Source organism: Pan troglodytes, chromosome 8 (genome assembly GCF_028858775.2).
Source record: "Pan troglodytes isolate AG18354 chromosome 8, NHGRI_mPanTro3-v2.0_pri, whole genome shotgun sequence".
Taxonomy (NCBI): domain Eukaryota; kingdom Metazoa; phylum Chordata; class Mammalia; order Primates; family Hominidae; genus Pan; species Pan troglodytes.
In genome coordinates this window covers 135,026,669-135,170,847 of record NC_072406.2, presented here as the reverse complement: position 1 = coordinate 135,170,847, position 144,179 = coordinate 135,026,669, and the positions used below count along the sequence as shown (strand labels likewise).

Genomic DNA, 144,179 nt, shown 5'->3' with positions numbered 1-144,179 from the left:
GGGCACATTAAGGATGCAATGCCCGTAAAATTGGATTGTTTAAAAATAATGAAACTTTAAGCGGCAACAACAACAACAAAAAGAATTTTAACAACTAAAGATTTTCAGAGGGTGATTAGCAAAGATTTCCTTCCAGTTTGAATGGATTAAAACGTCACTGAGAGAGTGGAATGTAGAGAAGAAATGAAAGGGGCACCTTCATGCCCCTGAGGTGGGTGGGACCGTGGGACATCTGGCTCCACGAGAGAGAGGGGGGCAGCCACGTGGAGCTGAGAATGGGGTCTGCAGGCATCATCAGCTATGGTGGGATTATGGATTAAATAAGGCTCCCATTCTTGGAAAGAAGCCCAAGTCCTTGCCTTTGGGCTTTGATTTGAACACTGTGAGAAACCACTGAACCCCAGTCCCCCAGGGCCATCTCTCCCACCTCCACCTCCGTGACCCTGTCTGGCCCCCAGGCACGGCCATCACCATAACCTGCCTGTGGTACGATGGCAGCTGATGAGTCTCCCTGGCCCTGGACCTCAGGCTGGAGATCAGAGAGAGGAGGACAGGAACCTCCCTCACTCCTCTGAGCTCCCAGAGGCTCCGTGGAGCTTCTGGAATATCTGTGAATATCAGTGTGGGGGCTTGAGTGCCCCCTCTCATTCACTCATGCACTAATTTATCCATTCGCTCACTCATTCATTTATTCACTCAGTCACTCATTCACCCGTTCACTCACTCACTCACTCACCCGTTCACTCACTCACTCACACATTCACTCATTCATCCATCCATTCACTAATTCATCCATTCACTCACTCACTCATTCATCCATTCATTCATTGATCACTCATTAATTCATTCACGCATTCATCCACTCTCTCATTCATTTATTCAGTCACTCATTCATTCATCCATTCACCCACTCATTTATTCATCCATTCCCTCACCCACTCATTTATTCATCTATTCACTCACTCACTCACTCATTCATCCATTCCCTCACTCATTAATTCATCCATTCACTCACTCATTCACCCATTCGCTCACTCATTCACCCATTCGCTCATTCACCCATCCATTCATTAATTCATCCATTCACTCACTTATTCACCCGTTCACTCATTCATTCATCACTCAGTCACTCATTCATTCATTTGCTCATTCATCCATCATACACTCATTCATCCATTTGCTCACTCACCCATTCACTCATTCATGCATCACTCTCTCATTCATTCATTCACTCACTCATTCATCAACTCGTTCACTCACTCATTCACCCATTCATTCAATATTTCCTGAGTGAGTTCTCTGTGGCAGAGACGAGGGACTGAAGTCTCAGCCTGGTCTATCCAGGAACTTAAAAAAAATTTTTTTTTTGAGACGGAGTCTCGCTCTGTCACCCAGGCTGGAGTGCAATGGCATGATCTTGGCTCACTGCAACCTCTGCCTCCCAGGTTCAAGTGATTTTCCTGCCTCAGCCTCCCAAGCAGCTGAGACTACAGGCATGCACCACCATGCTCAGCTACTTTTTGTATTTTTAGTAGAGACAGGGTTTCACCATGTTGGCCAGGATGGTCTCGATCTCTTTACCTCATGATCTGCCTACCTCGGCCTCCCAAAGTGCTGGGATTATAGGCATGAGCCACCGTGCCTGGCCCAGGCACTTAAATTCTTATGAGGAGAGATCGACAATAAATCAGGACAAAGTACACGATTTCAGACTGGGTTAGGACCAGTGAAGAAAGAGTGAGGATGATATCACAGAAGGTGACTCAGCAGTTAGTGAGATCAAGGAGGAGGGTGGCTGCGAGCCAGATGAGGACCCCAGGAGGATGTGCTGCCAGGCAGCACAGGTGTGTCTGTAGGAAGAGTTCCCTGCACCTGGTTGCAACACCTGCATGTTTTCTGGCCAGGACCCATTCCCGGGCTTGCAGTGAGGGCTCCAGAGCAGCCTGCTCCCCTGAGCAGGTGGCATCTGGACGTTCGCCTCAAACATGAGGCCTCCCCATCTCCTGGCAAACCCACACAGATGTACACGTTTCCTACCCCTAGCCCCACTTCCACTTTCCCTTTCTTTTTCAGTGACTTGGCCCCCATCACTGCTGCCCATCGCTGTGGGTGAAACCAGGGGCAATGGCCTCTGGGATTACTGCTGGTGGACACCGCCCAAGCACACACTGGGGCTCCCTGGCTATGGCTCATTCAAGAAGGCCTAGGCCTTTTGGAGGGAAAATGCCATTTCCTTTCTTTCCTCTTGCCTCAGCTACATCTCTCAGTTGTCAGGGCCTTTCCAGGCCAGTGTTCCTGGGGTCTCCGCGTTTATCATCAGATTGGGTGCAACAAATGGGAACGTCAAGGCGAACACCCATGATCTGGGCTGCTCAGACTCTCAGATAGCAAGGCCGAAGTTCATGATATTCTGCTGCGTGTGGGGCAACGCTGCAGTTGCCAGGCCTGGTTAGAGTGCTGTGGGTGCCCCTTGACCCGGATGCATATGCAGGCAGGCCAGGATTGGCTGTCACAATGGCAATGATGCATTACACAATGGGAGCTCAGGGGAGGAAACTGAGATCGGAGAAAGCATAAAGTGCCTGGAACTAGCAGGTGTCAGAGCCCTACCTGGATCCCTGGCCTGCCATTCTGCATGAGCTTCCTGTGCTGCTGTAACTGATGACCAGGAATGTAGTGGCTTAAAACAGGATTATTCTCTCACCATTACCAAGGCCAGAAGTTTGAAATCAGTATCAAATCAAGGTGCGGGTAAGGCCTTGTTCCCTGGGAGACTCTGGGGAGAAGTCTTCCTTGCCGCTCCCAGCTTCTCGTAGCTGCTGGCTTTCCTCGGTTTGTGGCTGCATCACACTGTCTTCAAGGCCAGCATCTTCAAATCTCTTGGCTCTGTCTTCCCAGTGCCTTCTCCTCTGTGTGTATAAAATCTCCCTCTCCCTCCCTCCTATAAGGATACATGTGATTGCATTTAGGGCCCACTGTGAGAATCCAGGATAATCCCACATGTCAAGATCACATCTGCAAAGATTCTCTGTATATGAAAATTTTATAGGTTCCAGGGATTAGGGCCTGATATTTTTGAGGGGCCATTATTCAGCCTACCACATTCTCCCACACCACAGAGGCTGCAATGTCAGCTGAGAGTTTCCAAAACATCTTCCAGCTGGCCGTGGCTTTGAGTTGAGTGGTTTCCCCCAGCAGCCATCTACTAGGGGAGATCTGGGAAGCTCCTAGGGTGGAAAGCTAGCAAGCCAAGGGTGTTGGAGGAGAGCAGGCAACCCTGAACTCACACAGGTGTCTGTTGGCTCCACCCCCCACAAACATGTGGGAGGCACGTGGTTGCCACTGGGGAGACCCCAGGGAAGGAGTTGGAGATTCTGAGCTGGAAGCTGCCTTTAAGTTTGCACTAAAGCAAAGCAAAGGGTATGAGTGCCCAGCTTCCCCTGGGAGACAGGAGTGGAGCAGGGCACAGCCAGGAAAGGCTGCCGTGGCACTCCCATGAGGACAACGGTTGGTAATGAGGCAAGAACTCTGGTGTCCTGGTGCCTCCAGCAAGCACATTCTGTCCCCTTCTGGCCACCTAGACTCCTCAAAGCACCACCATGCTCTAAACACTCAGATACATTCCCACTCCCAGAACTGTGCCGGGCTCTTTGCTTTCCTGGTGTTATTAGTTTGCTAGGGTGGCTGTAAAACATAACCGCCAACTAGGTGTCCTAAATGACAGAAATTTATTCCCTCACAGTTCTGGAGGCTGGAAGTCCGAGATCAAGGTGTTGGCAGGTTTGTTCCTTCTGAGGCCTCCCTCCTTGGCTTGTAGGTGGCCGTCTTCTCTGGGTCTTCACAAGGTCTTTCCTATGTACCCATCTGTGTTCTAATCTCCTGTTTTGATAAGGACATCAGTCAGATTGGCTTGGGGCCCACCCTAATGACCTCATTTTAATTTTATCGCCTCTTTAAAGACCCTATCTCCCAATACAGTCATATTCTGAGGTTCTGGGGGTAATGGCTTCAACATATGAATTTTAAGGGGACATAGCCTATAGCACCTGGCATGCCGTTTCCTTTCCCATATGGGATTTTCCCACTTTTCCTTCAAGCTTAGTTCTTTTGGGACACCTGCTCTGTGAAGCCTTCCTAGAATTCCTTTCCTATGATAGAGATCTTCATGGCAGAATGGTGTCTACACTACTGACACAGTTCTCACATTGCATCTCACAATTAGTCACATACTTGCCTGTCCTCCACCTGAAGCTCAGGGACTGGGGTCACTTCACTCTCTCCCCACTCTGGTGCTCCTGGTCTGGGGTCTGGCTTGGGGGACATAATACCAGACATTTGATAAGCGGAATTGAATGGCAGAATCCTCTCTTTTAGACTCCGGCTCTGAAGTCTTCCTTCTTTCTTGCCTGTGGTTCTGAGCTCTGTACAGCTCCCAATCTGTGTTGCACCCCTAAGACCCTCAAGCTCGAATTGAGTCATGGGGAATCTAAGGACTAACAGAGGGCAGAGCATTTAGGAGAACTCTCCATCCTGTCTACTGCCTGCTTTCTTATTGTGACATTCTGGCTTGTTGATAATTCTGCTTAACTGAGAAGCAGTTACCATGAGTATTTCCATCTAATTGTCTTTTCGGAAGGATGAGACACAGTGACATTTACTCCTTTATTTGGAATAAAGCACCACATCCTAATAATATGATGATTCTGAAGGTTGTTTCTGGCCTGACAGCCCTGCAGAGCTACCATAGTGCTCCCTGGTTGTCACCAAAGTGAGGACAAGTTAACTTTCATGCTAATATGCATTCCTGGTGGGTAGAAAGCTGGCTAAGTTTCATTTCTTTGCAGCACTTGGACTTCCTACCCACTGCTTTCTTTCCCTCTCTTCGTACATTTAGTGGACAGTGACCTGGTTCTGCGCCTACACGCGGAGCGACCTCAGACTAGCCTGACCTCTCTGTGCCCCGTATATCTTCCAAATGGAGATAATCAAATTTGCTCTGAGTCTCTCCTGGGCTTCTTGTGGGGGCCAAATGAGCTAACGGAGGCAAAAGAACTTTGAAAAGAGTTGCTTAAATATATGATTAAAAATCACCACGATCGTTGAAAAGGCCTACAGAGCAGGAGCCACTTCGTTGAGAAAGTCGACTGGGATGGTGTGCACCAAAACCCCAAAGACCTGTGGACTGCGGGGGAGAATCCCACTCTCTGAGATGGGGGACCAAGCTACAGGAAGACACACTTCTCGCTTCCAATCCCCCTGGCCAGTTTGCTCAGGCAGTCCATCCCAAGACAGCAAGAGCCAGCTGGGCAAGCCGGGGGACTGTCACTAGCCCACAGGCCTGGAGCCAAGCTCCCGGGGAAGGGCATCTGCATGCAAGCCAGAGGACAGATGAGACATTTAAATTTTACCAGCTCTCAGTTATGGGCTTGACATAGAGAAATGGCTGCAATTCTTTTTATCAGCTGAGAGAACAGGCATTAAATGACAAAATATTAGCCAGGGCCTAGATTCACAAAACCTACAAGTTCTGAGTGTCTTCATGAAATCTAAACTTCAGGCGAGGTCGGAGGAAGACTGGGCTGGGCTCTGATTTCCAGGCCAGCTCTGGGAGCTCCTTATCCACTTTTATATTTATTGTTTCACCCAATCACTTTCTTCATCTGTCTGTTCGTCTGTGTCAACCGATTTTTAAAAATTTTTAATTCTTATTTATAGACTGACCTTAATAAACTCTCTTCAAGTACTGCAGGTTTGTCATTGTCACAGATGCAAATGTTATTAATGGCAGGCTGGCTGACCAGGGACGATGGCTGCCCTTTAAACTCCTCTGCAGCTGCCTGGACAGCAGAACCTGGCTGGGGAGAGGGGCGGCAGTCGATGAGGTCGGGGGTCAGCCATGGTGGCCCATTACTAACGCGCTTCCCATCATCGTGGCCAGCCACACCCGCAGGTGGAGCGTTCTGGTCTCGCACTCATGAATTGTCCCCATCTCTCAAATGCATGGGAAAATCCATAGCAGAGGCCTTGGCCTATTTATTTAAAATAAAGACAAATCAACGAGAGAGGGAAAGAAGAGGCCCTGGGGTCGCCCCTGGGGGAGGCCTGGCAAACACTGTGTGCCGAGGTGGGGAAGTGGGATGCCTTTTGGCTGAGTCCCTCCATGAGGTGCCCTGGCCAGATTGTGCTGGCCTTGAAATAAACTCCCGGGGAAAGATTGGACACTTCAATCCCGCAGCACAGGTCAAGGCAGCCATACCCATCAGGCACAGCAGGCACAGCGCCTAGGGCCCACAGAAATGTTTTCACTTTTATTTCTTTTAAAATCAGAAATTAAAAATGAATATAATAGTAATGTCTATATAATAATAAGTCCAGCCTAGATTATATCCATCTTTTTGTTTTATTTTTATTTTTGTATTGTTTATTTTTTTCTGTTCTCCTACTTGGAAAATATATCGTTTTTAAACAATAATTTTATTTTTTTAAAGAGACACGGTCTCGCTATGTTGTCCAGACTGGTTTCAAACTCTTGGCCTCAGGTGATCCTCCTGCCTTGACCTCCTAAAGTGCTGGGATTTTAGGCATGAGCCACCATGCCCAGTTGATTATATTTGTCTTGATACCCAAGAAGTTATAAAATATATATTTTTTTTCTTAGGGAGGAAGGGACCCACACAAGCAAAAGTGCCTAGGACTCATTAACCTCCTAGTGCAGCCTCTAGTCCAGGCTCCCAGGCTGGCTTAAACTACATTCCATACTCTTCCTGGATGGGGAATCCATAGTCTCACTAAAAGATGCAACCTGGCTTTGTGGCTTTCTTGTTACCTAAAATAATAAACATTCCAAAGACATAGGCTTGGCAGGGTAGAAAAACATTGCGTCAAATTGTAAGTCAGAGCTGTTCCCATTAGCCTTAAAATTAAGACATTTCTGCATTAAGTCTTGGGCACATTCTTAACGGATAGTAGTCACCAGTCTAACTGGGAAACAAGTTATGAATGCTGTTTGTTGGTGGAAGACTAACCTGCTTGAAATTTGCAGTTTTCCCTTCATGACTTAAAACAAGCTTAGCAATTATTTGGCAGAGAATCTCAAGTACCTCTTATTTTCATCTCTGGAAAGACCTGCCATGGTCAGAGACACAATTTGGGTACTGAAGGCAGAGTGGAAGGGCAGAGGTGGCCAGGGCTTCCCTTCGCATGTGGCCACGTGGACGAAGGAGTCCTCCCTCACCACGGAGCCCAGAGCCCGAGAGGTAAATCACGCTACGTCCCCATTAACACCTCATGTTGTTGCACGGTGGTAATTTTGACAGCAAAATAAGCCACAAAACTGCATATGCTATTGGGTGACATGTAATTTTAACTTCATTCAGGAGCAAGACTTTTGAGACATTGTTACCTGCGGGAGCAGGCAATAAAACAAGGATGTACAGGAATGTGTCAAATAGAGGGCCTTCCTAAATTACGCCGGGAGGCACAGATTAATACATTTAATATATTCTGGTCATGAGTGAGGTGCTCATAGCAGAACAACTGCTCCTTCAGCAATATCATTCATGGGAATGAACTACAGTCACACTGACAGGCTGGAAAAATGCCCCCACTTTTCAAACTGTACAAATGGTGGTTGGACACAGTAACTCAAAACTGGACACTTCATTTCAAGTTTAAAGCTAGTGGCCCAGCCACAAACTATTACTCCATCTTCTTTATTTGTGGTCCATGGTTTTGTACTCTTTAAGAATCAAATAAATACTGGTGTAATGGTTAGCAACTGCCAGTTCAACGAAAAATACTGCTAAGTTCACCAATAAGTCTTTTTTCCACACACACAAATTTATGCCCCAAGAACAGAGCCCATTCCTGCCACAGGGTCTGGATAGTTTTTTAATGTAGAAGGAGACTCACTTCAGTGATAAGAGTTTAAACCTGAACTCCTTTTTTCTTTCTCCTTGCTCATAGATCTAGTGTGGGGAACAGAGGGAGGTAAACGATCAATACATGTAAGTGGAGGCACATTAGCTCGAGTCATTCACCACTGGCAGAAGCCACACAGGGCTCTTCCCCCAGCTCCCTACCTCATGGTTCTAGCTGGACTTGGCTTCTGGAATTCCGGCTGCCGCTAGGAATTTTCCAGGTCGCTAGTGGCCACAGGGCCTCCTGGGCAACATATTGTTGATATTGTTGCTATGGATATAAACATCTCCCATTTTTTAACTTTTATTATTTATTTATTTATTTGAGACAGGCTTTTGCTCTGTTGTCCAGGCTGGACTGCAGCAGTGTGAACATGGCTTAATGCAGCCTCCGCCTCCTGGGCTCTGGTGATCCTCCTACCTCAGCCTCCCCAGTACCTGAGACTACAGGTGTGCGCCACCACACCAGGCTAATTTTCATATTCTCTATAGAGACGAGGTTTCACCATGTTGCCCAGGCTGTCTCAAACTCCTGGGCTCAAGCAATGTGCCCACCTCGGCCTTCCTAACATGTTGGGATTTAGAGTTGTGAGCCACCATGCCAGGATTTTTTCATTTTAAAAAACTGCTTTATTGACTGGGCCTGGTGGCTCACACCTGTAATCCCAGCACTTTGGGAGGCCGAGGAGGGTGGCTCACTTGAGGCCAGGAGTTGGAGACCAGCCTGGCCAACATGGCGAAATCCTGTCTCTACTAAAAATACAAAAATTAGCCCAGTGTTGTGGGTGCACCTGTAGTCCCAGCTACTCAGGAAGCTGAGGCAACGAGAATCGCTTGAACCCAGAAGGTGGAGATTGCAGTGAGCCAAGATTGTACCACTGCACTCCAGCCTGGGCAACAGAGCAAGACTCTGTCTCAAAAAAAAAAAAAAAAGCTTTATTGAGCTCTAATTCACATACCATACAATTCACCTACGCAAGGTGTACAATTCAATTGGTTTTCATATATTTGCAGATATGTGCAACCATCCCCACAGTCAATTTCAGAATATTTTTATCACGCCAAAAAGAAACCCCATACCCATTAGCAATCACTCCCCATTTCTCCTCCATCCCGCAACTGACTCTAGGCAAGCGCTAATCTACTTTCTGTCTCTACAGATTTGCCCTTCTGGACATTTCATCTAAATGGAATCAAACAGTATGTGCTCCTTCGTGACTGACTCCTATCACTTAGCACGCTGTTTTCAAGGTTCATCTTTGTGTAGCATGAATCAGTACTTTATTCCTCTTTATGGCCGAATAATATACCATTGCATGGATGTGCCACATTTCATCTATCCGTTCATCAGTCAGTTGACAGACCAGTGGACCTGCTCTCCCCGCATATCTTCATAGCAGGCCTACTACATGCCACATACGTAGAGTGCAATAACACGTATATGTATCCATGGCTTCAAGGTCTTCCTCTATACACTGAACACTACGCCAGGTACTATCAGTTTCCGGCAGGTGACAACTAGGGCATCAAGGCAGAAAGGAAAGCAAGTGGCATAGGCTGCCTCACCTGACACAGCAGCTCAGGATCTCTGTTCAAGGATTTTTCTCCCTGACAGTAGCCCCAGCCAGTGAGCTGGGAAATTAAACTCCATCTAATGAGGGAAGGAAGGGGCTGGGCTGTGTATTCTTTAGAGAGGTGATCACAGGGCTCCAAGGAGGTTAAATTACCCTGGCAAAGATCATACAGGGTACCTGTATGACACAGAGATCATACAAGCTGTACCATGCACAGACTGGGAGCTCAGCAAGTCTCCTCTCCCTGGGGTGAGGGGTTAGTGGTGCCTTAGTCACCGTACTAAGGGAAGAAATTCTCTAGGAGTTTGGGTGAGATCAGGAGGGGCTGGTTCCAACAAGGAAGGCAAGGCAGCGCTTCAGGCACCACGGCCCCTGCTCCTCTGTGCAGAGGGGTTGAGAAATTGAGCCCTGGGCAGAGGCTGTGAGCTCCTGCCTGACAACCATTCTCCCTTTCCTCCTCACTGACTGAATGTTGATTGTATCAGGCATCAGTATACCCAGCTCAAAGACTTCCCTTCCCAGCCTCCCATTCTGTAAGGGAATGAGAAGAAATCAAATGTTGGGCAAGATTATGGGTAATCTGTCCTTTAAAAAACAAGAACAGGCTGGGCAAGGTGGCTCAACCCTGTAATCCCAGCACTTTGGGAGGCTGAGGTGGGTGGATCACCTGAGGACAGGAGTTCAAGACCAGCCTGACCAATAGGATGAAACCCCGTCTCTACTAAAAATACAAAAATTAGCTGGTCGTGGTGGCATGTGCCTGTAATCCCAGCTACTCAGGAGGCTGAGGTGGGAGAATCGCTTGAACCCAGGAGGTGGAGGTTGCAGTGAGCCAAGATCGCACCACCGCACTCCAGCCTGGGTGACAGAGCAAGACTCTGTCTCAAAACATAAATAAATAAATAAATAAAATAATTTTTAAAAAGAACAAAACGAAAACTATTTTTTGTTTATTTTTGTTTTTTGTTTTTTTAAGAGTTGGAGTCTTCTTTTGTCTCCCAGGCTGGAGTGCAGTGGTGCGATTATAGCTCCACTGTATAGCTCCACTGTATAGTGGTGCGATTATAGCTCCACTGTAGCTTGAAGTTCCTGGGCTCAAGTGATCCTCCCACCTTGTCCTCCCAAAGTGCAGGGATTACAGATGTGAGCCACTGTGCCCAGCTCAAAACTTTCTATTAGAGAATGTTTGGGAGGCTGAGGTGGGCGGATTGCTTGAGGTCAGGAGTTCGAGACCAGCCTGGCTAACATGGCGAAACCCCGTCTCTACTTAAAAAGATACAAAAATTAGCCAGGCGTGGTGGTGGACATCTGTAATCCCAGCTACTCTGGAGGCTGAGGCAGGAGAATCACTTGAACCGGGTGGCAGAGGTTGCAATGAGCCAAGATCGCACCAGTGCACTCCAGCCTGGGCAACAGAGTGAGACTACATCTAAAAAAAACCAAAAAACAAAAAACCCGCAAAGAAAATTTTCAAGCATAAAAAAGGTCCAGAGACAAGGGTAATTGGCATCATATATACCCCTCATCCAGATTTAATAGTTGTTAACTTTTTGCCATATTTGCTTCCTTTTTTCCTGAAAATAATTAAAAATACATTACAGACGTCGTATCTTATCTTTAAATATTTTAGGATGCATCTCCAAAAAGGTAAAACATTTTCTCATATATCCATAATACCTTTTACATCTAACAAAATAAACAATAATTTCTTATTATTATCAAAGAAGAAATCTAGCACAAACCCATATTTAGTGGAGGAAATCTCTTACAGAGAGCTGACTCAGATGGGAGAGAGGTGTCCTTTCGTCCCTTCTCCTTTTATCCTTCTGCTTTCCTAAATCACAAGCATGAAGGCTGGCACTCCAGCAGCCATCTTGTGACTCTGAGGTCACAGTCATACTGATGATAAAAGCCAGAGATGATTATGGCTAAGTGAAAAGAGGGAATGGTAGGTTGCCAGATTAGTAAAAAATAAACAAAGAAACAAACTTTAAAAATAAGATACAAAAAACAAATATGCAAATAAATAAAAACACCAAAAACATGAGTTTGAGTTTCAGAACACAATGAATAATTTTTTAATAAATACGTCCTGTGCAATATTTGGGACATAGTTATCAAAGACTTATTCATTGTTGGTTGGATGCGGTGGCTCATGCCTGTAATCCCAGCATTTTGGGATGCTGAGGTGGGTGGATCACTTGAGCCCAGGCAGGAGTTCCAGACCAGCCTGGGCAACATGGCAAAACCCCATCTTTACAAAAAATACAAAAATTAGCCAGGAGTGGTGGTACATGCCTATAGTCCCAGCTACTTGGGGGGCTGAGGTGGTAGGATCGCTTGAACCTGGGAGGTCGAGGCTGCAGTGAGCCAAGATTGCACCACTGCACTCCAGCCTGGGTGACAAAGCAAGACCCTGTCTCAAAACAAAAATGAAAACAAAACAAAAAACAAAAACAAAAAAGAAACACAACTTTTTATTGCTTATCTGAAATTCTAGTTTAACTGAGCATCCTGCCTTTCTTATAGCAACCCTTTAAGGGGCCCATCTGCTCATCACACCTGCTCACCACATCTGCTTATCTCACTTCTTCCTCTCATTCATTAATTCATTCAGCAAACCTTGATTAAGCACCTGCCGTGCCATGGGGTCTCTGATGGTTGTGGAGCTGCCATACCGGCCCTGTAGTTTCCATCTTTTTGCCCTCCTACCTTATCCAATTAATCCATTTAAGGATCACTTATTAAGTGCCTACTATGTGCTAGGTCACAGGCAAAACCCTGGGGATAGTCAGATGGGCTTATGGGACTCACAGTCCAATGAATAATACAGATATTAAGGCAAATACCCAAGTACCTGTGAGATGAGGAACAAAATGGGGCATTAGGGTGTCCCCATGTTCATCAGTGCTGATTACTCCCAGGTCCCTGGACACTGAGTTGTTTCCCTCCACTGGCCTTTGCCTACACTGCCCCTCCCCCTGGAATGTCATCTCCATGCCTCCTCATCTCACTTCTTCCCCTCATTCATTAATTCATTCAGCAAACCTTGATTAAGCACCTGCTATGCCAGGTGCTGGGGGACAGAAAGCCCTGCCTCCGGGGGTTTACAGACTCACTGTCATTCGTGAAGCCTTCCAAGTGCCACTGTAGAGGGATGGCCTGTGTGACGATGGTGGTTCAGGCAGGGGGAGGTGGGCCTCATTATTCCTGGGGGTGGGCAGGGGGACAGCAGGGCAAAAACAGAGTGGAGTCTTGAGGGACAAACAGGAGCTCCCTGAGCACTCAAGATGTGAATGCAGCCGTAGATGGATGGACAAGTAGATGAAATTAACTAAGCAATGAGGCTGCCCCTTCCTTGGCCTGCCTCAACCATGGGCCCCCTTCTCCTCCCTATAGAGAGAAGGTCAGATGTAGGGAGCCTTCAGCATCCCCACAGGGTGGACAGAGCTGCCTGGGAGCCAGATGGCGTTTCCTGGCCTCTGGTCAGGCTGCAGTCACACCCTCACTGTGACAGCCCCAAGCTGCTGGGCATTTGAGTCACATGGCCCAGTTTCTTTAGTCCAAAACTTACCACTCTGCAAAACAAGGCTGGAAAGCCCCTGAGTTGGCACATTCTCCAGTCCCTTCCAGCATTTTTGGAGTCCTCTGGACGGTCAGGGCTGGGAAGTTTCGTAGCCACGATCTGGTACAACCACCCATTTAACCGACGAATGAACTGAGCTTTGAATTCTAGAAAGAACTTGTCCAAGGTGACATCCCACAGCGTGGTCCAGCCCAGCTCTGTTTGAGCCCCGGCCTTCCTGGCCCACCATGGGGCCTTTCTGTGCAATCTACAATAAAAAACTATACCCGGTAGATTTATAAAGAGCACCTTGCAACCAATTGTTTGAGGCACCCAGCAGCGGTCAAATGTCCTTTCGCACAGACCCCAGTCCTGTCCAGGGTGGGAGCCGCAGGTGGCTCAGTTTGCATTGTCAACAAACACCTGCCACCTTGCAGGATAGAGGCCACAGCTCCAGGAGCCAGCCAATGTCAGAAGGTGCCCTCTGGCAGACAGGGCATCCTAGGGACCCTGCCTTCTCTCAGCCTTATCTTCCTTTCCTTCCCCTGGAGATTCTGTCCTCCAACCCAGACTGCAGCTGTGGCCAGAAGCAAATACAGGGAAGAAGCCAGGGTCACTTTCTCCCACTGAGTGAACAGGGGAAGCTGCTGAAACTGAGCCAGAGAATGCAGCTAAGGGCAGGGGGAGCTGGGTCAGAGCCTGTGGGAGGCCAGGGGGGAGTTGATGGAGTCGTGGCTGGTTTTCCAGGACTGGAAGAAGGTGAGGACTGGGTTAAAAAAGGCTTCTAGGGAAGGCAGCCCTGGAGTTGGCGCTCAGAAGACCTCTCAGACCTGCCAGGAAGACCCCTGATTTACTGATGAGGCCAGATAAGACAAGCAAACAGCCTGAGTCCCCCACAAACAGTGCATGGAACCAGCAGAGGCCAGGGCTCCTTCCTCGACCCCTTGCTCTTCGTGGAGTCCACCTGCTCCCTGGGCCTCAGACACAGATGTGGCCTGCATGGGCCCGCGGAGGACGTTCCAGAGTCCCTCGATGTGGCCGTCACAGGGGAGTGCATCTACTCAGGAGTGTTTGGGGCATTACCCTTCATGGATTCAAAGGTTAGGTGCCGATTCCACCTTGCCACTGGTAATGAGGAGCACAGAAGACAGATGGAGGCAGCTCCCATGCACAGTATGCTAATTCTCTGACCAGTGGACCAGGAAATGGCCAGTCATTTGTGAGACCATCGAGACTCAGAGATGCCGCCTTAAAGCTCTCTTGTCTGTAATGCCGTGTCCCCATTGAGGCTCCTTAGAGCGATCTCAGCAGCCAGTTTCCAGAGTTCCAGGCAGCATGAGGAATGGGAAGAGTGATGGATGTGTGGGGCTTTCCGGGGAGTACTTTGAGGAGCCCTCCATCTGTGCTCAGGCTGCCCTGGTTCTCAGCATGCACTGGGTACCCTTGGGCTGGTCCCAGCACCTCCACTTCTGCTTCTGAGAAATTGAGATTGCTGTGCTCCGGGGCCTCCTCCAGGGCTGTGGCCGGGACCAGGTGGCAGGTACACAGCTTCGAGGGCCAGAAGACTCCTGAGAGAACAGAATTGTGGATGCAAATGGGCATTTCTGGACTCTCTGCTGACTCTCAGCCCCATCACTCTCTCTATGACTCATGGGGCAGTGGGCGAGGGTGGGATTTGAGGAGTTTGGTCTTCATATTCTGTGATGTGCTCCTGGCCCCTTTCCTTCTGATCACTAGTCATAGAGTCCTGTGCTATGGGAAAGCCGCCTGAACTGGGAAAGCCCTCCCTACCAGGATAACACAGGCCTGGAGAGCCTGACTTCGCGTGGAATCTGCAGGTGAAGTGTGTGTGTGTGCGTGCGTGCGCGTGTGTGTGTCCTGCTCACACTGATCAAAGTATGTAAGGGATGGAGCTCTGCAGCATTGAGGCCTTAATGTAAAAGGGTGTGCACTGTCTCCTGCGGCTCCCAAGATATCACCTACAGTACATGAAGTCCTTGCTGAACTAGCAAATTGGTGCAGGAAAAATTCCACTTTAAACAAATCTCTTTAAAATAGGGACCCTCTCGTAATAAATGGTGGAAACAAAAGAGGTTTGATGTAGAGTTTGTCTTGAAACTTACAATTTGCCTTAAAATTTATGAAAAAAGATGTATCTCATTTTTAGACTAAGGCTATAATTGCACCTATAATCTTAGACTGAACAAAGAATGAATCGAATGTTAATTTGTGGGGGGGCATACGTTTTTCAGTACAAAATTGTATGATGGCTCACTCTGTGGGCCATTCTTTGTGGTTGATTTTCACAGCATGGTCTTAGAGTGTCATTTTTGCAAAATTATCCAAAGGCTTCATGCATTTTCACAAGGGCATATCTTCTTCACCCATGGCACTCAAATCATTCTCTTTTGAGTGTCGACTGTGTCATCCCTCTTGCCCATTTTTTTCTTTAACTCAAGAATGGCCAGATCCTCATTTGTCAATGGCTTTTCATAGAATTCTAATGGCTCTCCAGCGTCATTTTCACAACTCCAAGAAATCCTGCAACTGTGGCACAATTTGCAGTTTCATTTTGCCATCAATTTATATGGACTTTGCAAAGTATTGTTGGAACATCTGACAATTAGTAGACAGACAGTAAAGATGATCAGGGTTGAGCAAAGACAGCTAGAGTTCAGCAGAAGGGGACATTCTGGTGGGTGCTACTTTCATAGGTACTCGGTTCTTTAGTGAGCATAGCTTTATGATGGCTTTCACTGCCCTAAGGAAATGATCTGGATGCAGGTAATGAATCCTAAGATAATGAGGAGCCAGGAGTGTGGTGGTTCTCTTTTTATGTATCCAGAGCCTCTTTCCCATGAGAAAGAGCAGTGCAGGTAGCCTGCTTCGTTTGGCGTTTGCTCTGCTGATTCTCTCTGGACCATATCTGGCAGGAGCCTCTGAAAAGAATCAAGTCACGTCTAATGCAGTAGAGCTTTACCAAAACAGCTCCAGACCTAACTGTGACCTCCTTAAATTGAGTTCTTGTAGCCTTCCCATTATTGGATAGACATAAGGTTCAATCCAAGATGACACTTCCCTTTTGCCATTTCCCCAGGCCTCAAGGAGACAGCGGGCAGTACTTTGGGAAATTCATTTCATCAAGCACCAGTGGTCTTCCAGGTCTTAAATAATAAGAGTAGCAAGTAAAATTGATTGAATACTTCCTTCCTTGAATACTTCCTAGGTACTGGGTATTGTTGGAAGCATTTTACAAGTATGCTTTTATTTAATTCTCACTGTCCTTTTGGTGTTAATTTCATTTTAAAGTTGAGGAAATATAATCAAATTAACATGGGAACAGAAAAGCAAACACCACATGTTTTCACTTACAAGTGGGAGCTAAATATTGGGTAAACGTGGAGGTAGAGATGATAACAATAGCCCAGGGGCAGTGGCTCACGCCTATAATCCCAGCACTTTGGGAGGCTGAGGTGGGTGGATCATGAGGTCAGGAGTTCAAGACCAGCCTTGCCAATATGGTGAAACCCCATCTCTACTGAAAATTAACCAGGTGTGGTGGCTTACACCTGTAGTCCCAGCTACTCGGGAGGCTGAGGCAGAAGAATTGCTTGAAACTGGAAGGCGGAGGTTGCAGTGAGCCAAGATTGTATCACCACACTCCAGCCTGGGTGACAGAGGAAGACTCCATCTCAAAAAAAGAAAAAAAAAAAAGATGATAACAGTAGAAACTGAGGACTACTAGAGGGGAATGGGGGCAATGGGGCAAGGGTTGAAAAGCTAACTCTTGGATACTCTGCTCACTTCCCGTGTGATGGGATCAGTTGTACCCCAAACCTCAGCATCACACAACATACCCATGTGACAAACCTGCATATGTACTCCATGAATCTAAAAAAAAGTTGAGATACATATAAATAAATACACACAATAAAGGAAACACCAAAAATAAATAAATAAAGTCAAGGAAATAAAGACATAGAAAGATGATCGTTTTCCAGGTCACACAGGAGGTAAATTATGAACTGAGATTTGAACCCAGGCTGTCTGACTCTAGACCTCATCCTCATAACTAATATTGTTTTGGGGACTAAGCTGGTTTTTTCCTTCTGGGTTTGAATAGTGCTGGGGGTAGAATGGGGACATTGTGGCAGTTGCACATTCAGGATCATCTCGCTCCCCTCTCACACTGGGTAAGTGAAAGAAATGAAGACCCAGGACATCGTGCCCAACTTGCCTGATAACTTGCCCAATGCAGTCTCCCAAATGAATAGCAAAGCGCAGTTAAAACCTAGGGTCTCCTAAGACAAGACTTTAACAAGCATACTTGCTGTTTAATCAGAATCCATTTTTAAAATTCTATTCCTAAGTCAAGAAACTGTCTTTTAGGAAAGGCCACCCCAGAAAAGCTGTTGCCACTGTCTCAACAGGCACAGAGGTATTTTCTCAGAGATGCCTCATTTCTTGAAGCTAATAAAATAATTGGGTTGAACAGGCTCAATGCAGACTTTCCCCTACCAGTGAGCTCTTTTATAGCCACTAAAAAGTCACTTTTTGGGGGGCTTATTATCCCTCAAGATCTTGTGCTGTCCATTTGCATATGAAAGAGGAAGTTCATAAAAGCCCTTTCTTATTTTCTAACACGGGTTCAAATCAGAGGCCATTATCATCCTATAGAAAGACCCAAATGGCATATGGATCATTCTGAAGAAGGGGGCGAGCGCCTTTTAAGAGAATTGTTTTAGTTTTTGCAGGAAATTAATCAGAGGGACGGGCTTTGTGGAGCGGGGAGCAAATCTAATCTGTCCTTTGTTCGAATTTGCCTTGCTCCAATTCCTAGCAATTGTAGACAACATGCTCTTTTGTTTGGAAGACACTTGTTACATGCATAATTAGAGACTGCAGTAGCTGTGTTTAAAGAAAAACTGTTTTCCAATGTAATGTGTGATCTTGATAATAGTATTTTCATCAAAGGTAGCAATTACATTCATTAAGCTGGGACTGGCGTGGCGGCAAGGAAATTAAGTGGAAAGTGAATAAAAAGCTCCCCTCCCCCCTTTTATCTCCTTCTCTTTATAAGTTGAAATGCACCATGGTGAGCTGTAACTGGGAAATACATAGTGAATATAAAAAAATAAAGTCCTCCTTAACCTTTCTGAATAATGACCCTGCAGATATCCTAGGGATGGCAACTATAGATGCACTTTTCAAATTAAAGGGCTTTATTCTACCTTAATTTCCTATGCAAGTTTTAAATGAGCTCAACATATGATTCAGGTCTTTAAAGGCTGCAGGGCTCTTTAGGATTAATTCACTGTTCTTTTCACACATAAATTAATAGTTTTGTGTTCTCAAAAAAAAAAAAAACCACAACAAGGCATAAATCAACCAGTTTAGGAGAGAAACAAGGACAGTTGCCTATTTTTAATTACCCCTTAAACTATTCATTTAGGTTTTCTTGTGCTTTAATTTTGAGGATATTATAAATGAAGTTCACACATTAAGGTGGAAAAATAGCCCAGGAAAAGAGTACCCACAGATTCCTAACTGTCACTGTGCTGCTGTGAGAAACTTATTCTGGAAAAACAAACCTATGTGAATATATATGTATACGTATGCATGTGTGTATGTGTGTGTGTATGCATGTGTGTGTACGTGTGTGTATGTGTATGTATGTGTATGTGTGTGTGTATGCATGTGTGTGTACGTGTGTGTATGTGTATGTATGTGTATGTGTGTGTGTATGCATGTGTGTGTACGTGTGTATGTGTATGTATGTGTATGTGTGTGTATGCATGTGTGTACGTGTGTGTATGTGTATGTATGTGTATGTGTGTGTATGCATGTCTGTGTACGTGTGTGTATGTGTATGTATGTGTGTGTGTGTATGCATGTGTGTGTACGTGTGTGTATGTGTATGTATGTGTGTGTGTGTGTATGCATGTGTGTGTACGTGTGTGTATGTGTATGTATGTGTATGTGTGTGTGTATGCATGTGTGTGTACGTGTGTGTATGTGTATGTATGTGTATGTGTGTGTGTATGCATGTGTGTGTACGTGTGTGTATGTGTATGTGTGTGTGTATGCATGTGTGTGTACGTGTGTGTATGTGTATGTATGTGTATGTGTGTGTGTGTATGCATGTGTGTGTACGTGTGTATGTGTATGTATGTGTATGTGTGTGTATGTGTGTGTGTATGTATGTGTATGTGTGTGTATGTGCGTGTGTGTGTATGTGTGTATCTCCTCCAGGCAGATGCTCTATGCTTATTCCCCCGCATTAAAAGTCCTGCTTTAAAATATCCTTGTAATTCCTCAAAGGGCTTGATGATTCCAATTTTATTCCACAGAGCACAGTGAGAGCCAGACATTCCTGGGCAAAATTAGGTGGAGACACGCCACCTCCTCTCAGCACCCTAGCTTCACCGTTGACCTGAAATGCTTTCCGAGAAAATGAAACCGGTTCACAAAAATCAATTGGGAACCCTTATTTTGTGTGTGTGATTGGACACACACAGCTCTGCAGCAGGAATCATTATCTCTAGACTGATTGACCCAAATGTCATGCAGATCATCTTGGAGTGGAAGCCAAAGTGCTTGGATGGTTTCGCATTTTCTGCTGGCTGCACAGCTAGACGCGGCAGTGGCCTTGATGGCAAACCTCTAACCAAGTGGGTCAGGGTATTTTACCCTTGGCTAAAGGAGTTGCTGTAATTTGAGAAAAAGTGGGACTTCAGAAGTTTTACAACTTTACTTTCTGATCTGCTCATTAGCAGTTGCTTTGACTTTATTATGAGGCAGGAATGTTGAATGAAGAGCCAGGAGAGCCAGCCTGTGGCCCCAGCTGGTAATTTGTGGAACGACTCAGTAGTCTGCTGAGGCTCATACACACTGTGTAACTTATACCTTACAGCAGCCTTTCAAAGTGGGCATTAGTGTCATGATCATGCCCCATTCACCCTTAAGAAAACAAAACCTTACAGAGGTCAAATAACCACAATCTTGGTCAGAATGTTTGTGTCCCCCTCCTCCCAAATCCATATGTTGAAACCTAATTCCCAATGTGGTGGTAGTAAGAGGTGGAGCCTCAGTGAGGACTCCACCCTCATCAATGGGATTAGTGTCTTTAGAAAAGAAGTCTGAGGGAGCTTGTGGGCCCCTTTGCCATGGGAGGAAGCAGTGAAAAAGTAGCATCTATGAAGCGGAGTGAGCCCCCACCAGATAGATTCCTATCTCCCTGCACCTTGGACTTCCCAGCCTCCAGAACTGTGAGCAATACATTTCTATTGCTTGTAAGTTGCCCAGTATAAGGTATTTTGTCATGGCAGCCATGAGACACCCACTGCAGGTTGTACACTTAAGAGGTGGTGGCACAGACAGCCAAACTCCAGCAGTCTGATGTCAATGCCTAAGCTCTTAGTCATCTGCTGTGGGAACTTGGGAGCAAGGGCCTTTGCCTCTCTGGGCTCAGATGCCTTCTACACAAAATAAGGGGATAGCAAGCAAATCTTAAGAATAACAGGCGGGGACTGTCCAGGGATACTAAGACTATGGCCACCTGATCCATAAGCAGCTCTGAACTCTAGCTCTCATTCTGTGAAAGAGTAAAATTCACACCCTACATCCTTTTACACCCTCAATCAGTGTGGCACCAACTCTGAGCTCTCAGCCCAATAATTCCATGGAATACCTAACTCTGTGAGGGCTCTTTCCCCCAGGAGTTCTATCTGGGTTCTGGGGTCTTGCCCAGGACCATGGTGTAAAGGAGCCTCTTGAGCCTCCATCACCTCCTATGCTCCTTACCTCCTTGAGAGAGAGGTCCCTTCTCCTGGCCCAGGTGCTTCCTTCAGACCAGCTTCTCTGCTTTCTTTGGGATGTGCCTGAGATCCAACATCTTTCACGAGGCTGGAGGGCTCTGCCCAGGACCAGCTTCCTGGTGTCCCCCATGCCATTCCCTCTTGCCCTCTGATGCACTTCCTTGGGGTACTAGTCTAGACTACTTATGGGACCTGATCATCTCTCTCTCTCTTTCCCCAACCTAGGGAAATTTCTCTTTAATTTGGCGAAAATTCTTCTTTCCTCAAGCCTTATTCTTCACATGGGACTTAATTTCCTCCTTTCCTTTCAAACCTCGTCCTTCTCTATGGATTTAGACTTTTAGACAAAAGTCAGGAGGTGCTGCCACCAGCCTCAATGGAGGCAAGAATCGTTGGAGCCTGCTTGAATAGGGAGAAGAGAAAAGGGAAAAAAAAGTAATAGCTCCCCAAATTAAGCTTGCCATACTCCTTCAAAGCCCAAAGTTCTTAGAGACCACACAGCTTGCTTGGTCAGGAGCTCTGGGCACCACCTGCTACTTTGAGGGAGAAACTGCTGCATCTTCAAGAGCAGTACAAACGGACAGAACTTTCAGGTAAAACAAAAATGCTAGATGTCTGTGCTGCCCAACATGGTCACCACTGGCCACATGTGACTAATGAGCACTTGAAACATGGCTAGTATAACCAAGGAAAGGATTGTTCATTTTTTAAAATTTTAACTCATTTAAATTTAGATAGGTATTTGAAATCATAAAAATATAGATAATTTCTCAAATCATTTTATAAAGAAATACAATACAAAACCAACATCTGATTAAAAGCATAAAGAAGAATAGATGACTCTCATTATGAATATATATGCAATAATCCTCCGAATAAAATAGCAAAAGACCAAAAAATAATTTAAATAGACACACATGGCCGGCTGGTGGCCATTGTATTGAACAGCACATTTCTAGAGAAATGATGGAAGAGGAGTGTAATCCAGCTTACATTTGAAAGAATGTCTCAGGCTGTTAGATAGAAAGTGGATCGAACAGTGGGAATAGTGGAAGCTGGAAGCCAGTTGAGAGGCTTATTGTGCTGTTCTGAGTGAGAAGTCATATCTTAGATTAGACTATGGTGTTAGTGGAGAATAAAGACTGGACAGATTTAAAAATTACTTTGGAGGTGGAACCAGTGGTGGCAGCCCACTGGTGACTGGGACCCAGGTGCCACACTCCACTCTGAAACCACATTTGGAGTTAAACCGACTCACCTTCCTTATGAATTGTTTTGGACCACTCATGGATTTTCATGGATGCCCTTGATGGAGGACATGTCTTCTTCCAGTGTGGACACCGTTTCAAGCCACGTGAGGTACCTGAGACAAGGATGGCACCCCCTCTATCCAAGTGGTTTATCAAACTGCAAATCCACTAATATGAGCTGGCAAATACCAAAGGTTGATTTTCCAAATGATGTTTTAATGTCCCCAAGCAAATCTTAGCTGCCCCCACTCGAATAAAGACAATGAGTAAACGAAAAGAGAAATCATTATTATGCAGCTACTCTTTAAAGAAAAAGCACTAACCAAACAGGGCTTCCTATCTGGCCATCCGTCTGACAGATATGTTTTCTCAGCACCTACTCTCAGCCTTTTTGGAGGCTGCTCCAGAAAGGGGCTGGGGAAAGAGAAGGTTCTTTCTATTTTACCCCAAATTAGGTAATTCCACCAAAGCTCTTCAGGGTTTGGCTTCTCTTCCCTCCTTCTGTCTCTTTGTGTTCCAATGGTCAGTTCCAGAATTTCCATGAATTGGCTTGTCTTTCCAACAGTTTGACATGGTGCCTGAGCAACATTTTGCAATATTAGTAATTCCCATTACTCCTACATTATATTAACTCCATAGGTCTAGTTGTAACATGCGTGGCACGTGATTGTAATTCTCTACATTAGCTGATGGACATTGAATGTAGAATTGTGAATAGTCTTATTTTTTACAAAAAATATTTAGTAACATTTAATTAAAATTTCAACTTGCCCATTGGTTAAGGGAAAGTTTGTTTCAGTCTCAAAATGCTCTTTATTACAAAACACACTTAAAATGCACTGAGCAACAATCAATAAACACATCCTTAGCCTTTGTCTACTTGGAAAAATCAATAGGGTTGGTACAATGGGGTATTAATGCGTAAAGGAACTGTATGTACATTTTACAGCGATGGGTTTCTGTTATAGACAGAATGTAAAATAAGGTAAGGCTCGAAGAGCTGTCCACTCAGCCAGATGTTCTCCCTTCAGACGTCCTGACCCTCCAAAGGCACCAAAACTTACATCCCTACTATGACTTCATCATTAGTTTGCATATCCAAAAGGAAAAAAAAATCCATTTCTAAGAGAAATGGTTAGATTTCAAAACACCGCACCTAAGGTGATTTATCTTATCAGCAGTTTCTTCATTAACTCTTGAACTAATAAAGTAAAATCTCATTAAAGCAAGCCCTATGGAGGCTCCTATTTTGGGGTGGAGAATTGTGAACACATTGCCCTAAATTGCTTTTGGTTCCACCGAACTCGGAGAACAGTTGGTGCCTGGCTTCTCTGCCTCACACTGGGAGCGTGAATGGGGATCCGCAAGGACCTCTGACCTCAGGAGGATGGAGAGAAGGGGCTCGCCTGCTCCCCTTCTGCTTCTTCGCTAAGCAGGTGGGTCTCTAGGGAGCTTGGGGTTTACCTCGTTGGTCCTGCTGGACTGGGGTGCTGGGGAGAAGTTGGAAAGGAACATGGACTTTGGGGATGGAATCATTTTGAGCAACTACTCAAGTCTTAGTGTGCAATGAAAATCCCTTGGCAGGTTACTAAACATGCAGATTCCTAGGCCCCAGCCCCAAAGATAAGACTCATAGGTCAGGAAATGTGCCTTTCTACAGACATCTCAAGTGATCTGGGGGCAGAAAGCCCAGGAGATGGCCAGTCCTTCCTGAGTACTTCATCTGACCTTTATACCACCAGACTTATGTAAGACTTCCTGATCTCTGTCTCCTACTCTCATCCTTCACCTGCATTTTAGACATAAATTTCCAAAGCCAGCCAGGTGCGGTGGCTCACGCCTGTAATCCCAGCACTTTGGGAGGCTGAGGCGGATGGATCACGAGGTCAGGAGTTCGAGACCAGCCTGACCAACATGGTGAAACTCCATCTCTACTAAAAATACAAAAATTAGCCAGGCGTGGTGGCGGGCACCTGTAATCCCAGCTACTCAGGAGGCTGAGGCAGGAGAATTGCTTGAACCTGGGAGGTGGAGGTTGCAGTGAGTCGAGATCGCACCACTGCACTCCAGCCTGGGCGACAGAGTGAGACTCCATCTCAAAAATAAATAAATAAATAAATATAAATTTCCAAAGCCTGCTAGATAGATCTAAAAATAAACACTATAGCCAATGACTGGAACACTCTGGGAATAGTATTCCACAGTGTGCACTCTGAGGTTTCTTGGAGTTATTCTAAAAGCACAGTGAGGTTTAGAACCAATTGTATAGAGAATGAAGAGGCACAATAGCAGAGTCTTGATAAAAAATTTCCATTTAAAGCCAAAGAAGCCAACGAAGAGTCAGTGAAAAAGAGGAGGTGCTTTGTCAAAGGAGCAGAGCCTGTAGGAAGATGAGGGGTGTCTGAAACTATATAAATTGGGACAAATATAATAGGCCACCAATTAAAGGTAAAAAGATGGCTTTTGAGAACATTGTTTAAACTCACTGACAAAATGAACACCAGGTAAAAAGGGATCAAGGAGTAATGAGGATGAGGAACTGCTGTAGAGTGACCACTATCCATCTTTTCAGCACTGTGGAGCAGTGGCTCACAGGAAATTGATTTTTTAGGGTGGGAAGACATGAACATACAGTTGTCCCCCCTTTATCCATTCATTGGTGATATGTTCCAAGATCCCCAGTGGATGCCTGACACTGCAGTTAAAGCTGAACCTTATATATAATGTATTTTTTACTGTACATATGATAAAGTTTATAAGTTAGACACAGAAAGAGATTAACAATAATAATAAAGTGGAGCAACAATAATAATAAAGTGGAGCAACAATAATAATATTTAGGTTATATAGGTATGTACAGTATCCTCAATTTTGCCACTTTCCCACAAAGCCTAAAATGTTTACTCTCTAGCACCTTTAGGAAAAAGTTTTCCAACCCCTGATTAAATGATTGCCTCTAAATCAAATTTTGACTGAAAAGGTTGGTCAGTCTGTCTTGATGTCATACCGAAAGAAGAGAAAGAGAGAAGGCTGTAAGAAAAGTTAGATGAACGTGGTCTCTCTCTTTCTCACTGTCTCATTGTTATACCCTTCTTGTGATGGTGTGAGATGGTAAAATGTGTGTGGGATAGGATGAAGTTGTGTGAATGGCGTAGGCACTGTGATGTGCCTACTAGTGATTCGGCCACTATCAACCTTCTGACAACGTCTCAGAAGGTGGAGCCTCTGCTTTGTGTGATCCTAGATCACCAAGCATGACAATGAAGATGGCGGGATGTCAAGAGCAGACAATGTTGATGACCAAGAAGGGCGTAGAGCAGACAACATGGATACGCTGGACAAAGGGATGATTCACGTTCTTATTGGGACGGAGCAGAACTGTGCAAGATTTCATCATGCTACTCAGAACGACGTGCAATTTAAAACTTGTATGTTGTTTGTTTCTGGAGTTTTTTGTTTAATATTTTCAGATCACAGTTGATGCAGGTAACTGAAACTGCGGGTAAGGGAAGACAATCATGTTTGTAGGTTGTAGCAGGGAGCCCACAGGGCTAGAAAGTCTACAAAGGAAATCAAGAGAGAATAATGGCTCAAGTTCCTAGGGGAAGTCTTCTCTCTTTCTCTTCTTTCGGTATGACATCAAGACAGACTGACCAACCTTTTCAGTCAAAATTTGATTTAGAGGCAATCATTTAATCAGGTGTTGGAAAACTTTTTCCTAAAGGTGCTAGAGAGTAAACATTTTAGGCTTTGTGGGAAAGTGGCAAAATTGAGGATACTGTACATAACTATATAACATTTAAAACATAAAAACACATTCTTAGCTTGTAGGCCATAACGAAAATAGGCAGTGGCTTGGATTTGGCCCATGGGCCATACTTTGTCCATCCAATTTAAACAAAGGACCTGTGTCCTTTGACTTGAGTAGAAGTTTTGAATTTTTCCTTTTTCCTTAATGCAAATGCTTCATGTTCAAGGAAATATTACATTTGAATACTCTGGGTCAAATCATAGAAAATCAAATCACAACTAAAGACAAGATCCCAATCCCAAGCCAGTGCAAATGGCCCAATTTGTACCTGAAAGCAAAAAGCCCTCTCTGTGAAGTTCTGCTTGGCAAAGCAAGCCATGCATTGCTTTGCTTAGGACAAGCATTTAAACCTGAACAGTGCTATTTACCTAGGGAGGTCAAACCTTCATAAGTTTCAGATCTCTTTTCTGTGCTCTCTATGTCAGAGTCTACTCTCCCGTGAGGCTGAATAGAGCTGCCAATTTCACTGTGGCTATTTGAGAAAAGTAGAAAAATCAGTTAAAGGGAGAATGATGCACAAAAGTAAAAGATATCAGTAGCCTAGTAGGTTGTTTTAATTTTATATTTCCTATTACACAAGTAATACAAGAATATATTCCTAATATAAAAATTCAAATAGTATAGATGATGCTAATGACCTCCAGTGCCAGCACAGGCCCCCAGAGTTAAATGCAGTTATTGGTGTGGCAGTATACTTTCCACTTTTTTCTGTATTTTATTTTATTATATTTTAAGAGATGAGGTCTCACTCTCTTGCCCAGGCTAGAGTGTAGTGGCATGATCATAGCTCACTGCAGCCTTGAACTCCTTGGCTCAAGTGATCCTCCCGCCTTAGCCTCTGGAGTAGCTAGGACTACAGGTGTGCACCACTGTGCCTGGCTAATTTCCAAGTTTTTTTCCTAAGAATTTATACACCTCTGTATTTACAGAAATAGATGTAGCTTTGTATTGTTCTGCACAAATACTGCGTGACTTATTATCTCCTTAAACAATATATGATTTCATCTCCATACACGGATCTTCCTTATTTTTTTTAAACGGCTTTTGTGTGCGTTTTCGATGATTTACCTATTTATTCTCCTACTCAGCCATTTCTAACTTTTCACTACTACAAACCATGCCGCCCTGGATGTCCCTGACATGCCTTCTTGCACCCCCTCCCAGTAGCACTGAAGATTCAAGAGACCTGGGCTTGTCACATCATTGTCAATATTTGTTTTTTGTTTGTTTGTTTTTGAGATGGAGTCTTGCTCTTTCACTCAGGCTGGAGTGCAGTGCTGTGATCTCAACTCACTGCAACCTTTGCCTCCCAGGGTCAAGCAATCCTCCCGCGTCAGCCTCCTGAGTAGCTTGGATTACAGGCACGAGCCACCACGCCTGGCTAATTTTTGTATTTTACTTACAAATACAGGCAAATAGAGGCAGGGTTTCGCCACCCAGGCTGGTCTCGAACTCATGATCTCAAAAGATCCACCCGCATTGGCCTCCCAAAGTGCTTGGATTACAGGCGTAAGCCACCATGCTCGGCCAACAATTTGTATTTTATATTTTTATTTATTAATTAATCCAGGTTATTTAAAGTCTAGGGTTAGTTTTTTGTTTGTTTTTGAGATGGAGTCTCGTGCAGTCGCCCAGGCTGGAATGCAGTGGTGCGATCTTGGCTCACTGCAACCTCCGCCTCCAGGTTCTCCTGCCTTAGCCTCCCGAGTAGCTAGTGGGATTACAGGGGCATGCCACCACGCCCAGCTAATTTTTGTATTTTTAGTAGGGACGGGGTTTCACCATGTTGGTCAGACTGGTCTCGAACTCCTGACCTCAGGCGATCCGCCCGCCTCAGCCTCCCAAAGTGCTGGGATTACAGGCATGAGCCACCATGCCCGGCGTGGTTAGCTTTTTTATATCCTATCTTTTTTGTTTATATATTTACTTATCATTGTGTACAGTGAGTGCCGCCTGTAAAATTTATCTTTTTGGAATTTGTAGAAATTTTGAGACAAAATCCTAATGATCATTCATTTGCATTTGAAAAGAAACAAAAAAGTTCTATCAAACCTGTTAATTACGCCACCCAAATCCTCTACATCTGTTCTTACCTTCTACTTGACTTGGTGATTTCTAAGTCAGCAACTATAATTATGGCTTTGTCAATTTTTTTCATTGTATTTCTATTCGCTTTGCTCTATGTAGTTCCCAGTTATGTTGTTAGGGACATAAAGTTTGTGACTGCTGGACTTTTTTGGTGAACTCTTCCTTTTTATGACATATCCTTTAAAATTATTTTTGCCTTTAATTCCGTTTTGTTAGATATCAACATTGCTATTCATGCTTTCCTTTTTGTAGCATTTGTATGGTCTTTTTCCATCTCTTTATTTCAACTTTATTGTGCTGTTTTGTTTTAGGTGTTTCTAACTTTATGTAGCTGGGATTTAAATTTTTCATTTGCACCATCTGAACATCTGAGTTTAACCCATTTGCAACTACAAATAATACTATGTTTGCCTATCTTCCCATCTTATTTTCTACTTACCTTGATTTCTTTAAAAAAAATAAGGTTTTTTCCTTATATTGTGAGCTATCTGTACAAATAATTGCGTAGCCACCACTCAGATTTCTATCATGATTTTTTGTCATTCTCCCCACCCTAGGGTAACTTTGAGTCTGTACTTTTTTTTTTTTTTTTTTCCTTTTTCTTTTTTTCTTGAGACAGGATCTCACTCTGTCTCCCAGGCTGGAATGCAATTACACCTAAATGTAACCTCGACTTCCCAGACTCAGGCGATCCTCTCACCTCAGCCTCCGAGTAGCAGCGGCTACAGGTATGTGCTACCATGCCTGGCTAATTTTTGTATTTTTGTGTAGAAAAGGGGTCTCGCCACATTGCCCAGGCTGGTCTCAAATTTCCTGGGCTCAAGAAATTACTTATTTTTATCTTTTTAAGATCAAGAATCAAACATGGCACATAGCAAATCCCAGGCAAAACTCTAGAGTGAGATTATTTGGTATTTCCTTAGTTTTCTTTTCAGTGCTTTTCTCATCCTTCTAACTGCATCTTCCCATTGCTTTACCTACTCTGCCAGGTCTTCTCTCCAAACACACGTTTCCACCACACCCGTTTGTCTCGAAGGTCCCATTCTCAGCTAGTTTCTCTGCCTCAAAGTATCTGAAACTCATTCATGAAGAATTATTAATGAATAAAGGACTAGTTGGTGGTGGTATTTTACTGGAAGGCTCCTGAAGATAAACAAGACTTAGACCCAAAAGAATAAATCTAGGAGGGCCTTCATCAGCAAGACTGCTGGAGTTTGAGTTCCATTTCTGCCATCTATGAATAAGCATCTTATCTAACCCCTCTATGCCTCAGTGTCCTTGCCTATGAAATGAGATAACAAAGAGCACCTCCCTCATAGGGCTGTTGTGAGTTAATATCTGTCAAGAGTCTAGAATCATGGCTAGCACATGGTAGGAGCTCAAGAGATGTCAGCGCTTACTGTTATCATTCTAATGGATGTAAAGAAATTTTTCTTTATAGGGGTGACCTTGGTAGCTTTCTACTCAATCTTTCTGTGATGAATAGAAAAGACACCTGAATGGGCGCACATTTAAACAAGGAGCTGTTCTTATTCATGTTTGCATGGTGGCTCGGCGTCCACAGCACTTTGGACATAGCAACCACTCACTACATGTTGCTGAATGACAAAGGAAAAAAAAAAGGGACTAATACCTAGATTTCTAAAATGATGTAGAGGATAATGGGGAGAAGATAAGTTGAAATTTCCTATAGCCTTAGGCTACAGTGTACCACTGAGTAAAAAGTGCAATAATATACATTTTCTAAAAGTAACACTATAAAGCACAGGCATACATATCAGCCAGATAATATCTGTACAGCAAGGATACGCTCAAAAGAGGTGAACTCTCTACTGAAGAGCTGCTTATTTTGCCATTTAAAAAAAAGGGTCCTCTGGCAACATTTTCTTTAGTATCATGAATTTAAACTCAGTCTACATTATAAGACCTCTTCTCTGAAAACAAACAAAATTGGCTTATATGAGAGGCAAGCTATTGGTTTGGTAAACAAAGATGTATATATCTTACAGAAAGATTACATTATTTTCTTATTTCATCTGTATGTATAACAAACAATTTTGCTTTATAAGAGTACCAAAAATCTCCAGTTAATTTAGTCCTTTATTTTTTTCATTCTCCATAGAATATTGGCTTTGTAACATCGAATACAATCCAATATATACCATTAAAACAATCCGATACATACCATTCTGCTTTATGAAAGATCAGCAAAAATACATAAACAAGGATATAACTAGTACATGTATAAAATACATCATAACAATGAAACCAAAGGATCCCACACAATAATCTTCACATTTGACATGCTGGTTACAGCTGAGGAGAGCCAGTGTCTTTGGCAAGTGATTCATATACATAAGCGATGACACTGACTAATCCTAACACTTCTGAAATGTTCATTCTTTACCAGTTAAACCTAAAATAAATCAACAAGAGTACTGAAATATAACAAGAATGAAATCCAAAATTTGTCGAAAGGGGCAATGTTTAATACTAGGAAGAACACTGAATTTGGGGACTAATTCTTGTCCCCAAGTACATTTGGATTCTTGTCTTCGTTCCTGGATGATCTTAGGCAAGTAATCTGTGCTATGAATCCTTCACTTTTAAAATGAGAGAGTTGGTTGGCTGGTTCTCTAAGGTCTTTCTAGATTTTAACTTTCCATGATTTTAAAATCTTTGACACAGGCTTATTTTTGTGTTGTAAAATGAAATCTCTAACAATACTAACTTGGCAGTTGGGTGGAATCCAGTGCCGCCCACACACAACTGCTCAAATAGTTCTTTACCTTCTGAGCCCCAAGACAGCCCAGTCCTCAAATTAACAATGATGGCAGGCTTCAGGAGGCTGATGGCTAGTTCTCCGCCAGACACAAATGCAAGATAGATAGTTTTAAAGCTCCTGAAGTCATGGTTATCAGAAGAAAAGCTATAAAGGAAGAACTACAGGGAAAACCTACAACACTCTCTTTGGAAAAATGACAAAATAACACATTTACTGATTCACTAACGGAAGAAGGTAGGTGCATATATTAACTATAACACATAATTAATTTTAACTGTTATTGGTGAATATGCACAAAATATACATACAAATTAGAACTTGATCAATAAATATAAATTCAAGGTCTAGATGCAAATGGGAAGCTCTCTGATGCTGGTAATTTGAACAAGAAGTTTATTGTACTTTCACAAGTTTCTAATTCTACGGGAAGAAGTTGGGATTCCTTTTACTAATGTTGGCTTCTGCTCCATTATCTGTAAAGTCCACCTCTTTCACATAATCGCAGAAATTAAAGATGTCCAAGGACCCTGTAGGGCATTTCATCCATGTCATACTCTTATCAGATGACTGTCTTTTTGTTCCGAAAGACTGAATGAGTGGGTTTTCATCATCTCTCCATTTGAAAGTCAAGTAGGCTTTATCTCTTCGGATTCAAGGTCTAAATTTGTCCTTGTTTCTTCCTAATATTTTAATGTAATTCCTATGTCAATTGTATTTACACAATTTTTAATATTTAACTCTGATTTGCATTATAGAAATTAGTCCACTTCAATAAACATGAATGTGCAAAACAAAATTACTCTGGAAAAGTCAGGTTTTTTAAATAAACATTATCCTTTTATTAAAGTACTAAAATGTTTCTCATATAACAGTAATGATTATTCTAAGCAACTGCATGAGCCTTGGAAGATTCTTCATCTCTAACACATGTTCCTCTTTCAGAAAATATCAAAACTCTCATTTCTCTGTTGTCCACCTTCCTCCTGAGGGGACTCAGGCCACACAGGGGGTCTCTTCTGACTGAGAATCCCTAATACTGAGGAAGTGGCATCACCAGTGATATGGTTTGGCTATGTCCCCACTGAAATTACAACTTGAATTTATCTTCTGGAATTCCCACATGTTGTGGGAGGGACCCAGGGGGAGGTCATCGAATCATGGGGGCCAGTCTTTCCTGTGCTATTCTCATGATAGTAAGTCTCATGAGCTCTGATGGGTTTATCAGGGGTTTCCACTTTTGCTTCTTCTTCATTTTCTCTTGCCACCACCATGTAAGAAGTGCTTTTCACCTCCCGCCATGATTCTGAGGCCTCCCCAGCCATGTGGAACTGTAAGTCCAATTAAACCTCTTTTTCTTCACAATCTTGAGGAATGTCTTTATCAGCAGTGTGAAAACAGACTAATACAGTAAACTGCTAACAGTAGAGTGGGGCATTGCTGAAAAGATAGCCAAGAATATGAAAGCAAGTTTGGAACTGGGTAACAGGCAGAGGTTGGAACAGTTTGAAGGGCTCAGAAGAAGACAGGAAAATGTGGGAAAGTTTGGAACTTCCTAGATACTTGCTGAATGGCTTTGCCCAAAATGCTGATAGCAATATTGACAATAAAATTCAGGCTGAGGTGGTCTCAGATGGAGATGAAAAACTTGTTGGCAACTGGAGCAAAGGTGACTCTTGCTGTGTTTTAGCAAAGAGACTGGCAGCATCTTTCCCTTGCCTTAGAGATTTGTGGAACTTCGAACTTGAGAGAGATGATTTAGGATATCTGGTGGAAGAAATTTCTAAGCAGCAAAGCATTCCAGAGACAACTTGGGTGCTGTTAAAGGCATTCAGTTTTATAAGGGAAGCAGAGCATCAAAGTTTGGAAAATTTGCAGCCTGACTATGCAATAGAAAAGAAAAATCCATTTTCTGGGGAGAAATTCAAGCTGGCTGCAGAAATTTGCATAAGTAGAAAGAAGCCTAATGTTAATCCCCAAGACCATCGGGAAAATGTCTCCAGGCCATGTCAGAGAACTTCCTGGCAGGCCCTCCCATCACAGGCCTGGAGCCCAGGAGGAAAAAGTGGTTTCATGGGCTGGGCCCAGGGTTCCCATGCTGTGTGCAGTCTAGGCACTTGGTGCCCTGTGTCCCAGCTGCTCCAGCTGTGGCTGAAAGGGGCCAATGTACAGCTTGGGCTGTGGCTTCAGAGGGTGGAAGCCTCAAGCCTTGACAGCTTCCATGTGGTGTTGAGCATGTGGGTGCACAGAAGTCAAGAACTGGGGTTTGGGAACCTCCGCCTAGATTTCAGATGTATGGAAATGCCTGGGTGCCCAGACAGAAGTTTGCTGCAGGGGTGGGGCCTTCATGGAGAACCTCTTCTAGGGCAGTGCAGAAGGGAAATGTGGGGTCAGAGCCCCCGCACAGTGTCCCTACTGGGGCACCACCTAGTGGTGCTGTGAGAAGAGGGCCACCGTCTTCCAGACACCAGGATGGTAGATCCACGGACAACTTGCACTGTGCACCTGAAAAAGCCGCAGACACTCGATGCTAGCCCATGAAAGCAGCCAGGAGAGAGGCTGTACCCTGCAAAGCCACAGGGGCGGAGCTGCCCAAGACAATGGGACCTATCTCTTGCATCAGCATAACCTGGATGTCAGACGTGGAGTCAAAGGTGATCATTTTGGAGGTTTAAAATTTGACTGCCCTGCTGAATTTTGGACTTGCATGGGCCCTGTTACCCTTTTGTTTTGGCCAATTTCTCCCATTTGGAATGGCTGTATTTACCCAATACCTGTACCCCCATTGTATCTAGGAAGTAACTAGTTTACTTTTGATTTTACAGGTTCATAAGTGGAAGGGACTTGCCTTGTCTCAGATGAAACTTTGGACTGTGGACTTTTGGGTTACTGCTGAAATGAGTTAAGACTTTGGGGGACTGTTGGGAAGGCATGATTGGTTTTGAAATGTGAGGACATGAGATTTGGAGGTGCCAAGGGTAGAATGATATGGTTGGGCTGTGTCCCCACTGAAATCTCAACTTAAATGGTATCTCTCAGAATTCCCATGTGTTGTGGGAGGGACCCGGGGGAGGTAATTGAATTATGGGGGCCAGTCTTTCCTGTGCTATTCTTGTGATAGTAAGTCTCACAAGATCTGATAGGTTTATTAGGGGTTTCCACTTTTGCTTCTTTCTCATTTTCTCTTGCTGCCGCCATGTAAGAAGTGCTTTTCGCCTCCCACCATGATTCTGAGGCCTCCCCAGTCATGTGGAACTGTAAGTCCAATTAAACCTCTTTTTCTTCCTGGTCTCAGGTATGTCTTTATCAGCAGCGTGAAAACAGACTAATACAACCAGATATATATTTTATTGCATTTTGCCTGTTTATAACCTATATTGCAAAACAATAGATTCATTTTTGCCTTCCCAAATATAAAACTATTTTAATATTGAATATGCTTTTTCAAACTCTACAGCCCCCTTCTCTCCCTCATTCCTTATGAGATTTTGATACACTTCTTAATGGGCAAGAGATCTTTTTCTTGAGAATCACTGAAACAAAACCCAATTTCTGAATTATTATTCAGGATAAAGTGCAATAACCATGACTGAAGAAACAGTATTCAATTAAAATACAGAAATTGTCAACTGAAAAATAGTGCATGACAGAATATCCAACACTGTATTGAATATTTTGATTATTAAACCAAATTACTTAAACCTTATACTTGAAAACTAATGCACATTGGTTTTTAAAATGACCTACTGAAACCACCATAAAATGTATCTTTTATACAGGTTAATTATAGTAACAAATCATATTGCTTTACATTGTTAAAATAATATTTTCTTCAATCATATGACCTACAAAATTATACCCTTATTTTCCACTGATTCTCATATTTAAAACCAGAATTTTTAGATTTTTCTAAATAAATTTTCATCAATTTTGACTTCACTTGCAACTTAGAGTTGAATCTATAAAGTACTGGATAAAAATTGCCTACTATGTAACAAATATTTCCCTGATGCCACAAGATTAAGATTTAATAGGAATATAAACTATTTCTATAAGTAATATTGTACTTCAGATGCCTTTATTTTTCCAAATGATGGGATGAAACTTCTGTATACTCTGAAACTAGAATGATAATATAAATATCCAGCCAGGCACGGTGGCTCATCCCTGTAATCCCAGCACTTTGGGAGGCCAAGGTGGGCGATATCTAGAAGCCAGAAGACCAGCCTGGGCAATATGGTAAAACCCCATCTCTACTAAAAACACAAAAATGAGCCAGGCATGGTGGTGCACACCTGTAGTTCCAGCTACTTGGGAGGATGAGGCATGAGAATCACTGGAACCCAGGAGGTCAAGGCTGCAGTGAGCTGAGATCGCGCCACTGCACTCTAGCCTGGGTGACAGAGTAAGACAGAGTAAAAAAATATATATGTATGCGTATACAGCTTTAAAAACAGTTTTGGAAAAAAATACAGGTGCTTATTTCCCAAGTTTAAAAGTGGATCTCCTGTGCCTAAGTTAAACAGCCTGAAAAGAGAAAACCAAAAAGGCCAACCCCAGGACCCTGACTAAGGGCTTCATTAAAATATTCGAATGTTGTGGAAGTTTATTCCCATGCAAGGCACTTACTCCCAACAAGACACAACAGTTTAAAATTTTACAGCAGTGACACCAGGGAGGGGTCCCACTCCTATAGACGTCAGTATTCTGCATCGATATGCTTTGCAATGGTGTTCAACTGGATGTTGGAAGCTCCTTCATATATCGTACCTTAAGCAAAAGGAAGCAGAAGGAACAATGAGAAGTTGGCGCATGGTTAAGACAAGAAATAGCTCTATATACATCACCTCTGCGCTTGCTATAAAACAGTTACTAGTCACATCACTTCATGTCCCCTGAATATGGTACTATTCCACAGTAATTTTGACTAAGAGATGACAATTTTCCATTGGGTTTCTCGATGTCCAGGATCAGTATTAAACTGACTAAAGGTGTAAACAAAAGTTGAAGATTTTGATTCTTCAACAATCGATGCATAAGCTCAGACTGTTATTTGTGGCAGTTTTACTAAAAAGCCTGTTGAGGCATTTAAAAAGGCAATTTGATATTTTTAAAAAATATAGAACAATTTTTTTTGAAGGACGAGGTAAGAAAAAAATCCAGCCACATAAATAGAGCCACCAAACATATACTGAAGAAATTAAAATTGCTTTTACCTAGGATAAAATCGACAAATAAAACAGCCAAAATACCTACAGAGGCAAATAAAACAAAATAAAATGTAAAAAAAAAATCTATTTACCAATCTTTGCATCTCGGAAGTATTTCTCCACAGGGTAATCTTTGGTGTAGCCTACTCCCCCCATCCACTCGATACATTTACTGGTTGTTTGTCCTGCAATCTACCAAAAGCAAGTGCAAATCACACACTGAAACCACATAACTTATACATGATAAACACTTCTGGGTAACATTTTCAGCAACATGGATTCACTGTTAGTGGCACTGGAAGGACTAAAGTTATCTTCTAAACTAGCACTGTCTCTTCAGTCCCATTCTCCATACCATTTCTGTAAAACATCCTATTAATTCACAGAATCCCCATTTTCTTAAGAAATTAGAGCATTGTTCACATGAATCTGCATGCTGAGAGATATCATTTATTCAGGAAATGTTTACTGGGGGCCTAACGGACGAGCTAAGGGACATTTCAAGCTGAGGACCAACACGTCGAAATCCTCCAAGGGGAGATGAGCTCTTCAACTTCCAGCCCCTGAGACAGCCAGTGGGCTGGGATCGGGGTGAAATGTGAAAAGAGAATGGAGGAGCGAGAGACCCTGCAGAATGGCCCCTCAAGGACGTCCACATCCTAGCCCTCAGAGCTGTGAATATGCTGCCTTCCATGGCAATAGGGACTCTGCGGATGTGGGTAAGGACACGAGATGGAGAGATTACCCTGAATTATCTGGGTGGCTGTGATATAATCACAGGAATCCTTATAAGGAAAAGGAGGAGGCAGGAGAGTTAGTCATGGAAGGTGACATGACCACAGAGACAGGAAGCAGAGTCAGAGAGAGATCTGAACATGCCACATTGTTGGCTTTGAAGATGGAGGAAGGGGCTACGAGTCAAGGAATGTGAGCAGCCCCTAGAAGCTGGAAACAACTGTCCACCAGAACCGCAGAAAGGCAGCCCCTGTATTCCAGTGAGACCCATTTCAGATTTCTGACCTCTAGAAGTGACAGAAAATGAAATTGCGTTGTTTTAGGTCCCCGACTTTTTGGTAATTTGTTATAGCAGCAATTGGAATCTAGTACAGATAGAGTTCCATTTGTTGTGAGAAGCCACTGAAGGGTTAAAGCTGGAAGGTGACATGGCCTCACCGCCACTTTGAAAAAGGAGAGAGGCTGGATGGGAGGAAGCACCAGGGACCAGGAGGGCAGCGAGGTGACTGAAGTACAGAGGTGGCAGTGGAGAGGGAGACAAACACACCATTTAAGGAATCTTTTAGGGGTAGAATCATAGGAAATGATGCTGGACTCAATGTGGGGGGTGAGGGAAAGCAGGGTGTCAAGATGACGCTCAGGTTCTGATGGTGAAGCAGAAGTTGGACATGTTAGTCTGGAATTCAGAAAGAAGTTGAGGTAGGATATTTAATTTATGGGCTGGAGAGGTTAAATGAGAATTTAAAGCCACGGAATGAATAAGATACTGCTGAGGCTACGAAACAGCTGCCCAGTGATTTGGCTAAATTCTCTAGCCTCAGTCTAATGTGTTAGCTCTAGAAAGCAAATGTATGAGTAGAAAGTTTTAGACAATCTTTTCTTGGTGTTTTAAATCTGATTTGTTCATATGATGGACCCATCATCTTCCACGGCATTCACTTTGCCCGAACTTGACACCATAGGCATGACACCCTCATTCAGAGGAGGCTCAGCCATGGATTTGAGATGGGTGGTCTATCTGAGCTGGGCTACTCACGAAACATCGAGACCTCACAGAACTGAAGGTTTTCCTATGGCAGTTTGAGATGGGTGGTCTAGCTGAGCTGGGCTACTCAACGAAACATTGAGACCTCACAGAATTCAAGTGTTTTCCTATGGCAGTTTTCCTTTTTTGCTTTTCTATTATAAGAAATAAAAGTCCATGTTATCTTAACTTGAAAAACAACCAAAGTACAATCAAACATTCCCAAGAGAAAATGTTAATAAGTACATACCTTAAAAAAAAAAAAGGCTGAATTACTTTTTCCTTTTTTTTTTTTTTTTTACCTCTGATGCATAGTATTTGGCCATTGATGCTTCTTTTATGAATGGCTTTCCAGCTTCTAAAAGCCTAGCAGCATTGTATGTTAGTAATCTTGCAGCTTCCAGCTGGGTAGCCACGTGAGCCACTTGGTGTTGGAGGCCCTGTAACAGTCAGGCCCAAGTTAGAGAATTATGATTTCAAAAAAACAAGCACCTCAACCTCAAAGTCCTGCCTAGATACACAACACTGACAGACTCAAAATACACCCCAAAGGAAATTTACATTCACGTCTTTTAAATACTTTAAAATGAGTAATCTAAAATGAAATGTGACACTATAAGTATTGTTAAATCCTCTTTTCCTAGAAAAACTTCAAAGTTCATGTAAGTCTTCATGATTTTCAAGATTTAAATAGTAAAGTATAACAAAGTTAGGTTTCAAAACTTGACTGTTATATTTAATAATTATTTCAACTCTCTTTTGATCAAAATTGAGCTTAAATGAAATCCTGGCACAGCAAAACTTTGAATATATTCTTTATTTGCTTGAGTTAAGAAAATTTTGATTTTGCATATGGCTTCCAGGCATTAAAAAATGTTAGCTACAAAGTAATGAAGAATATTTGAAGCACCAATTACTACCACCCTGAAATTTTAGAGGGTGATTAGGTTCACACTAAATGTTTGCCAATGAAAGAAACAACAGTTAATTTAGTGAGCCAGAATACAAACATTAACATTTATAAACAATTTCCTGCAAATAACAGGCACAGATGTTTACTACAAACTGAAATGTTTCTCATGCCTAACCTATCCATCCACCCAGATAGTTATTGGGCACCTCTGAGATGGCAGGCACCGCCCTGAGTGGCGGAGGCAGCACACTGAACATTATAGCCAGAGTTCCTTGTTCTCACTATTTATAATACATAGTCCAGCAGGGAGAACAGACAATTAAATAATTATAATAATGTGTGATGAATATTAAGACAGTGAACCTTGATTAAGGCAATCACACACGAATCCCAGGAATGGCCTTTCCTAAACAAAAGGGAGGGAAAAGTTGGAGAAAAACAGCACTGTTTGTTAATACCCTACAGATTCTTCTCTTTCTCTTTCTGAAATATGTGATACACACAACAATTTCGTATGTACAAAAAGAGACGATGTTCTGTATATGTAGGCTATAAAGCATAATAGTAAGTTAAACACCCACAAACCTATGTGCAGAGTCAATATCTTCTCCCCTGTGATTTATCTTTTCACTTTATGGCATATTTCAAGGAAAAAAACTTACCAATCTTACCATCCATCTTATCTTTAGGATTAGTCCTTTTTGTGTCTGTTTACAAAAACCTTTCCTACCATGAGGTTATAAAGATATTCTCTGTTTTCTCCTAAAATCTTTAAAGTTTTGCTTTTAAGATCACGTCTTTACATCTGACATCTATTTTGTATGTATGGTGTGAGGTAGGAATACAGTTTCATTATTTTCTCATGTAGAAAGAATATTCCCACTCAGTGATCTGTAATGCCATTTCTATCATACATCAAATCTGCTCCATGCATGGGTCTATTTCTGGCTTTTCTGTTTTGTTCCATCAGTGAATTTGTCTGTTTCTATACAAGTATCACTGTTCTAGGAATTTGGCTTTTTATGTGGAACTCAGAGATTCTGATTATTTTTGCAAACTACATTCAGTTCAATTAAACTTACAGTCACCATCCATGCTGTCTATTCCATTTGCCACATTAAGTACTGAGAGAGGCAGGAAAGTGACTGAGGCATGTCTCCTGCTCTACAAGAACTCACCATTGCTGAATACTCGTTCCCTAACTACATTGTGAACACAAGGCCTGGCATGGAGAACATGCTAAATAAATCTATACTGAATAAACAATTGAAATTAGTAAAGATGAATAGGCTGGTCTCTACCCTCAAGGACCATGTAGTCTCGAGGTCAGAAAGATATGAACGAATGCATGCAAAGCAAACATAAGATAATGTGTTAGAAAAAACTCTACTAACTTTAATCAAAGCATTATACAGCTATAATAATGTTGCTTTTTAAGATCAAAATTTCTTCTCCTTGATGTGCTTATTTCACATAGCATGTCTCTATCAAAACATCTCATGTACCTCATAAATGTTTATGGGTACCTGTGTACCCACAAAATTTTTAAAAAATAAATTAGGCCGGGCGCAGTGGCTCACGCCTGTAATCCCAGCACTTTGGGAGGCCGAAGCGGGCAGATCACGAGGTCAGGAGATCAAGACCACGGTTAAACCGCATCTCTACTACAAATACAAAAAACTAGCTGGGCGTGGTGGCGGGTGCCTGTAGTCCCAGCTACTCGGGAGCCTGAGGCAGGAGAATGGTGTGAACCTGGGAGGTGGAGCTTGCAGTGAGCCGAGATAGCGCCACTGCACTCCAGCCTAGGTGACAGAGTGAGACTCCGTCTCAAAATAAATAAATAAAAATAAATAAATAAATAAATACATACATACATAAATTTTAAAAATCTAAGTGTTCTTTTAACTACCCATACTAGGCATCTCTAAAGATGGCATTATGATTATACCTGTTAGTATACCTGACCCCTTCTGTCTATTGATCTATCTATCTATATGCACAAGAACATAGTTTCCTGTGCATAAAGAAGATCAAAAGCCTCCCTTCAAAACAACCTTTACATTCTGTCTCTTTCACTGCAATCTTTGTGGTAGCTGGCTGAGAAAGTACTCTAGTATAATGAAAATCCGACTAGAAGCCAAGACAAAAAAAAAAAACCTCTACTTTTGGCCCCATATTAGCTTTATGACCTTGGGAACTCAGCCTCCGTGTGCTTCAGGTTCCTAGGCATAAGATGGGAATGACAGCATGGGCTGTGGTAGGCACTGGCCAGGCCTGCCACTCTCAGTCCTTCTGGGTCTTGAACTGACTGTGCATGTCCACAGCCTCGTATCTCTACACATATGCAATCTGAGTGTGCTCGTAGGATGCCTAGTCATTATTATAAACCTGAAGACAATGCAACATGCAGTTGGCAATGCAATCATAAATTGTACTTGGAGGCTAGAGCTGCTTAAGGGGAGGTTTTGCAACCATGTAAAGTAATTATTCTGGAATTTTAGGTGACATGCCTTCAGGTTGCCTAAAAGGTTTGGTAAGCTGCCACTCCAGGCTGCCCCCACCCTGGCAAGACCTCAAGGAGGGCAGGAAGAATACCACTGCCACCAAGGAATCCCCAGATTGCCTGGTGAGCTCTGAGAAGCCGCAGCACTGGACCACATCAGTATTACCCAAGTGCTTGGCTGACTGCACCTCATTTGTATTTAATGCAGCAAACTGTATCTTCCATGAGACGTAGGTGTCAAAGTACAGTCCTCTGAGGATCACCACATGGTTCTGGTCTGAATAGGGGACCCATAACAAGTGTTACCATTTACTGAGCACATGCTATACCAATGCAATGTGTGAAACACTTTACACATACCTCATTTAAAACTGGGTAAGTAAGTAGTTTTACCTTTATGTTACAGATGAGGCAGTTTAAGACTAGAATGAGGTCACTTGCCTAAGGCCTAAAGCTGGTAAGTGAAAGAACCAGGATTTGAATCCAGGAAGTCTGACTCCAGACCCCCTGCCCTGAGCTTCTGAAGCAGTAAGGAGACAGCTTCACAGTGCTCACCAAGATATCCTGAATCATGCCATAGCTGGGCCTCAAGGACTACTGCTCTGCCCTTGGCAAAAATCAAGGCATTCACAGGTACACTCCCTGAGACCTATTCTTTCCTCCCCTACCCATCTCCCATTAAAATCCCCCTGAAGGGATTCCCTCCATGGATTTCAACACAGCCCTTCATTAACAGGAAGCTGGGGAAGTCCAGCACAGCAGAAAGACCCTAATAATTACATACCTGAAAATCAAATAGTCTTTTGCCAAATTGTATCCTTTCTTTAATATATGGAATAGTGTAGTCAAAACATCCTTGCGCCAGTCCCAGCATCTGTTAAAACAAAAAAAAAAAGATCAGAATTTCTTATTTTGTTACAAGTTTAATTATCCAAGTTGTGAATTCCTTCTAAACATAAATTGAATGATTGGGGCAGGGGAAGAACTGGAGATGCTGAGGTGGTGAGGTGTGTGTTAATAACACATCCTCACCCACTGCATTTGTAGAACTGAACTTCCAATAATTGGGAGAAAATTTTGAGTGATTTCATGTGAATATGAGCACATTTAATTCTAGCAGAGGTAAATCTCCCAGCAAGGCTGTGTTCACACAACCTTTTTAGGTTAAGATTACTTTTTAGGAACCTTCTTTAAGCTTTGATTCTCCAGGTATAAAATGAGCCATAGAAGTTTTGCTCAGAACTGGCCTTGAAGGCTACAGAGGAATGCCCTCCAGTTCTTCCAGAAGTAAAATATGGAAGGTTACTTCTTAACTTTCTACCTTTCCGTCTATTTTGTATATGATTAGGATTAATGAGAGCTTCAATGGGAGGGCATTAGAATAAGAGAGCAGTGGTTCTGAACCCGAGTTGTACCATAGAATCATTTGGGGAATCTGATTTAAAACAATACTGATACCCAGGCCTAATGACTGAATCCAAATCTTGGGAGTAGAGTAGGTGAAGGAGTGTGACCTCAACCTCAACTCTGTAAAACTCCTTAGTGACTTAATACACAGCTAGGGTTGAGAACAATGGATAGAAAGCATCTAGTAAAAACATTAATTTACACAGGACGTGGTGACAATTTTAGCTGAACTGTCTCACTGCTAACCAATTTTCGTATCTATTATATGATTCAAGCTTGGAAATGGTTTCTAAATTTCAACATTAGGTTAGCCACTAAATCACTAATTATGTCAAATTATGGTTTTAGAAAATCAATAGCCAAAGCTTTTGGGGGAAATGCCCAGCAGACTTATCAATTTATTTCATTAGTATTCATTCACATTTTCTTTTAGTCTTTTATTTTGAACTCTCTAGAGAACAGAATAATACGTTAAAAATTAAAGGCACAAGAAAACCACAAACCCCAAATTCAAATGAGGCAGCAGACTCACTGCACTCTTGGCTGTGAGATAAGATGATGTCACTATACCTTACAGCTAAAATTTGTACATAAATAATACCCTATATTGACACGAAGACTGAAATGATCAGTTATCCATCAAAATGGGCTTTTCTACCTCAGTAAAATGTTTCTACTACAAACACTGAAAAACTGAATTCTCTCTGCCTGCAAGGTTTCGAGGACAGATGCCTTCAGTTCACTGTTATACTCCATGTGCCTCTTCCTCTCAAAGGCATCCACTGAGATAGTAACTACCTGATCTTAACTTTTAATTAGGTTATTAGATAACTTGGAGTAATTAAACTGAAGCCCAGGCCATGTATTTTATTGCCAGAACATCTATATTATTTATATGTCTGAAAAAAATGAGCTCTAGTATTGCAGTTTCTAATGTCATGTCTAAGTTGAATCACAGAAAAACTTTTAAGAGAACTGATAAAACAATATTCTTTAGTGACACACTGTCAAGCATTGTAGGAAAACTGGACTAAGTTTTGGTCTAAAAATAGTTAGCAAAGTAACAGCAGCAGAAAAAAATCTAGAGTAATAATCTAATATTTATTCCAATAGCTTATATGTAACATCTTCAAAACTGAAAAGCTCTAAGTTCTTGAGTTTTGTATAATCACTGATTAAAAATATACTCTACAAACGCCGGGTGCGGTGGCTCATGCCTGTAATCCCAGCACTTTGGGAGGCCGAGGTGGGTGGATGACGAGGTCAGGAGATTGAGACCATCCTGGCTAACATGGTGAAACCTCATCTCTACTAAAAATACAAAAAATTGGCTGGGCGTGGTGGCGGGCGCCTGTAGTCCCAGCTACTCGGGAGGCTGAGGGAGGAGAATGGCATGAACCCAGGAGGCGGAGCTTGCAGTGAGCCGAGATCGCACCACTGCACTCCAGCCTGGGCAACAGAGCGAGACTCCATCTCAAAAAAAAAAAAATATATATATATATATATATATATACACTCTACAAAACTGACACTAAAGTAAAGCCAAAGACCTTATTCATTTTGTTAATCTGGAAAATAACTGATATTACTTAATAGAAAAATGCAATATGCATTATAAAAGCCAAATTTGGTAAAAAAAAATTTTGAATAGTTCTCATTTTATGTATCTACTTAACTGTGGCTATTTTATTTCAAGTGCCGCCAAAAAACTTGCCCAGTTTTCACATGCAAAACAGTAAGCAACAAATCTTTTATTAACTATAGATAAGAGATCTTTACTACACAGTGGAATGAATATTATTTATTCTTAATGTAAAAAATTCCTTCCAGAATGAATTTCATGCTTTGAAAAGTTGATTTTTTTTAAAGTGCCATATTTAATTTACAATACATTTTAAAAGCTATCGGTTCAGGTATTAGATAACACTTTAATGTTCTCAAAGCAGAAACACTGTTACCACCAAGCCATTGTTTGGTTCTATGGACACTTACATAATTGACCAAAAGGGAATTTGAAAGAAATAATAAGCCATTCTATCCCTCATGTAAGGGAACGGTGCCATCTTGTGTCCCTAAGCTTCCAAATATTCATTGGTCTCACTGCATTTTTTTCTTTTCACAGTTTAATTGACTCACATCATGGAAGAGTTTAAATCTGACTTACCTGTGCAGCGATTCCTATTCTACCTTCATTGAGACTCCCTATGGCATACTTATAGCCATGTCCAATTTGTCCCAAGATATTGGCTTCTGGAACCTGAAAATACAAATGTGCACTTATTTCTCAGTTTCATTTTCCATGATTCATTTTGATTATATATTTGTAAGTACGCATAGACTCTCAATTCGTGTGCTAGCCCTCTCACAGAACTTGCCGGCATCTGTGTCTCCCTCTACGCTGTTTTTCCACAGCTCTCTGAGGAAAAGGACTCAAGTCCATGCTGTTCATGATTGCATCCTCCAGAGCCTTGCACAGGTATTGAATGGATGAGTGAATCTAGAGTAAGGGAATCTCATAGAATTCATCAATAACATAAATTAATACTTTTCCCCCCCAATTCTTATCTGTAGGCTACAGTGTGAGATAACGTATTAGGAACTACAAAGATCTGCAAATACTTGCAAAAACAAGTGTAGTAAGCCTTTCTGCTGTTGAGACCATTCACCCTCATAAAAATCAACAGTAGGGTATATGTGTGTGTGCATGTGTGTACACAGGTGTATGCACAAGAAAGAGGAAGAGAGAAGAAACAGACTAAAATGCTTATTCATAGTTTAAAATAAAGAATTAAGCATAATAAAAAACTATACTTAGTTTTGTAATATGGGTAGTTGGGGGAGAGAGCAGGAAGAATGGAGAAAGAAATGGGAAAGTAAGAATGAGGAAAACAGTTGGGGTGAAGTAATGAGGCCCCAGTGACATCTGTAAAGACATCGTCCCCCTCGCTCCCCACAGCCATGCAAAAAAAGATCAAGCTCTGTGATGAGTGGTGGAAAAGCCGACACCACCTGCCCCACCTACAGAGAGTTCTCCAGCATCAGCACTAACGATCTGGATCTTTTGCGGCTCACGTTTAATAGCCTGGCTGTTTCCACTGTCACTGAGCAACACCCCCATCTTGTGGCCTTTAGTGCAGTGACACCAGACTTCCTTCTCTGCAGCCCCATTTGGTTCACAAGTCTCAAGCTTATAAAGTATACGTGGTCAGAAGCACATAAGTTATAAAACATAAATGGGATGAATTCTTGGCACTTGCTTCCCAGGACAGCTTCTTGGCAGAAAGGTTTCCACTTTTGTGAAAAGTACATTTATCTGGTCATGACTAAAGAGCACTGTTCAGGGTTTTACAAAATACTCTCCTGCGTGTGCTTATAGCCACTTAATATTTTGACACCTGTCTTGCACACCTCCTGTGGTTCCATGCAAGGCTTATTTCACATCAGTCTTTTACTGATTAGTCTACGATACCCACCTTGACATTTTCGAATGTTAATGGGCAGGTGGAAGAAGCTCTGAGCCCCAATTTGTTTTCAGGTTTCCCTATATGAAGGCCCGGAGTATCACGATCTACTAAGAAGGAGGTAATTCCCTTATATCCCTAAAAAGAAGAATTAAAATGCTATTACCACTTGGATTTATAAAAAGCCTTGTTTCTGAAGAGTTTAAGTAAAAAGAAAACTAAAAATGGACTTTGGTAATAAATACTAATGGACTCAGAATTGCAACATGGGCATTATGAAACGAGAGCAGCTAGAGGACATTAGATCCAAACTGTAGAACCTTACCATTTGTTTCACTTTTTCAGAGACCATCATAAATATTAAAATTATTATTACACTATTATATAATCATGAGAATGTCATGTTCTCAATTTAATTTTACTATATAAAGTTTTAGGCCAGGTGCGGTGGCTCACGCCTGTAATCCCAGCACTTTCGGAGGCTGAGTCGGGCGGATTACCTGAGGTCAGGGGTTTGAAACCAGCCTAGCCAACATGGTGAAAAAACGTCTCTACTAAAAATACAAAAATTAGCTGGGTGTGGTGGCAGGCACCCGTCAGGAGGCTGAAGCAGGAGAATTGCTTGAACCCAGAAGGCGGAGGTTGCAGTGAGCTGGGATCACAGCCTTGCACTCCAGTCTAGGCAACTAGAGCGAAACTCCGTCTCAAAAAAAAAAAAAAAAAAAAAAAGTTTTAACAATTTAATTCAATTGTTACATTAGTGAAAATACTGTATTTACTGGTGAAAAAATGTATTTATTATTTTGCTATATGTCTATTTTCCAACTGAATAAAATATTCTTACAAATAAATGTACTAAATAGGTACTTAAATTCTTCATTCCTAAACAGAAATTGGAAATTCAACAAAATTAAAGATTAGGGCCGGGTGCAGTGGTTCACGCCTATAATCCCAGCAATTTGGGAGGCCGAGGCAGGCAGATCATCCGACGTCAGGAGTTTGAGACCAGCCTGGCCAACATGGCGAAACTCTGTCTCTACAAAAAATGCAAAAATTAGCTGTGCGTGGTGGTGCACACCTGTAGTCTCATATACTTGGGAGGCTGAGGCAGGAGAATCGCTTGAACTCAGGAGGAGGAGGTTGCAGTGAGGTGAGATCACACCACTGCACTCCAGCCTAGGAGATACAGCGAGACTCCATATTAAAAAAAAAAGAAAGAAAAGAAAAGAAAAGAAAAAAGATTAGCTTCCTACATAACCCATTAGGAGCTAAGTAACAGTTGGTCCTCCACAAACAGTCATCCCTCCATATCTGTGGCGGAGTGGTTCCAGGACCCCCATGGATACCAAAATCTGACAGTGCTCAAGTACCTTACATAAAATGGTGTAATATTTGCATATAACCTATGCACATGCTCCGGTAGACTCTAAATCATCTCTAGATTATTTGATACCTAACATAATACATGCATGTCACTTTATTCACGTGAATTCAATATGGTAGTTGGCACAAAGCAAATTCAAGTTTTACTTTTTGGAACTTTGCAGAATTTTTTTTTTAATCAAATATTTTCAATCCAGAGTTGGTTGAATCCACAGATATGGTGGGCCAATTCTAATTAATAATTTTGTCAACAATATTTACTTTAGGAGATTAACGAAGTGAAAAAATGCCAGCTCAAGTCTGACATTTTCAGTACTGAGAAGACTAAAGAGTTCAAGATGAAGTCCTAAAAAGGAAACAGAAGGAGGAAAAGATAAAGAAAGAGAAAAGAAGGGGTTTGGAAAAAGAAAGAAATTTCGTTTTCAAACTTACAATGGTAGGGTCTACATTTGCCATCACCAGAAAGAGCCCTGCGTGCTCAGCACTGCTGATCCACATCTTTGATCCATTGAGGACATAATAATCTCCCTCTTTATCAGCTCTGGTCTTCAAAGCAAATGAGTCACTACCTGCTCCAGCCTCTGAAAGGCAGAAACTTCCTACCTACATATGGGAGAAAAAAATGTCCAAATTAATAACTGTATTTATACTCTGTATAACAAATACTCATGGAAAAATGGACATTTGTAAATTAAATCTTTAGCTGCTTTTTTAAAAAGCCTATATTTATGAAAATAGCAATGGTATTCTGAAAGTATTATTTTCCAAAAATATACCCTATTTGTCCAAGACAAATTTAAAGACTCACGAACACATACTCATTGAAATTGATTTGAATAATTACAGTAGAAAGACATCACAACGTAAATGAAACCATCAACAAAGGTATTAGAAAATATAATCAGGACAAAAAAATAATTTTATTATCTGATGATTATTTTCTAAATTTCCAACTGGCAAATAAGAGGTAGAGTGTACTTTTCCAGCAGCATTAATTTATCAAGCATTGCTTGAATTAATGATACTGCATTGTGGTCTTGGATAGTAAAGTCGACATTGCAGCTACTTTTTTCCTGAAAATATTGTAAACTTACTAAAGATTAGATCCATTAGATCAACAATTCATCTCAACTCACTTTTTCTGTAGTGAGCTGAGGCAAATAGGTGGCCTTTTGTTCTTCTGTTCCATGTTTTCTAATCAGTGTGTTAATTAGTGTGTTCTGGATCTCACAAAAGACAGCCACAGATGCATCAACTTTGGCTAATTCCTCTATCACGAGCACAGTGGATAAAAATGAAGCTCCTGTGCCTCCATATTCTGGGTCAACTTCAATACCCATCAACTAAAGAAAAAACAAGGCAACATAGATTAAGAAAGCTATTTTTATATGGGGAAATTTCTTGCATGAACAAGTTAAAAAATAAACTGTAACCATATTTATTATTTTTTTTTTGAGACAGTCTTGCTCCGTCTCCCAGGCTGGAGTGCAATGGCGCAATCTCAGCTCACTGCAACCTCCACCTCCTGGGTTCAAGCAATTCTCCTGCCTCAGCCTCCCAAGTCACTGGGATTACAGGTGCCCACCATCACACCCAGCTAATTTTTTTTTTTTTAGTAGAGATGGGGTTTCACCATGTTGGCCAGTCTGGTCTCGAACCCCTGACCTCAGGTGATCCACCCACCTCAACCACTCAAAGTGTTGGGATTACAGGCGTGAGCGACTGTACCCAGCCACCATAATTATTCTTAATTTTAAAATTTTGTATTTATATTTTATTTTAATTTGGTATAGCAATTTTGCCATAAGTAACAAAAAAATCTGTAACAGAAACTGTATATTTGAAAAGGATAAAATTATATGCTATCATTTGCTTCCTTTTGGGATTCAAAAAATAATGAGAGGTAAAATGCTTTAAAGGGTAGCTTAATGGAATGAGAAAATATCTTATATACTTAGATGACCTTTCTTGCTAAGAACTGTTGTTGCCTGCTTAAAGAAGGTAGGTGGGGTTTTGATTTTTCAACATGCCCTACCCACCTTATGCTGATTTCAATGTAATAAGGAAACAGAAGAAAATAACCTGCTCCTCAATGGGATGTCTATAGTTTCATTTGGCAAAGTTTCTTCTAGTCAGGCTCTTTCACCTTGACTTTTTCAGCCAAGTTAATAATTGAATGACCATTCCTTTTACGCCACTTCATAAGTTCAGGATGGTTAGCAGAGAACATGTGGTGGTGTTTGCTAGAGCCACACTAGCCAAAGCACGAGGGCCTGGTAAACACGACCAGTGCCAGCCAAGCCTTTCCAACGACCCAGTTCCATCGTTACTGAAACTCACACAGTACTCTCAATTTCACAAAGAGAATGTGTGCATGTGTAATTCAAAACCCACAGCTGTTAATAGAAGGATAATTCTCTTAGTCTCTCTCTAGACATTCCTGGAGTCACACTATGCTGCAGTCAGGGCTGTGGCTGTTACATTTTGGGCTACAACAGGAAAAGAGAACCAGAAATGGGAGCGACTGAATGGTGAGAAAACCAGAAACGAGGAAGAACGGAAGGATCTGGGTTTGCCTGAGAACTGAGGAGGGCACTCCGGAAACCTCATTACAATGACTCGAACAGATATCAGAGACATTGCTTCTCTAAAAAAGTCACTAATCTCTCCCATCGTGGAAATAGTGTTTTTGCAAGCCATTATGCCAAAAACCCAGGACAATGGGAGTGAGGAGGCAGGTGAGGCTGCATCTGCACAGGAGTGGTTTGTGGAGATGAGTAGCAGGGTGCAGGCAATGCATCACTCTACAGACAGCCCCGCTGCAGGAACGACCACCGCGGGGGAGATCTCACACTGTGAAACCGTGAGACGGCTCCCAGAAGCCTAGAGGGTCTGCAAGCAATAGAAATAAAACCTGGCTGAGAAATGGACTCACAGAGTCCATCTGCTCTCCACATCGGCCTCCTGTTTGACCACTATGGCTCCACCTAAGATTCCAGTTTCCCAAGAGTTTGACTGCTAAAAGAAAGATGGAAGAATCGCTACTACACACGGTATAAAAAAGCTGGTTGCTTTAAAACAGAAATAAATAAAACTATCTAGCTAAGTGGCAATGGTTATTTTTCAAACCGGATGGCAGACAAGATTTAGGCCAATGGCTCTGAATAGCAGCCACTTGTTCTGGGACATCTTTAGTATTAAAAATTAAAAAAAAAATTTTATACCTCTGCAGAAGTGACAAATGATGCGTGCGGTGATTTTTAAAATGTTCTTCTAGAAGCCCCTATGCTAATAGCCTCTCCCCCTACTCACAGTGAGAGCGGTTTTACTTGTATCTATTTCATATGTTGTATTTCCATTAAACAGCTATGTGACTTGGGAAGATGGGAATCTGTTGCCTGGTTAATGTGGAATTCATGTATCACCTCTGCTTCTAAGTTTATCACTTACATAGAGCTTCAGGTAGAATATAAACTATACTATGAAGTTTTACTATCTAAAGCAGGGTTTCTTCACGGTGGCATTGGGTTGGATAATTCTTTGTTGTGGCAGTTGTCCTGTGCACCACAGGATGTTGAGTGGCATCCCTTGTCTCTATCCCACTAGATGCCAGTAGCACGCCTTAGCTGTGGCAACCAAAGATGTCCCTAGACGTTGCCCAATGTCCCCTGGAGGGCAAAACTGCCCCCAGTTGAGAACCACTGGTCTAAAGACACAAATAAATTACCATCTTACTTCCAAACTTTTCCTTAAAATATACAGTATTTCTAATTAAAAAATGTTAACTCCATTTTTAAGAACTTTTAAGTACATAAATATCAAGTAGGATTTCAACCAAAAAAAGAAAACAGATAATTTTGACTGGGAAATGCAGGGTTCATTATGCTATCATTACAGTCCCTGAATTTAATTATAGAAGCTTGAAAGTGGAAGAATTATGAAATGTACCCCTTGTTGAAATAATCCTTGTATTACTGATTTCTCCATTTTCGAATTTTCATCCATGGTTGAAACCAAAGGTGCAATTTGTTCCTGAGCAAATTTTTTAACTGTAGGAAAAAGAATTACTGATAAGTCTATGTTAAAGTGACAGTCACATTAATAGTTTGCTGACAAAATTTTACATTTTAACTAAGTTAAAATATACACAGGTACCCTTATATTTTTAAAATAGAATTTATAAAGTTTTCTTTTTAACATAGAAAGGTGTAGTTCCCCATATCCCTTTGTAACTCTTGATGACATCACAAAATAAATGATATGTGTAGATGGTGCAAAAACACAAGCAATAAAGAAAGCACAAAATGAAAAATGAAAGCCATTTCCACTCTACCCAAAGGTGACTAATTTTAAATTTATTATGTATTCTTTCTGAAAACTTTTCTTTGAAAATCATCTATACTTAACTGTACACATACATGTTCACACAAAGGAATCATGAGATACACACTGGTGTGTGCCTTCCTTCCCCTCAACTATATCTTGATGATCTTTCTGTGTCAGCATATCCCATCTAACCTGGTCCTTTTCATAGCTGCGTGGTCATACAGAACAGGGTTTCCCCACCTTGCCACTATTGACATTTTGGGGCAGGTGAGTCTTTGTTGTGGGGCTGTCCTGTGCATTGCAGGATGTTGAGCAGCATCCCGGCCACGACCCCACTAGCTGCCAGGAGCGTCCCCCACTTCTAAGTTGTGGCAATCAAAAATGTCTCTAAATGTTGCTAAATGTCCGCTGGGGGCAAACTTGCCCCCACTGAAAACCGCTGTTTCATTTTTTAATGTTTTTAAGACTTAGATGCATTTAGAAATCATTTTGATGAAAATACCTTCTTAAGTTTACTACCAACGTAATACCAAGTCGGTAGAGAAGGCAACCGGGTTCAGTGCATGTGGATTGCTTCAGTATTCCTTCGTTTCTGCACACGCGACTCCCATTATGTAGAATCTCTTCCCTCCCCTTGTCCAGCCGGCCAACTGCACTTTGTCCTTCATGGTACAGCTCAAGCTCCACACTCTCTGGGAAGCCTTTCCTGACTGCTTCCTTAGCCCACTTCTGCCACGCCTAGCAAAGTCTAGGTGTTCTCTGCTTTGCTCCCCAAATACCTCCATGACATTTACCATGTTATTCTGAAACTATTTCTTTATTCGACTGTCTTTGCCACTAGATTCTGAGTTCCTTAAAAGCAGTGATTTTTTTCTTGCCCATCTTTATTGCTTCTGTGCTTAGACTAGGTGGATACTAAAGAAATAAATATGACTGAAGACAGAGAATCAAGATACTCTAAGCAAATTCTTTGATTTATGTAAACTATTTAACCACTCACTCTTGTTTTTCCTTAGCTATCCCAAACTCACTTCCCTGAGACCATATCTAAAAGGTGAGGGAGCAAAGGAAAAGAAATTTACTAGCTGGGCGCAGTGGCTCATGCCTGTAATCCCAACACTTTGAGAGGCCGAGGTTGGTGGATCACCTGAGGTCAGGAGTTCGAGAGCAGCCTGGCTAACATGGTGAAACCCTATGTCTACTAAAAGTACAAAATTAGCTGGGTGTGGTGGCACACGCCTGTAATCTCAGCTACTTGGGAGGCTGAGGCAGGAGAATTGCTTGAACCCAGGAGGCAGAGGTTGCAGTGAGCCGAGATAGTGCCATTGCATTCCAACATGGACAAAAAGAGCAAAACTCCATTTCAAAAAAAAAAGAAAGAAAAGAAATTTACTTATTGTGACAGAGTTCTAAGACAGTGCCAAGATTCCCAGCTGCTGGTGTATACATGTCCTCTCTCAGTTATTCAAACATGAATCTAAGTGCTGCTGTGAAGGGATTTTACAATTAAGCTTCCAAATCAGCTGAACTTAAAACATGGAGATTGGTGGGCCTGACCTAATCAGGTGAGCCCTTAAAAAAGGTGGGGCTCTTTCTGGTGAAACAGGTTTTAAGGATGAGAGAGACTCGATGCTGGGAGGGAGAGTTACTGGTTTTGAAGATGGAGGGAGCCACATGGCAAGGAATACAGAGGCCTCCAGGAGTTGGGGACAACCTCTGGCTGACAGCCAGCTGGGCAACAAGACCTCAGCCCTGCAACAGCAAAGAACTGCGTACTGACACAACCATGGGAGCTTGGAAGGACCCTGAGCTCTGGACGAAAACACAGCCCAACTGACACACTGATGTTGACCTTCTGAGACCCTGTGCCTGGACTTGCTCCAGCTGGACTTCTGACCTACAGAACTGTGAGCCACTACACGGGTGCTGTTTTAACTTGTTAAGTTTGTAGTGATTCAATACCAAGCAATAGAAAACGAATACACTTACCATCCATATTCTCTAAGAACAACATTCTGATGTTCTGCTACGGATTTTTAAATATATCATAATTTTACACCTATATCTATACCCATAAATAAATGAATGCAAACTGCTTTAAGGTTTAGTGGTATACAACTTCTGCTTCATTTGGGCTCCGTGTTTCAACCACAGGTGTTTCACAGATAAAGGTAAAATTGAAATTCCACGTAAAGTATGAAAACCCACTATCTAGGCTGGGCATGGTGGCTCACGCCTGTAATCCCAGCACTTTGGGAGGTCAAGGAGGGCAGATCACGAGGTCAGGAGATCGAGACCATCCTGACTAACACGGTGAAACCACGTCTGTACTAAAAAACAAAATACAAAAAAATTAGCCAGGCGTGCTGGCACGTGCCTGTAGTCCCAGCTACTCAGGAGGCTGAGGCAGGAGAATTGCTTGAACCCAGGAGGCAAAGGTTGCTGTGAGCCGAGATTGCGCCACTGCACTCCAGCCTGGGTGTCAGAGTGAGACTCCATCTCAAAAAAAAAAAAAAAGAAAGAAAGAAAGAAAAAGAAAACCCACTATCTAAAGAAAAGTGGAATATAAATGTACTTCTAACTCTGCAAGCCTATATAAGAAACTGGTAACGAGGTGGCAAGAACCGGGGAACTACAGAACATGGGTGGGAGAGTCTTCACTTTTAACTACATAGCCTTTTATTCTGTTGTTTTAATATTGGATATGCATTGCTTTTCTTCAAAAAGAATTTATGTCAAAAAAACTACATTCACAAATTTAGATGAACATATCTTTCAATCCTGTCATATGTGACTTCATATTGTAGACCCAATTCATGACCAGAGGAATAATAAGGTGATATTTTTCCAGCTATTCAGGAGGCTGAAGCAGGATAGCTTGAGCCCAGAGGTGGGGCTGCAGTGAGCAATCATGCTTGCACCACTATGCTCCAGAGATCCTGTCTGGGGAGAAAAAGGTGACGCTGATAAATTTACTTACCTGAACTCTTTATCATCATTTCCTCATCTGTAAATGTTTGCAGGGGAGCAAAGTGTATTCCATTATTTGTTATATTGAGTAGAGCTTCTGACTGGGAAGATTTTGAGACATGAGGAGGAATCTTCCAAGAAGACAAACAAGTCGGGAAATTTCTTCTTAGCTGTAGGGAACATATACACACGAAAGAAAGGTACTTGAATATCATTTTCTTTGGGAATGACATTATAACCCATTCTTATATTTCATGTCACCAAAATAAGGAAACTTAACCTAGAGCATTTTTAAATCCAGTCTTTTAAACATAACACAAATTAGTTTGTTAACATGATGTGATACCTTCTTTATCCAGCTATGAGCTGTTTTAAATAAACAAATTTCCCAGATACTTAACTTTTACCAATCAAGGAGACAGAACTTTCTCAAAAGATTTCATTCTCCAATGTATTTCACATTTCACCGACATTTTAGAAGGGGAAACTGGAACTATAGCACCACTGATGTCTAAAACTCACCATTATCAAGAGCCTTCTCTTGTGAGGGCACAGAGCTACCTGCCCTTCCCTGCCCTGAGTGGGCCCAGGGAGCTGGGGAGGACATAGAGCTACCTGCCCTGCGCTGAGAGAGCCCAGGCAGCTGGGCTTTTGCAATTTCCATGGCTAATTTTTTTTTTCAGCATCTTACAGGCAGCATAAAAATTAAGAAAATAAGCTCTGAAATCTGAAAGAACTAGTTTCAAATCCTAGCTTCTGATATTTAAGTTATGTGGTCTTGAGCAAGTGATTTTTAACCTCTCAGTTAAAACCTCTCAGAGTCTCAGTTTCCTTACCTGTAAAATGCAGGTACCAACCTCTTGGAGTTTTGTGAGGATTAGTAAGACCATTCACAAAAGGGCTGAGCATATAGTAAGAGCTCAATACGCTGTAATGACTGTTTCTACACAACCGCTAAGAACACAGAAGTGGAGGTGGTCATCATAGAAACAGCAGTAGTAACGATCTAGTTAAACTGCCAGCCATCATTGCTTGCCATGAGAGTGCCTTCCTGTTGTAGTGTCCCAAATCCTTTAACAAATGCAGTAAAATACTGAAATATGTTTTCTGAGTAGTTCTGATTACACGCTGAAAAGTCGAGAAAAAGAGAAACTGTGGACAAGTCACTACGTTTGAAACCACTGTCAATCTTTGCTGCACGCTGGTCACTCTTTGCAACTATGTGCCTAGGAGCAGACATACTCTGCTCCAGATTCACCTGGGAACAAGAAACACTGGCCAGTTAGAAGAAAAGTGGTATGCATCTCAATTTTCCTAGCTAATTGTTTTGTTTTGTTTTCAGAAGTAGGAGTCAGTTTGGGGCAAAGTTGCATGGAACATTTTTTCTCATTAAAGACAGAGTTGGGACAGGAAAACTTTGGGCTAGAAAGGAGGACAAAGGGGACATAAGGTCTTTTCTCCTTGATGAGATGGACAGGAAGAATTAAAAAGAAGGGTAAAGGAGAAGTGAGGTAAGAATCTAAGTGCAAAGGGGCTCAAGAAGGGGAAGAACGCTGCTAGCAGCAGCAGGAGAGAATGGTCAGTGGCAGCTGGCACGAAGAAAGAAGGAAGAAAGGGGGGAAAGAATGGAAATTGGAGGCCAGGCATGGTGGCTCACGCCTGTAATCCCAGCACTTTGGGAGGCCGAGGCGGGCGGATCATCTGAGGTCGGTAGTTCAAGGCCTGCCTGACCAACATGGAGAAACCCCATCTCTACTAAAAATACAAAATTAGCCGGGCATGGTGGTGCATGCCTGTAATCCCAGCTACTCGGGAGGCGGAGGCAGGAGAATCACTTGAACCCAGGAGGCGGAGGTTGCGGTGAGCCTAGATTACATGACTGCACTCCAGCCTGGGCAACAAGAGCGAAACTCCGTCTCAAAAAAAAAAAAAAAAAAAAAAAGAATGGAAATTGGAGAAGGAAGAGAAGTAAGCATGGGGGCCAAGTCCGCTCACTGGCTGGTGGTGGAGCCTTGAATGGGGTTCTTGATATATATTTGAATGAGTGAAAGAATGTGTCAACTAGTCTTCTTCACAAAATGCTCATGAAACTTACCTATTACATTTCAAAAACTATAATACATTGCCCACATTTCTTATTTCTAAGGGAGATTATTTACTTCACTAAACCCGTGACAGAATTCTATGTGTCTGTTAGTTAATATATCACCTTTGTACCTAAGTTTATCTTTAAAAGAAAGCTCACGAGGCCGGGTGCAGTGGCTCACACCTGTAGTCCGAGCACTTTGGGAGGCCGAGGCAGGTGGATCAATAGGTCAGGAGTTCAAGACCAGCCTGGCCAAGATGGTGAAACCCCATCTCTGCTAAAAACTACAAAAATTAGCTAGGTGTGGGGGCAGGCAACTGTAATCCCAGCTACTCGGGAGGCTGAGGCAGGAGAATTGCTTGAACCCCAGCGGCAGAGGTTGCAGTGAGCCAAGATCACGCCACTGCACTCCAGCCTGGGCGACAAAGTGAGACTCCATCTTAAAAAAAAAAAAAAAAGAAAAAGAAAAAGAAAAGAAAAGAAAGCTCACTACTGAGAAACTTAAAAGCCAGTGGATCTTACATTAATACCTATTTTTCCCACGGACACAACTGTGAGCCTCTTGGTTTCAGTATTGCTACTGACAAAGTATAGGACCATTCAAAACACAGCAGTGATTTTAGATTCACAGACACGATAACAGAGACAATTGTACTTAAAAAGGTTAGAAATGGTATAGGATCACAGGGTAAAATTATTGAAGATGCTCTTCATAAAATACAGTGACATATGCTAAGTGAATGGAATCCATTTTTAACCAAAGCATTGAGAGATATTACCTAACATTTTTCGGCAGAAAAAAATTTCCATTTATTAATACTATGACAGTCTTTAATAAAAGAAGCTTTTCTTTTCCTTGCCTTTGACTGCACAGCCTGATGTTTTGATGTGGATTTTCTAATGTCCCCTGCCCTTCATTGTTGACCTCAGCCTTTGCAGCTTTGGTGTCCACTCCATCAAAATGATTTTCCACAGTTATAACCCATTGCACCACATCATCACATTTTTTTTGTATAGAACAGCAATTGCTACTTGAATGGAATAATGGTTATTTATGCCTTGCCAAATACTTTCCAGAGCTTGAGTCTGATCCGTTTCTTACTCAACTGACCAGAGTTCTGTTGCACTTAGAAGTGTTGATGATCAAATCTGGGCCTCGTGGACAGAATAATAAAGTCCATGAACTTGGACGGGGGTAAAATTACATCCTCATTTCACTAACCTCTAACTAAAATACAGCATTTCCTTCTATTATGAATGTAAGCAACAAGTTACAGTAGTTTTAGCAGTATCTGTGACTCTGTCATCAAAAGAAATTACAGGTACTTTTATATCACATTGATTTGGTGCAAATATCTTGAAATATTATTTGTGCTCTTCACTACTTCAAATTCACAGCAGTTATCTGTGAATAGAACTACTGCTAGATCTTATTTAATTAACAAACACACATTACTATATCACAATTAAAAAGTATTTTTATATCTAGCGTCTTTGGGGAAAAAAAAATTGATTTCCTTTGTAACCGCCTATATTTTATGCATTTTGAATCCTTGAGAAAAGGTCTATAAACTTTACTACATTGTTGTTTAATCTTGTGGTTTACTCTTCATTCAAGACACAAAGAAGGTTAAGAACTCCTGACTGTGGAATGTTCTGGTAAAGGCTCGTTTGTGAAACCCAGTTAGTAAAAGAATTGAGTTAGTTCCCTTCCTCTGCTATGCTCCAGCATAATGAAGTATTGCTCTAAACATTCTTAAAGTGCTTTAAACCTAGAAGCTTTCACAATATATGAAAGGCAAAGGAAGACGTATCAGAGATGTTGTGTTGTCTCCTGAAGCTTCTCCCCAACTACTTGACCCTTAAGAGTTAGGAAAGGTTGTGGGGAGAAAGAAGAAAATTTTTTTCTTTTCTTTTTTATTTTTTTTGAGACAGAGTCTCGCTCTGTCACCCAGGCTGGAGTGCAATGGTACGATCTCAGCTCACTGCTACCTCAGCCTCCCAGGTTCAAGCAATTCTCTTGCCTCAGCCACCCAAATAGCTAGGATTACAGGTGTGCGCCACCATACCTAGCTAATTTTTTCTATTTTTAGTAGAGATGGGGTTTCACTGTGTTGGCCAGGCTGGTCTTGAACTCCTGGCCTCAAGTGATCCGCCCATCTCGGCCTCCGAGAGTGCTGGGATTACTGGCGTGAGCCACCGTGCCCAGCTAGAAAGGAGAAATTCTTATACTCTGTGGGTTGAGTATATAAATCACTGTTGCAATAACTTTGGACAACTTAGTGATAGTAAAGATAAAGACATATGACATGGTTTGCATGTGTCCCCTCTAAAATTCAGATGTTGAAATTCAATGTCATAGTATTGAGTGGGGGGCCTTTAAGAGGTGATTAGGTTATGAGAGCTCCTCCTTGGGAATGAGACTAAGGCCCTTATAAAAGAGGTTTCACACAGCATCAGCCCAGGCCCTTCCGTTCTGCCAAGTGAGGATGTGTGAAGAAAGTCTTCCCCAGACAACCGAACCTGTGAATGGGTCTCGGAATTCCCATTCTCCAGAACTATGAGAAATAAATTTCTTTTCTTTATAAGCACTCAGTCTATGGTATTCTGTTACAGCAGCACAAAGTGAATTAAAACAACATATTTACAGTAAGGCCCATCAATTTTACCTCAGTTCATATGCACAAGTAGACATGTACAAAAGATGCAGTGATTTTTGTAAAGGCAAAACACTAAAAATCCAATTATCTGTCAACAAAGCATGCATAAATTGTCATATATTGACGCAAGAGAATATCTTATAGCAGTTAAAGGGAACTAGGGAGCTACGTGGATCAACATGGACAAATCTTGAAAATATAGTATAGAGTTAAAGATGCAGTTAGCGAGAGGATTTGTTCAGGATGACAGCATTTATGTACACTTTAAAACACCAAATGATAGTACATATTCTTATGAGGACATAAAGATATAGTAAAAGTTTAAAAACACGAACAGGAAGCATACAGATGAGCTTCAGGATGGAGGTTGTATCTGAGGAGAGGGTGGAAGTGTGAGTTCTGTGTTAGCATTGTTTTCTTTCTTTTTTTTTTTTTCTTCTCTTTTTTTTTGAGACAGAATCTTGCTTTATCACCCAGGCTGGAGTGCAGTGTCGTGGTTTCAGCTCACTACAAACTGCGCCTCCTGGGTTTAAGTGATTCTTGTGCCTTAGTCTCCAAGTAGCTGGGTCTACAGGTATATGCCACCATGCCCAGGTAATTTTTGTATTTTTAGTAGAGACGGGGTTTCACCATGTTAGCCAGGCTGGTCTCGAACTCCTGGCCTCAAGCAGTCTGCCCACCTTGGCCTCCCAAAGTGCTGGGATTACAGGCATGAGCTACCATGCCTGGTCTGTTTTATTTCTTTTGAAAAAATATGAAATATTGCTTCACTTGACTAACCTTTAAAACAAATCTGTAGCAAAGGTGGGTTGTGTGTATATGGGTATCAGTTATATTAGTTTTTGGACTTTTCTGTATATTAGAAATATTTAACAAGAAAAAACTTTAATTAAGAAACTTTACATAGTTTTTTCTTTCTGTTTTAGAAATAGAGATGGGGTCTTGCTATGTTGCCCAGGCTGGCCTTGAACTCCTGGCCTCAAGTGATCCTCCTGTCAGCCTCCCAAAGTGCTGAGATTACAATTGTAAGCCATTATGCCCAGCAAAAATTTTAAGCCTTAAAAGTATGTACAATTGCCTGAACCACGTATGCTTTGGGATTTCATTTTCATTTTATTATTTTATTTTTTTGAGATAGGATCTTGCTTTGTCACTAAGGATGGAGTGCAATGGCAGGACCATGGCTCACTGTGGCCTCTACCTCCTAGGTTCAAGCAATCCTCCCGGCTCAGCTTTCTGACTAGCTATGACTCCAGGTGTGCGACACCACACCCAGCTAATTTTTTAACTCTTTGTAGAGACAGAGTCTTGCTATGTTACCCAGGCTAGTTTCAAACTCTTGGCCTCAAGTGATCCTTCTGCCTTGGCTTCCCAAAGTGCTGGGATTATAGGCCTGAGCTACCATGCCCAGCCTATTTTCAAAGGGATTCAAAGTAGGCTTGCTTTTAAAAGCTAGAAGTAGGTTTTAGATAATGTGTTTAGTATGACACAGAACAATTTTAAGGATAAGATCCTAACTGCTGAATATTGTTACAATAATTAAACTAGTTTATTACAGTAACATTTACCAACTAATCTATTAGTGTCTGAGAAAGAATGTCCCTGAGATTTAAATCAGTGTGTAGCCTCCCCAGGCCAATCTGATTCCATTTTTATGTAACAAAGTGGTGAGTTGTTTTTCAGTTGTCATGGACCTCAGGTTACATAAAACTGGGCATACCCAGATGAATCAAGCATGCAACCACAAAGAGAACCTAAGTGCTGGGACTGAGGAGTAAGGACTTAATTATTATAAGAAGTGGACACTTTAAGGCAGGATCAAGGATCTAATCAGATGAGCTCTTGGGTCACACCCTGGCAGGATCTGGTCAGATCATGCCTCCTGGCATCAACTCATTGCAGGATCCAATCAGATCACACCTCATTACCCCATGCTTACAAAACCTGATCCAGCCCCAAGCTCAGGGAAGACACTGTTGTGGGAATAATCCCAGTGTTCTCCTTACTTGTTACAAGTAATAAAATCCCCTTGCTAAATCCTCCCTAGTTGTGGACACTGGATTGGTATCTGCCAAGGGACCATACACACCCGTTGTATGGGAACAAGGGGTTACCACGTTGGCTGCTGTATTAGTCCATTTTCACACTGTGGATAAAGACATACCTGAGACTGGGAAGAAAAAGAGGTTTAATTGGACTTACAGTTCCATATGGCTGGGAGGGTCTCTGAACCATGGCAGGAGGCGAAAGGCACTTCTTACATGGCAGCAGCAGAAAATGAGAAAGAAGCAAAAGTGGAAACCCTGATAAACACATCAGATCTCATGAGACTTATTCATCATCACAAGAATAGCACGGGAAATACTGGCCCTCACAATTAAATTACTTCCCCCTGTGTCCCTCCCACAACATGCGAGAATTCTAGCAGATACAATTCAAGTTGAGATTTGGGTGGCGACACAGCCAAATCATATCAGCTGCATAGCTGTATCACTTGGAGAACTTAAAAAAGAGCTATCATAGCCACAACATTTAAGATTGTGATTCAAGAGTAGACTCTGCCCTGGGCATCCTTACTGCTAAAAAGCACCCCAGGTCATTCTGTTGTGCAGCTTGCGCTGGAATTTGTGGTTTACATGCATGACTTTGGAGACTGAAAACTCAACCCATCTTATGACTTTCAAAAACCAAACCATTCACTTATGGCTTAGAGTTCAAGTAATAATCTATGAACGTGCCCTACCCCATGACATCCGTTCTCCAGTTGGCTTTAATATTTTCTTCTGGTTTTAATAGGTAACATACAAACAAGGCTCAAAAAAGCTCTGTTATCACATCCTCATCCAGCCCACTTCTCAACCTCTCCCATAGGCAACCTGTTTCTTTTTAAAAAAAATTATTTTATTATTTAAAATATTATTATTTTATTAAAAATATTATCTTTATTAATATTATTATTAATAAATTTTATTAATTTATTGATGTTATTTTATTATTTAAAATATTATTATTATCCTTCTAGTGTTCTCTTAAAACAAATATAAGCAAATAGGAATACACGTTCTTATTTTTCTCCCTGTCCTTTCAAAAATGTAGCATACTATGTATCCTATTCTGTGCCTTCCTTTTTTTTTTCATTTAGCAATATATTCAAGAGATATTTGCATATTAAGACTTAGAGAGCTTTTTCACTCCTTTTTAAAATTTAAATAGTTGCAAAATAGTCCACTGTGTACAAGTACCAAGCTTTTTGTTTTTAGAACTAGGCTCCACCTTAGACTGCATAGAAATCTAATAAAAGTCATTAACTCTGGGGGCAGGGTAGGCTGGGGAAGGTACAACAAAACTCCTTTTGTTGTAAGTAAACTGAAATGAGGGAGATCTTTGTGAGCATCTAGATGGTAGTGGTGGTTATGCAAATCTACACGTGATAAAATACCAAAGAATGATACATTTACATATTTCTCTAACCAACCAGGTTAAATGGTGATGATAGAGGGGCTCTGAACTAACTATAGACAGATTAACAATAGTAGAGACAAGGTTTATTTACACAGGCAGTTGTATTTTCAGAAGGCTCGGTTTAAGTTTATATAATGTTTTTCCCTGTGGCTACTGATGGGATGTTTTCAGTTTAAAATTTTCATAATACTTTGGTGGACTATTATTAGTTCTGTTTTTCAGAGCCTTGGCCAAAACAGTATGCTGTTTTAATATTTAAATTTTTGTGCCAATCTGATAGGTGAAAAATTGTATCACAAGGCATTCTTTTTTGTTTGTTTTTTTGTTGTGAGACGGAGTCTCACTCTGTCTCCCAGGCTGGAGTGCAGTGGCGCCATCTTGGCTCACTGCAACCTCCCCCCAAGAACTGCTTGGGTTCAAGCAATTCTCCTGATTCAGTCTCCTGCGTAGCTGGGATTACAGGTGCACGCCACCACACCTGGCTAATTTTTGTATTTTTAGTAGAGACAGGGTTTCACCACGTTGGCCAGGCTGGTCTCCAACTCCTGACCTCAGGTGATCTGCCCACCTCTGCCTCCAAAAGTGCTGGGATTACAGGCGTGAGCCACCACCACACTGGGCCAGGCATTCTTATATTTGTGCTTCTCTTCCTATGCATTTGAGCATGTTTTCATATGTCTACAAACCATTTGTATTTCTTTTTCTGCATACAGCTTATTCATGTTCTTTGCCCATTTTTCTATTCAATTTCTTTTTCTGTTCCCATTGACTTCCAGGAGCTTTATACAAATTAGGGAAATTAGCTCTTTGATGGCAGGAATTGCAACTTTTAAAAAAGCCGGTTTGTGATTTGTCTTTTGACTTCGCTTATAGTTTTGGGTATTTTGCCATGCAAACACATTATTTTATTTATTTATTTATTTTTTGTGACAGGGTCTCACTTTGTCACCCAGGCTGGAGTGCAGTTATGTGATCACAGCTGACTGCAGTCTTGACCTCCCGGACTCAGATGATCCTCCCACCTCAGCCTTCCAAGTAGCTGGGACTATAGGTGCACACCATTCCCAGCTAATTTTTTGTTGTTGTTGTTGTTGTTGCAGAGACAAGGTCTCGCTATGTTGCCCAGGCTGATGTCAAACTCCTAGATTCAAGCGATCCTTGTGGCTAGGCCCCCGCAAAGTGCAGTGATTGCAGGCATGAGCGACTGTGCCTGGCCTAAAAGCCTTTTATTTTTATTAATTACTTTTTCTTCAGGGTGATCTAGTTTAACATTTGTTTTGTTTTCTTTTTGTTTTCGAGACAGTCTCACTCTGTCGCCCAGGCATGAGGGCAGTGGCACGCCCACTGCTCACTGGAACCTCAACTTCCCAGGGTCAGGTGATCCTCCCACCTCAGCCTCCGGCATAGCTGGGACTGAGGCAGGAAATAGGGTCTGGAGGCAGGGAACCTAAGGGTTTCCTAGAACTAAATTAAATGGAAAGCCTCCAACCTTCTTAAGCCAAGTAAATAATTTTGTAACTATACTTCAGCTATGGCAGGAAACATCATATACCAAGTAACCAACGGGAAACCTCTAGAGTGTATTTGAACCCCAGAAAATTCTGTAACTGGGCCCTTGAGCTAGCTGCCTGCTTGGGCCCGGCCCCACGAGCTGCTTGCTTGGGCCCAGCCCCACCCCATGGAGTGTGCTTTCATTTTCAATACATCTCTGCTTTTGTTGCTTCATTCTTTTCTTGCTTTGTTTGTGCATTTTGTCCAACTGTTTGTTCAAAATGCCAAGAACCTGGACACCCTACACTGGTAGCATAGTTTGGTTAGCCAGCCAGGTGGTAAGCCCAAAGTTTGGGGTTTATTTTTCACCTTTTCCTTTCTGCTCCATCCAGGGGGATCTCTCTCTCTTTTCCTTTCCAACTCAGGATCCTTGGTGGGCAGCACCTAAACACGGAGGCAACTGCAGGTTTCTGGCCAGGGCCACTCTCCAGTGTTGCCTGAAGGCCAAGGAGTGACTGAGGATAGCTGCCCTCCCTGGAAGAGGTAAGGACTCTTTTCTATCATTTCCGGCTGTGGTCCCTAATCCCTACATGTGGCGCAGCTAATCTGGAGAGAACTCGAACATGTTTCAGTCAACTTAAACCTTCTTTTCTTATACTAAATTCTTCCCTTCCTCTATTTGACTGGCTAAGGACAAAAGAAACCCACTCAGCCTCCAGCTCCTATCATTACCATTCATGGCTATCACTTTAGTGGAATGGAAAGCATGGGAAAGCGTGGCCTTATCAAATTATGAGGATGCTAAAAGTTGGGGATTACATCCAGGAACCAAAGGAAAGCTCATAGTAGGCCATTGCCTCTGGAGCGAAAACATGCAGAGTGGGATTGGTGCCCACCTAAGGTCAGAGACGTCTGACACTCTAAGACTGGACCCCAAAGGGGGACGCCTCAGGGGATCGAACTGCAGACTTCAACCTCTCCAAAGGGGACACCGTAGGCAGAGGTTCTGAGGTCCAGTACTAAGCCCTCCTTAGAATTTTCTTTCACAGATGACAATGGGAAATTTTGCAATACTGTTTGGTCCCAATATTGTTTGGAATCTGGAGTTTGCTGCTGAATGGGAAAGTGGGATGGAGTTGCATGTACCCAGGCTTTTGTGCTGCTGTTCTAAGCAGGGGGCCTGGTTAGCGAGGGATGCTCTCCTTTAGTGCTGTTTGGCCCCAGTGTTCTTTGGAGCCTGGGGAGGTTTGGCCTTTAAAAACCAAACTGCCATGCAAACTGCTTTACCCACAGTTTTGGTTCACAGCCTTCATTGGATTATCTGTTGGGGCATACAAAGTAAAACTGGTGAGCCTGTATTGCTGTCTCATGGCTAGAGTTCCAAGGTAAAAGCCATTGGATCTTTGTTTGTGTGTGTGTGTGTATACCTGTCTAGATGTGTTTATTTGTATGTATACTTACTATTATATGTTGTGTCTACCAAATTGGCTTTTAAGTAAAAGAGTGCTCATAAATTAAGTACATAAGTCTAAGCAAATTTCAAGTTCACATGACTTAAGTATAAACAAGCTGGTTTTAAAACTATTGATAAAACAAAAATAGAAATGCCTTCAGAATTGTCAACATACATTTTTGTCTGGATTTTATATTTGTCTCTGCTAGATATTTTGAGGTGTCAGGGTTTGGCATAGAAGGTTATAAAACTATAAACCCAGCCAAAACAAAATGATCTTTGTTTGCATGCCTTTTTGTTTGTTTGTTTGTTTTGACAAATGAGAGTAATTTAATGTTGTTAGCCAAGTCTTCTGAGTTATCGGTAAAAATATCTGTGTATTTAACTTTAAGGCTCTTACTTAGGTTTAGGTGAGCACTGGATGTTCACTGGCTATTAAAAGCAATTATAGTGTCTAATATCTCAGTTTGCAGAAGTAATCTAGATAAACTGTTGAAAATGAAGGAATTGAGTACAGTAAATGGGATAAATGTTTTAGGTAAATTTTTTGTGTAAATTAAAATCTTAAAGTTAATTTTGATGCTCATTTACTATCTGGCTCATTTTCAATTAAGAAAGGGTTGTGATATGGGGAAATATGTTTCTAAAATTGTGCAAATGTTCTTATGTACAAATGCCCATATCTGATACTTCAGGATTTCTTGTTCTTTATGGTTTCATTAAAGTTTTAGGTTACTAAGGATATCCTTGGGTTACTAAGGATAAGAATTCGAATTAACACACAATTCTGAATACAAAATATGCCAGAAAGGGTTGTGTTATTAGTGAGAAAAAGTATAATTCTGTGTAATTCAGAAGTTATCTAAAAGTTAGCTCAAATCACAGATTTGAAAAGGTTCCCTTATAACCACGTGCGGTACTTTCTCTTAGTCTCCACCACCCAGACCAGGAATTTTGGGGTTCATGTCATAGTTAGCTCTAAAATAATCTTAAGTAGCTGGAAGTCTTTGCAAGCTCAAAATTAACTACTCTAGACTCCTTCTGGGAGGGGCATTGGAGATTGTCCAATGCAGTGGCTCAGTAGCTGTGGCTTCATCATTTTACAATGGTGTCATAGGTTCAATCTTGGCTTGGGGAATGAGTCCTTTCTGGTTTGATATCTGTGTGACATTTACCATTTGCTGATTCTCTTCCCCTCCATGAACTGTTTCAAATGTTCCTTTCTCTGAGAACCTGGGAGGTTACCTTTGGTAAAGTTCAAAGCCAGAAATATTGGCCACTTGGCATGGCTAGAGTTGGGTAATAGGAGATTTAAAAGAATTTTTTTTTTAAAGAGCATTATGGTTAAAAGCCTAATTAAAAGTGGATATCCAAGCTATATGTATACTTAAAAGGCCTTTATGTATTTTTTTTCTCTTCTTGAATCTTGTTTTGCTGGAAAGAAGCTTTTTTTAATTCTCTTCACAGTTGACTGAGTTATTTTTCTCCATTTTGTCTTGCCACTCTTAATGCACACATGAGAGGCCCTAAGATCACTTCTGAGAGCATGGGACTGTGGGAAAAACAGAAAAGTCACCAAGGACCCTATTTTGGGAGAAAAACCCTGTTTTCCTCAGAACCCCAAGAATTAAAAGTGCTATGATAGATCCCTCTCAAAATCTATTCTTGTCTTCCAGCTATACCTGCTTATTAAGTCATAGAAACTGCATGTTTTCCTGGCCCTGCTGCGTGAAGAGCTCCACCCTGAGGCCAGTAATCCAATTAGCAGATTGGCAAATGAAAAATCTTACAACTACTGCACCTTTTGTCTATCTGTGTAGTTATATATATGTTATGTGTGTGATGTTTATATAAAAAAGACATGCAAGGTGTGTAAAGAAAGTAAAATATGTTTTTGGTAAAAGATTATAAGCCATGGGAATGTAAATTTTTGCCTAGTTTAGAGGGTTAAAGGATTGTTTTCAGTTAAATAAGATAAAGCTAAAGGTTTGAACAAGTTGTGGAAGGTTTGTAAAAATTAATCTTGTAAAAGAAATTCTCTGTGTGAACATATTGACTACATTCAAAAGGGTATTATTTGATTTTTCCATAAATTGAGCATTGGAATAAAAGCACAAGGTTTTCTTAAGGCACTGATCTGCTCTTTAACAAAAATTTGTAAAGGGATTATGAGAATCCCATCTTATGGTCAAACTGATTAAGATTGAATGGATTTGTCTATAAGGTTTCATTTTAAAAATAAAATACTGGGGTTAATATTAATGGTGGACTAATGCAGGGGTGAAAGTTGGCTTTCTCTCCCTTGAACACAATTTTCATTTAATTGTAAAGGATAATGAAAGATGCTTGTTTGCCTTGCAAATAAACTACCAAATAGAAGAAGAAGACAGGAGACAGATTCTTTGGAAAGCTAAGTCTTCTTATGTGTGTATGTATTTATTTATTTATTTATTGAGACGGAGTCTTGCTCTGTCACCCAGGCTGGAGTGCAGTTGCACGATCTTGGCTCACTGCAACCTCTGCCTCCCGGGTTCAAGCGAGTCTCCTGCCTCAGCCTCCTGAGTAGCTAGGATTACAGGCGCGTGCCATCACACCTAGCTAATTTTTGTATTTTTGGTAGAGACGGGGTTTCACCATGTTGGTCAGCCTGGTCTGCTGGTACTATGGCAACCATTTCAAAATATGTCAAAGTACATTTTGGGGTAAAATATTTTGATTTGCTGCACTGGCAAGGGAGATGAGCAAATGGATCTCTAATATATTGTTTTTGAGAATGTAAAATGGTACAGTCACTCTGGAAAACAGTTTAGCTGTTTCTTATGCAATTATCATATGACCCAGCAGTTGTACTCTTTTATATTTATTCAAGAGAAGTAAGAACAGAAGTTCAAAGATCTGCACACAAATGTCCACAGCAGCTTTAGCCACAGTAGTAAAAAACTGGAAACAATCCAGATGTCCTTCAGTGGGTGAATGGTTAAACATCTGTGGTACATCCCTATCATGGTGCAGCGACCCATTTGGAATCCCAGAGTTGGCATAATGCTTCTTTTAAGCTGAAGACATCTGAGATTCAACAAGTGGAGGAAAAGCCTTCTAGGAGCTTCCCTTAACTGACTAAAGCAGCAAACTCTGGGAAATGAGGCTGTTAGAAATTCCCCCTCCTGGGGAGTTTTTGGCCCTGAAGATGAATAGGCAAATATCATTACACAATTTCTTACCACCTGTTTGTCTTTCCCAAAGAGATCTATTTGTTTTTCCTATAGAGGCCCTTTCTCCCTCTTCCTTTATATACCTAAGGTAGGTATATAAACAAAACCCTTTAACTATTTAATGAGCCAGGTACTTGCTCATTATGCATAGGAAATAAACCTTTTACTATTGTTAATCTGTCTTTTGTTATTTAATTTCCAAGCCCCAGTCACTGAACCTAAGAGGGTGGATGAAAATTTTTTCCTTCCCTCACAATAAATTCTATTCAGCAAAAAAACAAAAAAAAGACTGGATGATTCTATTTATCTAATATTCTTGAAATGACAAATTTATAAAGCTAGAGACTAGTGTCTACCGAGGATTAGAGACCAGGACAGGAGGTTAGGGGTAGCGAGTGGTTATAAGAGGACAAACAACACAAGGGATCCTTATGCTGTTGGAACTGTCTTGTAGCTTGACTATAGCGGTGGATACACAAACATATGTGATAAAACTGCACAGTCCTACACACACATATACATGTAAAACTGGGAATATCTGAAAAAGCTTGCTGTATCATATTGTAAAAGTTGTCAGAATCAAAATGGAGTCAGTAAGGTAAAACAAACAAACAAACAAACCTTGACAAATAGAGCGAGGGAAGGCCATGAAAAAAGGGTTCTCATATTTGTAAGCCTGATAAAAAACTATCACCAAAGACTGCAAACACCAAAATATTGCACAAAGGCCATCACAATCTTACAGAAAAATACTTATGCAAGGCCTATCTGCCCCAGTAACTACCTGTTCAATCCTGGACTGGCGTCATCCTTGTTATTGATCTTGTAGCCAACTATAATTATTTTAAAACAATTATGTAATCCTATGGCACGTGTATTTCCATGGCAATGCTCTATTCCCAAAGAAGCATCTTTTCTTTCAGAGAGCCTCTCTCTGTTATTTAGGTTGACAGTATCAATGTCAATTTCCTGGTTGTGATATTGTACTACAGGTTGGTAAAGTGTTACACAGGGGCAAATCAGATAACAAGATGCAGGATCTATCTGTATTTCTTTTTATAACTGCATGAGAATCTACAATTATCTGAAATGAAGTTTAAACAAATTCTCTCACCACCCCCAAAGGAAAATTAAACTACTTTATGGGCTTTCAAATTACAGGAATTGATACGGCTTATGAGAATTGTGTCAACAATTTATTAGAATTTAATGAAAAAATACTTAACACTATATTCAGTTTTGATTTTGATTTCCTAAGCCAAATTGTTCATACCTGCTTGATATGGTTTGGCTGTGTCCCCACCCAAATCTCATCTTGAATTGTAGCTCCCATAATCCCCATGTGTCATGGGAGGGACCCAGTGGGAGGTAACTGAATCATGGGGGCAGGTTGTTCCCGTGTTGTTCTCGTGATAGTGAATAAGTCTCACAAGATCTGATCGTTTTATAAAGGGCAGTTCCCCTGCACTTCTCTCTTGCCTGCTGCTATGTAAGATGTGCCTTTGCTCCTCCTTCACCTTCCTCACCACAATTGTGGGGCCTCGTCAGCCACGTGGAACTGCAAATCCATTAAATCTCTTTTTCTTTATAAATTACCCAGTCTTGGGTATGCCTTTATTAGCAGTGTACCAATGGATTAGATTTTAAGTTGATCCCAATTTCATATCCCCAAGCCAAAACTTCTACACCAGAATCTGTCCAACCTCTGCTTGCTTTCTCCATAAATAATAGATTCTGTTCTAGGTATTCTCCAAAACTGCTAAAAACGCAAACTTTCCCATCTACCAGTCTCTGATTCTTCATTCTAGTCTTTAGGAGTTCCTAACAATGCCTTGCCCTTTTAAGAATTATAGTGATTCCCTCAAAAGAGGGTTAAATAAGCCAAGACAGGACACAAGGCAAGGGAATCAACACAAAGGAAATGGGTTTGCCTGTAGTGTGACCTTGGCCAAGTCAACAATTTCTCTTTCCCAAATTACCAGTGGACAAAAATGAAACCAGACACTCACTTCTATTTTCAAAGAAATTTTAAAAGATAGGATTATTATGGAGCTAAAGTATTTTTTAATCACGTGTAAACCAAAAATAAGATTCTAAGGCCCCCCAAACCAGCTGAACAGACTTCCTCCCTAGCCAGGGGTCTTAAAATTTCACCTGAGAGACTGTTTCAGGCCATGATGGGAAGTGGGGGTCAAACATACCTCATTATACCTCACCAGCATGAACATCAACACAGACCTTTAAGCCTAATAAGAAGCATTTCAATCCATTCTCTCTGAAGTCGGCTACCTGGAGGCTTCATCTGCATGATTAAACTTTGGTCTCTACAACTTCTTATCACAACCCAGACATTCCTTTCTATTCACCCCAGGTTTTTAGCCCAACTCAACCAATTGTCAACCAGAAAATGTTTAAATTTACCTATAGCCTGGAAGCCACCCCCCACTTTCGTTATAGGAGTTATTAAAAAATTATTTTAGGCATATAGAGAGGAAAAGGTGTCCTTGGGAAGTTTTTGTTTCTTTTAAAGCAGCTCCAGGAATGTTTCTTGTCTAGCAGGAAAGCCCGGCTCTTCGAGCTGGGACAGCAAGCTTAGACATGCAAATGCCGGCCATTAGAAATTGTGTCCACCCGGTGAGGTGGCTCACACCTGTAATCCCAGCACTTAGGGAGGCCTAGGTGGACGGATCACGTGAGGTCAGGAGTTCCAGACCAGCCTGACCAAGATGGTAAAACCCCGTCTCTACTAAAAATACAAAAATTAGCCAGGCATGGTGGTAGGTGCCTATAATCCCAGCTGCTTGGGAGGCTGAGGCAGGAGAATCACTTGAACCCGGGAAGTGGAGGTTGCAGTGAGCTGAGATCACGCATTGCACTCCAGCCTAGGCAACAAGAATGAAACTCCGTCTCAAAAAAATAAATAAATAAATATAAGGTAAAGGAGATGGGCTTGCCTTTATTGTGACCTTAGCCAAGTCAACAATTTCTCTTTCCCAAATTACCAGTGGACAAAAATGAAACAAGACACTCACTTCTATTTTCAAATAAATTTTAAAAGATAGGACTATTATGGAGTTTAAATTTTTTTTAATCACGTAATTACTTGGGTCCAACAACTTAACAGGCATTGGGAATTTCTTCAACTCACCCTCTTTTTCAGGGAAGATAGTCAGAAGAAACACTTAAACAGATGCCAAAAGACCAGAGTTCCATATCAGGGGTTGCATATTCAACGCTGGCTGGGGACAGGAGGTTACCAAATTGAGTGAAGGGAGCATGAACCACGTTCACAGCCTCCTCAGTATGCATTCCACCAGCTCCATTAGCTGGCCCTGCCATGTCTTGCACTTCTCAAAACACACCGCTTCTGCTCTCACAGGTTTGTTTTTTTTATGTGACACAAATTCTGTATGTTTGCTTTTAAATATCCTTTTCCTTCCTTTGCTCCAATTCTGAATAAAACACATACGTCACAGAATTTCCTCTGATATCCTACTAAGTCTCCTTTTGCTTCTTTGCTTCTCAACATTTACCCAGGATGGTCTGAACTGTACCCCAAAGGCTGACTTGTCCACTCCTGTTTCTTCACTATCCTTCCGATGCCCCATACCCATTTATGGTTTTGGCTAGCATTTATAGCTCTTAAAGCAAACTAAATATTGCCTGAGAAGGACTCCGTATGTCTATATTTGAGTCCTTGTGGATGAACTGTAACCTAGCTTAATAGGTAGACAAGATTGAAAGCCTAACTTAGGAGTATGCGCCTGTAACAGTAGCTGCGTCTTGGGCAATCCCAGCAGCCATCCTTCAACCACTCATGGACTGCTGAGTGTTCAAACTGTGTTCAAATAAGGCAATTGCAAATCTGTAACCAATCCAGCCACTGTGTACCTCACTTTGTAACCAATCCAGCCACTGTGTACCTCACTTCCGATTTCTGTCACTTCCCTTCATTTGTCTATAAATTTGTTATGACCACAAGGCATCTCTGGAGTCTCTCCAAATCTGCTGTGGTTCTGGGGGTTGCCCAATTTGCTGCTCAATTAAACTCCTTTAAATTTAATTCAGCTGAAGTTTTCCTTTTACCATAGCTTTAGCACTGGTCCACTTTCTAGACCCATTTCTGACCAGCTTCTAAGATACTTTCAGTTGTAAGTTTTATTAATGCCTAAAACATGTCTAAAACAGAATTACCTTTCTTCTGTCACCCTAAATTACTTTTTCTCCAGATGTCCCAATCTTTGCCTATCACTAAGCTATTTCATTTAGAAAATGTGGAGTCCATCTAATTCCTCCATTTCAAGATAATTCCCACATCTTCTCAAGTCTTCTTTTATTAACATGTCTTCCTTTCTGATCATTGGTGCTATCACCCTCATTGGGGGCCTTGTTACACTAAAAGTGGACTTGTGAAATGGTCTAAGTGGGATGTGGCTTCAGAGTCTCACGTGATGAGTTCCTTTTGTGAGCTGCTGATTGTTTTACTTGTAAACTCCTTGGCAAACAGCACCTTAAAATCTCAATGGCTGCTATTGAAATCTTTCAACAAAAATCTTTGAAACTGTAGATCAGTTTCTATAGCCAACAAACTGAGTATGGCAAATAGTTTGAGAGAGAAAGTTCCCTACCAGGTTATAAGGAGAAAGGCCACCTTTCCCCTCCTTCATGGAGTACACTGTTACACAGGTCTACACCCGTGGTTCTCAGTCCAGTAATTTTGCCCCCACGGGACATTTGGCCACGGATGGAGACATTTTGGGTTGTCATAGCTCAGGCATGCTATTGGTCTCTTATGAGTAGAGGCCAGGGATACTGCTTAGCATCCTACAAAACACAGAAAACCTGGTCTTAGCCCTTACAGAGAATGAGTCAAGATAATGTGGGCCTTCTTAGACAAGGTGGCATGAGGAACAACAACAACAAAAACGACAATGTAGGCCCAAGACAGGGCAAGTGTGCAAGGATCCCGAGAGAAAGGAGAAAGACTCTTTGATGGTTGCCAGGGAGAGTGTCTTTATGGTTACTTAGACTTCCTAGCACCAGAGAGAGATCAACGGAAGACAAAGATATATTTGCATGTGCAAAGTAACTGCCATTTCTGTGTTGAGTAGTAAACATTATAAATTCTTGTGTTTTGGTAAATAAAAGGGCTCTTCTCCAGGACTGTGGGCAACCCTGTCTGGGCAACACCCATGTAGGAACTGGCAGAAGAAATCCAGGCTTGCTTCACTCTGTGATTCTTTCTAGCTTCCTAGATTAGAGAAGCCAAAACTGCTTGGCAGCTATCAGCTCCTCACTGCTTTGAGATCAAGGATAAACTTAACCCTTAGGCAGTTACCATCTGAACCCATTCCAACCTTCTGCAAAATTGTTACATCACCTATAGTGGCATATTATTTCTTAAACAAGCTGAGCATATTCCTGCCTCTACACCTTTGTGTGCACATTTCCTTGCCCTGGAATCCGCACCCCTCTGCTGCTTTACCTAAAACTCCTCCTTCTTTGAATGGTCACTTGAAGCCCCATCTCCTATAAGCACATCTGCCCATATTATTTATTTAGCATTAGCAACATGCTATCTTCTACTGTCCTAAAATTCATTTTTAAAACAGATACCCTACCTCCCCAATTGAAAATGTAATTTTTTTTGATGTCAAGAACCCTGTTGTAAACCTACAGATCCCCAAAACTTACCTGTGTACTTTGCGTAAGGCAATGATACCCTAAAACATCCTATCAAAGTTATTGGTAATGTGTTCTGCCTACATTAATAGCTAGTGTTGTCCAGGCACAGTGGCTCATGCCTGCAATCCCAGCACTTTGGGAGGCCAAGGTGGGAGGATCACTTGAATCCAGGATTTTGAAGCTTCAGTGAGCCATGATCTGTATCACTGCACTCCAGCCTGGGTGACAGAACAAGATCCTGTCTCTAAAAAACTAACTTAATTAATTAATTTTAAAAATAGCTAATGTTTACTGATTATTTATAATGAGTCAGCTGTTCTAAGTACTTAAGAACATTTATTATGAGTCAGCTGTTCCAAGTTCTCAGGCTAAAAGGTGTGTCATTCCAAAGAGAAAGGCAAGAGGGTGAAAGAAGGTGAGAGAGAGTGAGAAATGAGGGGAGAGAAAGAGAGAGCAAGAGAAGGCCAAAGTTGTCCTTTAATGAGGAACTCATTCTCTCAAAAACAGCATTAATAATTTACAAGGCCAGTTCCCCTATTTAGAGGTAACAGCATGCTGGCAGCCCTCGCAGCCCTCGCTCGCTCTCGGTGCCTTGCCTCCTCGGCCTCGGCGCCCATTCTGGCCACACTTGAGGAGCCCTTCAGCCTGCCGCTGCACCGTGGGAGCCCTTCTCTAGGCTGGCCAAGGCTGGAGACAGCTCCCTCGGCTTGCGGGGAGGTGTGGAGGGAGAGGCATGGGCGGGAACCAGGGCTGCGCAGCGCTTGTGGGCCAGCTAGAGTTCTGGGTGGGCGTGGGCTTGGCGGGCCCTGCGGCCCTGGGCAGTGAGGGGCTTAGCACCCAGGCCAGCAGCTGTGGAGGGTGCGCCGGGTCCCCCAGCAGTGCTGGCCCACTGGCGCCGCGCTCGATTTCTTGCCAGGCCTTAGCTGCCTCTCCGCAGGGCAGGCCTCGGGACCTGCAGCCGGCCATGCCTGAGTCTCCCCGCCACCGCCAGTGGGCTCCTGCAGGGCCTGAGCCTCCCCGACGAGCGCCGCCCCCTGCTCCACTACGCCCAGTCCCATCAACCGCCCAAGGACTGAGGAGTGCGGGCACGAGGCGTGAGACAGCTCCACCTGCGGCCCCCATGCGAGATCCACTGGGTGAGGCCAGCTGGGCTCCTGAGTCTAGTGGGGACTTGGAGAACCTTTGTGTCTAGCTAAGGGATTGTGAGTGCACCAATCAGCACTCAGTGTCTAGCTCAAGGTTTGTGAATACACCAATCAGCACCCTGTGTCTAGCTCAGGGTTTGTGGATGCACCAATCGGCACTCTGTATCTAGCTAATCTGGTGGGGACTTGGAGAATCTTTATGTCTAGCTAAGGGATTGTAAATACACCAATCAGCACTCTGTATCTAGCTCAAGGTTTGTAAATGCACCAATCAGCACTCTGTGTCTAGTTCAGGGTTTGTAAATACACCAATCACACTCTGTATCTAGCTAATCTAGTGGGGAGGTGGAGAACTTTTGTGTCTAGCTCAGGGATTGTAAATGCACCAATCAGCACCCTGTCAAAACAGACCAATCCAATCAGCTGTCTGTAAAACAGACCAATCAGCCTGCCGAGCCAGCAGTGGCAACCCAATCAGGTCCCTTTCCACACTGTGGAAGCTTTGTTCTTTAGCTCTTTGCAATAAATCTTGCGGCTGCTCACTCTTTGGGTCCACATTGCCTTTATGAGCTGTAACACTCACCGCGAAGGTCTGCAGCTTCACTCCTGAAGCCAGCGAGGCCACGAGCCCACCAGGAGGAGTGAACAACTCCAGATGCGCTGCCTTAAGAGCTGTAACACTCACCGTGAAGGTCTGCAGCTTCACTCCTGAGCCAGTGAGACCACAAACCCACCAGAAGGAAGAAACTCCGAACACATCCAAACATCAGAAGGAACAAACTCTGGACACGCCGCCTTTAAGAACTGTAACACTCACCGCGAGGGTCCACGGCTTCATTCTTGAAGTTAGTGAGACCAAGAACCCACCAATTCTGGACACACTATGACCCAAACACTTCCCATTAGGCCCCACCACTCAAAACCTCCGCACTGGGGATCAAGCTTCCAACACATGAATTTTGGGGGACACATTCAAACCATTTGTGTTCTCTCTACCTGGATGCCAAATATATGTCCAGAAAAATACTTCTGATTTTGTTGAAGAGCAAAAAGTTGAACAACAAGAATTATATGTATTTCGGCAGCTGCTGTCTGGCAGATGTCCAGAGAATTAACTGAACAAGAATTCACCTCAAGGATATTTGTCAAGAATCACCTCTTGGCTGGGTGCAGTGGCTCATGCCTGTAATCCCAGCATTTTGGAGGGTGAGGTGGGAGGATCGCTTGAGGCCAGGAGTTCTAGACCAGCCTGGCCAACACAGTGAGACCTCATCTCTACAAAACACTTTAAAAATTGGCCAGGTGCAGTGACACATGCCTGTGGTCCTAGCTCCCGGGGAGCTGAGGTCAGAGAATCACTTGAGCCAGGAGTTCAAGGTTACGGTGAGGTATGATCACGCCACTGCACTCCAGCCTGCGCAAGAGAGTGAAACCTTGTCTAAAAAAAAAAAAAAAATCATCTCTTAAAAGACATCAAGCGGCCTGGTGTGGTGGCTCACGCCTGTAATCCCAGCATTTTGAGAGGCCATGGCGGGTGGATCACGAGGTTAGGAGTTTGAGACCATTTCCATCTTGCTGACCAAGATGGTGAAACCCCGTCTGTACTAAAACTACAAAAATTAGCCGGGCACAGTGGCAGGCGCCTGTAATCCCAGCTACTCGGGAGGCTGAGGCAGGAGAATCGCTCGAACCCGGGTGGCATAGGTTGCAGTGAACTGAGATCGCACCACGGCACTCCAACCTGGGCGACAGAGTAAGACTCCGTCTCAAAAAAAAAAAAAAAAAAAAGATATCAAGCTACATTAAAATGCTTTGGAACCACAGGTTAACTACAAGGTCCAATTCTCCACGTGGGTTGCTTAGACCAAATGGGCAGGACAGTTCTAATCCATCTGCAGGACTAGGAGAGACCTTCTGAGAAGGCAGGGGTAGGCTGAAGGTCAGCATTGCAATCTCATTGTTATGTGACTTGGGAACACTGGTTATTGCCTCCAACTTCCTCATTTGCAAGATGAAGCCACTAATATACCTACTTCAGAGGTTTACAGGAAGAGTAAATAGGGTAGTGGGTGTAAAATGCTGTCCGTGGTCTACAATAAGTGAGTAAATGCTAGCTCTCCATTTGCCTCTGGATAGAAACCAAAATTAGCCCTACCTTGCATTTCTCCCCACTCCATGCCACTTGTGTCCACAGCCATCTACCTACACTGTGGCATGAGGAAACTCCAAAGCTCTTGACCTTCAATGGCTCCTCACAATCCAAAAGGATCAACCCCCAATTCCCTAAAGTGGCCTCAGTCCCCTTTTGTTGCAGTTTTCTGACCCACTCCTTCCCCCTCCTAAACTTTAACCCAGCTTCCAAAGAGCCTATCACTTCCCCAATGGTCCTAGTCATTTCTATCTTCTGAATCTGCACGCAGACTGTAGCCCCTTAGGATTTGTTCCACACCTACATGAGGGTTAGTTGCATATAGTTCTAACCTTTCCTCTAAAAGATAAACTTCTTGGAGATAGAGTGTTTTACTCATTATTACATCTGCCATAGCACACAATGCTTCGTGCATGGCAGTAAGAGCTGATATTTACCGAGAGCTGACTATATGCCAAGCACTATTCTAAGTGCCTTACATGAACATATGAACTCATTTAATTTTCACAACAATTTTGGAATAGGCACAATTATTCTCTCCATTTACAGACCAGGAAACCGAGACCCAAAGCATAACCTGTCCAAGGTTATACCACTAGGAAGTGAGAGGGCCTGGGTTCAGATCCAAGCAGCCTAGCTACAGAACCTACGTTCTTAACCGCTATGCTACAGTCGATGTTCAATCAATTTAGCTAATTTATGTAAAAGAGCTTCAAAAACTATAAAGGACTATAAGCCACAATAAACCAAAAGTTCAAACAAAATAGGTTTTTGGTATCTCTAAGGAAGGGGAGACAGTAGTATATGAAGGTTAAGTTTAGAATTAGACCAGAGTTCGAATACCACCAGCTCTATCACTTTCTATATCTCTAAGGAAGGGGAGACAGTAGTATATGAAGGTTAAGTTTAGAATTAGACCAGAGTTCGAATACCACCAGCTCTATCACTTTCTATCTGTGGGCAAGTTATTATTCTTTTTCAGCATCTGCAAGATTAAACTACTTGTTAAGATGGTTGTGAGAATTGAGATGACTCAGGTAGAACGAGAACGTGCTTACCACAGAGTATGCGGTCAATAAATTCTGGCTCTAAAACAGAGTCAAATTGTAAAACCAAAGAAATTTTCTTTGCTAAGTTATTAACCAACAATTATAAACAGTATTAAACAATAATCACTTACTATTTTTTATTGCACTTCAGGCCTGTAACAGTCAAATAACATTAATTATCTCTAATGAGAAAAAAGGTCAGAGTTCTGCCTCTGGGCATAAGACTGAAGCAGCAATTGGAAAGCCTAACTCATTAAAGCAAATGCAAAGGAAACATGAAAAGCACACGTAAGCAGTGGGAAAATTCCCAGTGAAGTGTACTGACAAATACAAGTGTAACCAAATGTGTATGTTCTGAAAAGCATGCTATATAATAGGTCCAAGGGGTGAAGAGCATAGGATGTTTAACACAGGGGCTGTTAAAGAATCAACAGTTTGTGTGGGTGCACAGATAAGAATTAAGCACAACAAGAGGCTGGTTTCAGCTTAAGTTCATGGAAGAGGGACCGGCACCGGCCCCGGCTCCCCTGGGCGGCGGTGAGTCTATCCACGGAAGATACCCAGGCTCCAGACATGAGATAAGGGGCAGAGGGAACTCTGTCCCTGGCCTGGAAGCCCGAACAACTCCGAAGTCCCTTACTACCTTTGAGCGGGGCCGCGGAAGGAAGGACAGGGAGACACCTGCTCAGAATGAGACTGGGCCTATATTTTAACTATCTTTTTTGGGGGAGGGGGTGTGAAATGTAATCACTCGGGAAAGGTGGGTTAGGGCATCAGGGAGGTGACATCTGTGCAAAATGCATCCAGAGATCCAGACTCGGTGGCTCTCAGGACGCAACGGCCTGCAAAGGACGTCTTGCGGACGCGACCCGCCGACTCCACTCAAGGTACTTGCTCCGCCAAAGCAGCTTCTAGACAGCCCCGACCCCCTTGCCACCAGCTGCCTCCACCAGAGGCCTGAAGGGGTCGGGGTCATAGACTGCCCGCGGGTAAAGAGTCTGGGGACCCAGGACGTGGAGCGGGGCTCAGGCCGGCGCCCCGAGGCCCGTTAGAACTCTCTGCCAGCTGCGATGCCAGGGGCCAAGGTCGCCCTGGGCCCCCAGGACGCCAGCCTCGAACGCACTCACCAGCCTGCTGCCGCGCAGCAACCGCACTGCCAGGCCCTCCATCCTCGCCGCAGGCCTCTCCGCTCTGCGACTCTGGGTCTCTAGCCAGCCCCTGGGAGTTACCCGAGCAAGGCCCCGCCCACTCAGTACCCGCCCCGCACAGCCCCACCCCTTAATTCCTGCCCCCTGCTGCCTACGGAACCCCAAGAGAGACAAACAGGCCCCTCCTCGCTTTCCCCCCTCCATCCTGCTCACGCGAGACTTGAGCAAGGCAGGGGGGCGGGAAGGGAGTCGGAGACACAACAAAGATGGCGGCGGCGACTGCGACGGTGACGAAGACGGCGGCGGCGGCGACGGCGTTTAACAAGGCGGTGTGGTTTACTCGATGCAGTTGTCAGGAGGTAAGTAGCAGGCTGCCGGCTCGGACGGCGGCGACGCGGCGGGACAGGGCGGATAAGAAGGAGCGGCCGGAGACTGGAGCTGGGTTCGTGGCGGGCCGGCTGATCCGGACGGAGACTCAGTTCAGTGGAGGGTCGGGCGTGGTCGGTAGGCGGGCAGGTGATGGCCCGGGACCTCCTTAGCCGGAGGGCGGTGGACTGCGGCGCCTATGGCCGCGAGAACCCCGAGGGAGCGGGGTCTCCTGCTGTCAGCGCCTTCGAGCAGGAGCTCGGAGGCTCCGGGGTGGGGACTGTTGCTTGGCTCTGACAGGTGGTTCTGCGGGAGGCGTCCCGAGGTTTGCGTCTTCACGGGGTCCCAGGGGCTGGGAGTCAGCCGGGCGCGGGTCTCCTAGGTGTTTCGAATCCTGGCGAGGATGTCGCTCCGAATCTTGGTGAGGCTGCTGCCCCGACGCCGGTCCCAGGCTGATCGTTGGGAGAAGGACGTTTAAAGCCTTCGTATTTTATCTAATGATCCTGCCTGGATCCGTCTCTACTGCATGGGCACCCTTATTTTAGGAACATGTGAGATTTGAGAAAGACATTGTAGCAAATAACTATTCAGGTTCATTCGGGGTTTAGATCTTTGGATAAACTGTGTGGAGCGCGAGTAGCCAAGCCTAGCATGCTCGATTACTGGATCTGAAGCTAAACAAGTTCTAGCAAACACTAACCACGTGGCCTGCTTAGAGTCCCCTTGATGTGCTGGTCAGAACCCGAAAGAGGTGTGACAAGCGGAAGAAGACATAAAGGCGTCTTAAATTGTGTGATCTGAGGAAATTCAGTTTTGAAAGAACAGAATGTATTTAAAACAACTTTTTTTTAAACGTCGGAACTAACAATTTTAAAAATTCAATTTAATTTTGATTTATGTCGTGTTGTCACAACAGCTAAAGGTTATTATTATTGATGAGAGTTCGTTACAGTGAATTGAAATGTCTGGTGTTATTTTCCCCTAGCGGTCCAGGATGTTTCCCAGAAAACCGTAACTGTTTTGTGTTACGATAGGATAAGAAGGATGGGATTCAGATGTGCCCTTATCGGGTGTGCATGTTTTTTTGTTTTTGTATTTAAAGCCCTTTCCCATTTCCCTACTTAGGACTATGCGTTGTTTTTATGCAACTACAGCTGTTCAGCAGTACTAAGCTTGACCGTTTTAGAAGTGTGCTGTGACTAAATGAAGTTAATCTTAATTTCTTTAAACTGAAGTTTAACTTAAATTTAGACATTAAAAATCTTGCCAAAAACTAACCCACCAGTGAGAAAACGGTAGACACACCAGTTATTCTTTGGTGATCCTATGGAGCTTTTGCTGAAGTGAAGCTACTGCTTTGTTCTTTGATTAATCTGTCAGTTCGTTTTCTTTTCAGCTAATGTAATGATAAGATTGGCATAAGTTACTAGCTCATTCAACCTGTAGATGCTAATTAAGTTTTTATCTTAAAGGTTTTGATTTGTGGTGTGCTGTTTGTTTTTTATGCAGACCTCTGTATGGCTTTTCAATTTTAGTTGAAATTCTCTCTCCATGGCCTTTTGGAGTCCCTTGCTGTATCTCCAGAGTAAATTTCAATTACTCTACATTTCATCAATGTTGGAGTGGCAAGAAAAAGGAGGAACAGATTTGGGGTGAAAAGGTTAGATTGTATAATTTCTCTTCTGGATTTCTTTCAACATGGTTTTACTTATGTTTTATTTTTATGTTTTGATTTCTGATTTCTCAGAGCCTCATAATTTCCTTTTTTGCCTTCAGGAGTTTTTGACAGTTCTGAAATCAGGAATTGTGTTCCAATTATTTTTGAAGGCCCATGTTACTCCATAGAAACCAATCCTTATTTGTCAACGTTGTCTGTTTATATGTGTTCTATAGCAGAGTAAATCTCAGTGACCATAATTATTAGGCTATGGAGGGTAAACACATCTATTGAACTGTAATCACTTTATGTGTATAGGCCTGCCTTACCCATAAATTATTATGTAAGTAAGTTAGTTGCTAATACTGTATTCTTCCTTATGGTTACCCATGAGAAGTAAGACTTCTCATGAATGCTAGGTGAACGAAACATATGCTGCTGTTCCCTAATCATGTTCTCAAAATTCTCCCACAGTTTATAAAAAAGATAGAAGGAAGATAGGTTAGAGAGCTTCTTCTCTGGTTGTTTCATAGTTGTGAATGCCTTCTAATTTGCATTTCAGTGCCTGTGTTTTAAATTATTAGCTACTGGTTAAGAGGTTGGGGGGGTGCACATATATATACACACATGTAATTGTGTGTGTGTGCTTGTATATACGCTTGCATTGATCAACAGCTTCCCATTTATGAGACTGAAGAAGAAAGATCAGACGACTTCATACAAAATAAATCCTTTATCAGAAACCAAGGAAGATCAGAAATTAGCTTAAATTACCTACTTGAGGTAGAGGTTTTCCTGTTCTTTGGGATATCAAAGCTTAATTCTCTTATACCTCTTTTTCCCCTACCGGCTTGCATAGCCTCTGGTTGTTTTCTGAAAGCATTAATTTTGAGCCTTGAATAATAATTTGGGGGATGCTACTGGCATGACAATACTTTAGGTATACCCTAGCCAGTTTCTATATAGATATCCACCTACACCCCATGGAATTCCATACTATATTCAACTTAACTTTAATCAGAATAATCACAGGAAGGATTTGGGAATTTTGCTATATCATAAGGAACAATCATCATGAAGTATGGGGATATTGTTCTCTTTGGTTGATATGATTAGATATCTTAGTTCAGGTTGCTATAACGAATTACCATAGACTGAGTGGTTTAAACAAACATTTATTTCTCACAGTTCTGGAGGCTGGGAAATCTTAATATGAAGGTGCCAGCAGATCAGGTATCTGGGGGGGGCTTGCTTTCTGATTGTATCCTCTCATGGCAAAGAGCAGAGAGGAAGCAAGATCTCTGGATCTCTTCACAAGGCACTAATCCCATTTAGAGGACTTCACCTTTACAACCCAATTATCTCTCAAAGGCCCCACTCCAGATGCCATCAAATTAGGGGTTAGAATTTCAACATATCAGCTTTTGGGGACATAAACATTCAGTCCATGACGATACCAGCAGAAAGAGTACATCTGAGTTGTAATAACACCACCCACATCTATAATAATACTGGAAAATACTTAAGTATATTTCTTGTTCAGATGACATGATATCACACATTGAAATTTTGTGTAAAGTAAGTAATTTTTTGGCTAACAAACACCAAGGTATTGAGTTCATGTCCAGTATAGGAAAGATACCACTAAAAAAATTATAGCTTGTGGATTTTCTAAAGTATATTTTGTTATGTTTGCAAAGGTTTTAAAATTTATCAATGCCTTAGAGGCATCTCTGGGTATCAGTTAATTTGTGGAGTTCCTAGATTAAACTTTGAGACCTGAGACTGATGATAATTACATCAAAGACAGGAAAATGGCTCGGATAGAAAACCTTTATTTTCTTTCTATAAGAGGAAGTCTTTTGTAAAAGTTCCAGAATTTTTTTTTTTTTCTTTTAAAAATTAGAGATGAGGTCTCGCTCTGTTGCCTGGACTGGTCTTGAACTCCTGAGCTCAGGCAGTCCTCCCATCTTAGCCTCTGAAAGTGCTGGGATTATAGTCATGAGCCACCATGTCCAGTCTAGTTTCAGAATTATTACTATTTTTCAATTTATTGTGCTTAGAAATATTGACTTGAGATGTAGAAAGCTGAGTTTTGAGCCTAAGACTCTACTTCACTTTAGGCACCTTTCATTCATATATGTCTCTACTATAGACTAGGGCTTTGCAAGCATCTGTCATACCCTGTGTATATGGATATATGGGATAGAGGCCATACAGTCAAGTGGTCACAAAAATGCTTAGGGACGAAATGACACCTAATTTTTAAATCATGACAGGATGTTTAAGGTTATAAAGCATACTAATATATTTAAAATTCGAATTTAAGAAGAGTTTTTCTTCATGTTTGCAATGTTACAGTGTTCTCTATTTCATAGACATTCTTTTTTTTTTTTAAGTTTATCATGCATTGTGGTTGAAAAGCAGCACACAATTTATGGCAAGGAACACAGTGAAGTTTATAATGTGACAATGTGATAATAGCCAAGACTGTCAAAATATGCCAGCCATCCTCTGTAATTAGGCTCATTTGTGTTCTTAAACTTGAGATGCATGTATAAAAATATCATTTTCTTCTGCTTGCTTTCTGGCAGTCTTGTGTGTTTTTACTGCACTGTCACATGTTGTGCTGTAGCAATGTTATGCTTTCTAATCAAGATTGGGTAAGGATTATCTTGCTTCCAGAAGCCTGTCAAAGTATATTCAGACATTTTCCAGGAGAAATGTATTAGTTTTCATGTGAACTGATTGGCAAGAAGTGATGCTAAGTTACAATGTAAATACTGGGATTTCTTTCTTAATTATAGCTTTTATAATTAGAACGCAGACAATCTATAGGGCTATACAGCTTTTACAAATTAAAAAAATATTTTCCCAGATCTTATTCTTGATGGTCTTTTTCACTGGAGCTGACTAGCTTACATTTTCCCACCAAGAGCAAATTTAAAGGACAGATAATCAGGACAATCAACTGTAGTCACAAAACAAATAGTAACGCAATGATAAAGAAACAGAGAACTAGTTCAAATAAACATGATAAGATGGGGAAAAAAACAACGGAAACAAATGTGTTCAAAAGCCAACAATAATCCTTAAGATTCAGAAAGTTGAGCCAGACTAAAGCAAGTGATTTAAAGAGGTGGCCTATAAGTAAAATAAGCAAAGATCTGTTTGAGAAATTGCAAAGTGATTTGAAAAATTGCAAATTGGAATTACTTGAGACTAAGGTGGAACATGTTTGTTTCGTTGTAACTAAGAAACAGATGCTCAGTATATTTTTCAACCACGTTGATGAACCCATAGAAAAAGGGGAATAACTGAATCAGGGGTGGTGAGAACTTTAAAATCCAAGTTATAACCATTTTTTCTATTTGCTACAAAAATAATTATTAGAAAAATAGCCGCCATTTTCTGATAGCCTACCATATGTGATACATGTCACAATATGCTTTATGTATACTTACCTATAAAACTTAAGATAGCACTGCAAGTTGGATTATGATTCCATTTTACAAAATAGGAAACTAAGGCTGAGGGAGGTCCCTGTTCATAGTCTTAAAGTTGTCCCTCCGTATCTGGTAGGTACTGGTTCCAGGACCCCTGTAGATAGCAAAATTTGTGGGTGCTCCAGTCCTTCATATAAAATGGCTTAGTATTTGCATATAACTCACAATCTCATCCTCTTGCATACTTTAAGCTCTAGATTATTTATAATACCTAATACAATGTAAATGCTATGTAAATAGTTATACTGTATTGTTTAGGGAATTATGACCCCCCCAAAAGTCTGGTGAACCTCTGTCTCTACTAAAAATACAAAAAATATCATCCAGGTGTGGTAGCGGGCACCTGTAATCCCAGCTACTCTGGAGGCTAAGGCAGGAGAATTGCTTGAACCTGGGAGGCAGAGGTTGCAGTGAGCCAAGATCGCGCCATTGCACTCCAGCCTGGGCAACAAGAACGAAACTCCGTCTCAAAAAAAAAAAAAAAGAAAGAAAAAGTCTGTACGTGTTTAATATAGATGCAACCATCCATTTTTTCCAAATAATCTTGTTTTGCAGTTGGTTGAATCAACAGATAACAGAACCTGTGGATATAGAGTTGACTATACTCTACTTGTCCAGAGGATAAACTTTCAGTAGCCTCAACTTCCTAGACAATTTTCTAAAAAATAGGCTTTTCTAACTGAAAAGGGGTAGTAATACTAATAATGTTTTGGTTTTTTTTTTTTTAGACGGAGTCTTGCTCTGTCTCCCAGGCTGGAGTGCAGTGGCACAATCTCAGCTTACTGCAGCCTCCACCTCCGGGGTTCAATCAATTCTTCTGCCACCACGCCTGGCTAATTTTTTTGTATTTTTAGTAGAGATGGGGTTTCACCATGCTGGCCAGGCTAGTCTCGAACTCCTGACCTCGTGATCTGCCTGCCTCGGCCTCCCAAAGTGCTGGAATTACAGATGTGAGCCACCGTGCCTGGCACTAATAATTTTTTTTTTTTTTTTGGAGACAGAATTTTGCTCTGTCGCCAGGCTGGAGTGCAGTGGTGCGATCTGGGCTCACTGCAACCTCTGCCTCCCGGGTTCAAGCGATTCTCCTGCCTCAGCCTCCCGAGAAGCAGGGATTACAGGCGCCTGCTGCTATGCCCGGCTAATTTTTTTGGTATTTTTAGTAGAGACGGGGTTTCACCATGTTGGCCAGGATGGTCTCCATCTCTTGACCTCGTGATCCACCCGCCTCGGCCTCCCAAAGTGCTGGGATTACAAGCGTGAGCCACCGCGCCCGGCCACTAATAATTTTTAAAAGCCCCTAGAACTACTGTAGCTTCTAAAAAGGGAGGAAAGGAACAATTCACAAGTATTGAATTAAGAAAAGAGAATTCAGTCACCTGTAAGTCCTTATTTGGCTAAATATGTTTGGAACAAAGAAGAGACTAGATGTGAAGAGAGAAGACAAGAAGTACGAAAATAAGATAGATCACTCTGAAGCCAGGAAACAGGGAAAACAAAAACAGCCCTGTGTTACTGAGTGGTTGTAAAGTACAATAATTCATATTAATGGTATGTCAAATGTTGGTCTATTTCCAGTAGATTTCGAGTTAAGTCAAAGAAGAAGTTTTGATTCTTAAAAAGTTGGTCATATTTTTGTAAATTGGAAAATCTGCTTTTGCGGAACCCCCTCATGCCTCAACCCTACAGTTCTACTATTTAAAAACTTAGGCTGAAAAGGCCCAAGAACAGCCTATTCTTGAAGAAGAAAAACAAAGCAGGGGGACTTAAATTACTGTGATAGCAAGACTTATTATTAAGAGTATCTGGTATGGCAGCAAGGACAGATAGGCTAGTGGAACAGAACAGAGAATCCAGAAGCAGAGCCACATACATGCATATAATCATTTGATTTAAAAAGAAGACATCGGAGCTTAGTAGAGAAAGGCTGATCTGTTAGGTACACATTGCTGGGACAGTTGGATATCTCTTTGGAAAAAAGTATGCTTTGACTCTTATCTCACACCATACACAAAACTCAAGTCCAGATAAAAATATGAAAGGTAAAATAAAAAGCATTTAGAAGAAAGTACAGGAGAACATCTTCAAGTAAGATGTAGGCAAGGATTTCTTAACTAGGACACAAACAACTCTAAATGTAAAGGATAAAAATGGGTAAATTGTCCTATATTAAGAACTTCTGTTCATCAAAAATTACCATTAAGAAAGTGAAGGCCGGGCGCAGTGGCTCACGTCTGTAATCCCAGCACTTTGGGAGGCCGAGGTGGGTGGATCACGAGGTCGGGAGATCGAGACCATCCTGGCTAACACGGTGAAACCGCATCTCTACTAAAAATACAAAAAAAATTACCGGGCGTGGTGGCGGACACCTGTAGTCCCAGCTACTCGGGAGGCTGAGGCAGGTGGCGTGAACCTGGGAGGTGGAGCTTGCAGTGAGCCGAGATCACGGCACTGCACTCCAGCCTGGGCGACAGAGTGAGACTCTGTTTCAAAAAAAAAAAAAAAGAAGAGAAAATGAAAAGGCAACCACAGTGGGAGAAGATACTTAAGATGCACATATCCTAATAAAGGACTCATTATAAAGCATTCTTCCATATTAGAAAAAGACAACACAATAGAAAAATAAGCAAAAGGTATGAGCAGACATTATACAACAGAGGGTATCTAAGTGGTTAATTAGTATATATTAAAAAGTTTACATCTTCATTAGTCATCAAGGAGTGTAAATTAAAACTAATGTGATACCACCGGACACCCACCAGAACGGCTAAAACGAAAAAGGCAAAAAATGCCCAAGTATTGTCAAGGATGTGGAGCAGCAGCAGTTTTGTTTACTGCTAGTGGGAGTGTAAATTGCTATAATCACTTTGAAAACCTATTTGACATTATCTAAAACTGAATATATGCATGCCTTTGATCCAGCAGTTTCACTCCTATACAACCAACAGAAATATGTACGTAATCAAAAAACGTGTAGTAATATGTTCATAGAAACTTTATTCACAGCAGCCAATTACTGGAAATTACCCAAATGATCTAAAAGCAGTATAAGAGATAAATTAGTTGTGGCATGGTCATCCAACAGACTCCAGCAGTAAATTTGAGCAAACTTCAGTTGCATGCAACAATATGGATGAATCTTAGAATTACAATGTTGAGTGACAGAAGCCAGACAAAGGTTCATAGTGTGTGATTCCATTTACATAAAGCTGAAGAACAGACAAAACTAATCTACAGAGTCAGAAGTCAGGATGGCTGTAACCCTTGTCAGGGCCGAGGGTCCTAGCATTGGAAGGGTACACGAGGGGGGCTTCTGGGATGCCGGCATCCTTCTGTTTCTTGATTGTGGTGCTGATTTTATGAATGTGTTCATTTTGTGACAGTTCATTGAGCTCTGCTCTTATGATTTATGTGCTTTTCTATATATGTACAAGACTTGAAGAAAAAGTTAAGCATATATGCTGAAAGTGAGTAATTTTTTGTCTACCACTGGCTACTAAAGATGGAAGCTTTTTTAGATGGAAAATTATTCATTAAATAGTTTCAGTTTAGAAAAAGAAGATTTTATAAGGTATATTTACCAGAGAATTGTGCTTATTTGCATAAAAATTGTTTTTCCTGGAAGAAAAGACCTTTTTTATCCCAGGTGCTAGACTTCATCTTATTCTTACTAGAAAACTTTTTTGGCTATTTTATTTGTGAATTTGGGCCATAAACCTATGTGAAGACCAGCTTGTGATTGCAGAACCCACAAGAGACTTTCCCTTTCTACACTACGGTCAGGGATTTTCTTGTACTTTTTTATTTTTCCCTAGTCTTGGAGTGGATAGGATGATAGGTAGTAGAGGTGGTGATTTGGATATTTCTAGAGCAGGGGTTGGGAAGCTAAGGCCTGTAGGCCAAATCTGGCTCAAGGCTGTTGTTATAAAGTCTAATTGGAACATAGCCCCACCCATTTGTTTACATATTGTCTGTGGCTGCCTATTGTCTGTGGCTCCTTACAGTGACACAGTTGAGTAATTGCAGCAAAGATGAGCATGGCTTGCAAAGCCTAAAATATTTACTATCTGGCCCTTCATAAAAACTTTGCAACCCCTAGTTCTAGACCACTTATTTGCAGACTACTCATTCATGTGAACACTATGTCTAAGAGCCTTTGCTGGTAGTTACTAGCTGCATGCAGCTATTTCTATTTAAATTAATAACATTAAAAACTCAGGTCATATGTATTAGCCAAATTTCAAGTGCCTCAGTCGCTATATGTGGCTAGTAGCAACTGCGTAGGAATAGCACAGGTAAGAAACATGTCCATCATCCAGAAAATAGTCTCCTTCTGTCGACCAGGATGGAGTCCAGTGGTGCGATCACGGCTCACTGCAGCCTCGACCACTCAGACCCAAGCAATTCTCCTACCTCAGCCTCCTGAGTAGCTGGGACCATCAGCATGTGCCACCACTCAGCTAATTAAAAACACTTTTTTTTTTTGTAGGGACAAGTTCTCCCTATGTTGGTCTCCGGCCTCCTTGGTTTCTTTATTGTCTTTTTCATCAATAATCTCTGCTTGTGTTCTTATTTCTTTAATCTGAACTTGTTTTCTCTTTTTTTCTGCCTTTGAAATTTCTTCCCATCCTCTATGACTAAGTTTGAATCCGTATTCATATTTAATTATTAAATATATGATTTTTTACCATTTTGTGTATGTCTTTAGTTCACCAGGAAGATTATAAGATGCTGAAAGGCAGGCACTGTGTTTTCTCTTGCTTTATATAGTGTCTTGCACAAAATAGCTTTTGTCATTTGTTTGCTATGTACTAGATCTCCCTAAATAGTGTAAAATTATTTCAGTTTTGTTTTCTAGGTATAACAAACTGTAAATGTTAAAAAAGCAAAGATGGGTGAAAAAAAACCAGAGCCTTTGGACTTCGTGAAAGATTTTCAGGAATACCTGACTCAGCAGACCCATCATGTGAACATGATTTCTGGATCAGTTAGTGGGGACAAAGAAGCAGAGGCTCTTCAGGGAGGTAGACTCATTTTAATACTACTAAGTAATTCACTTTTTATACACGTACTATGATTGCGTGCAGCTGTTACTGTGAAGACCACTGTGCATTAATGTGAATCATTCTGTTTTTTCTAGAAAGATACAGGGCATTTTTTCCCCCTTTTTTAAACATATCAGACTTCTGCTGGAGAGTACTTAACATGGTCTGGAGATGCATTATGGTCTTGTTGGAAGGTTAGGGGCTCCAAATACCCTTCCTGTCCTCCAGTTTTTATGAGCTAGCATTAGACACAAAGAACCCAAAGGGGATTGGAACATCAGCTTCACTATACAAACCATTAGGCCATCAGGAAATCTGGATTCGACCTGAGACAAAAATAGGGGTTTCCGTTTCTTCTCTCTTAAAATGAAGAAAGGGCTGACCATGTTTACCTATCCAAGAAGAGAAATGAAAATAGAGAAAGTGGTCGTGACCTCCTTGAGCCTGCTAGAGGTAAAATTTGTCTAATTTGCTTGCCACAAAAAACTGGAATTTATTCCTAACCTAGCTCGGAGGTCAGCAAACTATAGCCTGTGGGCCCCATCTGGACTGCTGTTTTTATATGGCCTGCAAGCTAAGAATGGTTTTTACATTTAAAGATGGTTTTAAAAATGTCAAAAGGAGAATAATGTAATGATACATGAAAATTCTGTGAAGTTCAAACTTGAGTCCATATAAATAAAATTTAATTGGAACACAGATATGCTCATTTGTTTACATATTTTCTGTAGCTGTTTTTGTTTGTTTTGCTAAAACAGCAGAGTTGAGTAGTTGTGGTAGAGACCATATGGCCCACAAAGCCTGAAGTATTTACTATTTCATGCCTATAGAAAAAGTTTGCTGACCCCTGACCTAGATAGTCTGGGTACGGCCTTATAATGCAGGGACTGGCAGCAGGGACCAGGCATCACCCGGGAGCTTGTTAGAAATACAAAACACCAGACACCACCCCAGATCTACTGAATTATAATATGTGTTTTAATAAGATCCCCCAAGTAATTCACATACACATTAAAATGTGATAGTGACTGGCTTGGGAAAGCAGTGGGAGAGAGGAAGACACTGAGCCTTGTCCCTCGAATGCAGTGTAGCCCTCTTGGTTATTGGTCTTGTCTCAACTAGCAGAATCACTTCTCCTAGTGAGGAGTGAGGAACCGGTGAAGCAGGGGGCTTGAATTGTGCATGCCAGCACTGTTACCTCCTGAAATGGAGTAGACCTTTTCCCATGAAGCTGTAGGAATGGAAATTTCCCTCCTAACGCACAGATTTCCAAACAGGATTCAAGAGACCAGGGTTGTAGTCCCAGCCATTTGCCGATTTTCCTGATTATGAGCATCAGGTCTCTTCAGTTTCTTTCTACAAAAAAGTAGTCAGATTAGATTAAAAGCAAACAGCCAAACATGTTTTATCTCTGAGATTCTTAAAACCTTAACCTTCAGAGGTATCAGGGACGATACTTTCCTTTATGGGCTTAATTAGAATTTTAAGATCCTAAATGGAACAGAGATCTAGAACGTACATATAAACACTGGGATGTGGAAAACTTATTCAGTGCTTCAGACTAAAATAAATAGAGTTAGGGTTTTGGAGATTCTTTGACTGCCAGTTACAGTTGTAGAAATAGCGAGGGTGCTAAACACCTGTGTGTAACTGTGCCATCACTCTCCAGTGAATCTCTTTATTCCCCTCCCTCCTCACCTGTTCACTTCTTCAAAAACATGTTAAGGACCAGTACAATGTGTGTGTAAGTAATTTTGTTTTCTTTGTTTTTGAGACACAGTCTTGCTCTGTCGCCCAGGCTGGAGTACAGTGGCACAATCTTGGCTCACTGCAACCTCTGCCTCCTGGATTCCAGCGATTCTCATGCCTCAGCCTCCTGAGTAGCTGGGACTACAGGTGTGCACCGCCATGCCCAGCTAATTTTTGTAATTTTTTTTTTTTTTTTAAGTAGAGACAGGGTTTTGCCATGTTGGCTAGGCTGGTCTCTAACTCCTGGCCTCAAGCTATCCCTCCACCTCTGCCTCCCAAATTTCTGGGATTACAGGTATGAGCCACTGCACTGGCCTTGTGTAAATAATTTGAGATCCCCCAATAAAAGATTCTCAGAATATAATACAGAATGTATTACTGCTTTTGTATAAAATTAGCCTCAGTTCAGAAAGTCTGTTATAAAATGGACTTAACTTTTGTGAGAAGTGAACTGTCAATTTATAAGATTTTTCAACCACTTAAAACTGAAATGCTAAATTGAGTTGATTCTGAGATGCATAATTTCTTTTGCGGTACTTTGTTTATAGCTGGAACAGATGGTGATCAAAATGGACTTGATCACCCATCTGTTGAAGTTTCCTTGGATGAAAACTCAGGAATGTTAGTAGACGGGTTTGAAAGGACCTTTGATGGGAAGCTCAAGTGTCGGTACTGCAACTATGCCAGCAAAGGAACAGCCCGGCTTATTGAACACATCAGAATCCACACAGGTAATGGGAAGACAGCTGGAAAAAGCATTTCTGTGAGGGCAGGAGAGGGGCCAAGGGGGGCAGGTTGGTTTGTCATAGAAATAGTTTTAATATTCAAAAATGAAGGTTTATGTAAAGTTCGAATAAATGGGAAAGTTACTCCATTTTTCAAAGCAACAACATAACAACATACAAACAGGTCAGAAGTGATGCCCTTTGTAGATCCTCTCCTTCCTTAGCCTTGTTTCCCTCTTGATCCAAATAATCTCTCAACATCTGTCTGCCTCTCAGATTGGGAAGGAATAATGCTAAAGCACTGCGATGTGATAAAATGTTTTAATCTTTATCCTATTACGTTTCAGTTGCCGAAAGGGGGAAAAGTTTCAGAAAGTATACAGTTGCAGATGGTACTGCTAATCCCAGATCTCACTTTAGCTGTCCCTTCTGAGAAACTTTCCCAACTACATCTGCCCCCTGCCCAAGACCAGGTCAGACGTCCTTCCTGTGTGCTTCATGCATCCTGTGCTCATTCATCACATCATTGTAGCCTGAGAGCCTCTTGAGGACAGGGCAATTGTGACAAGACCATCTTTGTACCCCCAAAGCCTAGGAGGGCATGTGACACATAACTTACTAGATGAATGACTCTAAATCTCATATTCCAAATGTTTATTTCACATAATTGGGCAGTCTTCAGTTAACAACATTAACTATAGTTGTTCCTTCTGGCAGCTGAAGAGTAGGAAGATGGAGGAGAAGCACCAGCAATTTTGAAGGGATGCTTTGCATAACTCAGACTAGCAAGCCCATTTCAATTCTGAGCTTTCTATTTCATATAAGGACTTTAAAAAAAGCTTTTTTTGTATTTTTTTTCTGTGAGCAAAGGGTATGCATATGTGTGTATGTGTGTGAATATGAATGTATATAAATGTATACATGAACATATAACTCTGAGACATACTTTTGATAAACTCATTATTATGTAAGACTATTACTAGAATATTTCAATTGTACTGTTTCTTCTCTCTAAATGCATTCGAAGCCATAACAGTTTTTATACTGTATTGACTAATACAACATCAATGCATATTTCAGGTTGTTGCTGATGAGTTCTTAAGCTTTATTTCAGTTTGTGGGTTTATTTACAAATTTTAACAATCTCGTATGCTATGCAAATATGACTTTCTGAAAGCATTTTCTTTTTGATCAATTTCCAGTTGTCCAATGAATGGACAAGCAAAACTTTCCATAAATGAACTACTCTTGTAGTTTCTCCATCATTTTTCTTTTGAAACAGGTGAAAAACCTCATCGATGTCATCTTTGTCCATTTGCATCTGCTTATGAGCGTCATCTGGAAGCCCATATGCGTTCTCATACTGGAGAAAAACCATACAAATGTGAGTTATGTTCCTTCCGCTGCAGTGATCGAAGTAACTTGTCCCATCATCGAAGGCGCAAGCATAAAATGGTACCAATTAAAGGTACTAGGTCTTCCTTAAGCAGCAAGAAAATGTGGGGGGTTTTACAGAAGAAAACAAGCAATCTGGGCTATAGCAGAAGAGCATTAATCAACTTAAGTCCACCTTCCATGGTGGTTCAGAAACCAGACTACCTTAACGATTTTACCCACGAAATCCCAAATATCCAGACTGACTCCTTTGAAAGTATGGCAAAAACCACACCAACTGGTGGCCTTCCAAGGGACCCCCAAGAACTCATGGTTGATAACCCTTTGAATCAGCTCTCGACTCTAGCAGGGCAGTTGTCCAGTCTGCCACCCGAAAACCAAAACCCTGCATCCCCTGATGTAGTTCCCTGCCCTGATGAAAAGCCTTTCATGATTCAGCAGCCCTCTACCCAAGCAGTAGTTTCTGCCGTATCAGCAAGTATTCCTCAGAGCTCCTCTCCCACAAGCCCAGAACCTCGGCCATCCCATAGTCAAAGGAACTATAGTCCAGTGGCAGGTCCAAGCAGTGAGCCAAGTGCCCACACGAGCACTCCCAGCATAGGAAACAGCCAGCCAAGCACCCCAGCCCCAGCCCTGCCGGTCCAGGACCCTCAGCTTCTGCACCACTGCCAGCACTGTGATATGTACTTTGCAGACAACATCCTTTACACTATTCATATGGGATGTCATGGGTATGAAAATCCTTTTCAGTGTAATATATGTGGATGCAAATGTAAAAACAAGTATGATTTTGCCTGTCATTTTGCAAGAGGGCAACATAACCAACATTGATTGAAAATAGTCATATTTTACTTAGTTTTGCTGTTTTTGTGGTTTGGTTTTTTTTGTTTTTTGTTTTGGTCATCCCTAATAAAGTGTCTGCTAATTCAAGGCTTATACATTATATTTATAGAATATAAATTTGACAGTGGAATAAAATTTCCCCTTTTTTTCATAAAAATCTGGTCAGGGTCATTTATATATTAGAACAGTTAGACACATTGGCGTCTCTTTTTTCCTTTCCTTTTGACATTGGAGAATTGGAGTGCAGTCATAATCTTACAAGATGTTCATTTGAATTTCTCACATTTATGGTCCATAAAAACTTCAAGGCTTATCCATACTTTTGATGTTTCAATATGCATTGAACTGGATGTTATTTCTGCCATATTTCAAAATGGTAGAATAAATTACTTTTACAGAATTTATTACTACTCATTTCAGTGTTTAGTACAGAAATTGCCTTAAAAATTGCTATTAATTGAAATATCATTTAGTTCACATTTCTTAAGTTGAATCGGTAGTTTCATTTCAACTGATAATAGTAAAGCTATTTCAGTTTAATAAAATTTTCTTTTTTCCACAAGGGGAAATGTAAAACAGTTAAGACTTGAAATTGAAAATTCTTTTAATATTTAAAATAACTTGTTTATTCAATGTCTAAACATGTCAGTTTTCCACTGGATTTTTATTTTCACAGGTAAATACACTAGAGTGCTAGATGCCTTTTTCCCCTGTCAGTTTGACTTTCATTTAAATCCTTCATTCTGATATCATTACTGTTAGGTGAGGTGGATAACTATAATGAGAATCTCTTATTCTTCCTATTCCTTTGATGACCAAAGAGATAAAGTGAAGTCATCCTTATTATTAAAATGCAGCCTCCAAACAAATTTCTCAAGATTCCTTTTCCTTCCTTCTATCCATTTACTGCCCATAATTTCCAAGAAAAGGTGGGTATGGAAACACATGAGAGAATGTGATAGTGAAGTCATATTTACAAAACTGAGAACATGTACAAAATGGATTCTTGTCTCCTCTTCAGAATTAGCCATTTAAAATATTTTCTGTGACTTCAAATTGTAATTCTTATTTGCAGTTTTACCAGTCTTCATGTACAGTGACGAAACTGTGTAGAAACTAAATCATCGCTTTAGTAAGAAAGGATAAAAAGGTGTGGAAATGAATATAAAATGCATCTAAACATGACATTTAATTTGTTTATAAAAATAAGACTTACTAAATATAGAGTAATTCATTTTGAATAGGAGGCTATTGTTTTTATATTGTGTAATAATTCACGTACTCTGAAGAGAGCTTGGTCAAACAATAAAATACATTGTTACTAACTTGGTTTCTTTTCTGTGTACTTTGCAAAAATTCTATTTTTAATTTTATTCATATGTTGAATGTGCTCCTAATTGGCATCTTAAACAGAATATTAAGCATCTATTAACCAAAAAAGACCTCTAATAGTAAAGGAAAGGGAAATATTGGTGGTATGTACCCACAAAACCCCCAAGTGCCAAGTTAATGGAATCTCTGCTTTCCCTTTCAGATGCTAGAAAGCCACTGTAATGAGTTCTTGCAGTTTAGCATCCAGTCTAAGCTACTGCATTGTTTAAAGAGCAGCATCAAGGACAGTTTCTCCAAACTGGAACTCTCTTCTTTGTCAAATCTTGTACTTTAAAATTCTACAATTCTGTTACATTGTTGCTTAAATCACAGACTGCTCAGATTCATTTTACTGCAGTAGTTTCCAAGTGTGTAACTTGGCTTTAGTATTTATCAGTTGCCAGAAAGAAACAGGTTGTCATTTGGAAGTTTTTGTGGTTATTTTTTCCCATTTTTATTCTTCAGATAAAAGCAGTACCCCAAAATAGAAAATGAAAATTTTCATGAAACAAAGAGAACTCCCTTGTTAAAACCAGCTTATTAACTCTGTATTCTCAGTCAAATGCATTTTTTTCTAACAACTGACCATGGATGTTGTGAAGGTGCATTTTAATTTAAACATGGAAAAGATTTTTTTCATAATTACATACTAGAATGTAAAAAATTATAATTTTGCCATGACTTAAAGAGCACAGTTGATATCCCAAAGGTTTTGATGCTAAGAAGCTACAGTTATTCTAAATGCACTAAAATGTTTGAGGCAAATCTACCTTAGAGGCTTTTTTGGTATGGTATTTTTTAAAATATTTAGATTTTATTTAAATTTCCTGTGAGTTATTCTGTATTTGAAAAGATGTTCGTGTCTTCCCCTCTGTATTGAATGTTTCTCTCATTTTATTTTTAATCAAATATTTTATAGAAATGAGTTGTTGGGAAGAGTTTAACATGCACTATTTATAGTACTTTGCCGTTAACAGGCAATGTTCTGAAACTAAATTTATTTTTGTTCAGTGAACATAAGTTTAGATTTTTAAAGTTGGTAGATAATTTATCTCCACTAATATTTTTTTAAGAAACTGTGAAGAGATTAACTGGGAATAATTTTATTTCAGATTTTACTAATGTAGTATGTAGCTACAACTTCTTGAAATTCAAGTTAAGGCTAGACATTTACTTTGAAAAAATTCCACTGGGTGTTTCCAGGGCTATTTCATTTTAGAAATAAGTGTTTGCCATTCTTCTGCAAAAACTGGACAAGGGGAATACTACAAAAATTACTCAGAGATAAAATCCTCATTTCAAGTTCTACAAAATATTTATCAAATGAATGTTAATTTTTTTTTAATTCCCTGCTAAAGACATTTTCATTAGTCTTAGAGGGTATACGCTTTCTAGAACTTGTTTTTGTTAACATGTGCTTTGATGTAAAGAACATATTTTGTATGCAAAACATAACTTGCATTATGGTTGTACAATACACTATATTGTTTAGGGATTCCGGAAAGCAGTTTAATGCAGAAATAACTATATCTAGTATGCAGTTCATATTGTGAATGAAGCTTTGCTTTTGTAATAAATAAATAAGACTTTCTAATGACCTTGGTTTTTCTTTTTTGGAAAATAAGATCAAATTAGTGTTTTAGTAATTTTCCACTAGTGAAATGTTAAGTTAATGAAAGAAATAGATTTTATGACTACACTGCTTTGAATTTCTAAAATACCTTACCTGAGAAGATTTATCACGAGTTAAAAAACAAAACAGCTCCATACATCCGCAACTTGTCCCCCTCCTAGTTTCTTCTCTTTATTCAAGATCCATTTAACTTGACTCCTGTCCCCCAAGCCCTACCCTAAGTGCTCTGGCACATGAGGAAGGCTGCCTCTGTGCTTAGTTATCCACATCACATCTGACAAGTGACTGACTCATTCTGGCATTACTAGCCTAGAAAACATCGTAATACAACACCGTTGTTTTAACAAATTTGTAAAAGCTTACCAAAATGAGACATTTGATTGGCAGTTCAGAAATTTTAATGCTGCTTTGAAAAATACTTCTGTACAATATTATCTTTCTCATAATGAAAAAAAGAAATGACATCTGATATGTCAATGGTTTGCTGAAAGCACAGATATTTTTTGTTTCCGTGTTTTAGGTCTTCCAAAAACTCTGCTTTGAGCTTGTTAAGTTCTTCCGCTAGAAGCTTCAAGTTGTGAGGAAGCACTTGTTCATCTAAAATAAAAAGATATTCTCAAATTACTGGTGTAAATTAAAGTAATCCGGGGTGTCTAATGACATTAGGAAATTAATTTGATTAAACAAACCAGTTAGATTCTATAAACAATCACAATTGAGTTAGTGTAATATATAGAAAAAAGGTCTCAATGTGATATTCAAAAATCGTCTGAAACACGTCAAAGAATTTAAATAACTTGTTAGGAAACGTGTGAGCAGAAAAGACTAACCTGAAAGGGACTTTTTGTTGTTGTTGCCAAGAAAACTCAAGACAGCTGACTTACTACCTTACTGAATTAAGCAGAAAGGCAAAAAAGCAGAAATAGATGACAATTTAGTTTTGAACCTGATAAATAACATCTAGAACAGTAGTTGTCCAACATAACTTTCTGCAATGATGGACCTGTTCTATATCTGCTTTATTCAATACAGCAGCCAATAGCCACACGTGGGCAGTGTTACTGAGAAGCTGAACTTTATTTTTCTGTTAGCTTTATTAGGACATAATTCACATACAGTTTACCCATTTAATCTGTATGATACAGTGTTTTTTTTGTATACTCACAGATATGTGCAACCATCACCAGTTAATTTTAGAACATTTTCATCATCTCAAAAACCCATATCCTGGTGGCTCAAGCCTGTAATCCCAGCACTGTGGGAGGCCGAGGTGGGCGGATCACCTGAGGTCGGGCGTTCGAGACCAGACTGGCCAACATGGTGAAACCCCTCCTCTACTAAAAATACAAAAATTAGCGGGGCATGGTGGCACATGCCTGTAATCCCAGCTACTCGGGAGGCTGAGGCAGGAGAATCACTTGAACCCGGGAGGTGGAGGTTGCAGTGAGCCAAGATCGTGTCATTGTACTCCAGCCTGGGCAACAGAGCAAGACTCCATCTCAAAAACAAAGCAAAACAAAAACCCATATCCTTTAGCTATCATCCTCCTTACCACCTTCCCTTCTGCCCACCCCGCCCCCCCCCCCCCCCATCTCTAAGCAACCACACATCCACTGTCTATCTCAAGATTTCCCTGTTCAGGACGTTTCGTATGACCGGAAGTATACATACACTTGGTCTTTGGGACTGACTTCTTGCACTTTGCATCATGTTTTCAAGGTTATTCCACATTGTATAGCACATATCAGCATTTCATTCCTTTTTATGGCTGAATAATATTTTGTTGTATGGATTCACCAAATTTTGTTGGTCAGCTGATGGACATGTGGGTTATTTTCATATTTTGGCTATTAGGAATAATGCTTCCATTAACATACATGTACAAGTTTTTATGTGAACATGTTTTCATCTCTCTTGGGTATACACCTGAGAATGGAATTGTTGGGTCATGTGCTAACGGTATGTTTGAGGGACTGCTGGCTGTTTTCCAAAGCAGCTGTATCATCTGACATTCCTAACATTTCTACATATCCTCAACACCTGGACGTTTTAATTCTAGACCTCCTAGTGGGTGTGAAGTGCTATCTTATGGTTTTGATTTGTATTTCCCCAATGACTAATCATGTTGAGCATGTCTACTCAGATCCTTTGCCCTTTTAAAAATTGGGTTGTGTTTATTATTGAGTGGTAAGAGTTCTTTATATATTTTGGATACAAGTCCCTTATGAGATATATGTCTGCAAATACTTTTTCCCATCTATGGGTTGTCTTTTCACTTTCCTGATGGTAGAGGAACTGAATTTTTAATTAAGCACAAATTAAAAACTACTACTACCTCCCCTGACCCCCAAAAATATATATATATATATGTATATATATATGGCTCTCTCTCTATCTGTATGTTTTTAAATAGGTGGGATATAAGAGTGATTTGGGCATAACCCTACCCCCCACAATCCCCCAGGACCTTGCTTCATTTTATAGACAGAAAAGAAGAAAGGCAAATGGTTGAGTGAGAACTCCTGGAACTATTTTTTGTCTTATTTTATTTATGATGCCATTTCTGTTCCGGTCCTCTGTTTCTCAAACTTTGCGTTGTTACCCATTAATAAGTGGCAATCGGTATTTTTCTAAAATGAAATCAAGTAGAACACAGAGTTCATTAAACATGTGAAGGTGTTTTGTGAAACTTGTTTCCACACATGAGTTCGTGTACTGGGTTATACCCTGGGTTACAATATAAAATCAACTGGTAGATCATAGTTTTATACAAATTCAAAAACAGTATGGCTGGTATATTGTTTCCTTTTCCAATGTTCTAAGCTTTTGTAAAGGTAATAAATGATGGTGATGCAGGGGAGCAGAATGGGAAGCACAGACTGTAACTGGATGTAATTCTGGACCCCAGGTTACCCAAATATTTAGTAGCTGTTCAGCCTTGGACAAGTTACTTGTTCCTCTATGAACCTCCATTTCCCCATTTGTAAAATTACACCTACCTTATAGGACGTGAAGATTAGAAACAGTATTTGTAAAGCGCTTAACGTATAGAAAGGTGCTCAAAAAATGTTCATTGCTGGTTTTTAAAGGTACAATTTTAAATACAGCAATACAGTATTCAAAACCTAATGGAATTACTGTGTAAAACTCTAGTCACCACATATTTCATCTATTATGTTAATTCAGATTTATAATACATTGACTTTACTCAAATTCCATGCTGATCTTACACCTGGCCCCTGACTACCTTTCCCCCTTTCTTACCTCACCCCATGCTCAATGGCCTCTTCTCGATTCTGCAACACTGCAACCAGCCAACCTTTGGGCTTCTGCACTTGATGTGTTCATTGCCTAGAATAATCCTCCAGATAGCTGCATGGTTCGCTCTTACCCATCTTTGCTTAAATGTCATCTCTGAGAAGCCTTCCTGATTACCTTTTTAAAAATAAATCCTCCCATTACTACACCGCCTTACCTTACTTACATTTTCTTCAGAGCATGGGCATATACTCATGTAATCATGTTTTGTCTGTCTCCTCATTAGAATGTTCTGCTCCCTGCCGACTCCCCAGCATCTAGAGTAAGGCCTAGTACAGTAAGGCGACTCAGTAAAAATTTGTTGGATGGATGAACACTCAGTTCCAGAGGTAGAATTTTTAGTTATATTTAGTCAAATTGCATAATTAAATTGAAAACATGATGTGAACTTTTATGACTGAAAATTAATAAACTCTGAGTGTCGGGAATAACAGTAGCAGTAGAAAGTCACAATCATACCAACTCAACACATAACTGACACATCATACCTTTTGCTTCCTTCATTGTCTGAGATACAATCCTTCGGAGTGTCTGATCAGTTTTATGAAGAATGTTAGTTGAACAAATAATTCTGTCTGTGTCCTATGTTAATACAGACATTGTTATTAGAAGTCACATAGTTTTATAAAATAAATGGCTAAAGAATAGGTCACATGTATTTGAAGGGACTAAAAGAAAAGTTTAAGCGGCTTTTCTGTTTGTTATTCTTCCCTACAAGAGAGTCCAACCAAATCAGATCCAGTGGTAAACTGGGTTCCAGCTAGGCGGTGATATGCTGGTGAATGTCTAATAACTGACTCTCCCGGAAAAAAACCCCAGACCTATCTGTAGTGTTTGCCAATTTCTGTGATGTAAACATTCCTACCAACAAACCATCAACAGGCTCCAACACTTCTGAAAGTTTAACAATGGGCTTTGCCCAGCCGGCATGAGCTGTCAGCAGTGAGTGCTGGTGAGAGGCCAAGCCAATGACAACGCCTCTCTCGTTTCACTCACATTTTATATTCAGCTCAAAAGATCTTCCTACAAAAATTTGTTCCTTCTCATTTACATTAAATTTACACTGGAAGTTTACCTTTTGTTCCATATTGTCCTCAGCATATTTTACTGGATTTTCCAAAGCAGTGAGCAATAAATCAGTCACCTCCAGGCTACAGAGAAAATGGGATAAAATACAATAGATCCTTATATCCAACATCTGACTTTTTTTTTTTTTTTTTTTTTTTTTTGAGATGGAATCCTGGAGTCTTGCTCTGTCACCCAGGCTGGAGTGCAGTGGCGTGATCTCTGCTCACTGCAAGCTCTGCTTCCCGGATTCGTGCCATTCTCCTGCCTCAGCCTCCCGAGTAGCTGGGACTACAGGCGCCCACCACCACGCCCAGCTAATTTTTTGTATTTTTTAGTAGAGATGGGGTTTCACCGTGTTAGCCAGGATGGTCTAGATCTCCTGACCTCGTGATCCGCCTGCCTCAGCCTCCCAAAGTGCTGGGATTACAGGCGTGAGCCACCACGCCCGGCCAACATCTGACTTTTAAGGAACTTGTATTTATGAATATTAAACTGAATTCTAGAGGAATGAAACTGCTATAACCCAAGATTCTTAACAAAAGGAAAAAAACTAAATGATTTAGAAGCTAGCTTCCATGTAGAAAATCCAAATGTAGTAGCTCAAAACAAATGATAAGCTAAGGACCCCTCATTAAAAAATACCAATTTCCTAAGACTCATGTCAGTAAGCTTTGAAAAGTCATTGTCTTTTCCCCTCTTAAGGCTGAACCGGGGGCCACAAGAGCTCAACTTTATTCTCTATGGAAAGATGCCTGGTCTTTACTTTCTGGCTCCCGCTTATTTACTGGATATGGATGAGCAAAGTTTCTCACTGAGCAAAGGTCCATGAAGGTTTCAGGTAGAATTCATTCATTGATTTAACAAATATTTATTGAACGTCTTATGTGAAAAATACTGTACAACCACATGCTGAGCTGGGGGTGTAGCAAGATCCTTGTGTTTGCCAAGGCTGATAATGTAATAGAGACAGATAAACAAATAAAGCAAAAAATAATTTCAGATGGTGGTAAGTAGATAAGTGAGCAAAGACAATAAAGTGACAATGATAAGAGTGACAGGGTAGCCCAACTAATGTTCTTTGCTTTAGTAAGGATGGTCAGTGAAGGCAGTCAAGTATAAGAATGTGGGAAGGGCAGAGGGGCAGCAAGTACAAGGGCCCCAGGGCAAGAACATGCTCCTTGTGTTCGTGCAATAGAGAAAGGTTGAAAAGAAGCCAGGAGGGAGAGTGGCAGAATATGAAGTTGGAGAATTAATCTGGGTTAGATCACATAAGTTAGGGTAAGGAGTTTGAATTTTACTCACATTATGGGAGTGGCACTAAAAAGTTTTAAGCAAGTGAGCTCATCAAGTTAAAGCTCAACCTCAAGATGATCTTCCTCACACTGAAAAGAGCCCAGGTTCTGGAGTGAGTGCGATCCCACTGGGTCCAGATCTTGGCTCTGCCACTTCCTACCTGGGTATATTACTTTACTTATCTGGGCCTCAGTTATCCTATCTATAAAATGGGGATAGTAGTTTCTACCCTTAAAGGGTGGTTGTGAGGACTGAATGAGACCATATATATAAAGTGTTCAGAACTGGGAGAAAATTTGAGTTTTAGTGACTATTCAGCCAGTGATCACTAGCTAATTTTCACATCCATGCCCTTTTGTTCTATTTAGTCTGTTTGTTTAGAGACGGGGTTTCACTGTCACCCAGGCTGGAGTGCAGTGGCATTATCATAGCTCAACTGCAACCTCAAAATCTTGGGTTCAAGTGATCCTCCCTTCTTGGCCTCCCAAGTGCTTGGATCACAGGTGTGAGCCACTGCACCCAGCTTGTTTACAGTCTTAAAAGAGGTAAAGCATAGCAAATATTTTTTTAAGGGAACTATAACCTTAAGATAAGATTCCTAAAAAGAATTTCAAAAGGAATTATAGACACTGTTCCCAATGTAACCCAAAATTTAAGAAAATATTAGCTGGGGTTGATAGCTCATGCTCGTAATCCCAGCAATTTGGGAGGTCAAGTTGGAAGAATTGCTTGAGGCCACGAGTTTCAGACCAGCCTGGGCAACATAGTGAGACCCTGTCACTACAACAAATTAAAAAATTAGCTGGGCTTGGCAGTGTGGGCCTGTAGTTCCAGTTACTTAGGGGACTGAGACAGGAGAATTGCTTGAGCCCAGGAGGTCAAGCCTGCAGTGAGCTGATACCGATCCCTCGTGGACAATATGCAGGAACTAAGGAAATGCGGGCAATATACCTCTGGAACTGCGCTGTCCAATAAACAGCCACTGGCCACATGAGGCTACTTAAGTTTAAATTAATAAGTTAAACAAAAAAATTCAGGTCATCAGTTACACTAGCTACTTTTAAGGGCTCGATAGTCAAATTTGGCTAGCAGCTACCATATTAGTGCAAATATAGAACACTTCCATCGCCAGCAAAGTTTCTGCTAGAAATATGCTGCTCTAGAACTCTCAAGACATACGTAATGAATGAAATGCATTAGACAGCATAGCCTACAAGCCTCACATATGCAAAAGCAGTGTAACTATGGTGAGCTCTAAGGCAAATAGGACCCAGTACCTGTTGCACTCTTTCACAGATCTCTTTCTATAAGAAAACTACCAGGCAACCTATTTAGACTATCTATTTTAGCAAGAGAATCAAAGATGTGTTCTCTGAATTCCCTGCTCCAACTACTGGAAGACAGTATAATCCTAACAGTTATGAGCAGACATTTGCAAATAAACTTGGGTTCAAATCTTTCTGGACAAACTAAATTTTCCCATTTCACTTTTGGCTTCCACACAAAGTGGGGAATAATGTCTCTCCAACGCCTGTGTGAGGACTAACTAAACCAACACAGACAAAGCACTGACCATGATACCTGGCACAGGGGAGCATCCAGGGAGGGATGACTGAGTGGAATACCTGGCCTCCGAAGCACATGCTGGACTCGGAATTGTGAGGCTGTAGTGTTCCCAAGCATTTTTCTCAGGGTTGGGCTTTTCTAGCTTTCTTCCCATCAGGTGGATGGTCTCAGGAGGCAGTGCCTGTGGCCTCTGGCCATTCCTCTGTAAACAGGTCTCAAGAGGACAATCTAATAAGAGCTGGCAAAAGCCCAACGAATCTGAAAACAGTTTAAAATGACAGAATTACTGGTATACTATTTTTCCAAAATATGAAATAAACATAGACAAATTATGACAATTATAGTAGGAAAAACTCCATTTGCAATACTGAACATCTAGCTTTTAAAATTAAGTAAATCTACATAACCTCCTAATCAAGTTAAATTCTCATTGAAGACTATAGTGTTTTTGATATGTGAATAAGTATCTCCATGTGTAAGAAAAAAAAAAGTTTTAATTACATTTCCGAGCCAGCTGGTAGACTTCATATCTCATACTCTGATAATAAAAATTGTCATCCAAAACCAAAAACAAAGGTCTAGAAACAGCAGTTTTTGTTAAGAGGTAGCAAGACTGGGCCTCAAATGCTGCAGAAAATATCAGATCTTGATCCTTTAAGCAGGTTATAAAATCTTCCCACATGGCTTCAGTCCTGTTGGGTGGGACAGACATCTGACACCCATTAATGACAGCCATCAAGAAGTATTCCAGGTACTTCAACAGTTCCTGTCGAAGCAATTTCCACTGGGATAGCTACAAGAGACCAAAGAATTGCAATTCATATTAGGCCACTAGGGTGGTCGGTCATCTGGCCTCACTGCCACCCTGCCCCATATGAAAATTTCAGCTCACAATATGGAACCATCTGTAGTTCTCTAACACACCTGGTTTCACATGACTCCATATATACCACTCCTTCTGCCTGGAAAACTAATGTTACTAGTGCTGTGTAAAGCTTTCTCAGACTCAACTATGCAGAAGGCAGCTCAGCCTCTCCCTTGCCCATCATGAAACCCCATTCTATACATATATCTCCACTCTAGCAGTGCTTACACAGTTTAAGCATTTGTTTACACTTCTCTCTCTGCTAGATCACTGTCCATTGCATACTCAGCCTCCAGCAGAGGGTCTGGCACCTAATAGGTGCTCCAGAAATGTATATTAAATGGATGACTGACTGAATAAGTGAATAAATGAAAGAACTTATTTATCATCCAAGAGAAAGGTGGAGTCAAAATCAGCATCCTGCCAAAATAGTCTGGCTAAGATATAATAATGCAGGTTTTCCCTTGAAATGGGAAAGGTAGTAGACAGCAAAAAGATGAGGTGAAAAGTCTCTGGGTCAAGAAGAAAAGACCTCAGGCTAACAAATGAGTTGATATGGGATGGGGGAAAGATGGAGGAAACAGACTGAGGGGAATAAACAGCTTGAGAATACAAGTAATCTTGTGCTGGTCAAGGGCTGTGGAGAATCCTGACATAGTTAAGAAATCTAAGCTGGAGGGAAAACACGAGGACAGGGGAGTGAGAACTCTCACTTGCCTGCCCATGCCTTACCACCACTGAGATTACACTATATACAACAAACACAACAGCTAAACCCACTAAATTGGAAACACATATCACTTCCTAAGTGAGCAGATGAGTCCCACAGTCTTTGTCCATAGGAAAAGCGTGGAGAAAACAACATAATACAAGTGAAGGGAAAGCCAGCAAATACAACAATCCCTATCGACAACTTTCAGCTTTCTCCGAAGTGTTGAAAATACTATCATCCAGGTCAATCCTGCGCTATCCTGACACTGCACTTACTTCACAATTAACCAAGAATGAGAAAGTAGATACACTTTGCTGGAGAGCCCATGCACCAAATGTACTGTATTTTTGTATATATACTTAGAAAGTAGAGTCACATAACATTTGCATTTGATTTCTGTAAATTCATCTACATTAGGCATTAAATAACAAAAATAATAATGTTAACATTTCAGAATATTTCAAGGAGTATTTACTCAAGAGTGAGCATGAGAAACACGAATGTAATCTACTCTTCCCCCAGTGGTCTCAGTTTCCACATGCTTCTCCAAGAGGATGTATCTCACTGTGCTGAGTGTGAGATGAGGAGGGCTTAAAGAGATGTACTTGGAACATACAAGTTGTTCCGTAAATACAAACCCATTACTTCCTCTGGTGGTCAACTAAGAAACAGCCATCTTTCCCAAAGCTGGCAGAGGCAGATTTACTTTGAGATGAACAAAGATTAAGCTTCGTAGGTCTGATAATACATTTGTACAGCCTCTTTCTATCGTTCTGAGGGACCCTAGAAATTTTGTTACTTATAGTTTTTATTCCTTTTCTTAAAGAGGATTCCTCAAATTACAAAACCTGAATCCACCCGTAGCTAGACGTTAAAGTTTCAGAACTTCTTTCCCTCTCCTAAGGAGAAACTTCCTAAGGGATTTTCGACAGTGCATTTGACTACAGGGGCTTTCCACCTTGCACGCTGACTTGAGAACCTGACCCTGCCTGAAGACTCAACTGTATAGAATATACAACATATACATGCATCAAATATACAGATAAGCCTCTAAAATGCATCGTTCTAACAGTTGGCTTTGTAACCACTTTCTACAGCCAACGCATTCACCCTCTGCAGTAACTATGTGAACCCAGCTCCACTTTTCTCGAACTTCACCTCCCACACCAAGCACGGTCTAGTGTGCAATGGGCGCTCATGGCAAATCACCCAGGACCGCGTGGACGCGAGGGTCCCCGCCCCGCCCCGCCCCGCGGCCCAGGCCCCGCCCCGCCCCGCGGCCCAGGCCCCGCCCCGCCCCGCGGCCCAGGCCCCGCCCCTCCGTGCTGACCGCCGGTCGCGCTCTTGCCCCGGCGAGAAACGCGTCGGGCATGACGTCATCATACGCGACAACACCGACGGCCCAACCCTGCTCCTGCCGCAGCCGGTGGGCGAGGGCGCGCGCGAAAGTCGATTTTCCTGCCGCGGGGAGGCCACAGAGGACGCAGAGGCCTCGTTTCCGCGGCCCGTCGCTGCCGGTTCCTCTGGTGTTCTCGGCGGTCTTCATGTCCGGGCTGCCCGGGGAGACCGGAGGAGTCTGGGAGCGTCGTCTCCGCTCTACCGTCTGCCCTGCGCGCACGCGCAGCGTCTCCGCCGCCTACCGGCGCAGTGGAGGAACTGGCCTGGCTGGGTTTCCGTGCGGCCCCAGAGGCACCTGCTCCACCGGCGCCCTGCTTGCTCCCAGGGACCAGAGGCTGGAGAGACCGCGACGCTGCGTTCCTAGCTCCTGGACATTCCCAAGGGGTCCCAGAGTTAGGATTAATCTTCAAATAGAATCACCCTCCCTGCCGAAAGTTGCCAGCCAATAGGATTGGCGCCTCAGTTTTGTTAGGATGAGGTCTTTCTGCTTAGGAAAATCCCAAAAGAGACGTTGAGCCTTTCCCTCCAGCAATCTTTCGAAAATAAGTTACTGGAAATCAAAGAATAGAAGGCGAGGCTGACAGTTCGACCGCGCTCCTTTGCGGTTCCCAGATGTGAAGAGTGCAAGGACAAAGTAAACATTCGTTATTGTGCCCTCACGGCACCAGTGGGCAGCAAGCGTGAAGAAATATTGTCAGGAAAGGCACATCCACAGACCTCAATTCCAGTGCATGCAGACAGAGAACAATAGGTGTTTGTGTTAAAAAGTAATACTAAGCTATGGAGAGGTACAAAACAAGTTTTTGTTTTTTGTTTGTTTGTTTTTAAGACGGAGTCTCGCTCTGTCGCCCAGGCTGGAGTACAGTGGCGCAATCTCGGCTCACTGCAACCTCTGCAACCTCCGCCTCCCCCGGGTTCACGCCATTCTCCTGCCTCAGCCTCCCGAGTAGCTGGGAATACAGGCGCCTGCCACCAGGCCCAGCTAACTTTTTGTATTTTTAGTGGAGACGGGGTTTCACCATGTTAGCCAGGATGGTCTCGATTTCCTGACCTTGTGATCCGCCCGCCTCGGCCTCCCAAAGATTACAGGCGCAAGCCACTGCGCCCGGCCAAGACAAGTTGTTTTTGTTTGGGGGTGTGTTGTAGAAAAATTGAGTTCAGATTACAGTTTTTTGTTTTTTGAGACAGGGTCTCACTCTCTCGCCCGGACTGGAGTGCAGTGGTCCGATCTCGGCTCACCGCAACCTCTGCCTCTCAGGCTCGAGGGATTCTCCTGCCTCAGCCTCCCGAGTAGCTGGGATTACAGGCGAACACCACTACTGCCCAATTAATTTTTGTATTTTCAGTAAGAACGGGGGTTTCATGTTGGACAGGCTGGTCTTGAACTCCTGACCGCAAATGATCCACCCTCCTCGGCTTCCCAAAGTGCTGGTATTACAGGCGTGAGCCACCACGTCGGGCCTAGATTCCAGATTCTTTTATCCTTATATTTTAGGGGATAATTCCTTCTTACCTGTAAAGGGTATGTTCAAAATGTGAAGACGTGAGGACAAAAAATATGACAAGTAACCTGCTAAAGCTGATACAATTTGTATGAAGCACATACAAATAATCTCATTTTCCTTTGGACTGAAAGTGAAGAGCAATGAGTTAAACTCTTCATTTCATGACATTTTATCATTATTGGTCCAGTATAAGGTCCCTCTCCTTAATTTGCCCCTCCCCCACTTTTTCAAGAGACAGGGTTTTGCTTTGTCACCCAAGCTGGAGTGGAACCATAGCTCATTGTAACCTCGAATTTCTAGGCTCAAGCAATCCTCCTATCTCAGCCTCCTGAGTAGCTGGGAGTATAGGCATGTGCCATTGAGCCTGGCTCCACTGTCTTTTATCTCCCATCCTCCACATCCACACCCATTTAACCCCTGCAGGCAACCGGTTTTTTTTTTTTCTTTTTATCATAGTTATTTTTGTTTTGGTTATGTATATTTTTTAAATAGGCTTTATTTTTTAAAGCAGTTTTAGGTTCACAGCTAAACTGAGCAGAAAGTAGAGTTCTCATATACTCCTTCCCCTCCTCATTCATAACCTCCCCCACTATCAACATCCTTCACCAGAGTGATACATTTGTTACAATCAATAATCAATGAACCTACATTGACACATCATTATCACCTAAAGGCCATAGTTCACTATTGGTGTAAAATAGTTTACTATTGGTATTGGGGTTTACTCTTGGTGTACATTCTGTAGGTTTTGGCTATGTATAATGACACATATCCATCAGTACAGAATAGTTTCACAGCCCAAACATCCTCAGAGCACAGAGCACAAACATCCTCTGTGCTCCATCGGTTTATCCTCCCTCTCCTCTAACCCCTGACACCATTGATTTTTTTATGTCTGTCTCTGTAGTTTTGCCTTGTCCGGAATAACATACAATTATATAATTGTAATCACACAGTCTTTTTAATTTGCTTCTTTTACTTAGTAATATGCATTTAAGGCTCCTCTATGTCTTTTTATGGCTTGACAGTGCATTTCTTTTTAGCCATGAATAATATTCCAATGTCTAGAGGTACCACAGTTTAGTTTTCCACTCGCCTACTGAAGGACATCTTGGTTGCTTCCAAGATTTGGCAATTATGAATAAAGCTGCTATAAACATCCATGTGCAGGTTTTTGTGTGGACGTAAATTTTCAACTCATTTGGGTAAATATCATACCAAGAAGCGTGACTGCTATATCATACAGTAAGAGTGTTTAGTTTTGTAAGAAACTGCCAAACTGTCTTCCAAAGTGGCTGTACCGTTTTGCATTCCAGTCAGCAATGAATGAGACTTCTTACTGCTCCACATCCTCCCTCATATTTGGTGTTGTCAATGTTTTGGATTTTCGTCATTCTAGTAAGTGTGTAGTGGTATCTCACTATTCTTTTAGTTTGCATTTCCTTACTGACATATGATGTTAAACATCTTTTTTCTTTTCTTTTCTTTTGTGAGACAGAATCTTGCTCTGTCACTCAGGCTGGAGGTAGATCATGGTTCACTACAGCCTCAACCTCCCAGGCTCAAAGCAATCCTGCTGCTTCAGCCTCGTGAGCAGCTGGGACTACAGGCATGCACCACCATGCCTGGCTAATTTTTATTTTTATTTTTGTAGAGATGAGGTCTCCCTATGTTGCCCAGGCTGGTCTCAAACTGCTGGGCTCAAACAAACCTCTGCACCACCATGCCTGGCTAATTTTCATTTTTGTAGAGATGAGGTCTCCCTATGTTGCCCAGGCTGGTCTCAAACTCCTGGGCTCAAACCTCATGCCTCAGCCTTCCAAAGTGCTAGGATTACAGGTGTGAGCCACCATGCACAGCCAAACATCTTTTCATATGCTTATTTGCCATCTGTACATCTTCTTTGGTGAGGTGCCTGTTCAGATCTTTTTGCCTATTTTATTTACCATTTTTGAGATGGGGTCTCACTACATTGCCCATGCTGGTCCCAAACTCCTGGGCTTGAGCAATCCCCCACCTGAGTAGCTGGGGTTACAGGCATGCACCATTATGCCTAGCCTCTTTTTGCCCATATTTAAATTGGGTTGTTTTCTTGTTGTTCAGTTTTAAGCGTTGTTTGTATATATTGGACAACAGTCCTTTTTACAAGATCCCTTTGGCAAACATTTTCTCCCAGTCTGTGGTTTATCTTTTCATTCTTGTCACAGTGTCTTTTGGAGATAAGTTTTTAATTTTAATGAAGCCCAGTTTACCAATGACTTCTTTCATGCATCATACCTTTGGTGTTTTATCAAAAATATCACCAAGCCCAGTATTCTAGATTCTCTGTTATCCTCTAGTCTTATAGTTTTGTTCTATGATCCATTTTGAGTTAATTCTTGTGAAGGAGGTAAAGTCTGTGTGTAGATATCTAGTTTCAGCACCAGTTGTTGAAAAGACTATTTTTTTGTCCATCGCATTGCCTTTGCTCCTTTGTCAAAGATCAGTTGACTGTATTTGTGTGGGCTCTCTCTCTATTCTGTTCATTGATCTATTTGTCTATTCTTTTGCCAATATGACACTATCTTTATTATTATAGCTTTATAGTAAGTCTTGCAGTTGGCTACTGTCAGTCTCCTAGTTTTGCTCCTTCTTTAATATTGTGCTGGCTAGCCTAGATCTTTTGCCTTGCCACATAAACTTTAGAATCACTTTGTTGATATCCACAAAACAGCTTGCTGGGGTTGAGACTGTGTTGAATCTATAGATCAAGTTGGGAAGAAATGACATCTTGACAATATTATTTCTATTCATGAACATGAAATATTTTAGTTTATTTCTTTCAACAGAGTTTTGTAGTTTTCATCATATAGATTTCATGCATATTTTAAAAATTTTATACCTAATAAAAAGTTTTAAATTTAAGTATTTCATTTTGGGGGGTGTTCATGTAATGGTATTGTGTTTCTAATTTGAAATTTCACTTGTTCATTGCTGGAATTAAGAAAGTGGTTGATTTTTATGTCTTGACCTTGTATCCTAAAACTTTGCAATAATCATGTATTAGTTCCAGATTTTTTGTTATGGATTCTTTTGGATTTCTACATAGACAATCATGTCATCTGCAGACAGTCTTATTTCTTCCTTCCCAACATGTATACCTTTTATTTTCTGTGTCTTATTCTATTAGCTAGGACTTCCAGTATAATGTGAAAAAGTGGTGAGAGAGGACATTCTTGCCTTGTTACTGATCTTAATGGAAAAGTCTCTAGTTGGTCACCATTAAGTATAATGTAAGCTATAGGTGTTTTGTAGATAGTTATCAGGTTGAGGAAGCACTCCTCTATTCCTAATTTGCTGAGGGTTTGTATCATGAATGTCTGTGGAATTTTGTCAAATGCTTTTTTTGCATCGATTGATATGATTATGTGATTTAATTATTTAATGTCTTGATATGACGGATTACATTAACTGGTTTTCAAACATTGAACCAGCTTTGCATGCTTGGAATAAAACCCACTTGGTTTTTGTGTATAATTTTTATACATTTTAAAATTCAATTTGCTAATATTTTGTTAAGGATTTTGGCATCTATATACATACAAAAGAGAGAGTTCTAGGTCCAAGAGAAGTATTGGTCTGTAATGTTCTTTTCTTGTAATGTCTTTGTTTTTGACATCTGGGTCATGTTGAACTCATAAAACAAGTTAGAAAGTATTCCTTTTGCTTCTACCATCTGGAAGAGATTGTAGAGAATTGGTATAATTTCCTCAAATGTTTTGTAGAATTTGCCAGGTTATCAATCTAACCTCAATTATCTTTTCAATAATCTATTTTGGAAAAACCATTTTTAAAGTTTTTTGTAAAAACATAATGCTTTGTATTTCAGAATTCCAAAATGAACTATTGTCACTTCAAAGTTAGGTGTCTACTATCTAAAAAGACATGCTTCCCAAGAATAGGTTCAAATATAAGTATGTGACATTGACATATAGCCTTAATTATAGTTTGCTCTTAAATTTGTAAAGCTTTCCTTTACAGACCTCAATCTCACCTGAGGCTCAGAAAAGGACAATAGTGTGATTACATATTTACTGGATATATGATTCTCTTAAATCAGCAGGGTGTAGCCAGGCATGGTGGCTCATGCCTGTAATCCCAGCACTTTGGGAGGCCGAGGTGTGAGGATCACTTCAGGCCAGGAGCTCTAGAACAGCTTGGGCAACAAAGCGAGACCCCACCTCTACAAAAATAATTAGCAACATGACATCATCACATTACTACTGGAGATTGATACAGGGTCTAGGTGGGTGGATGTGGGACCAACAATGGGGCCCAGAGCAATTGGGGATGTGAACTTAGGTCCCATTTTGCATACTCCCTCCTTCTCTTAGCCCCAGGTTGCCCATTTCACCCTACTGGAAGGGGAGCTACTCTTGGCTGCATTTCAAGCTCCTTTCACTCTAGCTTGGGATGCCCCAGAAATCATCCTTCTGCATATTCAGCGTGGCTGCCTTCTGTAGTCTACTCACTTGTCCCTGCATGCACTGGGGTCAAGGCTGGGTGTTCTGTGTAGTTTAGGATGAGAAGAGTTATATGGGAAAAATTCTTCTTTATCATGTAAAAATGGTCATCCCCATTATTGTTTGGATATTTGTTCTCTCCAAATCTCATGTTGAAAGTTGATCCCCAATGTTGGAGATGTGGCCTAGTGAGAGGTATCTGAGTCGGGCGTTGTTAGGCCATTCTTTCATTGCTACAAAGAAATACCAGAGAATGGGTAATTTATAAAGAAAAGAGGTATAATTGGCTCACAGTTCTGCAGGCTGTACAGGAAGCATGGCACTGGCATGTGTTCAGCTTCTGGGAGCTTTTACTCATGGCAGACAGCCAAGCAGGAGCAGGCATGTCACATGGTGAAAGCAGGAGCATGAGAGAGTTGAGCGGGAAGTGAAACACACTTAAACAACTAGATCTTGTGAGAACTCATTATCATGAGGACAGCACCAAGCCATGAGTGATCTGCCACCCATGACCCAAACACCTCCCACCAGGCCCCACATCCAACATTGAGGATTACAATTCAACATGAGATTTAGTGGGGACATATATTCAAACTACATCAAGGATGAATCCTTCAGGAATAGAGTAATTCCCTTCCTGGGGAGGGAGAAGTGAGTTCTTGCTCTATTAGTTCCCATGAGAGCTGGTTATTAGGGGCCTGGTGTCTCCCCTCTTGCTTCCTCTCTCACCATATGATCTCTGCACATGCAGGCTCTCCACTTTCCATGACAAGTAGAAGCAGCCTGAGGCCATTAACAGGAGCAAATGTTGGCTCCATGCTTCTTGCACAATCCACAGAGTCATGAGCCATATAAGCCTCTTTGTAAACTAACCAGCCTCAGGTATTGTCTATAGCAAAATTAAATGGGTCAAGACATCTCCATCACCCCTTGTTGGCAGAGGTCTTTTTCCCAGGCCAGCAACTGTCATAGCTTCCATTGTTCCCTCTGAGCTCAGTATATGTTTGGTGGACTGACACTTCCAAAAAACCTTTATGTCAGAAGAAAGCCTGGTGGGCAAATTAAGTGAAAACAACAGAAATTGAGTGACTGTGGAAGAGGCTAGTGACAGCCTACTCCCTACCAAGAGAGCCTGTGTGGAACAAAAGAATCAACTGAGCCAGGAATTAGAAACTCTATTTATCCACAGAGGGAAAATGGACCAGAGATTGACAGCCATCTCCCAGAGTCAGGGCAGCTGAGAAGGAATGTACAGGGAAATAGTATTTGAAAATTACGTCAAGGTCAGTCAAACTGCAACTGTTACAGATTTAAGCATTTATTAATACCACATCAATGTGATTACCCTCCCAAACCTATGTAGTCCACATTCCCATTCCCCATTTCAAGAAAGGACACTACCTTTAGCCCAGCTAACCTAGCAGTCATCCTCGATCCTTCCCTCTTCTTCACCCCCAAATCAAGTTTATCTGCAAGTCTCCTCCATTTTATCTTCAAAATATATCTCCATTGCTGCCTTTCATTCCAGGCCTCTACAGATTCACAAGCTCTTAACTGAAACCACTGTATCCAGATGTAGTTTGAAATTAGTAATATTTTGGAGTTTAGTAGGCAATACATATAATACATGCTCAGTGGGTGTCTAATAAAAATACATTAATAAATAATACATATTAGTAATCAAATAAATTAATATTTCTGCAATGAAATTTATGCATTTTCATCCACCCCAAATAACCATCATTTGAAATCCCATGTTCATCCTCTTTTTGTACTTATAGTCCTGAAAAATTTTATGTTTAAAACAAATTACAAAAATGGTACGCTATTTGTAACCTTTTAGGATGTAACTTTTTTCACTTTTATTACTGGGAGTCACCCATAGTACTGTATATTGATGTAGTTCATTAATTTTGACTGCTGAATATTTCATTATGTAAATATAATTTATTCATCTTGTTGGTGGGCATTATGGTTGTTTCAAGATTTTGCTATTGTGAATGGTGCTACAATAAACATTCTTGTGTATGTCCCCAGTTGTATGTATGCATCAATTACTACTGTGTATATGTTTAGGTGTAAAACTGCTAGACTTGAAGTTTTGGAGATAATATCAAACTATTTTTCAGAATGATTCCATCAATCTACCTTCCTGTTAACATTTTAAAAATCCAGTAGACCTACATCTTCTTTAACATTTGATTTTTATTTTTACCAATCTAATGGACATAAAATATCATTGTGGTCTTGCTTTGCATTTCCCTAATCACTAACAATGTTGAACACCTCTTCACTTGTTCCTTCAGTTTTTTGGCTGTGTATATTTACTCTCCTGTGAAATGCTCGATGTATTTCAATGTATTCTGCACACTCTCACTGTAACTAACCCACTTCCATGATAAAAGCATTCATCCATTCATAAGGGAAGAGCCCTCATGTCTTAATCACCTCTTAAAAGCCCCATTCCTAATACTGTTACATCGAAGATTAATTTTTTTCAACATATGAACTTCTGGGGCATACATACAAACTGTAGCATTTTTCCCCAGCCCCCAAAATTTATGTCTTCACAATGTAAATTACAGTGATTACATCCCAATAGCCCCAGAGTCTTAACTTGTTCCAGCATCAACTCAAAAGTCTAAAGTCTCATCTAAATCAGATATGGGTGAGACTCAAGGCCTGATTCACCTGGGGCAAACTCCCTCCAGCTCTAAGTTTGTGAAATCAAAACAAGTTATCTACTTCCAAAACACAATAGTGGGACAGACACAGGATAGACATTCCCATTCCAAAATAGAGATATAAGCAAAAAGAAAGGGGTAACTGGTCCTAAGTTCAAAACTCAACAGTAAAAACAGCATTAAATCTTAAAACCAGAGAATAATCTCCTTTGACTCCATGTCCTGTATGCTGGACACAGCTTATAACTTGTTGGGGGTGAGGGGTTGGGCCCCCAAAACCTTGGGCAGGTCTGTTCCTATGGCTTTGCAGGGCTCAGTCCATGCTTCAGTTCTCTTGGGCTGGAGTTGCAGACTGGTGTCCCTAAAGTTCCAGGATCTTAGGGGTGGCCCCACTTCCACAGCTCCACTAGGCACTGCCCTGGTGAGCCTCTGAGTGGCTCCACCCTGGTGATACATCTCTGCCTGGGCACCCAGGCTGTCCATGCCTTTCTTTGAGGTCTTGGTGAAGGAAGACATGTCTCCACAGTTCTTACATTCTGTGTACCTGCAGAATTAGTACCATGTAGATGCCACCAAAGTTTACAGTTTGTAACCTCCAGAATGGTATCGTGAGCCACACCTGGGCCTGCTTGAGCCACAGCTGGGGTGGCCAAGAGGTGCTGCAATGAAATGTGGGGAGCAGGGGCCCAAGGCAGCTCTGAAGAGTGAGCCTGTGGAAGATGTCCCAGGTCTGCCTCCAAAAACATCCTTCCCTCCTAGAGCTCTGGGACTGTGGTAGAAGGGGAAGCCTCAAAGATCTCTGAAATACCTTTGAGTCTTTTCCCCCATGATCTTCGTGAATACCTGGCTCCCTTATAGCAGTAATCTCTTTAGCAAACAGCACTTGGCCCACACGCTTAGTAATCTCTCCCAAAGTTTTTCACTCTGTAAAGTTCACTCTGTAATAGCTTGACTCTGAGTTTTCCAAATCTTTCTGCTTTACTTTCCTTTTAATTATAAATTCTGTCTTTAATCATGGCTTTGCTCTCACATCTCACTGAATGCAGTTAAAAGTAGCCACACAGCAGGCTGAGTGCTTTGCTGCTTAGATGTTTCTTCTGCCAGATATCCTAATTCATTGCTTTTAAATTCTCCATTTCATAAAGCCCTAGGGTATGGACATAACCTAGTCAAGGTCTTTGCAACTTTGTAACAGGATGGCCTTTACTCCAGTTTTCAATACCTTCTCATTTCTGTCTGAGACCTCATCAGAATGGTCTCTACAGTCCGCATTTCTACCAACATGCCAGTCACAACCATGTAAGTAATCTAAAAGAAGATTCAGACTTCCCCTATAGCTTGCCTCTTTTAAACAATCATTACAATTGCCCCTAATGCTCCATTCATGGCAATATGGTCATTTTTCTAGCTTGCTCTTCCAAACTCTTCCAGCCTCTGCCTATTACTTAGTTTCAAAGCCACTTCCACATATTCAGGTATTTGTTACGGCAAGAGCCCCATTTGTAGGTACCATTTTTTTGTCACAAAAAAATTATTTACTTAAATGGAGATGAGATCTTGCTACATTGCCCAGGCTGAAGTGCAGTGGTTATTCACAAGCAAGATCATGACACACTAGAGCCTCAAACTCCAGGGCCTCAAGCCAACTGAGCCTCCCAAGTAGCTGGGACTACAGGCTTGACCAATGATACCCAGTTCTTTGTGCCAATTTTCTGTCTTAGTCTATTTTCTGCTGCTATAACAGAAAACCACAGACTCAGTAACTTTTTATTTTATTATTTATTTTTTTGAGAAGGAGTTTCACTCTGTTGCCCACGCTGGAGTACAGTGGCGTGATCTCAGCTCACTGCAACCTCCGCCTCCCAGGTTCAAGTGATTCTCCTGCCTTAGCCTCCCGAGAAAGCTGGGATTACAGGCGCCTGCCACTGCACCAGGCTAATTTTTTTTTTTGTATTTTTAGTAGAGACCATATTGGCCAGGCTGGTCTTGAACTCCTGACCTTGTGATCCACCTGCCTTGGACTCCCAAAGTGCTGGGATTACAGGCGTGAGCCACTCGCACCCGGCCAACCTTTTATTTTTTTTAAAAAAAACTTTTAAGTTCAGAGGTATGTGTGCAGGTTTGTACATAGATAAACTTGTGTCATGGAGGTTTGTTGTACAGATTATTTAATCAGCTAGTTATTAAGCCTACTACCCATTAGTTATTTTTCCTGATCCTCTTCCTCCTCCCACCTTCCACCTTCTGATAGGACCCTTCTGATAGTGTGTGTTGTTCTTCTCTATGTGTCCATGTGTTCTCATTTAGCTCCCACTTACAAGTGAGAACAAGCAGTAATTGGTTTTCTATTCATGCATTAGTTTGCTAAGGATAATGGCTTCCAGCTCCATCCATGTCCTGCAAGAAAAAGAATGATCTTGTTCTTTTTTATGGCTGCATAGTATTCCATGGTGTATATGTACATTTTCTTTATTCAGTCTATAATTAAAGGGCCTTTAAGTTGATTCCATGTGTTTGCTATTGTGAATGGTGCTGCAACAAACATGCACGCATGTTTCTCTACAGTAGAACAATTTATATTCCTTTGGCTATATACCCAGTAATGAGATTGCTCAGTCAAATGGTATTTCTGTCTCTAGGTCTTTGAGGAATTGTCACACTGTCTACCACAATGGTTGAACTAATTACACTCCCATTAACAGTGTATAAACATTCCTTTCTCTCTGCAGCCTCACCAGCATGTTATTTCTAGTAGCAGCCATTCTGACTGGTGTGAGATGGTATTTCACTATGGTTTTGATTTGCATTTCTCTAATGATGAGTGATGTTGACCTTCTTTTCATATGATTGTTGGCTGCATGTATATCTTTTTTTGAAAAGTGTTCATGTCTGATATGGTTTAGCTCTATGTCCCAACCCAAATCTCATGTTGTCGTAATCCTCATTGTTGGAGGAGGGGCCTGACGAGAGGTGACTGGATCATGCAGGTGGACTTCCCCCTTGCTGTACTCATGACAGTGACTTCTCATGAGATCTGGTTGTTTTAAAGTGTGTAGCACTTCCCTTTTCTCCCATTCTGTAGGTTGTCTGTTTACTCCGTTGATAGTTTCTTTTGCTGTGAAGAAGCTCTTTTAGTTTAATTAGATCCCATTTGTCAATTTTTGCCTTTGTTGCAATTGCCTTTGGTGTCTGTCAAAAATCTTTGTCATGCCTATGTCCTGAATGGTATTGCCTAGGTTGTCTTCCAGAATCTTTATTGCTTTGGGTTTTACGTTTAAATCTTTACTCCATATTAGTTTTTGTATATGGTATAAGAAAGGGGTCCAGTATTGATCTTCTGCATATGGCCAGCCAGTTATCCCAGCACCATTTATTGAATAGGGGATGCTTTTCCCATTGCTTGTTTTTGTCAGGTTTGTTGAGGATCAGATAGTTGTAGGTGTGCAGTCTTATTGCTGGGTTCTCTATTCTGTTCCATTGGTCTGCATGTCTGTTTTTGTACCAGAACCATTCTGTTTTGGTTACTGTAGACCTGTAGTATATTTTAAAGTAAGGTAGCATGATGCCTCCAGCTTTGTTCTTTTTGCTTAGAATTGCATTGGCTATTCGAGCTTTTTGGTTCCATATGAATTTTAAAATAGTTTTTGTCCAGTTCTGTGAAGAATCTCAATGGTAATTTAAAAGGAATAGCATTGAATGTATAAATTGCTTTTGGCAGTACGGCCATTTTCATGACACTGATTCTTTGTATACATAAACATGGAATGTTTTTTGATGTTTGTGTCATCTCTGATTTCTTTGAGCAGTGGTTTGCAGTTCTTGTAGAGCTCTTTCACCTCCCTGGTTGGCTGTATTCCTATGTATTTTATTCTTTTTGTGGCAGTTGTGAATGGGAGTTCATTTCTGATTTGGCTCTAGGCTTGCCTGCTGTTGGTGCATAGAAATGCTAGTTATTTTTACACATCGGTTTTGCATCCTGAGACTGAGCTTGAGTTATCAGTTTAAGAAGCTTTTGGGCTGAGACTATGGGGTTTTCTAGATACAGGACCAAGTTGTCGGCAAATAGGGATAGTTTGACTTCCTCTCTTCCTGCCTTTTCTTTCTTTCTTTTACCTGACTGCCCTGGCCAGGAATTCCAATACAATTTCATTATTCACCCAAAGGTCATTCAAGTGCAGGTTATTCAATTTCCACATAATTGTATGGTTTTGAGTGAATTTCCTAGTCCTCATTTCTCATTTAATTGCACTGTGGTCCAAGAGACTGTTATGATTTCAGTTCTTTGCATTTGCTGAGGAGTGTTTTGCTAACGTTTATGTGATCAATTTTAGAGTACGTGCCATGCATCGATGAGAAGAATGTATATTCTACTGTTTTGGTGTGGAGAGTTCTGTAGATATCCATCAGGTGCACTTGATCTAGTGCTGAGTTCAGGTCCTGAATATCTTTGTTAATTTTCTGTCTCGATCTAATATTGTCAGTAGGGTGTTAAAGTCTCCCACTATTATTGTGTGGGAGTCTATGTCTCTTTGAAGGCCTCCAAGAACTTGCTTTATGAATCTGGGTGCTTCTGTGTTGGGTGCATATGTATTTCAGGTAGTTAGATCTTCTTGTTATATTGAACCCTTTAACATTATATAATGCCCTTCTCTTTTTTTTTAATCTTTGTTGGTTTAAAGTCTGTTTTGTCAGAAACTAGGATTGAAACCCCTGCTTTTTTCTGTTTTGCATTTGCCTGGTAGATTTTTCTTCATCCCTTTATTTTGAGCCTGTGTGTGTCACTGCATGTGAGATGGGTATCTTGAAGTCAGCATACCAATGGGTCTTGGCTCTTTATCCAGCTTGCCACTCTGTGTCCTTTAATTGGGGGCATTTAGTCAATTTACATTTAAGGTTAGTGTTGATATGTGTGGACTTCATCTTGTCATCATGATGTTAGCTGGATATTTTGCAGACTTTTTACATGTGGCTCCTTTATAGTGTCACTGGTCCGTGTACTTCAGCATGTTTTTGAAGTGGCTGGTAAATAGTCTTTCCTTTCAATATTTAGTGCTTCCTTTAGGAGCTCTTGTAAGGCAGGTCTGGTGGTAACAAATTCCCTGAGCATTTGCTTGTCTGAAAAGGATCTGATTTCTCCTTTGCTTATGAAACTTAGTTTGGCCAGATATGAAATTCTGGGTTGGCATTTAAGAATGTTGAATATTGGCCCCCAATATCTTCTGGGTTGTAGGGTTTCAGTTGAGAAGTCCACCATTAGTAGGATGGGCTTCCCTTCGTATGTGACCTGGCCTTTCTTCTCTGCCTTTAACGTTTTTTCTTTCATCTTGACCTTGGAGAATCTGATGATTATATGTCCTTGTGATGATCTTCTTGTGAAGTATCTTACTGGGGGTTCTCTGCATTTCCTGAATTTGAATGTTGGCCTCTCTAGCTAGGTTAAGGAAGTCCTCATGAATGCCATCCTGAAATATGTTTTCCAAGTTGGTTTTATTCTCATCTCTTTCAGGTGCACCAATCGGTTATAGATTTGGTCTATTTCCATAATCCCATATTTTTTGAAGGTTTTGTCATTTCCTTTTTATTCTTTTTTCTCTATTCTTGTCTGCCTTATTTCATAAAGCTAGTCTCTAAGCTCTGAGATTCTTTCCTCTGCTTGGTCTATTCTACTATTAATATTTGTGACTGCATTATGAAATTCTTGTAATGTGTTTTTCAGCTCTATCAGCTAAGTTATGTTCTTCTCCATACTGGCTATTTTGTCTGTCAGCTCCTACAATGTTTTATCATGATTTTTAGCTTCCTTGTATTGGGTTACAACATATACCTGTAGTTCAATGAACTCTGTACCTATCCATACTCTGAATTCTACTTCTGTCATTTCAGCCTTCTCAGCTTCAGCCCAGTTCTGAACCTTTGCTGGAGGTGATGCAGTCCTTTGGAGGAAAGAAGGCACTCTGGCTTTTTGAGTTTTCATCATTCTTGCGCTGATCTTCAATCTTTGAGGTTGCTGACCTTTGGGTTTTTTGTTTGTTTGTTTTATCCTATTTGATGACCTTGAGGGTTTGATTGTGGTATAAGGTGAATTCTGTCAACTGGCTTCATTTTTGAGAGATTTTAGGGGGCCAAAGCTCAGATTCCAACTCCTGGACTGCGTTCTCTAACTCTGGGGGACTCATATTGAACCCTGCCATTGTCCTGTGGCTCCTCATGGTTTACGGTCCACTGTGCTGGGAAGTGCTGTGGCGTGGCAGCTGCAGCAAAGTGCTAGTGGATATGGGGGTGCCTGTCTCCCTGCAGGTGTTCATGGCCAGAGAACGCCAGCAGGGGTGGCTGGAAGCCCCAGTTGGGAGGTCCTGCCCCATGAGGAAGAACAGAATCAGAGACCTACTTAAAGAAGCAGTCTGGCCACATTTTCATACAGCAGCTGTGCTCTGCTTGGGTACCGCTTCTACCCTGTGGTTGGCATGAAGGCTGGAATGGCTAAGTCACCTAAACAGCAAAGATGGCAGCTTGCCCTTCCTTCTGGAAGCTTAGTCCCAGGGAGGTTTCAAAACTCTGACTGGCAGGGGTGGCTGGAGACCCCAGCTGGGAGGTCCCACCCAGAAAGGAGAAACAGGATTGGGAACCCACACTTCTCTCACAGATCTTTGCAAAAAGTCTGGCCATGTTTTTGTAGAGCAGCTGTGCTATGCTGGGGAATCCCTTCCACCCCTGGTTGGCTTGGACTTTCCAAAGCCCAAAGGCTGGTATGGTTAAGTCGCCCAAACAGCAAAGATGGTGCCCTTCCCCTCCCCCAGGAGCTCCAACTTGGCTACCGGTGGCTGGCTGGAATTCCAAGCCAGTGGGTCTTATCCTGTGAGGTGCCTTGGAAGTGGGGCCTGTAGACTGTTGCTGCTCAGCCCTCTGGATTCAGCCTCTTTCCTAGGGGTATGTACGGGGTGGGGTGTCTCATCTCCCAGTTTGCTGGAGTTGCATCTGCTTTTGCTGGGATGCCCAGAAAGCCATCTAGTATCTAAGTCTCCCAAGTCTCCATGTGTCCCTTTGTGGGGCCTCTGCTGAGACTCCCTGTAGCTCTGTGTGTCAGTCAGACTGAAAGCCCTGGTGAAATGGGTTCACGACAGGATCTCCCAACCCAAGGGTTACAAAGATCTGTGAGAGAAGTGTGGGTTCCCGGGGTGACACACTCATTCACCACTTCCCTGGGCAGGGGAGGCTCCCTTGGCTCTGTGCTGCTTCCAGATGGGCCATTTTCCTGCCTTGCTTTTCTCTGTTCTTTGTGGGTTGTTTCCTTGATTATTCCCAAAGTGACTACCGGCATGTTTCAGTTGAAGGTGCTGTTATTTACTCTCTCCTTCCATTTGTTTCTGTGAGAGCCACAAACACTAGCTACTTCTAGTTGACCATCTTGGCCACCTCCTGTTAATTCTTTAAATTTTTTTTCTCACAGTTCTAGGAGGCTGGGAAGTCCAAGAGCATGGCACCAGCATCTGGAGAGGGTAATCCTATGGCAGAAGGAGGAAGCAAACATGTGAGACAGAGAATAGTGGGCCAAACATTCTTTCAGTAGGAGCCCATTCCTGTGATAGCTCACTCTTGCAATAATAACATTAATCCATTCATGAGGGATCTGCCTCACGAATCATATCTTAAAGACCCCATCTCTTAATAGTGTCACATTGGGGATCATGTTTTCAACACATGAACTTTGGGGAACACATTCAAACCACAGCCCTTGTCTTCTCACTTTTCTCCATTGATTGTCTTTTTTCTTAAGAATGGGCCACATTTTCTTGCATTTTGTGTATCAAGTAATTTTGGATTATGTTCTCAACATTGTGGATGATATGCTGTAGAGATTCTGGACTTTTTAAATTGATTTTTGTTTTAAAGAAAGCAGTTAACCTGGCAGAAATAAAACTAAAAACTCACTCTGTCTTACCTGCAATGAGCAGTTGTTCAAATTTCAATTAATTTATTTTGGCTGAAATGTCTCCCCCATGCATGCATGGCTTGATGCTCAAAATAGTGCATTCAGAAGTTCCCTGGGCTATTTTTTCTCCTTATATTTGTTGACTTTTATTATATTTGAGTACACAAAACATTAACATGGTTACCTTCCATCTTATCTATGCCATTCCTACCCAATTCTTGTAGGTAACCAATCACATTTGATTTTTATTTCTTTCCTGTATTTCTTTTTGCAAATATAGGCATGTGAGGCCAGGTGTGGTGACTCACACCTATAATCACAGCACTTTGGGAGGTCAAAGCAGGAGGACTGGTTGAGCCCAAGAGTTTGAGACCAACTCTGAAATCGCAGCGAGACCCCTGTCTCTACAATTTTTTTTTTTAATATATAGACATGATGGTACATCCCTGTAGTCCCAGCAACTTGGGAGGCTAAAGTGGGAGGATCACTTGAGCCTGAAAGTCAAGGCTGCAATGAGCTGTGATTGTGCCACTGCACTCCAGCCTTGGCAACAGAGCGAGATCCTATCTCAAAAACAAAACAAAATAGGCATGTGTATTTAACCTTCCCTTTCCTTTTTATACAAAGGTAGCATTACATAAATTTTTTTCACTTTACTTTTTTTCCCCTTCATAAAGTATATCCTGAAAATCACTCTGTAACACTTCATAGAAATCTTCATTCTTTTTTGTGGCAGCATAGTACTCTATTGTGTGGATGTACAATATTTAATTCAACCACTCTCCTATGTCTGGACATTTAGGTTTCCAACATTTTAAAATGATTCTGAAATAAAAAATATTGAGTGTTTATATTTCTGTATTACTTAACCCATATCTTCAGGTTAAAATCTTAAGAAATAGGAGCAGAGTCAAAAGGTCAATGCATATGTAGTTTTGTTAGATATTGCCAAATTCCCCTCCATTAAAGATTATACCTGCTGATTGAAGCAATTTTCCATGTGCCCTTGGTGTCCCTTTGCCCTTAGTGTCCCTTTGCCCATAGTATGGCAATAATAAAATGCTGACTGCTCTTTACCTAAGTTATTTCTTAGGATTATGTTTCAATCAGCAATCTTGAAAGCTGAAGTGCAGTGAGCAATTTTCAGAAATGAAATCATGTCTTCCTCCAGACAGAAAGCAAGCTTGCTTCTGTTTGCTACAAATGCAGTGGATCGTGCAAAAAAACAGTGTTCCTGTTTTGCAGTACAACTCCCTGAGTGTAGAGGTACCCATCACTGGCCCCGTGTGTCATCACTGTGGGAGTAAAGGAATGGGAAATAGAAAAAGCCAACATGAAGCTGCGGTTATTGCTTTGCTGTGAGTAATAAAGTCCTTAGTCTCTGACCCAGGAGTCTTTTATCTTCTGCCACTAATCATGAAAGAGTAACAGCTTCTAGCTGATTAGCTTGTGAGTAAGCTAAGTATATAGGGTAAAATCTCAGAGCTTATAAAGTTCATGACAGTTTTGGTGATGATGATGATGAAGACAGAATGCAGTTGCTTTCTAGAAAACAAAGAACAAAAGGTCCTTGAGGGCCAAGCTAGAAGATTCAAAACTACCCAAGACCTAGAAGCAAATGCTTTTGTCCAAGTCGTAGGTAGGTGAAGGGTAAAAGTCCACCAGCATGCTATCTGTTAAATTTATATTGGCTGAGTGGTAAGAGGCAGGATTGAAACAAGGTGCCTAAATGGCAACTTGGTTGTTGCTTCTTTGAGTGGGAAGAGGAAGGAATGTTATCAGGACAAAGGGACAGCAATCCCTATTTACCCCAGCTGATAGGCAATGTGGTTGTGGCTACTGTGCCTTGGAGTGCCCAAAGCTCAAATAAGTGGTGTTATCAATGAAGATATACAGCTTGGGCAGAGGTAAAGCAGTTCATTTTGTGTGCCTGAGCAGGCAGTTGCTTGCTGCTTTTTTTTTTTTTTTTTTTTTTTTTTTTTTTTTTTTTTCAGACACGGTTTCACTGTGTCGCTCAGGCTGAAGTACTGTGGAACGATCTTGGCTTACCACAACCTCCGCCTCCTGGGCTTAAGAGATCCTCCTAGCTGGGACCACAGGCACACACCACTATGCCGGCTAATTTTTGTATTTTTGGAGAGATGAGGTTTCACCATGTTGCACAGGCTGGTGTCTAACTCCTGGGTTCAAGCAATCTGTCTGGCTCAGCCTCCCAAAGTGCTGGAACTACAGGTATGAGCCACCATGCCCGGCCTGAATCTTAAAGTAAATCTTGCTTCCTGGCACTGAGTGACTCTGCCCCTTTGTGCAGCCTTTTGCCTCTCCCTTTACCTAAACCTCAGCTGCTTTAAGGAAAAAATTGAGTATGCTGAGGAACTTTGCAGAGAAAAGGGATTCAAACTTTTATCGCTCTGTTGGGTACAAGTACCCATGTTTGGACTAACCTGGTCTTTGGTGTCATTGCCATTAATTATAGGGGGCAATAAATGAGCCAAAAAGCAATCCTCATCCTCAGTGGAGATGAGGCCAACTTTCCTCACATACAAACATATAACCTGAAGAGGCACAGATCACTCCTATTAAAGATTTGTTGTTAAAGTTGATTTAAATCACAATTATATTAGATTGGTTAAGTCACATAGGCATTGTCACTGAATAAGTTCAGCTTCAGTTGTCATCATTCTGTTCCTTCTGATCCTCAGAGAAGCAATGATGTTGGTAGTAATGCTTCATGCTGGAATAGTCATTCTGCTTTGAACTCAGGGTAAGGCTACTTGACCCACCTCACCTTACTGGCTGTTCTTTCAGTGCTGTCACTTAGAGCCCTGGGCAATGCATGAGGTTCTTGCCTTACCTATTAGGTCTTCTGACTACCGCATACGCTGCAGGAAGTACCCAGAACCTACTTCCAATTTCAGCCTCAGCTAAATTTTCCCATGCTGTTCCTAAGACAGCTTTCAATTCACTTTGATCCAGATTCCTGTTCCAAACTTGTTAATTGTCCTTAAGGGGAATTGTATTCATCCGGGAATAAGTGAGCAGAAACAGCAAGGTGACAGACAACTCTGAGTCTAAATACCCTGATATCTATAATGAATGACATCCTCAAAAGGACACTCAGACATCTTAGAAAATCTGAGATTCCACCTCTGCCATCCCCAGTATCTTTAGCAGAAGGCTTTCTCCTCTAGTTTCTTTCATAGTATTCTACCAACTCAGCAACTGGGTTCTGTAACTGGTAACAGAAATTGCTAACAGTCTCGCTGCCGAAGCCCAGATTTTCTTAATCACAGCAATGGCAAGTAAAACTCCACCCCTCACTACTTTTGCCCATCTTTTCTCTTCTTTACTAATTTATAGAGCTAAGCTTTCTGAAACTCTAGTTACAAAAAGAATTTCACCTTTAAAAATACCTTGGATGGCCAGGCACAGTGGCTCACGCCTGTAATCCAGACACTGTGGAAGGCCCAGGTGGGTGGATCACTTGAGGCCAGGAGTTTGAGACCAGCCTGGGCAACATGGCAAAACCCCATCTCTACTAAAAATACAAAAATTAGCCAGGAATGGTAGTGCATGCCTGTAGCCCCAGCTACTTGGGAGGCTGAGGCACGAGAATTGCTGGAACCCAGCAGGCAGAGGTTGCAATGAACCAAGATGGCGCCACTGCACTCTAGCCTGGGCGACACAGCTAGACTCTGTTTAAAAAAAAAAAAAATTACCTCGAACTGTTTCAGCTTTGCTTTGCCAGCACGACTTATTCACAACCTCTGCAAAAATCTCACTTCTAGTTGCTGAGATGGTCTAAAATATGTTATTTATACCTTAGTAGACATTTAATAAATGTTTGTCCCCTTGGCCGCCAAAAATTCATAGGCCTGTGAAAACGAACTTTCCTATTTTACTCTCCAATGAGGTATTGTTTACACCCATTTCAACAACTCCTCCTACAAAATACAGGTCCATATAAAATTTATAAGCCAATTGGCTCCTTTTTTTAAAACTCAACATCAATGTCATTTTCAAGTCACCAGTCTTATCTTCTTATTGAATTTTTATAAAAACGTAATAAAGGTATCCTAAAATCTGAGCCAGATACTCAAACATTACTATATCTTGAACTAATCTGACAATATCTAGTGTTTATTTCCCCAAGATTACTCTGTTCCTGGTATTGTGAGGTTAAAAGCAATTATGAAATCTGCTGAAAGCGGGTAGACCTAGAAGAATCATCAATCTCAGTAACCCTAAGAACCACCAAAATGTCTGAGGAAAGAACAAAGCTACAAGATCCATCTCTGCTAATGGAGGATCTGCATATTATCAACCCCTGCTATTTAGAAACAATGATGAAATAGGTTTCAATTCCTTGGTTTCTGAAGCTTTCAACACAACTTTGGAAAAAAGCAGTTCCCACAGATTTCCACTGCTCTTCCTCACTGTGTTCTTACTTCCTACCACTGTTATATGTTTAAAGTAATTATAAAGATAAATGTATAATTATAAATTATTATAATTTATAAAGTAATTATAAACAATTTAACAGTTTAATAAGAGGGCCTTGTATTTTAAGGCTGTTACTTATTCAACATTCACTTTATATTTGTGTACCAGACAATGCATTAAATGCTGGGGATTCACATGTAACTAAAGACAGCTGCTGCTATTTAAAAAGCTCATACTTGATTTGAAGAGAGAAAGTGAGGAAAGTAAAATGTCCACAATAAGTAAACAAAAATATAATTAAAAATTAATAAAACTTACATTTGGCTGTTCATATGTTGTGCAGAAGCCCCATTAACCTCACTAGAGAAGGCATCTGGTTCAAGAAGCTAAAGAAGAAACCCAGAGCCAGCAAACGAGACATGGGTTTTATTAGGGGCTTACAAACAGGGGAGAGTCCAGTGGCGGCAGACTAGACAACATAATTGCACAGCCCAGTGGCAGGGGCTGGGCATGAAAACTACAACTGCCTGCAAAGAGCATGCAGTTTATATAGCATTTTCACTTAAAAATCTCCCCATAATGACCTCTACCTGGTAACCTTCATCTAACTCAAAACTCAGGGCCTCAATCTCCTGTGCTGCCCAAGTTCTACGGGAAAGTCTGGGGCATCAGATGTTTATCATAGATAAGAAACGAATCTCCAAGATGGCCAAGCCCTGGATTCCCTAGCTCAGAACACACATTCAGGTGCATCTGCCATAGAGGGTCATTCTAAGGGTATGCTTAAGTTATTGCTGTCAGGTGTATTTACACTACATCATAGTATGTTGTATACAAAAGCACGGCTATCAAAAGTAAAACCAGTAAAAAGGATTCTGTGGCTTCCCCTTAACCTGCAACCCAACAGTACAACATATTCCTGAAGGGATGTTAATAAACTTACCTCAAAATTCTATCATTCTGCACAAAGATGGATTATTTCTGTAGGAAACGCGCAATATTACAAATGAGTTGACAGCATATTATGTAGAATTTTTGATGAGTTACTTCTTCTGAAGGTGCAAGTGCCATGAATGCATAACGAAACATAACAAATCCTACAGCTGATTTAGCTTGGATGCTATTTTCCTTTGTTAACATAAAAAAAGAGTTTATTCACCCAGACCTTCCTTTAAGACTCTAAAACCCTCTAAGTTATTGCCAAGTTCCCAAGGAAACAGGATAAAACCATTTTTACGAAATGGGTCCATTAAGAAAGTTTATTTTAAGCCAGGTGTCCTGAAGCTGGAGTGGATTTTTCCTTTTCCCCTTTTAAATAAACCATAAAATATAGTTGGTGATATGGTTTGGCTGTGTCCCCACCCAAATGTCATCTTGAATTGTAGCTCCCATAATTCCCACTTGTTGTGGGAGGGACCCAGTGGTTATCTTTTCAATCCACTCTTTAAGTACTCATTCCTATTAGTGTACGTTACTACAGACTCAAGAACAATGTTGTTGATTTTTTAATTAGAAAGCTATAAAGGTGTAAAAGGGTTCTGAAACTGAAGTGTTAAGGAACTCTGTTATAAAGCCCACAGTTAGCAGCAAGATATGGTTATGTGATTCCCACCTACCTCACCCCGAAAAACCTTTCTTTGTATAGATAGGTATAGAGTATTATTTATTTAATTTTAAATAATTATTTAAAATTGAGCTCCAGAGATCAAACTGATAGAGTGTGGCTCAAGTGTGGCCTTACTATATAAATCACACTGTTGATATAAGCTAGCTAGGTATACAAAGACACTCTTATCAGGCAGGACATTCCAATAGGTTAGCAGTCATCTTCCCAGAGCTGGTCAAGAGCCAACTTCTTTGGAAGCTGCAGGGTTTGAACCTCCCAGACTTCCTGAGTTAACCCTTTATTGCATAACAGTTTTAGACAAGATTGGGCATGTTCAGGGTGGTATGGCCATAGACTATTGCATAAGAGTTTTAGGATAAGAAAGCGTCATACAGGTGATAATCATGGATGCGGGCACAGGTTCAGCTCTAGTTCGAGAGCCTCTGCAGCATTTCTACATTTCCTCAGAAAGGTTGTATTGAAAATGATATACAGTCTAAACAATGTTTCTAACTAGAACAGAGGTTCTAGTTAAAATGAGGTAGAAAGCAGCTATAAATGAAGTTGGGAGAAAAAGATAGGAAGGTTGTTCTTTTCCACTCCTCTGTTAATTGCAGGCCCTGTATTGAGGCAGGGTGAGAAGGAATTCCTGGCAACTGTGGGACCTGCAAGGACCAGAAGAGAGGGAAAGGAGGAGAGAAGGTACAACTCAAGTGGTCCTGAGAAGGAAGTTAAGTTCCTATAACCACCTTGCTGGGAAGTATACTCCTGTGTAAAAGGCAGGGCATATATAGTAAGAACTCAATCTACTTAAGATAGTCAAAACATTTAAACTGTGGCATTACTAAATGAATGTGCTCAAGAAAATTAGTACCCTTAGTTACTTTTTTCTAAAATGTACCTTTCAAATGTGCGTTGGCTCATATTCTGAAAACAGATTTGAAATATGCTCCTAAATATTGAGTTCTTGCATATCATTACTGCTGGGAAATTTCCAACTGTATTAGCCATCTTCACGCTGCTGATAAAGACATACCTGATACTGGGTAATTTATAAAGACAAGGTTTAATGGACTCACAGTTCCATGTGGTTGGTTGGGGAGGCCTCACAATCATGGCAGAAGAGCAAGGCAGAGGAAAGAGAGAATGAGAGCAAAGCGAAAGGCGCTTCCCTTATTAAACCATCAGATCTCCCAAGACTTATTCACTACCACGAGAACAGTATGGGGGAAACTGCCCCCACCATTCAGTTATCTCCCACGGGGTCCCTCCCACAACAAGTGGGAATTATGGGAGCCACAATTCAAGATGACATTTGGGTGGGGACACAGCCAACCATATCACCAACTATATTTTCTGATTTATTTCAAAGAGAAAAGTAAAGCAAAAAACTCACTTGTAATTCATGACAAGAATAATGTATCATATTAAGATTGAAGTCAGCTTTGAACCATAACCATCCTGGCTTTGGAAAAAAGCTTAAGATTGAATGTACTAATTTTCCTTTTTCTGCTGCTCTTAGTTTATGTGATAAAAGCTGTCACCAACCTATCAATTCCATACAACAAACCTGTACTCAACATAATGCCTAATCTCAGCAAGCATGCAGATAGTAGGGAACACAGATATATAAACTGGCAAAGTCTGACATCAAAGGAGAATTATACTACCTAAAAAAGTGGTAAGTGTAGCACAGAGGAATTTGTTTAATTCTGTAGCAGGATGAAGTAAGCTTGGTTTCGCATGATAAATAGGATTTTTCCTACTATTGAAAAAAATGGCATTCTAGGTAGAGGAAACTGGAAGATAGGCAGGGTTCAAAGTACAAAGGACTCCACATGCTATGCTAAGGAGTGAAGTTGTTGATTCAGTCAGGAACATTGATCACCAGAAGGAGAAGAGGGCAGTGCAAAGACTGAAATGGAAGGAATCAAAATGAAAGCTACTGACAGAAACTCCTGGAATTGTTCAGATAAAGCTAGTGCTTGGAAACAGAAGAAGCAGAGATAGGAAAATTTTTCTTTAAGAAAATGAAGACTTGGTGGTTTATTGGCTGTATGGAAATAAAGGAAAGGATAGACCATAGGAATCTTTTGTTTTCTGATTCCTGGACATTCAGCTTTATTTAAGGAAGTCAAAATCCAGTTTATAATATTGATATTGCTCATGAAATTGCAGATTAGTTTCTGAAGAGCCTATTTTCCTTCGGATTGTCCACATGTATTAATGTGGATCAAAGTTAACTTACGACCACAGGAAGCAGGACATACAGGACAAAAATAATGACAAGGACAACTTAAAATGAGTCTGAAATATTAAAAAATCTTTGCAAACGAGGACTTTACAATTCTGCTATGACAGACCTTTGGTGACATTTCTCTCTTCCAGTCTTGGTGAATTCACCTACCATACGTACATTCTGGTAATTACTTACAGAAAAATACATTTGGTCATCATTTTTCTTGCTTTGACACAGGTGAACAGAATGCAAAGTTTACTCTATTCTCATTTTTAGCCAGAGGGCACAAGTCCTAGTACATAAACTCAAATGAAAACATAAGCAAAAAGATTAAAGTAATGTGCACTGAGTCATGAACCCAGAATAGACAGCTCTGAAAGAAAATTAGAGTATGGGTGAGCAAAAACGTTATTTCCTAGAGAGGATACCACCTTAAACACAACTTTGGAACTCTAGATTATAGACAAGTGGAATTTCAGAGTTTGCTTTTTTCAAAAGACAGAAAAATAATCTGCACAAGCCTCTACAGGAGGAGGATGAGGGGGCACACTATATACAGTCCCATCCCGTGGGGCATCTAGAAAGTTCCATCTGCTCCCACTGTTCTGCGTCCGTAGCCTTAAGTTCCTTCAAGACTGAGTTCATATTCTACTTCAACAGAGTCCTGAGACCCCCCTTTCCACTCGCTGTTTCCAGTGCCATGAGGAGTGATCTCATGGGGCAGCCCCTGCCTTCGGTCTCTGGGTCTTTCTTGCATTTCAAATTTCTGTCACCTAGAGCGTCCAGCCCTGGATGCCCGGGTTCCTGCGGCCCGAGGGTTGCACATGGGGTCAGGGGGCGTCAGCTGAGAGAGCACCCGGCGAGGGCCAGCGTGGCTCAATGCCCATCACAGATGCCCTTCAACCCCAAAACCCCATCATCCGCTTCAGCCCCCCTCTAAAGCGAGAATATGTGTGAGGGAGGCTAGGAGAATTCGGAGTAAAAACAACCCGAATCGGCAGCGCGTCCGCCGCGCTAGCTGCCACAAATGCTGCAGATCCGACGGAGTGGAAGCAGAAAAGGCCCTGGCGTCCCCTCGGGAAAGAACGAGGTCAGGAGTCGGTCTTGCACGCAGCGTAGAGCGACGAGACTACACCTACCTGATCACAGACGTTCCACACCAGCTCAGCAACGGTCGTCCACGCCGCTTGCTGTTTCCCCACAACCAACGTCGAAAACACCCTCGTGCCGGCGCGCAGTGCACCGCGCCTGCGCATAGTCTCCAGCGAAAGAGCAAGGGTCTGCCAGTGCGCATGCTCCGCTCTCGACCTCCTCCCCGCACACTTTGAACGCCGCGCCTGAGGCCGGCTGGCACAGGCGCATGCGTGTCTCTGGTGCCTGCTCTCCCCACCAAAGAAGCCGCGGGTACTTGAAGCGGAGTGAGCCGGAAGTCGCTTTGCCTGCCCACTTCCACGCTGTACCGGCGGAAATTCAAGCACTGGAAGAGAGGTTCCGGGGCTGGGCTGGCCTGACTGAAGGCGGCGGCGGAATGGAGACGCGGACCGAGGACGGGGGCCTCACCCGCCGCCCCAGGCTGGCCTCTTCTTGGGATGTTGCAGGCGGGGTCCTGACCCACAGCCTCCTCCTCACCCGGGCCGGTCTCGGCCCCGGTGACTTCGACTGGGAGGAGCTGCTGGCACCGCCTGCTCCAGGGTGCGCCGGGCCGACGGGGACGGGGTCGCTACGCTCGGCAACTGCCGCGCTTCTCGGGGAGCTGTGAGGGGAGGCGAGAGGGTCTGAGCCCGGGATCCGGGAGAGCAGTTGGTACCGGGTCTCTAGTTGGGGAGGGGAGCTGCGAGGTCGTCCGGGGTGGGCGGAGGCGGGGTGGGTCCGGCCGGGAAGGGGCCGAGGCTCCTGGGCGTGAGCGGGGGAAGGTGACCCGGACTCGGAATTTCATAAACGTCCCCATCAGGCGTGACAGCTCCTCAGGGCTGCTGTCAAAGTCAGTCCGCCCATCTACCCTCAAACAAGCCACCTCCTGTCCACCAAAACAGGCTGTGTAAAAAGTCCAGCTATAGATGATCGCTGTCGACTTAATTTCTAAAAAGAGACACTTTTGTCTTTCATTGTGCCCTGCACCCAGTAGGTGCCCAGTGATTTATGTAATTATCCGAGAGTCAATTGCAGGGGATTGAGTAGAATGTTGATGATTGAGGAAAAAACAGAGTTTGGGAAAGCCCTGATGTGTGACACCTTCATTTCCGTATGAATTCTGTGTTGAGCGCTTCTTGGATGCTTGGGAAGGTGCTTGGACCTCAAGGGCAAGTGGAAGTGAGTTAGAAGAAAGAAGCCCCGGCCGGGCACGGTGGCTCACACCTGTAATCCCAGCACTTTGGGAGGCCGAGGCGGGCGGATCACAAGGTCAGGAGATCAAGACCATCCTGGCTAACACGGCGAAACCCCGTCTCTACGAAAAATACAAAAAATTAGCCGGGCGCGGTGGCGGGTGCCTGTAGTCCCAGCTACTTGGGAGGCTGAGGCAGGAGAATGGCGTGAACCCGGAAGGCGGAGCTTGCAGTGAGCCGAGATGGCGCCACTGCACTCCAGCCTGGGCGACAGAGCCAGACTCCGTCTCAAAAAAAAAAGAAGAGTCATGTTCAGAGAACTATACTGTGATGTTTTCGCCAATTTTCTTCTCAGTCAGGATCTGGTGATTTTGAAGAGAAACCTCAACAACAAAGATGAAAACCCCTGCTTCCTTTACCTGAGGTGTGGCCCTGATGGAGGTGAAGAAATCGCTTCTATTGGCATTTTAAGTTCAGCAAGAAATATGGAAGTGTACTTAGGAGAGGAGTACTGTGGAACCAGTAGGGGCAAGAATGTTTGTACTGTCCTGGATGACAGGTGTGTGACTTGTACACAGGAAAGTGTTCTTCTGAATTAGTGTTTTGATTTTTCTCACTTTTTGCAGTAATTATTGATTCTCTGATATTGATACCATATGTTATGGGAGAGAAGATAAAAATGTGCCAGTAGGCGTAGAAGTTTACAACTTTAGAGATCTTAAAAGACAGTGTAGATCAGCCTAGTTATTTTTATAAATGTTGAAATTTAGAACTAACAATCAAGGTGAATTGGTAGGAGGTCATAGCTAGTTAGTGGAAGAGTTTTATTAGAATGAAATTTTGAGAAGTGTGTCTCTTTCCTTAAACTCACAGCAGTCTGTCTTCCGAAAGTTAATTTGGTAGTCAGTCTGGAACTTTGAATACATTTTCTTCTTGGAAGCCTATTAGAAATGGTGGAGGGATCTAAGACTGTGCTACATAAACCTATTTATTAACCTGTAACGCAACTTGTGATTTTTTTTCTTACGAAGATTTTTCCCCAATCTGTCTTTAACCCAAAATATGAACTGTTTTATATCCTGCATGTTGGAAACAATTGCTGTGTTTATTGAGCTTTAAAATACAGTCTGGCTACATGGTTGTACATATGTTATATAATGTAATTTTCTCATTGAGCCTAGTGAGTGGTAGATGTAATCGTAGGCAGTGTGCTTCAGTAATGGAGCCCTACTCTTCATGCCTCACCAGGAAAACTGAATCTTAGGATTTCAATATTGTTCTGGAAACATTTATTTTTAAGTGTAACTATTAAAAGTGACAATATATGTAAGTAAAAAAATTAATTCTTTTTTTATTTTTAGTGAACATGAAAAGATCATTTTGTATAAAAAAAATCTAAAATTGGAGTCCTCCACACATGCTTGTAAAATAAAGGTAAGTTGTCAGTTGTAAACTAATTTGACAAGTAAGTTGTTTTTGTACTCTGTGTATGCTTGTTTTCTTTTGGATTAGTAATACAATTAGTCCAACTTGCTTGCTTGCTTTTTTTTTTCTTTTCAAGACAGTATCTTGCTCTGTTGCCCAGGCTGGAGTGCAGTGGGACAATCATGGCTCACTGCAACGTCATCTCCCAGCTCAAGCTAACTTCCTACCTCAGCCTCCCAAGTAGCTGGGACTACAGGCATACAGCACCATGCCTGGCAAATTTTTTAAATTTTTAGTAGAGATGAGGCTCATAAATACTTAGTAAACATGTACAAAGAAATTACTTTTCTAAAAAATTATCAGCCCTTTTTAACATTGAATTAAAAAAAAATTTTTTTTTTTTTAATTTTTCACCCGGTGACCAGTGAGCAGACTTTTTCTCTTAAAATTTAACCATGAGCCACATGCAGTGGTTCATGTTTATAATCTCAGTTACTCAGGAGGCTGAGGTGGGAGGATTGCTCAAGCCCAGGAGTTCAAGACCAACCTGGGCAACAGAGTGAAACCCCATCTCACTAAAAAAATAATAAAAATAAAATTTAACTATTTATTAACCTTGGATAATGTATTGTTAATATAGTAGTGCTGTGTATTTTGAAGTGTTGGGAAATTGAGCAAAAAACATTTTTAAAAACTATATAAACTGTGATGGCAAAAACCCATAAGCAGTTTTGGCCCCATTTATAAAAGAACAAAATTAGAGAAGTTTCAAGCAAGAGAACCAATAAGTTAAAGGGATTGGACTGTTGTCTTCAGCATGAAAAATATTGTTAAGGTAACTGTTAGTTATGTCTTCAGAGTCTAGGGATAAGGTAATGGGTTGGAAGTCTTAAGCCCTGAATGCTAATTCAGTTCTGTCCTGACTAGTGGATTAGTCTTGGGCAGATTTTGGACCTATCTCATGGGTAAAATTAGAGAACTGAAGAAAATTTTTGGATTCTTTTTATCTCTAAAATTCTGTACTTATTATCATTACTTATAGAAGAATGAAACCTATTTTTACAATAAGAAAAAATAAGTGATTTTTACAGGCAGATAGCAAACTCATAGGACTATTTATCCCAAGATGTTGTTTTGGATAGTATATATTAAATAGCTTCTAAAACCATTTGAATAAAGTAATTTCTTCATTCAACAAAGATTTGAGTGCCTCTTAATGTCAGGTACTATACCAGTCATTTAGGAATTAGCAATAAGAAAATAAACTGAAATGCCTGAACTTATGTTGCTTGTATTCTAGTGGGCAAGACAGACAATAAGGAGACTCAATGAGTAAAATAAATACTATATTTAATGGTGAAAAAGGCTATGGGGTTAAAAAGAGAAAGGGGGATAATAGAGAGGTTGAGAGGTAGGAGGTTAATAAGGTGTTTCCTTAAAATGTTGAAGACAGTCACATCTTTGGTTCAACACTTAAGAGTTCTTGGATCATGAGTCTGTATTGACCTACGTCCTTGTTTGACATATGGACCTGTGTGTCTCTCTGAAGGTGAATGTTTTTTTAACTGTTCAATGGAGGTACATGGGAGTGCAAAGGGTTATTTCAGGGAAACTCTAGGATTGATATGAAAGCTTGTTCTGAGGCAATAGTAATATGAAAGTTCAAATAAAAAAATGGTTACTTATACAGGTTTTTGAGCGCTTACTTACTGGTAGCTACTGGAAATTTTAACATATAATCCTCACAACAACTATGTGAAATCATTGCTACTGTCTTCTCTCATTTTTATCCTGACTCAGATTTAGCATTTGCCCAAGGTCACACAGGTTGTAAGTACCAGAGTCATAATTTAAACTTAGGTTTGTCTGATTCTAAAGCCTATTCCCTTTCCATTTTGCTACTCTGTTGTCTGTACCATACATGAAATGTCTCTTGTTTCAGAAATATGGACAGGATAAAATGTTGGATAAACTACAGGGATAGAAGCCAGAAGAGATAGGTTTCAAGCTGGTTCTTTACTAATTGAGCGTCCTTTAACAAGTTAGAAAATCACCCTTGAAGTCATCATTTCTATGTGTAATCCAGCAAGCTATATTACATCATTTTGATATTCTCTTATAGTTCTGAATTTGAAAGGATTGAATTTTACTTATTTCAGTAAACATTTTGCATGAGCATCTGGACAGCCTTATTTTGTGTTAAGTAGCAAGTTGTGGTATGTTAAGGTCTCAGATTGGTATATAGTAGTTCCCCTTTATCTGCAGTTTTACTTTCCACAGTTTCCATTACCCACAGTCAATTGAGGTCCAAAAATATTAAATGGAAAATTTCAGAAATAAACAATTCATAAGTTTTAAATTGTGCTTCGTTCAGAGTAGTGTGATCGAATCTCCTGCCATCCTGCTCAGTCCTGTCTGGAACATGAATCATCCTTTTGTCTAGTATGTCCCTGCTGTATATGTTACTGCCCATTAGCCACTTACTAGCCAAATGTATCATCAGAAGGTCAATAGTAGCCTAATGCTGTATTACAATGCCTATGTCATTCACCTCGCTTCATCTCATTATATAGGCATTTTATCATGTCACGTCATTACAGGAAGGGTAAGTATTGCACAGTAAGATTTAGAGAGAGGAGACCACATTCACATAACTTTTATTATGTTGTCAAAATTACTCTATTATTAAACTCTTACTATACCTAATTTATAAATTAAACTTTATCATAGGTATGTATGTATAGGAAAAAATATAGGGGTTGGTACTATATGCAGTTTCAGGGAGCCACTGGAGGTCTTAGAACACATTCTCCACAGATAAAGAGGAACTACTATAGTTTATTTTTAGTTCTTTAAATAGGTAAACATTTATTTAATCACCTCATTTGTTATTTTACATGAAGTCTTAATTTTTGAAAGGACTCTTTTATTTAAATAGTTCATCTGAGCCTTAAGATAAATTGGAATTTTTCCTGACTATTGCTGTTCTAGAGAAAAGTTTAAAATATACTTGAAGCTAATTTTTAGATTCTTGAATACTTCACTCTTGTTTAGGTCATACCAAGAAGTGACATTAAATGATTATTGTTTTTAATATCATTCTTTTCTGGAACTTTTGTTTTATAATAGTTGCTCTCCTTTGGCGAAAGGCAGTGTGTGTTCATCAGTAAAGTTGTGGTACACATGAGATCAGTTTTTGCAAATTCTTCAACAAGCTCTCCTGCTCTAGGATCAAGGATAGACCTTGACAAGGTCCAAACCATAATGGAGTCCATGGGGTCAAAGTTATCTCCTGGAGCTCAGCAGTTGATGGATATGGTTAGGTTTCAGCAGCGGGTAAGTAGAAATGGATTTCTTTCCAGATAACATTAACGATTTCAAAACCATTGCTTTTAGTAAAGAAATGTAGTGACTTAAAATTTTTCTTTCATACTGATTTAACTGTTATCTTTTAGTTTTATAGAAGTTAACATTTTTTAGATTTGCCCTTCTACAAAGTGTTTTGACTACACATTTTCACACTTTTTATAAATGCATTCATTCATTCAGCAAGATTTTTTTCTTGCAGTAAACAAGGCACTGATTTGAGCAATTTTGAGTGTGCGAAGATGATCAGTTAGTCTGTAGTCTTTAAGAATTTTTACATTCTGGAGCATGTAAGTGGGGAATGATGAAAACACTAAGGAAAAGCTCACTAAAGGAAGTGGTATTTTATCTAGGCCTTTAAAATGTAGGGTGGGATTAGACAAGTAAATTTGGAAGAAGGCCATTTCAGACAAAAAAATAAGGTGAATAAAATCTTCAGTGCTAGAAGAATTTGATAGAGCTGGGAAATGAATAGTAGTTCATTTCTCTGAAGCAAAAAAGTAATAGGCAAAGTTTAAAGTAGATTTCAGCTAGATCATAAACAGCTTGGGATGCTGGTTTAAATTTGTAGATGTTTTTGACTTATGTTTCAAGAAATTTTAAGCCACTGTCAAGTGTAAGGTGAATCTGAGGAAAGTGAGACTACAAGGAGAAGATGAGCTGCATGTTATTCCCCTCGTCCAGATGAGAGTGAATGAGGTCTAAGATTGGACGTAGTAACATAATGCTGGATGCTAAATGATGCTAAAATGGTGGAGCCATTGGGACTTGACAGCTAACTTAATATTGGTATTATGATAGAAAAATCAAGTTAAACATGAAATTGAGGCTTTGAAGATGGTGATACTAATAATATAAATGCAGCCCAAAGGAGGAGGATGCTTGGAGGAAAAAGGAATTTAATTTTGGGAACATTGACTTTTAGCTGTGAATAAGACATTCCCTGGAAGGATGTTGCAAACATCTGGAAACAGAGGATTAGGAGAAATGGAATGAACCTTCAGTGGCTGGAAGGGAAGTTTAGGGGTGTACCCACAGTAGCTGACGGAGGGTGGTGAAGGGAGAGGAAAAAGGAACCAGAAACATAGAAGGCAGCAGTGTGATAGAGTAGCAAGAGAAAGGATTTGATGTCAGGTAAAGTGACTTCAAACTCTTGTCCTGCCTCTTCTTAGTTCTGCATCCTATGGCAAGTTGATTAATATTTTTTTCAATATGAATTCCTCATGTACAAAATCTAAATGATAACACTGTAAGGATCACAGAATTGATGTGAAAATTTAAAATAAATAATGCAAGTAAAGAACTCCTTGTAGATGTTGTGTGGTTCACAAATATTAATGTGGTACCAGTATTATAATATGGGCTGAGTTAAGAGAACCAGGAGAGCTGAAGATTATGGAAACCACAGAAAGAAGAATTTCAAAAAAGATGGAAATGTGTACTTTTCTTCCTCCCACACCATGTTCTCACCTGGATACCTCAGGAGATTCCTAACTGGCCCACCTGTCCTGCTACAATCTATTCTCCACAATGTACCGAGAATGACCTCAAAGGATAATTGGATCTCATCCTTCTCCTGTGCAAAGCCCCCTGACTGCTTGCCTCCCTTTGTACTTAGAATTAATCGTGATTCCTTACCTTGATCTCTAAAATGTAGGCCCTGCTTGCCTTCTCAACCTCATCTCCTGCCATGTTTCCTTGGGCAGCTTGCTCCAGACGTTCTGATATGTGTATTCTGTAAATAACTAGATATGTTCCCACCTGCAGACCTTTGCACTCATAACTGTTCTCTGTGGCCAGAACTCCCTCCCTGTGATACTTCTGTATCTGATTTTTCTTATTCAGATCTCATTTTAATGTTACATCTTTAATGACACCTTTCTTAGCCAACCAGTGTAAAGTAGCATGTACCTCCAAATCCGTATCAGTTTCATCAGTGCCCTTTTGACCACTTTGTTGTTGTTTTTGTATTGGTTGCATGTCTATCTCACTAAAGGACAAGCTTCATGCAAACAAGACTTATCTGTCTTGTTTATGGCTCCAAGTATTATACACAGTCATGCATCAATTCACAGTGGGGATATGTTCTGAGAACAAAGCTGATTAGGGGATTTCATGGTTATGAAACCATCATGGTATGTACTTGCAGAATCCTAGATCGTATAGCCTACTATATACCTAGGTTACGAACCTGTATAGCATGTTACTTTACGGAATACTCTAGGCAGTTATAATGGTAAGGATTTGTGTATCTAAACATAGAAGAGGTACTGTAAAAATATAGCATACAAGATGAAAAATGGCACGCCTGTATAAGGCACTTACCATGAACTGAACTTGCAGGACTAGAAGTTACTCTAGGTAAGTCAGAACTGAATATGAAGGCCTAGAACATTACTGTACACTACTGTAGACTTTATAAACACTGCACATTTAGGCTATGCTAAATTTTTTTAAACATTTTTTATTTTTCAATAATAAATTAACCTTAGCTTATTGTAACTTTTTTTTTTTTAATTTTTTGAGACAGAGTCTTCCTCTGTCATCCAGGCTGGAGTGCAGTGGTATGATCTCAGCTCACTGCAACCTCTGCCTCTTGGGTTCAAGCGATTCTCCTACCTCAGGCCCCCGAGTAGCTGGATTACAGGCACATGCCACCACACCAGACTAATTTTTTTATTTTTAGTAGATACAGTGTTTCACCATGTTGGCTAGGCTGGTCTCGAACTCCAGGTTCTCAGGTGATCACCTGCCTTGGCCTCCCAAAGTACTGGGTGGGATTACAGGCGTGAACCACCATGCCCAGCCTATTGTAACTTTTTAACTTTATATACTTAAATTTTAAAAAACTTTTTGACTCTTTTGTAGTAAAGAGCTTAAAACACAAACTCATTGTATAGCTGTACAAATATATTTGGTTTCTTTATATCCTTTTTCTATTAAGCTTTTTTTGTATTTAATTTTTTTTTAAGTTTTAAACTTTTTTGCTTAAAACAAAGACACAAACATACACATTACCCTAGGCCTCCAGAGGGTCAGGATCATAAGTATCACTGTCTCCCACCTCCATATCTTGTCCCACTGGAAGGTCTTCAGGGACAGTAATACCCATGGAGCTGTCATCTTTTATAACAATGCCTTCTTCTGGAAGACCTCCTGAAGGACCTGCCTGAGGTGGTTTTACAGTGAACTTTTAAAACGTATAAGCAGAAGGAATATACTTTAAGACTAAAAATATGGTATAGTAAATACATAAACCAGCAACATAGTCATTGATTATTATTACTAAGTAGTATACAGTATACATAATTGTACATGCTATACTTTTATATGACTGGCAGTGCAATCGGTTGGTTTACACCAACATTGC

General features: G+C 41.4%; 4 protein-coding genes and 1 long non-coding RNA gene across 15 annotated transcripts in view; 2 read left to right on the top strand and 3 right to left on the bottom strand.

Moving 5' to 3' along the window:
• The window catches only part of LOC107966952 (uncharacterized), a 12,205-nt gene extending 4,078 nt beyond the window's left edge, over positions 1–8,127 (bottom strand). Inside the window, exons 1-2 of one of the 2 annotated variants that reach the window (XR_001707009.2) lie at positions 8,082–8,127; positions 5,722–5,855 (exon numbers count right to left, since the gene is read on the bottom strand). This is a non-coding gene — a long non-coding RNA (uncharacterized LOC107966952). The other variant, XR_008537633.1, reaches the window with a different exon arrangement.
• A 26,008-nt stretch (positions 8,128–34,135) lies between these two features.
• ACADSB (acyl-CoA dehydrogenase short/branched chain) lies at positions 34,136–80,482 on the bottom strand. 4 transcript variants are annotated; one of them, XM_016919549.3, is made up of 11 exons: positions 80,258–80,482; positions 54,749–54,908; positions 51,391–51,491; positions 48,579–48,785; positions 47,875–48,045; positions 46,072–46,197; positions 44,763–44,855; positions 41,976–42,065; positions 38,078–38,215; positions 36,109–36,208; positions 34,136–35,576 (listed from the first exon to the last, which is right to left on the bottom strand). In XM_016919549.3, exons 1-11 carry the CDS (start codon positions 80,480–80,482, stop codon positions 35,506–35,508), a joined length of 1,482 nt encoding a protein of 493 aa, XP_016775038.2. In that variant the 3' UTR covers positions 34,136–35,505. The 4 variants fall into 4 exon arrangements, with proteins under 4 accessions (XP_016775038.2, XP_016775037.1, XP_063638305.1 ...); XM_016919548.3 differs by lacking the exon at positions 80,258–80,482 and adding an exon at positions 61,687–61,782; XM_063782235.1 differs by lacking the exon at positions 51,391–51,491 and having other exon boundaries at positions 80,258–80,427.
• On the top strand, positions 80,481–98,529 carry IKZF5 (IKAROS family zinc finger 5). Of its 4 annotated transcripts, none has more exons than XM_009459413.5 (5): positions 80,481–80,637; positions 82,154–82,304; positions 90,663–90,828; positions 93,147–93,329; positions 94,606–98,529. In XM_009459413.5, the coding sequence occupies exons 3-5, from the start codon at positions 90,696–90,698 to the stop codon at positions 95,547–95,549; spliced, it is 1,260 nt and encodes a 419-aa protein (XP_009457688.1). In that variant the 5' UTR covers positions 80,481–80,637; positions 82,154–82,304; positions 90,663–90,695; the 3' UTR covers positions 95,550–98,529. The 4 variants fall into 4 exon arrangements, with proteins under 4 accessions (XP_009457688.1, XP_009457690.1, XP_001151249.2 ...); XM_001151249.8 differs by having other exon boundaries at positions 80,507–80,637; positions 90,650–90,828; XM_009459415.5 differs by lacking the exon at positions 82,154–82,304 and having other exon boundaries at positions 80,505–80,637.
• A 419-nt stretch (positions 98,530–98,948) lies between these two features.
• PSTK (phosphoseryl-tRNA kinase) lies at positions 98,949–111,438 on the bottom strand. Of its 4 annotated transcripts, none has more exons than XM_063782237.1 (7): positions 108,718–111,438; positions 106,312–106,603; positions 105,870–106,068; positions 102,959–103,034; positions 102,372–102,465; positions 101,830–102,000; positions 98,949–99,162 (listed from the first exon to the last, which is right to left on the bottom strand). In XM_063782237.1, exons 1-6 carry the CDS (start codon positions 108,931–108,933, stop codon positions 101,831–101,833), a joined length of 1,047 nt encoding a protein of 348 aa, XP_063638307.1. In that variant the 5' UTR covers positions 108,934–111,438; the 3' UTR covers positions 98,949–99,162; position 101,830. The 4 variants fall into 4 exon arrangements, with proteins under 4 accessions (XP_063638307.1, XP_063638308.1, XP_063638309.1 ...); XM_063782238.1 differs by lacking the exon at positions 101,830–102,000 and adding an exon at positions 99,942–100,063; XM_063782239.1 differs by lacking the exon at positions 101,830–102,000 and adding an exon at positions 99,942–100,039.
• A 23,597-nt stretch (positions 111,439–135,035) lies between these two features.
• C10H10orf88 (chromosome 10 C10orf88 homolog) overlaps positions 135,036–144,179 on the top strand; it is a 23,425-nt gene continuing 14,281 nt past the window's right edge. Inside the window, exons 1-4 of the mRNA XM_001160695.5 lie at positions 135,036–135,386; positions 136,374–136,577; positions 137,380–137,452; positions 140,573–140,779. Coding sequence (XP_001160695.3) covers positions 135,055–135,386; positions 136,374–136,577; positions 137,380–137,452; positions 140,573–140,779 — 816 coding nt within the window. The 5' untranslated portion in view covers positions 135,036–135,054. The remainder of the gene's footprint in view (positions 135,387–136,373; positions 136,578–137,379; positions 137,453–140,572; positions 140,780–144,179) is intronic.

What these genes read in the sequence shown, in the direction of transcription:
- PSTK (XM_054659949.2), bottom strand. Translation starts at nt 108,933, where the DNA reads ATGAAGACCGCCGAGAACACCAGAGGAACCGGCAGCGACGGGCCGCGG. An exon ending in GCATGTGCTTCGGAGGCCAG is followed by an intron (nt 103,035 to 105,869) that starts GTATTCCACTCA and finishes TTTTCTCTGTAG; the next exon opens with CCTGGAGGTGACTGATTTAT. An exon ending in AGGACAATATGGAACAAAAG is followed by an intron (nt 102,466 to 102,958) that starts GTAAACTTCCAG and finishes GTATTAACATAG; the next exon opens with GACACAGACAGAATTATTTG.
- IKZF5 (XM_009459413.5), top strand. Translation starts at nt 90,696, where the DNA reads ATGGGTGAAAAAAAACCAGAGCCTTTGGACTTCGTGAAAGATTTTCAG. An exon ending in AGCAGAGGCTCTTCAGGGAG is followed by an intron (nt 90,829 to 93,146) that starts GTAGACTCATTT and finishes CTTTGTTTATAG; the next exon opens with CTGGAACAGATGGTGATCAA. An exon ending in ACACATCAGAATCCACACAG is followed by an intron (nt 93,330 to 94,605) that starts GTAATGGGAAGA and finishes CTTTTGAAACAG; the next exon opens with GTGAAAAACCTCATCGATGT.
- ACADSB (XM_016919549.3), bottom strand. Translation starts at nt 80,482, where the DNA reads ATGGAGGGGGGAAAGCGAGGAGGGGCCTGTTTGTCTCTCTTGGGGTTC. An exon ending in CAAATGTAGACCCTACCATT is followed by an intron (nt 46,198 to 47,874) that starts GTAAGTTTGAAA and finishes TCTTCTTTTTAG; the next exon opens with GGATATAAGGGAATTACCTC. An exon ending in CCAAATACTATGCATCAGAG is followed by an intron (nt 36,209 to 38,077) that starts GTAAAAAAAAAA and finishes TGCTTTTGGTAG; the next exon opens with ATTGCAGGACAAACAACCAG.